Source organism: Callospermophilus lateralis, chromosome 14, assembly GCF_048772815.1.
Source record: "Callospermophilus lateralis isolate mCalLat2 chromosome 14, mCalLat2.hap1, whole genome shotgun sequence".
Lineage (NCBI taxonomy): Eukaryota > Metazoa > Chordata > Mammalia > Rodentia > Sciuridae > Callospermophilus > Callospermophilus lateralis.
The window spans coordinates 79,026,032-79,167,578 of NC_135318.1; the positions used below are offsets into that span (position 1 = coordinate 79,026,032).

At 50.2% G+C, this 141,547-nt stretch overlaps 3 protein-coding genes and 1 non-coding gene across 4 annotated transcripts; 2 read left to right on the plus strand and 2 right to left on the minus strand.

Moving 5' to 3' along the window:
* The first annotated feature begins 7,827 nt into the window (after window positions 1-7,827).
* On the plus strand, window positions 7,828-69,434 carry Eif2ak3 (eukaryotic translation initiation factor 2 alpha kinase 3). The gene is made up of 17 exons (XM_077105152.1): window positions 7,828-8,129; window positions 26,614-26,743; window positions 40,504-40,698; window positions 41,214-41,347; window positions 42,768-43,002; window positions 43,199-43,361; window positions 45,509-45,649; window positions 46,413-46,535; window positions 47,271-47,491; window positions 49,549-49,661; window positions 52,184-52,306; window positions 54,190-54,339; window positions 55,284-56,064; window positions 60,920-61,087; window positions 65,850-65,951; window positions 67,060-67,122; window positions 68,379-69,434. Exons 1-17 carry the CDS (start codon window positions 7,855-7,857, stop codon window positions 68,553-68,555), a joined length of 3,294 nt encoding a protein of 1,097 aa, XP_076961267.1. The 5' UTR covers window positions 7,828-7,854; the 3' UTR covers window positions 68,556-69,434.
* Trnas-cga (transfer RNA serine (anticodon CGA)) lies at window positions 49,885-49,957 on the minus strand. The gene has a single exon. It is a non-coding gene; the product is annotated as a tRNA-Ser (tRNA).
* A 15,628-nt stretch (window positions 69,435-85,062) lies between the features above and the next one.
* Window positions 85,063-131,854, minus strand: Spmip9 (sperm microtubule inner protein 9). The gene is made up of 6 exons (XM_077105163.1): window positions 131,705-131,854; window positions 101,987-102,111; window positions 101,506-101,607; window positions 87,783-87,819; window positions 87,049-87,141; window positions 85,063-85,497 (listed from the first exon to the last, which is right to left on the minus strand). Exons 1-6 carry the CDS (start codon window positions 131,852-131,854, stop codon window positions 85,063-85,065), a joined length of 942 nt encoding a protein of 313 aa, XP_076961278.1.
* Window positions 131,853-135,885, plus strand: Foxi3 (forkhead box I3). Its single transcript, XM_077105148.1, has 2 exons — window positions 131,853-132,483; window positions 135,269-135,885. The coding sequence occupies exons 1-2, from the start codon at window positions 131,853-131,855 to the stop codon at window positions 135,883-135,885; spliced, it is 1,248 nt and encodes a 415-aa protein (XP_076961263.1).
* Window positions 135,886-141,547: the final 5,662 nt, after the last annotated feature.

Here is a 141,547-nt window from a genome sequence, read left to right on the forward strand (position 1 = left end):
CCGGAGGAGGCACCGCTGGGCTGCGCTTTGTCTTTAACTTAGATACACAGGCCAGGTAAACTGTCAATAGGTTCATCGCCAAACACTAGTGTGAGTGAGGAAGAGACACCGGACACAAACCAGTTGCCTATAAAAATGTCCTCACACGTGCCAGGCGCGGAATTGAGAGACCAAAGTGCAACTGTCCCTCTATGCGGTCCTACCCTGGAAAGCGGTGCTCGGTGAACAAGCACCCGAAAGAACCGACAGAGCATTAGGCTGAAATCCGGGCCCTGTAAAGAGCTTGGGCAGGCAAGTGGGGACCCCTGGACCTCAGACCCTGGGGCACCCCTCTACCCCTGACTGCCCACCCCTGCAGGGGTGTGCCGAGGCATATTTTATTTTCAGCAAACTTCCTCCTAAGCACCAAGTGTGTGTCCCCATGACTAGAGGGACGCAGAGTGGGACAGAAAACACAGAGACCCTCCTCCAAGGAGCCACCGAGTTGGCAGGAAGAAGAACATGGGGTATCCCGGGGGGAGACCGAGGCTGGACCCAGTTCCTAGCAGGCCAGCCTCAGGGTGGCATTTAACCCATCAGTGGAAGTGAAGCGATGGGATCAACAGAAAACTGTGGGGTTCCCAGGACTGCCCACCCACGACAGGCCAAGGGCAGGGGAAAACGGACTGTTGGTCTTGTTCACTTATCTATTTAAATGGCAGCAGTTGATGGGGACCTTGGTTATTAAATCAAAGGAGATCCATGCTTAAAAATCTCCCTCCTGGTGAGGAGGAGAGGGAAAGGGGAAATTGCCAAATTATATTGTTACATCATTTGCATGTACAAATGTAACAACAAATTCCATCTTTACGTACAACTGCAAAGCACCAGTAAAAATATGGAAAAAAAATCTCTGTCCTTACTGCACAATTTGTCAACATATTAAAAACTATTGAACTCTACACCTTACATAGGAGAATCATATGGTATGTGAATTATATCCTAATAAACCTGCTAAGGAAGGAAAATGCCTCCCTTCTGCCCTCCACAACCTGTTCCTTAGCAGCCCTTGTTTTCCCAAAGGTAACTCTTATCTTTCTTCTTGAGATTTAGATGAATGGATGAATAGATAAGGTAGATAGATAGGTAGGTAAGGTAGATAAGATGAAGAATTAAGGAGGATGCATGAATAGGTGGAGCACAGATGATTTTTAGGACAGTGAAATTATTCTGTGATGATACTATGTGGAGACATGGCATTACACATTTGTCCAAACCCACCAGAAGGTACACCACCAGCGGGGACACTATTGTGAACTGCAGACTGTGTGATAATCATGTGTCAGTTTGGATTCCTTGTACCATAGTGGGGAATCTTTGTATTGGGAAGCATAAGTTTGCTGTAAGCTTAAACTTGCTCTAAAAATAGAGCAATTAGCATATGTGAATCCCTGAGTACTGGGGGGGGGGGGCAGGAAAAAGGGGAAAAAAAGGAAAAAGACAAATATCTATTGAAAAATAGTTATTAGCTGGGCACGGCAGCACATGTCTATAATCCCAGTGATCCGGGAGGCTGACGCAGGAGGATCACAAGTTCAAGACCAACCTCAGTAATTTAGTGAGGCCCCAAGCAACTTAGCAAGACCCTGTCTCAAGATAAAAAAATTAAAAACTAAAAAGAGCTTGGGATGTGGCTCAGTGGTTAAGCACCACTGGATTTAATCCTGCTGCCAAAAAGTAAAAATAAAAAAGTTTCTCCATTACAGCAGCTCTCATTTCACGGTGGTTTGCAGGACCATCCTTTGGCAGCAGGTCTTCCCTTGAAGGTTTGTCTTTGATCTTCTACTCAGCCTGATAAACTGGCTCTTGAGAGAGGCTCTGATCCTGTGCATGTTTCATGGGATCACGGATATTTCGTGGTTTGAATCTACAGTTCCGTCTTCCTTGTCTACTTGTTCCGCCTGTTCTTTGTTTCTCTCCTTTTTTGCTGACTTTGGATAAATCCCAGTGTAGTGTGGACCAAGTTTTGTTATTCAATATCCTTCATCAGCTTGATAGCTGTACATACGACTTCTATTATTCCCTCAGATCTCAACCTAGGATCACAGCATGTATCCTTGACCCAGTGCAGTATGACAAAAATCACACCTTTAGTTTTCTAAACAATGTAAAGATCTTTGACCACTTTAATTGCATCTGGCTATTCCCACCTGTGTGGTCTCATGTATGTTAACATTACATGCCTTCAACAGTACATGTATTCAGAACCCCAGAGACATCAGTGTTGGTCTAGACAACAATACATTCTCATTGATATTCATCCTCAAATTTACTTTTTTCCAATAATTATCTTCAGTTCTCCTGCCCTTCATTCTTTTTTTTTTTTTTTTTTTTGTGGGGAGGGCATAGCAGAGAGAGTGCCAGGGGCACTCCACCACTGAGCCACATCCCCAGCCCTATTTTGTATTTTACTTAGAGACAGGGACTCACTGAATTGCTTAAGGCCTCACTTTTGCTGAGGCTGGCTTTGAACTCATGATCCTCCTGCCTCAGCCTCCTGAGCCACTTGGATTAAAGGTGTGGGGCACTGCACACCACATCCAGCTTTTCATTTTCATTTTTAAAAGATATTTTCCATGAGTATAGTATTGTAAAGTTCTCTGGGCTTTGTTGGTGGTGGCAGGTTTTTTTTGTTTTTTTTTTTGTTTTGTTTTTGTTTTAACATACGGGGGATTGAACCCATTGTACCACTGAGCTGCATCCCAGTTCTTTTATTTTTTATTTATTTCTATTTGTTTTGGACTGGGGACTGAACGCAGCATGCTGTGCCACTGAGCTGCATCCCCAGGGCTTGTTTTTCATTTTGAGACAGGGTCTTGCTAAGTGGCCCAGGCTGGCCTCAGACTTGCCATCCTGCTGCCTTCACCTTCTTGGTGGCTGAGTTGACAGGGTGACTGCTTCACCCAGAACTCTGGTGATTGGGGTCCTGCCACGTCAGCTCCTGATTGGCCATTTCAGGTCTCCTCAGTCAATGGAAAGTCCCTTCCCACAGCCACCATGGAAGGGGAGGGGGAGGTCGACCCAACACCTAGGAACTTCAGCCACCAGCAGAGGCGAGGTTTGACACCCACGTGTGTGGTGGGCTGGCCTTTTGCGTTTCTTGACTGCCATGAGAACTCGCTCAGTCATGGTCTTCATTCCATGGTCACCCAGGTGTGACGGCACAGTAAACCCTCCCTTTTCAGGTATATACTTCTGAGTTTTTACACACTTATATACTTGCACACACACCACCACAACCAAGATTGGGACTATTTCAGCCACCCTAAAGAGGTCTTGTGTCCCTCTGTGGCCCTTCCTTTGGTCACTCCAGTTTTTGCCTTTTCCGGGATGTAGGAAGCCTCCGACAGTTCAGCCTTGGGATCTGCCTTCTCTCTCCTGGCGCAGGGCTTTGAATGCACCCAGGTTGTAGGGGATCAACACAGTTCCTCCTCATTGCTGGGGAACACAACATCGTGTGGATGTAACACAATATGTTTATTGTGGCTCTTAATTTTAGTCATCTGGTGTGTAGGCAATGGCCCCCCACGTGGTTTGGGCTTGCAGTTCTCTGAAGAACACTGATTCTGAGTATCCTTTAATGCACTTATTTGGCAGGTTTCTCTCCTCTGCTGACACATTATTCGAAGTATTCATAAGGGGAAGAATTTTTATTGGTAGGCTTCCAGCAGAATTTGCCACACTAATCTGCTGTGCTGTATTAGTTATCTATTGGCAAAATTCAGTGACTTAAAACAACAAAAATTTATAGTCTCACATTCTTCACCCAGAGCTTACTGATCTAGCCAGAGCAAGGTTTTCTTATGGAAATGGCAGAAACATCGGAAGCCAGACAAAGTCTATACTATATGATTGCATTAAAGATTACAGAAAAGGCAGACTAACTTATTGTGACAGAAAACAGATCAGTGATTATCTGGGGCCAAGATGGGAGGAGGGATTGACTGCTTAAAAAGGGCCCAAGGACAGAAATGGGGACTTTCTGTATCTCGACTGCCGTGTATGTATTTATTGAAACTCGTCCCATGGGTAGCCTCCTAGAAGGTGCAGCATGGGGGACATGGGTCAGATTTCAGTAAGGCTGGTTGCAAGTACCCCTTCCTCCCGCATTGGCATTAGCTTCCCTTGTACTTCGGTGGCTGTTTGAAACAGGCTGATCTGTGAGATGCAAACAGAAGCTTGGAAAGCCCTTTGATAGGACAGATCCAGGGTTACACGCTCTTGTGCTTCCCTTTCTCTTCCTGTAGAGAGTGATGCTGGAGTTGAGATGACCACCAGGAGGAACGAGGGACATACTTGAAGTATAGAAGAATAGAGCATAAGTCTAAATCACTGTGGGGCTGCTGGAGAAAAATAAACCCTGCATGCATCTCTGCCACTGGTGAATGCTTCTGATATTTACAAACAAACCCATCCTCAACTGTTAATGGATTGCACTTTCAATTCCTAAATCTCAGCCCTGTTTTGCTGTCCTCCTGGTCCAAGCTCACTGTTCTGGCAGCCCTGGTTCAGGGTGGCTAAGTGCCAGCTTCTCCTGGTTCAGACACATTGACCAGCTGCCACTCTGGGCCCCACTTTCTTACTGTTCCTTAAGGCTCAGCTCCCAGAGCTCCCGCCTAGTCACCAGGACTCCATCCCACCTAAACCTGGCAGGCACTTTTCAAGAGAGACCCTCCTTCAAGTTATTGTCCCAGTCAACTGACCTAGACTAAGGACTTAAAAAATTTTTTTGTTTTTTTCAAAATGGAAACATTTGCTTGTTTCTTCCTGAGTGAAAGAAAGGCTCCTTATGGCCCTTCCATTACCATGGCTTTCTGCCTGCACCTTGTCCATCTCAGCATGTATCTCTATTTTTGTATCTCTGGTTGTTGAAGTGATGTCTGCTTCCTGGACAGCTGGGTGTCAAGGACCAGAGGGCAGGGCCAGGGCTGTTTGGGGCACATTTTTATTCCCATTACTTGCAGGTGGCCATGTGGCATTCCCTGAATGTCTGATGAATAAATGAAAACTTTCCCAGTGTATACAGGTGGCAGCACACTCCTAACTCATTAGCTCGGATTAATAGCCTTGCTCATGCCATGTTTATTTTTTGAAAAAAAAAATTACAAAACCATGAAGACCAGGTCCTCCAAAACACATGCACAGGCCGTTATAGGCCATTAGCAATAATTTTTACCCTGTGTTAATTGTCTTAACATTTTCTTTATGTCGTCTATTATAATCCCTTGCTTAGGAGATCTTCCTGTTTTGCTGTGTAGGTAATAGTCTGCGGTCTCTTATCTATTTTCTCTTCATGTTAAAATCAGGTATTCTCTAGGGGAACCTCCTAGTCTCACTTTCAACATGAGGGCTGCTGCTGTCCTGTTTCCTCAATGTACTGTGGGATTTTGCTGGCCTATCGTCCTCTGCCTGTAGCAACTACCACACTCCCTTCCACCTGTCCTTTCCCCCATCTCCAGGCATTTATGCAAACATTCAACAAAAATCTACTCAAGCTTATTGCAACCTTGCCCTGTGTGAGGGCTCTTGGAGTGCATCAATGAGCAAATCATCACAGAACATCAGTGTGTGGAGGGAGACAGACAGTAAACAAAACAAATATGGCCATTAGTTTTTAAGGGCTAAGGAGAGAAATAAAGCAGGGAAGGCATGCAGGAAGTAAAGGTGTGCAGTTCAGTTTTAAACAAGGTGTGCAGGAGGTGCTTTGATGGTGAGGTAATAAAACCTCGACTAAGGGAACACATCTTGTGGCTATCTGGGTGTTATGGAGTTGTGTTCTATCCCCCCTAAATCTGTATTTCATATTATTGAAATCCTAACTCCCACCCTCAGAATTACCTGTAATTGGAAATAAGATCTTTAAGGCCATGACTAAGTTAAAATGAGGCCAATATGACTGATATGTCCTTATAAGAAGAGAGAGCCAGCAAGGGTGTCTGACCAAATGAAGAGGCAAGAGGGTGACCATCCACAGCCCAAGGAGGGCTCAGAAGAACCCTATCCTGTGGTACCTTGATCTTGGACTCCAGCTTCCAGAGCTGTGAAAAATTAAACTCCCATTGTTTGAGCCACTCAGTCTGTGGTGCTGGACATGGCAACCTTCGTACACTAATACACAGGGAAGTGTACTAGGCAGGCAAAGCCCACAGGAAGACTCCTAGGTGGGACCTGGCTTTATCACAGCAAGGTGGCCACAGGGTCAGGACAGAGTGTGCAGAACACATAGTAGAAAATAAGAGGCATGGGACTCAGATCCTGGGGCACCCTGTGGTCTATGTGAGGCCTGGCTCCCGTTCTGAGTGACTGGGGCACCGTCCCAGGGTGTGACTGCCTTATGGGGAAGCAGGAAAACCAGTGGGAAAGTATTTCACAAGGCAAGGACTGAGTCGCTGAGTCAAATGTGGCCCGGAAGAGCGGCCCTTTGCTAGCAACTGCCAGAAAGATTCTGGTGCAGTTGAGGTTGGAAGTCCTGACTGTAATGACCCTGAGAATGGGAGAAAGGAAATGAAGACAGGAGTCTAGAGTTTTGTTGTGCGGGAGGGCAAAGCAACGTGGTAAGAGCTGGAGGGGGAGATCAGGTTTTACTTTGTTTTGGACAGGAGTAAACAGAGATGTTTGTACGCGCATGGGGAATCACGTAAGTATATACACAAATTGCCAGCCTCCTAAGAACTCTTCTTGGTGTTTCCAAGAGGTGTCATCTTCACCTCCACTCTCCTGAACACACGGATGAAGGGTGCAACTAATCGTTCCTCTCATCTGCTCAAAAATCTCCCGGGCGTTCTTAACTGCTGCAGAAGTTCGCAAGCCTTGGTTGGCCATTCGCATCTCCACTTTGGGCTCTGCGTCTCATCTTGATGGTTACAGCCTGGCGGGAGGTACAAAGCCTGCCACACCAGAGTCAGAGAACTCTGATGTCCTATTCTGTAACTTGCTCTGTGACCTTGGACAATGACGTGAGCGCATCGGCCGGGCCCTAGCAGTCGGTAAGGAGCGGATGGGGTTATGTACAGGTCCCTGAATCCCTAACCAGCGTCCAGGCCACAGGGCTGTCCCCTGCACCGCCCCATCACCTGCAGGCACCTCCAGATCATACCGCTCTGCAGTCGCTTTATTTTTTTTTCTGACTCGCTTTTGCCTTTCCAAACAGACACGGAGGCGCCGCAGCCAAAGCCTCTTTACTCTCGGAGCCTCCGGGCCACCAGGGACTTAGCCCCGACTCCTCCTTTCCCGGGGGTCCGTCCCCTTCACAGTCAGAATCCGCCACGTAGTAAGTGCAGCTTCCAACCAATCAAGAAGCGGTTAGCTCAGCCCTTTGAAGGGCATCCACTTCCACCATCTACAGTCACGTCCTCAGCAGCCCTCCCCCTGGGAGGCGAGGCCAGACACCAGGATGGCCAATCTGCTTCAGAAAAGGTGTTCCGGGAACTGCCGAGTTCGCCAATCAAAGAGGAGCACTCGGGGATGGGCATTTCTCATTGGTAACGCCGTCCGGAAAAGAGCCAGGCTTCGAGGAATGGAAACACGATTTGATTGGTAGGTGTGATGTGGCCCATCAAGAAGAGCCCGCCCTTTGCAGAGTGGCAAGGCCCGCAGCCAATTAGAGAGCACACAGCCGACGTCGCTCCTGGGCGCTGCCAGCGGGCGGCTGTCACTCAGGAGGCGGTTCCCGCTGCGGGGCTAAGACGTGGCCGGAGCGCGGCGGGCTGCTAGGACCGTCTGGACGACTGCTGGTCTCTGGAACGTCTTGCGCTGGTTGGGGCTCGGAGCAGCGCGCGGCGGCACCTCCATGCGCGCTCGCGGGCCGGGCCGCTGATGGCACGCGCCGGCCGCCCGGGGCCGCGGGCGCTGTTGCTGCTGCTGCTGCCGCTGCTGCTGGGATTGGCGCGGCCCGGAGCGGCGGGACGCGCACGCATCCCCGCGCCGGCGCTTGGCTTGGGCGCCGCGGCCGCCCCCACCTCGACGTCTGCGGCGGGGCCCGGGGCGGCCGAGGTGACGGTGGAGGACGCCGAGGCGCTGCCCGCCGCCGCGGGGGAGCAGGATCCGCGGGCGCCGGATCCCGACGCCGCTGAGCTGCAGCCGCGCGGCAGGTGAGGGTGTTCGCCGCTGGCCGCGGGCGGGGAGGCGTCCTTGCAGCCCGGGCGGGCGCGGGCGGGCTGGAAAGAAGCCTCGCCCGCGGGTTGTCCTCGTTTCCGGGCTTTCTTCGTCCTCCAAGCCTCCTTTTCCTTCCCCTTCCTCTTTGCCTTGCGGGAATCACCCGGTGTCTGCGCTGCGGTGATAGCTGTTTTGAGAACGGGCTGCGGAAGGGAAGTCTACGTTTTCCTTCAGACACGGCTCCGCGGTGTCCCCGACGCGGGCTGCGATCAGTATTCCTCTAATTGAGGTCTGCGGAGCACCTGCATCAAAACCACCTGGGATGTGGGTTAGGTGTAGTTTTCTAGGCTCCACCCCGGGGCTGCTGAATGGGGCTTCTGCTGGGCAGGAGCTAGATCTGCTTTTTTAATGAGCGCCTCAGACAGTTCCTGAACGCTCTAAAAGTTTAGGAGCCATGCATGTTAGGTTCTTGAATACTGGTCGCTCCTTGATACCGAAGGCTTTACAGGGTTTGGAGATGTAGTTTTGTGGTTCTAGCGCTTGCCCAGCGTGAGCGAGGTCTTCAGGTCTTGGGAAGACAAGCCGCGGGTGGGGGTAAGGGGCTGCTGTATTAACAGCTGATATACGGAACTTATAGGATTTCTTAGCCGCCTTAAACATATTGCTTTGAGGTACATGTTTTAAAGCACTTTTCAAAGACTTAATGCAAACCTAAGACATGATAATGGTAAATAAAATCTTCTGCAGCCGTCCAGTCCTAGCAAACGTGGAAGAATGTGGTGTGCTCCTTAACAAATGGAGTGATGGAAGGATAAAAGGAGCATTAGGTACATTAAGCCAGGAGGGCAAGAATTAGGATCACAAAGTATCTTAAACTTACAATATAGTAATTACTAGATCATAACAAGTTAGATTTAATTTTCAGTCAAGTATCAGAACCTTGATCTGTATACCTGGAGAGTACAATAAATAGCATAAGTGGTAACTTTCTTTAGGCACCATTTGAATGTTTATATTTGAATACTTTAAGTAACATATGTCACAAAATTGTCATAGACTTGCTAATGAATCAGCTCTTCTGAAGAGCTTTTCCTAAAGAAGCTTCTGAAGCAGCTGCTCAGCAAATTATATGGAGTAGGATATTTTGTTTTTCTAGAATACAAGTACTGTCACTGACCAGAGCTGGAGATGCGGAGATGCCCTGGGGTTACAGATGCTGAGCAGGCAACCCCTGCCCTCCTAGGAGGGTGCAGTCCAGCATGAGAGTGAAATAAGGAGACCACTGTTGGCAGTACAGAGCAGAAGCAGTGCAGATTAGTGTCATAGATGTCCCAGGATTTTTGTGGTGTTCATTGGGTGAGGCATGCTGTAGCAGGATGAGTGAGTTCTTGAAAAGTGGGTAAATTTTTTTTTTTTTTTTTTTTTTTTTTTTTTTTTTTTTAGAAAAAAGGAAAAAGAAGGATTATTGCTTTCCTAGCAAAGGAGAAACACAGGGGACTCCTGTCCCAGAGGCTGTGGTTCTAAGTGGGTAGAATTCTGATAGACATTGGAGTTGAGAAATCAGCAAGAGACACAAAGGCAAGAAATTACATTTAGGAAATGTTTTGTTCAATGTACATCTGTGGTGTATGTAAGCTGTGTCACAGAGATTCAGATGTGTGCTGGGCAGGGAGGAGTAGTAGAAGATGAGGCTAGACAAGTAGAAGATGAGGCTAGGTTGGGGTTATTTGTGTGTGTGTCCCCGTCCGTCTGTCTGTCCCTGTGTCCCCTTATGCTAATAGTACCATCCCCTTGGAGTGCAACAGAACTCCATAATCAGGTACCCCCTCAGACCCACTGGACCATGTGATTCACACACATTAGTTTGAGAAATGTTATGTAGCATATGTTGACACATGTTGACATATGCTTACAGGGTGTTTCTCTAGCTATGTTGTGTGTGGAACTGGAGGTAAGGATGCCAAAAGGCACAAGCAGGACAGGCCGAGGGAGACAGGTGGAAATGAGGGCCTGGGCCTGAACAGCGGTCAGGGCAGAGAGCTGAAGTTGTGAAAAAGAGGCGGCACCCATGGATAAACCTCAGGAAATTCCCCCTCCTTGGGAAGGCAGAAGTGCGGCTGGTTAGATTGGAACAACAGGACTAGGACGTGGAGAGGAGAGGCTGGGAGTGAGCATATGGACAATGTAAAGCAGACCCAAGTGCAGATTGCAAGAGCTCTTTGATCCCTCCCTCTCTGCCCCACTGCCTCCTGGCCTCACTGATAATAGGCAACTTTTGGGACAAGGGACCTCTGATCTCATTTACCGACTGCAAGGAGGGAGCCTGTATAAACAGGTTACAAATGAAAAGAGTAGACAAAGAGGTGAAGGGAGTTGGGCAGGATCTAGTTGGCAGGTAGAAGGATCAGTTTTGCTCAAATACAAGACTAAACATAAGAGGAATTTTGCCTGGAAGAGCAAGTGATCTCTGGCACATAGAGTTGGCTGAGAGGAGATGGTCCTGGTTTAGGGGTGTCTGGTGGTGTAAAGTTAAGACAGTGTGGAACAGAATTTGATAGTCAATAGAAGATAAATATGCAAAGTTCATAGAAGTTTTTTCTAAGTGCTCTTCAACTGGAAAAGAAAAACATAGACATGCAAAATTCATAGAAGTTTTTTCTAAATGCTCTTCAACTGGAAAAGAAAAACATAGACTATCAGCTTCATAATAATAGACCAATATCCTGTTTGTTTCAGGGAGGAAGGTTAGAGGAACAGATTTGAATTAACCAACCATTTATTACAAACAGCTGTGAAGGAACCACAGTCCTTGCAAAACTCACTGACCAGAGCTGGTGTGGAGGGGGGAATCGAGATCTTTATTTTTGCATGTTGTGTTTTGATGCTCAAGAAGCAAGATGAGGCTCACCTGCTCGGTGCTTTTTTTTTTTTTTTTTTTAAATTGCAGTAATTTATACTAAGAGGAGAGAGAGAGAGAAAGAAAGAGAATTTTAATATTTAGTTTTTAGTTCTCGGCGGACACAACATCTTTGTTTTGTATGTGGTGCTGAGGATCGAACCCGGGCTGCATGCAGGCCAGGCAATCGCCCTACCGCTTGAGCCACATCCCCAGCCCATGCTCGGTGCTTTTTTTCTCTTAAAAGGATTCTTTGCTCTTCACTGGTTTCATTCAGGATGCTTACTCTGCATCTCAAGCATGTGAATGAACTGTTTTTCTTTTTTTCTTTTAAAGTAGCTAAAATGAGCTTGTTTTTGTGGTAGCAGTCTTGTGAGTGTTTCCTCTGCTAAACATTATGTTGAAATTTGAATGGTTTGGTGGCTGCAGACGTCTAGAAGAAAGCCTTAACTTTGCCTCACTCTTAAGTTTTGTGGATGTCAGTGTGACTTATGCCACGGTTTTGGACTCCACCTCTGACGTACAGATCGGAGCGTGTTCCTTGTGGTTCCTGCAGAGGGCTGGGCATCTTTACAGGAAGGCATCCTGAAGACACTGGGAAGAGCCCTTTTAGTCTGTCACACCAGCTGGGAAGTCTGTTGTCTTTCTAGTCAGCCTCTAACGGCTTGCCATCACTCCCTGGTGCTGTCTCAGTTTGCGCCTTTAAGCAGAATTTGGGGGATTAAAAGATAACATGAAAAGACTTCGCAAATGTGAGATGATTTATTTCCTTAATTTCTCTTTGTCTTTCCTCTCCATCCTTTTTCATAAGCTGACATGATGTGAAACTACAGGACAGAAATCTGGTCTTCCTCCTGATTTTTAGATTCATGATTTTTTTTTTTTTTTTTTTTGGTGTGGTACTGGGGATAGGACCCAGGGGTGCTCTACCACTGAGCTTCATCCCCAGCCTTTTTATTTATTTATTTTTTGAGGGGTCCCGGGTGTTGAACTCAAGGGCCCTTGACCACTGAGCCACATCCCCAGCTCTATTTTATATTTTATTTAGAGACAGGGTCTCACTGAGTTGCTTAGTGCCTCGCTTTTGCTGAGGTTGGCTTTGAACTCTCCAATCCTCCTGCCTCAGCCTCCCAAGCTGCTGGGATTATAAGCATGCACCACTGTGCCTGGCTTTTTTTATTTTGAGACAGGGTTATCACTGAGTTGCCCAGGCTGGCCTGGAACTCAGGATCCTCCTGCCTTGGTCTCCCAGGTTGCTGGGATGGCAAATGTGCACCACTATGCCTGGCCATAGTCATGGTTTTGTCTGTTTGTTAATTACCAGGACCATTGACTCCTTAGCATCTCAGAATTCAAGGTTGAAAGGGAGCTCAGTCATCCAGTCCCAACAATGCTCATTCTTCTGACTCAAGACTCTTCAGATTACCTAAAATCACATTTAAAGAATTTACACATAACTTTGAAAGCAGTTTATAAGTCAAAATAAACCTACTCTGGACAAATGATGGACTGTCCTTCCTGTCTGCAGTTGTCCTTAGCTGCCACTCTGGTGTCACATGACAGGAGTGGGGGCCGCTATTCATTTCAACTGGGCTCCCTGTGCTGTGAGGCATCTGCGGAGGGACCCTCTTGATCTTGCTCTGAGTGGTAGTTGCCGTGTGGCTCTTCGGTCTCTGGGAACTCCATCTGCTTCTCTCCTTTTTCTGTAAGAGAGGAGCTCGTATGTGCCTGTTACCAGCATGTTTAAAGCACGCAGAGGAAGGCTTTGGCTCAGGGGTGAGCGCCCACTTCAAGTGGGAGAATCCCTGGATCAGTCCCCAGCTCCAGTAACCACAAGCCCTGGGGAGGACATGTGAGTCACAGACCTGTGTGAGCACAGGAGGCTAAACGTGTTTTCTAACCGTCGTGAATAACCATTTTGATGAAAAATGTTCCACAGAGTAAAGCAGAAGTGCTTCCATAATGTTTTGGTCTAACAGGAAGAGACACCTGTCACTCTTACATCACCTGTAACATTAAAAATCAGGTTGTTTCTTCAGGATGTAGCTGACGTGTCGAGGCGGTGGAGAACAGTTGGTGATTTCTCATATTGTACTTGTTTTGATTTGGGGCGCAGCTCGCTTGAGGGATGTTGACATAAAGGAGTTGATCTGAAGGTTCCCTTTGTAGGCAAGGAAAGTAAAGCCCAAGCAGTCTGTTTGTTTTGGAATAAGAATGTGAGAGCTTATGGGGCAGAGGATTCAGGGGAAAAAAACAAAAACACCAGATTCAACCAGATCCCATTTTCACCTCTGTAAAGAGTTGTCCCCCAGGAAAAAAAAAGAAAGAATAGCAGTTGCCAGTGTAGAAACGGCTCAGTCCATGGGACACTGTCCTGTCACCTGCTTCTCTTCTTTCCCATGGGAAATTTCTACAGGAACCTGGCTCCTTTGAAATTGCTTTATGAAGGACTTTAGCACCTGCTTATCAGAACCCAGATTGACTGTAAGTAGGCAGATGTTCTGAGTGACTAATTCTTTAAAAAAATTTGCATATTCCTTCTGGTCTTTTCTGCTAAATTGAGTGCACACTCAGAGCAGTTATAGGAAAAATGACTTCTGGTGAGACCCCTGGCAGGAGGAGCAATGTGTCTATGGTGGGATGCAGCAGTAGCCACTTAGGCAGACTTAGGGTGGCAGGGCAGTAGGGTGAGTGTCGGGGATCCCCTCTTCTTGCAGACACTGCGCAGGACCCTACCTGGCCTCTGTCTTGTTTGATGTGCGCAACGGGTCTGCCCTCCTGGGTTGCTCAGCAGATGCTGTTGCCTCTCACCAGGACGAGGCACTGCTCGGTCCTAGAGTGCATAAACATCTCTTCCTTGACAGGGGGATGATTGTGTTCAATAGACTTATTACAATGGCAACGAGAGTCCTGCAGTAGTGGAGAGTGAAGAGGATAGAGTCCTCCAGTGACAAGGGATGGCCAAGGACAGTGTGGGCCACAGGACCCTGTGAGTAGGGGCCCAGTAGGGAGTGATATGGTGAGCCTGTGGCAATGCTCCCAGACCCCAGGGGTCTGCTTGGAGATCTGTAAGTTCCTCAGTGTTGGAAAATCACCCAATGGAAACTGGACATTTAATAAGGAGAAAGTGAATTTAAAACTCAAGTTTCTTTGCTTTGAGCTAGAATTATATCAAACCTTAGATAATAATTATGTTTATTTCTTTCCAGAAATCCTGAATAAGTAGATTGACTCTTAAGTATTTCCTTTAGAGATGGAGTAATTCATGAGAGACAGTATTCATTTGGCAAATGAAATATTTGAAGACACAGGTCAAAACGTAAATGAGCAAAGGAACTTTGTTGAAGAGGAAGAACCCCTGGGGTGCTGCAGGTGAGGAGGGGCAGGGAGAGGTAGAGCCCCTGAAGGTGCTGCTCATTTGAGAGGTGCAGGAAAGGAGGTTGCATGGGCAGAAGAAGCACAAGGGACATTAGGAAGTGCATTGGTTCCAGGCTGGGGCTCCTGGACAGGCGAGGCAGTGTGGCCTCCCTTGGGTAAGCAGCAGGTTATCATATCTCAGCTGTAGAACATAGCTGAGGGGAAGAGCCGTGGCAGGAAGGTGTCGGAGCCCCTTGGGGTGCTCTGGTCATGGAGCCCCTTTTCTAGCCCGGGGTGGTGGCCTGAGGCAGGAAGAGGTTTTAGAGCAGCTTTGGAAGTGGATCGTGAGCACAGGGCTGGTGTGTCAGTGTGGGGTGGAGGGTGCAGGCCCAGTGGACATCCTGTTCAGTGCTGGGAGACAGGTGCTCTGCTGTGTAGGAGGAGGAGGTCCTGGTGGAGAAGCAGGTGGAAGAGAAGTGCTTGGGACTCTGTGGGTTTGGAGAGGAGGCTGTGGGCATGGACCTGGAGGAAGAGGATGCAGGACAGAAGGTGTTAAAGGACAGAAGGTCAGAAGATGCAGGAAGGTGCAGATAGTCTGCTGAAGGCTGTCCATGGTGAGGCGCTGGCCTGCCACTGCTTCGTGGCTTCTGGGTGCACAGACGTGATAAGGAGGTGGGTGTGGCAGAGAGCAGCTGGCTCTCCTGTGGGGAGCTTGGAGGACCCAGAACAGTACTCACTGTGGAACCATCCAAGCAAAGCCTTTGCAAACCAAGCAAGGTGTGAGGAACGGACATTTCAAAGCAGTTACTGGCGGACGTGTTCCAGGCCATAAATGACTTCTTTCTTCTTCAAGGAAATGGCTCTCCAGGCCTGTCAGGGCCTGCACCGCTAGCCTTCTCTTTAAACCCACCTGGGGTGTTTGCTGAGATGTGTCCTCCAAGCCCCCTTGTGGGATGGGACCTGTGTCCTTAATAGTTTTGAATCAACACTGCAGATTGTTGGTAAGGTCAGGCAGGTGTGAGTTAGACCGGGACAGGGGACGTAGCCGAGTTTTGCCTGGAGAAAGTGGGCAAAGCTGTGGCCCAGGTCTGACTGCAGGCTCTGTCCTCTCCTCCAGTGGTGCCCAGCAGTCCCTTCAATTCTTGAATGAGTGAGCGCTTTCCATCTTCTTTATAAGGTGATCATGGGGAGATGAATGGCCTGTGTTCTCCCTGCTTTTCATCTCTACATTTGTTCTGATGCCATATCTTATTACTGCTCTTTCACCCCTGCATTCAACTTAAGTACTTTGTTTTTTTTTGGTACTAGGGATTGAACTCTACGACACTCAACCACTGAGCCACATCCCTAGCACTATTTTGTATTTTTTTTTTTTTATTTAGAGACAGTGTCTGCCTCAATTGCTTAATGCCTTACCATTGCTGAGGCTGGCTTTGAACTCGTGATCCTCCTGCCTCAGCTTCCCAAGCTGCAGGGATTACAGGCGTGCGCCACTGTGCCTGGCCTCTAAGTACTTTTTTTTTTTTTTTTTTTAAAGCAGTATCTATTTAATGCTTTTCTCAGTCTATGCCAGTGAGCATCCCCCTTTTGGATGGTGGTTAGGTGGTCTAAATAGTGGCCGGTCTGTACTGTCCCGTGCTGCTGCATCAGCTGCAGCTAAAGGGAATCCCCCTCAGGACACCTGCAGTACGAAGGAGCTAGCTTATAATGCACCCAGGCTCGGGCCATGAGAGAGGGTGAAGGGGGCGTGTGTGTGTGTGTGTGTGGGTGGACACCTGACAGCTAGCTAGGGGGTTGCTATTACTCACATGAAGAAGGGTTGAAATAATGAAATGTGCCCATGCAAATTCAGGAGCGAATAGCAGTTAGGTCAGTGATACACTCGGTTGTTCCTGCCTGTGTTTGTATTTTGAAATATTGCTCAAGTTTGCAATATTGTTATTCTCATATCATTTGAACATAATAGTGTATTAAAATACCTCATTTACTTTAAAAAGCAGAATGGATTGGCCAAAAAGCACAACATTTGACTCAGTTCAGTATACCCTGTGATAGTTTTTTAGTGAAAGAATAGTTAACACATTAAACCAAGTTTTTGTTAAAATGTGTTTTTATATACATATGACATGTGTCTGGGCAAATTTTATTGTTTAGTTTCTTTGTTCTGAAGGTGAAGGTAGAGTTAGCAACACTCAAAGACCAGTGCGGGCTGTGTAAGTGGAGTACCCCAGGCGGTCCGTCCACATGTGGATTCTCAATCTTAACACAGCCGCGTTCAAGTGCCGGCACTCTCTGTAGGTTTTCACGGGTTGCTGCTGCCTGCACATCAGTTCTGTTTCAGTTGACGATTTTTGTTGCTGTCATTGGGCCATTTATTGGCAGTTAGAGATCTTGAACAGAAAACTGGACGTGTCCATAGCGGGACTGGGAAAGAGCCAGCTGGGCTATCACCCTGTGGCCTATGGCTTGATCAGATTCTGTCCTCGAGCGTGGACCTTCCTGGAAGCCTCCTCCAGCTGCTGCCGGGTTGCTTTACCCAGGAGTGCATGGTGGGAGGGGAGCTGGCTGTCTCCTGCCTGTCATCTGGAAGTGTAAGATTTGTAGCTGGGCAAAGCCTTTATTTTTGCAAACTAGACCAAGAGTTACCATTAGGAAATTTCAAAATGAGAATGAGTGTATAGTTTGGAAATGAATAATTTCGTGGCTTCACTTGGTAGACTGTGCTTTGAAAGGTCTCAGGTGGGTTTACACTCCAGATTTGTCTGTCTGTGCTCCTGGTCAGTGGAAGGGAGTGGGTGGTCTCTGTGGTCCCACCAGCAGCAGGGCCATGTGCTTGGGATTTGCATGTTCTTTAGAGCAGACATGTGCCAGCAGGTCTAGAATCCCTGCAGCACTCACCTGTGACTCAACAGAGGTTGATGGAGGGCCTGCCCTGATGGGGTGTGTTCCAGGCAGAACCATAGTGATGCCAAGGCCTGAGGGAAAACTATGCCTGCTGTAGTGGAGGAACTCTGGGAGTCTCCCTGCAGAAGCTTGTCGGGCACTTGGAGGGGCAGGTGGTTAGACAGGCATGTCCAGAGCCCAGGGAGAGGCCTGGAGCCAGAGAGAGAGCCAGGTGCTGCCAGCATACAAGGTGTTTAATGCCACGGACTGGATCGGAGCACCAAAAAATATACACAAAGGTAGAGAGTGTTTTATGAGAAGAAAGATGAAAAGGAACTCAAAATGAAACCAAGAAAGAATAGCATAGAATTGGGTGTAAAAAAAAAAAAAAATTAGGAGCTGGAAGCCACCAAGGAGTGTGCTTCATGGAGGGGTGGGGAGCTGGTCCACCTTGCTGGACGGTGAGCTGAGACCTGAACCTGGCCCCAGGTGCTGTCTACAGGACTCCTGGGGACTATTCCAGGAACTGCTGGACAGGGCAGTCAGGCCGAGATCTGGTTCAAAACGGAGGGAGGATGTGGAGACAGTATGGAATGCTTTTCCAAGAGTTTTGATGCAAAGAGCAAGAAATGGGGTGGGAGCCAGAGCAGGAAAGAGTTTTGTTTGTTCTGGTTTCTTTTTTTTTGGGGGGGGGGCACGGTACCAGGGATTGAACTCAGGGGCATTCGACCACTGAGCCACATCCCCAGCCCTATTTTATATTTTATTTAGAGACAGGATCTCATTGAACTGCTAAGTAACTCCGTTGCTGAGGCTGGCTTTGAATTAGCAATCCTCCTGCCTCAGCCTCCTGAGCTGCTGGGATCACAGGTTTGGACACCTCACAGGTCTCTGGTTTCATTTTTCAGCAAGAGGAAGTATTGGCAGGTTTGATGCTGGAGGTGTCCTCGCCTTTGCAGGAGGGCCAGTGCTGTGGTGAAGTGGGGGGCTGATGGAGTGGACCCTGCAGCTCACCTGCACGCAAGAGGGAAGCTAGAGTCCGGTCAGGTGCTGGTGAACAGATCCCGTGGCGGGAGACGTGCTCTAGGCGCTGCCTTTCCTTCCTTGGGCAGACTGGCGAGTTCAGAGGAGCTGGGGGCCAAGTCCGGGGAGGGGAGGCTGCGTTAAGCTCCTTCCTGGGGTGGTGAGGGACGTGGGAACGATGTCGGGTTGTGCAGTGTCACCAGCCCTTTTCCAGAGTGGTGGTCGTGAGTGAAGGTGAGCCGTCAGCACAGCTGGCTTTTCCACCTGCCACGGGTCTGTGCGGTGCAGGGCAAGCTGAGGGAGCTGGCCGCAGCTGGGTCTGGGAGAGGCAGTAAGGGCCGTGTGCAGGGGCTGCTCCAGGGGAATGGCACTATGGGGTGAGGACCATAGACCAGGGGCAGGGAGTGAGCTGGACAGGCGTTGGTACTGGGCGAATGCTTGAGATCTCAGAGGGCAGGGAGGTTGATGCTGGTAATGCCCTGGTCCAGGTCTGACCACGGCAGTGGCTGAGAGAGGTGGGCAGAGGGGTGAGAACCCACAGAGGCAGGTGAGGCCATGACCAGAACCCGGCAGTTGACAGACACCCTGCAGGAATCGGTTGATGACCCCGGGGCCCTGCAGGAGTCGGCTGGTGACCCAGAGCCCTGCAGGAGTCATTTGGTGACCCTGGAGCCCTGCAGGAGCGGGCTGGTGACCCCTGGGGCCTGCAGGAATCGGTTGGTGACCCCGGGGCCCTGCAGGAGTTGGCTGGTGATGTTGGGTCCTTCTGTGACTCCTGGGAGAGGTGATGCTGGAACAGTCTGAGCCCAAGGGCTCCAGAGGGGAGAGGGGGATCACGACATGGAGACACAGCAGCACACATGCCGCTGTCTGGCTGGGCACAAGATCACGAGCCACTCAAACAGGAACAAACTTTATTTGAAAGAACCGCCAATAACACGTCCGCCCGGGAAGCTTCCCGATCCACCCACGCGGCGTTCTGCTGCTCCTTTCCGGACCTCCAGCGCAAGCGCCTCCCCGGAATTCCCTCCTACTGTACTTTCCCAACCAATGGGAACTCTCCAGGAGTCCCGCAGCAGGAGTCCGGTATCCATATGAATGTAATTTTTAACATAATCATATCATCTCAATGGCTAGCTGGCATCACCTTTCAATCAAAAATGCCATGCATCATATTAATTGGCTGTGGCTCCCAGCATCTCCCCCCTTCTGTTTAATTAAGAAGCAAGTAATGTGGCTAGGGACCGTGCCTGTTAGGTTTGTCCAATTCAACATATGGTTCTTACCCGTCATTGGAAAACTGACCTTTAGGCGTCAGCCTCCTGTCTTAGGTTGATACCATTGCAATTGGATCATACCCGTCACTGACTACCGGTCCAGCAAATAGCCATAATTGTGGATAGGCCTATGCACCAGTGGGGGGGTGAGGTTCTTTGCCTCACCTCTGTTGGCCCCCAGATTTGGTCTTGGTGCCAGTGGGGGGGTGAGGTTCTTTGCCTCACCTCTGTTGGCCCCCAAAATTAGACCATCACTAGTAGAAGGGAGGAGGATACAGAAATGCCACAACACCACATCAATTGACGACTCCTAGGGAAAATTGCATCACTGGTGACACATCAGCAAAGATACGCCAGCATTACCATAATTTGTTGTATCAACGGATAGATCACAGTGCATACAAGTGATACATAGTCCAGGCAAGTTTTGTAAGCAGTTCAAAGTGGAGGAATCTATCAATATGTCCATTTCCTCCCAAGATCATTGATATATCAGTTTATACAGTTTGTTGTGATAATTATCGAAGAAGTTGTAGTTTGGTTTCATCTTTGTCTTCACCGGCACTGGGATGAAAAATAAGAATTCTGACAATGATGTTAAAGAGAAAAAGAAAAAAAAATGTAACATTTTAACAGGTACTAAGAAAACATTTTTTTTTTTTTTTTTTTTTAGAACAATTTACATTATCTTGAACAGAATTATTAAATATAATGAAAAGGAAAGATGAAAATAAACAAACAGATTTGTTAACCTGCTTATTTGTACACATATTAAAATAATTTTTAACAGCTGTTTACCCAATTTAAATTAAACCATTAAAATGACGTGAATAATAAAAAGTACTTGGATCCATTTTTTTTTTTTTTTTTTTTTTTTTTTTTGAGCACTCCTCATATATGATCTATGGACATACGCACATATAGACACATAACACAAAACAGAAGTGTGCACATATAACATACAACACATAAGACAATAGTAAAGGCCTTGTAGTTTCACCTAGGTGAAATCTCCATTGCAATGTTAAAAACTCCACAGTTAAAAAATAAAACTGATCAGAAAAACATCAACCTAGGTCTGTATGAGCTCAAAAATAAAATAGAACCTATGATATGGAAAAATGCAATAATAAAATAGATATTGAAAAAAGCATCCTGGTTAATCAGTCGCAGATGTAAGAATGGCCAAGCTGGAGTTCTGGATATCAGCTGTTATGGATTTGAGTCAAATTATCTTCTTTTTGATCTGTAGAAATCGTTTTAGTTAGTCTTTCTGGAATCCAAATCGGCTGCTGTTCTCCCTGTGGAAACACGCAAACAGAGCCCCGACTCCAGACAATTACTGGGTCAGGACCTTTCCATTGTCCTGTTAGAATATCTTTCCAAAGAACTTTAGGCTTATGCACATTTTTTGGATACATATGCCTTTCCGCAGCACTAAGTCCTGATGAATCCAAATTTAAAAAGTTTAGAGTAAAGAGGGTTATTTTAAGTTTATCTTTGGGGGATATATACCCCTTTCCAATTCCCTCCTTTTGTTTTAATAAGTACATTTTAATAGTTTGATGAGCTCTTTCAACTATGCCTTGTCCCTGTGGATTGTATGGAATTCCTGTTATGTGAGTAATGCCAAATGATGAGCAGAATTGTTTAAAAGAGGTAGAAGCATAACCGGGACCGTTATCTGTTTTTAACTGTTTTGGAACGCCCACAGTGGCAAAATTTTGTAAGCAATGAGCTATAACATCTTTAGTTTTTTCTCCGGCATGAAGGGAGCCCATCAAAAATCCAGAAGAAGTATCAACTGTAACATGCAAATATTTTAATTTTCCAAATTCTGGCAAGTGTGTGACGTCCATCTGCCAAATATGGTTAGGTATCAGTCCTCTAGGATTGACTCCAAGATTAACTTGTGGTAAAAATGTCACACAATTTTGACATTGTTTTATTATATGTCTGGCTTGTTCTTTAGTTATTTTAAAACGTTTTTGTAAAGTATTAGCATTGACATGAAACCTTTTATGAAAATTTATAGCTTCTTCTATTGTGGAGAAAATATGTATGTCATGTGTAGATTTATCTGCTAATTCATTGCCTAAACTAAGGGCTCCAGGCAATCCTGTATGTGCCCTGATATGTCCTATAAAGAATGGATCTTTTCTGTCCCAGATTAGACTTTGTATAGTGGAAAACAAAGAGAAAACAGTAGAAGAAGGGGAAATCCTACCTGCATCTTCAAGGGATACTATAGCATTAACTACATATTGACTATCAGAAAATAAATTAAATACAGAATCTTTAAACATCATAAAAGCTTGTAATACTGCATTAAGCTCTATCTTTTGAGCTGATTGTTTGGGTACTAAAAATGTAAAAGTTTGATCAGGGGTAACTACTGCTGCTGTACCATTATTTGACCCATCAGTGAATATATTTGGAGCATTCATGATAGGGGTCTTTCTTGTCATTTTTGGAAAAACTACAGGATGCTTAGACCAAAAAGACAACAAAGGATTAGATGGCAAGTGATTATCAAATGAAACATTAGATTTACACATGATTATTGCCCAAGTATTTAACTCATTGGCTAACTCATCAATTTGATCCATAGTATATGGAGTAATAATTTTATTGGGAGAAATCCCAAACACTCCCTTTGCTGCTTTTATTCCTTTGAGTATTAATTGTCCTACAGCCTCAGGATATCTAGTAAGAATAGTATTAGGAGAATAAGATAAATGTATCCACAATAATGGACCTTCTTGCCAAAATACTCCTGTAGGAATATTTTTTGTTGGTAGTACAATAAATAATAAAGGCAAACTTATATCAATTCTATCCAAGTGCATATTTTCCATATATGTTTCAATGATTTTTAATGCCTTTCTTGCTTCAGGCGTTAGCATGCGGGGTGAATTTGGATCTGATGGACCTTTTAGGATATCAAATAAAGGTCCTAGCTCTCCTGTTGGTATGCCTAGATAAGGCCTTATCCAATTTATGTCTCCCAATAACTTTTGAAAGTCATTAAGTGATTTGAGTTGATCTACTCGTATTTGAATTTTTGGTGGACGGACCATGGTTGAGGATAACAGGACTCCTAGATAATTAATTGGAAGATTTAATTGTACTTTATCTATTGCTATCTCTAGATTATAATTTTTTAATAAGTTTGTAAGTGTGGCATAACATTCCAGCAATATGTTTTTATCTTTATGTGCCAATAATACATCATCCATATAGTGAAATATTTGTAGTTCAGGATTTTGATTTCTAAGTGGTTGGATTGCTTTGTTAACATAAATTTGACACATAGTTGGACTATTAGCCATCCCCTGAGGGAGTACTTTCCATTCATATCTCTGATCAGGACCTTCATGATTTAGTGCAGGGATAGTAAATGCAAAATGTGGACTATCCTCAGGATGAATAGGAATTGAAAAAAAACAATCTTTAATATCTATAGCTAAAACATACCAGGTTTTTGGTAAAGCAGACAATTGGGGAATCCCTGATTGAGCAGGTCCCATAATAACCATCTCATTATTAATGGCTCTTAAATCTTGTAATAATCTCCATTTACCAGATTTTTTTTTAATAACAAAAATGGGAGTATTATGGGGAGATATGGAAGGTTGTATATGTCCTTTCGCTAATTGTTGTTTAACCAGATCATGGGCTACTTGTATCTTTTCTTTAGTCAGGGGCCACTGAGGAACCCACACTGGTCTTTCTGATTTCCAAGTAATTTTTATTGTCTCAGTGGCCCTTTCTGAAAATCCAACCCATGTCTGTCTGTTCCTTGATCTATTTGAATTGGTGCTGCTATATTTTGTCCTTGTTTTCCTAATCTTTTTTCTTTTTTAAAACCTTGTTTAGCCCTAGTAGTGGGCGCATTAGGATTGATGTTATTTGTTAACGTTAAACCTAATTGATCTAGGACATCTCGTCCCCATAAATTTATAGGAAGATGATCCAATACATATGGCTGTATAGTTCCCTCACATCCTTCAGGATCCTTCCAATCTAATACCATTGCACTTCTATGGGGATTAGTAGCCACTCCTAGGCCTCGAAGCGTTTGAGTGGCTTGTTGTAATGGCCAATGTTTTGGCCATTCCTGACTAGATATGATGCTAAGGTCTGCACCTGTGTCCAGTAGCCCATTAAAGTCGTATCCTTGAATATTTAGTTTTAGCATGGGGCGAGAATCTAAATTTAAAGACAGCATAGCCCAATCTACACCTGTGGAGCCCAATCCCCTGGTACCTCTTTCTACAGTACGACTAGAAAATTTATCATGTAGGCTGGGTATTATTAGTAACTGTGTTATTCTATCCCCTGGTGAGATAACTGATATGCCTCTCGGAGAACTAGCTATAATTTTTATTTCACCTTCATAATCGGGATCAATTACCCCGGGACTTATCATAAGTCCTTTTAGTGTGGAAGAACTGCGTCCCAATAATAAGCCTACCGTTCCTTGGGGAAGAGGTCCTTTTACTCCTGTGGGAATAATTTGAATTCCCATCTCTGGAGTTAGTACTGCTCTTGCGGAGGCGCAGATGTCCAGCCCTGCGCTCCCTCTAGTTTGTCTGATGAGGGATTTAATGGATAATGTGTCCTGGGCACTACCTTGATGGTGCTGTTGGGTTCCTCCATTGCCCCGTATATTTGTGGTTTTGGGCCCCGGAGCATTGGGCCCTCCAGTCCGTTTTTTGGCAATGGAGCCTGATGCCTTTCTCCACGATATCGTGGGTAAACACTTGATCCTTGTCCGTTTTTTGATAACGGAGTGCCCTCTATGGTAGTTTGAGAACGGCATTCATTAGCCCAATGTCTCCCTCTACGGCATCGTGGGCAAATACCTGGTATTCTATTTCTTTGATACCTAGCTTTGTTAAACCCTCCTCCTATGGGACAATTCCTTTTAAAATGTCCTGTCTGATCACAATTGTAGCATGTTTTTGGCCTGGCATCTAAAGCCTGTTGTACTGCTGCTAAGACTTGTCCTTGTTCATTAATGTCTCTACATAATTTAATATATGTGTTTAAATCTTCATGTTTCCATGGTCTAATGACCTCTCTGTAGCAACGATTTGCTTGGTCATAAGCCAGTTGTTTTATAAATGGCATTGCTTGTTCTACATCTCCAAATATCCTAGAAGCTGTCTGAATAAGCCTATCTACAAATTCAGCGTAAGGTTCGTTAGTTCCTTGTATTACCTTAGATAACTGTCCTTGTAAATCTCCATGCCCCTGTAAAGTTTTCCATGCCCTAACTGCATCTGCAGCAATTTGTGCGTATACACCAGGATCATATTCAATTTGTTGCCGTTGACCCTCATAAGGTCCCTTTCCTAACAACATCTCCAGATTTCTTTGAGGGTAACCGGCTGCTGTATTTCGCCTAGCTGTCTCCATGCAGAATTCCTCATTGGCAACCTTCCATAACAAATATTGTCCTCCATTTAGCACAGATCGACACATGTTAGCCCAATCTGCTGGTGTCATGTCTAAGTTGGTAATAGATTCAACCATGCTTATGGTGAAGGGTGCTTGCGGGCCATAGGTTGTTACAGCCTCTTTTAATTGCTTTACTGTTTTGAAATCTAGAGCGCGATGAATTCGTTGCCCTCCTGCCTGCTCAAGTACAGGGCATGCTAGTCTTTGGGATCTTGCCTTAGGATTTTGTGCATTAACTACAGGAATTGAGGGCCGCTCAGCTCTTACGCCCTCTGGTGATAGAACGGAGTTAGTAGCAGCCTCCTGTTGTAACTCCCCAACTGATGGTCGTTTTTCCTCTAAGCTTTCTTTCTTCAAATTTTCCTCTGTCTGACTAGCTGGAGAGACCTTCTCTTTTGCTTGACCTGACATGTTTTCTACCACAGTTTGGACCTCTAACAATTTACTTAACAGTTTTTCGGTTTGTTTTTTACTAGTTTCTAATCTACTATAAAGGTAACGCAACCCAGTTAGGTAGCATAAAACAAACCCGAAACAGAATGAAACAAAAACGGAGCAAAGAATAGTTGTATCAATTTTCTCTTTCTCCGGGCCAAACAACTTTAAGCCTTGAGCCAACCATTTTTCCCAGTTTGCCTGAGAAAATTCTAGGGATAGGCAGCTTGAAACAAAAACAAAATAAATCAAAAGAAGAACACATTGTTTTTTGAAATGGTCACCCATTCTGTCGCCTTCCCTCAGGGGCGAGCAATTTTACTCACCTCCAAGCTTCAGGCGTTCCCCGTACGGGCCACCAGTTGCCGCTGTCTGGCTGGGCACAAGATCACGAGCCACTCAAACAGGAACAAACTTTATTTGAAAGAACCGCCAATAACACGTCCGCCCGGGAAGCTTCCCGATCCACCCACGCGGCGTTCTGCTGCTCCTTTCCGGACCTCCAGCGCAAGCGCCTCCCCGGAATTCCCTCCTACTGTACTTTCCCAACCAATGGGAACTCTCCAGGAGTCCCGCAGCAGGAGTCCGGTATCCATATGAATGTAATTTTTAACATAATCATATCATCTCAATGGCTAGCTGGCATCACCTTTCAATCAAAAATGCCATGCATCATATTAATTGGCTGTGGCTCCCAGCACACACACACATACCCATCGGGACCCAGGGTCAGGGGCCATGGAGAACTGCATGCTCTGCTCCTCTAGGGTAGCGGTGTCCTTAGGGAGTGCCCGGTTTCTATGTGAGCAAGATGAGCGAACATTTGGGAGGACAGTTCAGGGGAAGAGCTTTGGGGAGGTGGAGGAGGTGAGAGGAGAGGACAGCAGGAGGTAGTGAGTTCCCCATGGAACTTGGTGTAGAAGGACAGTGACCTAGGCATCTGGGCTTTTCATGCCTGATATAAACAGCTGAAGGGAGTGTAGTGTCAATGGTGGTGGCGGGATGTGGAAGCGGGAGGTGGGCCCCCCTCTTTCCTCTCCCTAGTGGGGGTCTGGGGGGGCCAGAGTTCCTTCAGGTACAGGGAGTAAGTGCACAGCCTCTTGGACAGCTTTCTGATTTTGTCCTCTTGATTTGAATCCACAGGTCATTAGTGATCATCAGTACTCTAGATGGACGGATTGCCGCTTTGGATGCCGAGAATCATGGTAAAAAGCAGTGGGATTTGGACGTGGGATCCGGCTCCCTGGTCTCATCCAGCCTGAGTAAGCCTGAGGTAGGACACTTCCTTTAAATGTCAACTAGAAACCTTGGTGGTGAGGAGAAGTTGCAGACATCTTTGCCTATAAAGCTTGGGCTCTGGGCCCAGCTGCCTGGGTCTGAGGCCAGTCTGGGACTTGCGGTACCTTGGGGGCAGTCACTTAGTTTTCCTTTCTTCAGTTCCCCTCTTGAGAGGGAGGGTGAATCATAGCACCTGGTTCTGAGGGTGATTTGGGCCTTGAGCGAGTAGGTGGTCCCAGAGTGCCTGAGGAACACTACCTGCCCATCAGCATCGCACGCCATCTGAGCGACCATGCAGCCTGACTTCTTGGCAGTAGAGCCCTAGGAATAATAAGGCAAATATAAATAAAAAGCTTGGGTTTGACAAGTTAGAAATCCATGCTGCAAAATACCATAATTACTATTCTATACATCTTCCCTTAAGCATATGTCCTAATTGTGGACATAATTCATATGGAATTTTCTTGAAATTCAGGACAAAGATGATTTCTTGCAGAAAGTTTGTACTTAATAGTTCTGAGCTCCCAGTGGTGCAGGGTGGAGCACAGATCCAAAGACACCTTGCCCCACAGCTGCTCGGGCACAAGCTCTGACACTCAGTCGAGTGGCTGAGCCCCCCAGCTTGGTGTCCTTGTCAGTGCTGGGGACACTGCCTGCCTTGATGGAGAGGCAAGGGGAGTGTTCTTTGTGGAGGGCAAACTTGTTTTTCTAGGAGCTGCGTCCCCACGGTCTAAGTCACTTAAGGTAAACCCAGCCTTTGGGTTGTGACTGCTGAATGGCGGCACTTGCCTGTTTCAGAGTGTCCTCCATCCTCAGCCACTGGAGGCTGCAGGACAGCGCCCACCAGCAGTGAGCTTGGGAGAGGCCAAGAGGAGCCTGAGCCTGACCTGAGTGGTACTTGTGGAATTTTCTGATGGAGGCTGTCACCAGTCACCCCTCTGTCACGACAGGCCACCCTCCACTCCCAGAAAACCATCCAGACTCTCCTCTGCTGCCCAGGGCGGGGCGGGAACTCAGGACAGCAGCACTGTCACATTTCCACGCTGGTCGCGTGCTGAGCCCAGGCCAGGCCTCAAAGTGCCTGCTGCTCGCCAGACAGCGCACTGAGGTGTCTTCTGAGAGCAGGGAGCTTCCGTGGTTTTGTGGATCACAGTGCACATAGGAGTGTGGTTATGAATCACTTAAACTGTTAGTTGATATTCAGACTTTTTTGAATGGTATTCAAACAAGGTGCTGCTCCAGCCGAACTTTTCTCTTCTTGCATTCTGCTGGGACTGTGCTTGAGTATGCGTGTTCTGCTTTGTTTTTAAACTAGACATAAAGGATGGTCAGCAGAACGAGAAGATTGTAAGCTGCTTACAGCTGAGGTGATGTTAGTGTGTTGCGGTGGTGCAAAGCATGTGTGCTTGCAGATTGAGAAACACGCACACAGATAAGCTGCATGGTCTGGCAAAGCAGGATGTGAGTGTTGTGATAACTCAAGTGCTGGTGAGTGTGAATCATAAGCAGCCAGTTGTGTCCAAAGGCTTTCTTACAAATGGCAAATGAGCCAGCCGTGTTTGAACCACATCCAACTCCCCAGCCGTGCCTAAAGCTTACCGTTTTCTGCGGTTTATCATGGTTCTCCTGTTGTCAGTGTCCTTGGTCCCTCCCATCCCCAGCCACCACTCCATGGGTAGAGTGCTCTGAAACGTGGACTGAGGTGTATCTTACGAGTTACCTTGACAGCGATGAGTGAAACACTCAACAGCCACTCTTCACACCAGAATGCTGAGAGCACTTTGCATTATCCAGGTTTAAATTTTCTATGTTACAGGAAAAATAAAATAGAAACCCTGGAGGCGTGGACCACCTGTGAGGGCCCAGTGGGAATGCTGGACTTTGCGTGGTCCTGGGAGTGTTTGTCCAGGGCACGTGTCCGGTTTACAGACCTGCTGGCGGCTCTGGCCTCCCGTCCTGTGTGTGGGTCCCCACACTGCAGTTCCCTCGGAGTCTTCAGGTTGGGTGTTGCTCCCATTTTGTAAAAGCAGAAAGCTGAGGCTCCAAGATTATCTGCTCGAAGCCACAGGTCTACGGTGCTGACAGGAATGGCCCTGGACTCGCCAGGCTGCATAGTGCTGGCCTGCTCTGCAGCCTGTCCCCACTCGCACCCCAGCCCCATCAGGAGCTCAGGCCGCGCAGCCCAGCGAGGCCCATGCTCTGCCTTCTGGACCCTTTTACACTCTTAAAATTTATCAAGGGCTCCCAAGAGCGTTTTTCTCCACGGATTATATCTATCTCTGTTTACAAGATTAAAAATTAAAATGAATCTCCAGAAGGCTTACTAAATTGTTAAATAAATAACAAACCTGTTGCATGATAACATAAATAACATTTTTATTAAGAATAACTATTTTCTAGTACAAAAACAATTTAATGAGAAAAGTGGGATTGTTTTAAATTTTTGTAAATCTCTTTAATTTCTGGTGTAACAGAAGCCCAAACTTTTATATCTGCCTCTGTTAGTTACATTACATTGTTGTTCTGCGAGAATTGCATGAAGGGGAAACTCAGCCCTGTGTGTGTGACGTGGCTGGAAAAGAAAGAAGCATTCCAGTAGTCTGTCAAATAGGAGTGCAGGTTTTTTTCAGACACTACCCTGCAACAAGTGGGAGCTTCTTTAACGGTTAGTTCTACTGTGAATCTGAAACCATGGCAGTGAACATTTTGTGCTCTGTTACATTAACATCCTTCATCTGTCTTGACTTTTACTCATGCATGATTTTCTAACATTTAGAAAATACATATTCACTGAGTTACATTAGATCTTACAAATGTTGACTCTGTTTCCCTACAGGACATCCAAAAAAAAAAACAAAAAAAAAAAAACTCAGTATTATTATTACTGCTGATTTCATCAGAAAAATATTTTATTATTATTATTATTATTGCTATAGTGCTGGGGATTGAGCCCAGGCCTCTTGGATGCTAAATAAGCATTTGTCGCTGTGCGCAGAGAACCCTGGAGTACTGGAAGCTCTCAGCTGGACACCGGCAGATACACACTTTCCAGTCCTCAAGTTTTCACTTAAAATCTTGAAAATTCTTTAAACTGAGAGTCTACTTAATTCATTTCTGAGAAAGTGTCTGCCATATACCCCTCGAATAACCACAGTTCCTCAGTTTCCTGTTGAGTACAAGTGGAGCTCCTGTCCAGCCCCAGCACAGTCCCTGTGAGCCCTTGCTCCAGCTCCAGCCCCAGCCCCAGCCCTGCCCAGCCCAGTCCCAGCCCTGCCCCAGCCCAGTCCCAGCCCAGTCCCAGCCCTGCCCCAGCCCAGTCCCAGCCCAGTTCCTGTAAGCACTTATCCCAGCCCAACCCCAGCCCCTGCCCTGCCCTGCCCTGCCCAGCACAGCCCCAGTATTGCCCAACACAGCCCCAATACTGACCAGCACAGCCCCAGCCTCTGTCCCAGCCCAGTCTCTGTGAGCACTTGCCCCAGCCAATCCCAGCCCTGCCCTGTTCCAGCCCCAGCCCAGCCCAGCCCTGCCCTGCCCAGCACAGCCCCAGCCCTGACCTAGCCCCAGCCCAGTCCCGTCCCAGCCCAGCCCTGCCCTGCCCAGCCCTGCCCAGCCCTGCCCAGTGCAGCCCCAGCCCTGACCCAGTCTGTGCTCAGGCGCCAGCAGGGGCAGCCAGCACTGCCTTACCGTCAGTGTAGACAGCTACAGCATAAGGAACAGGGGCATCTCATGAAGCTGTGCGCCCCTCGAGGAGGACCACACTTTGAGAATTGCTGATCCAGCATGTGATGGAAATGCCATGAAACATCTGTGGGATTGAACTTACCAGCAGGAGAGGAGAGTGTCATGAGCGTGAGCTGTCTGGTGTTCAGTGAGATGCGTTCTGCACCACAGCCACAAGCTGGGACAAGACCACAAAGCAGGATCAAAGACTGCCACCGGAAGTGCCCTGAGCTAGGAGGGATCTGCCACCAGAAGTGCCCTGAGCTGAGAGGGATCTGCCACCTGAAGTGCCCTGAGCTGGGAGCATGGAGAAAGATTACATCTCTAAACACTTCGGGAGCCGTAGTTTACGAAGGGTGCTGACCTCCCTGAGGGTGGGTTCTCCTGACTGCACCCTGTGGTTTGGAGGGAAAGGATCATGCAGGGAGGAGGCTCGTTGCAGCTATGGGAAGAAGGACCTGCATGTGTGGGAGACGCAGCAGGTGCCTCCCAGGTGACCACAGAGACCTCAGACGCCTGTATTCACAGGTCAGCTTCTTGTTGCTTTCAGCAGGAGAGGTGTGAAGACGAGCAGGAGCTCCTTATCAGTCTAGAGAGAAGCTGAACGGTGAGGAGTCTGGTCTGGAGTCTGGTCTGCTGGGTAATGCTTACGTGGTTATTGATTGAGGACTTGATTATGGATCACTTGTACATCTGCTGGAAAAGTTAAAGGCAGCACGGGAGCTCTCTAGGCTGTGTGCCTTCTCAGATTTGGGAGCTTCTGTCCTAGTCTGGATTCTTCCACCGAAGGCTCTGTGAGTTGCGGGACAGCTTCAGTTTCCTCCTTGCTAAAGCAATGGGTTGGACTAACTCTCCAGAGGCTGCTCTGACTTCAGGACTCAGTAGAGCCAAGAATAGGAAACACCCAGGGGAATTGTGCACTTAGTCTTTTCATGCATTTCAGGAATTTTAAAATAAATGAATGAAGCATGACCTTAGGGTGTGTGTCCTTGGCCCTGGCTTGCTGACTCCATTCTTCACTTTGTCTGACCCAGAAGGTGTATGAAAGTTGCATTCTGCTGCTTTAGTGGTGTTTTAGTCATGTCTGTGAAAGTCCCTGGGGAGGGGAGTGACAGTTCTGTTAAGAGCAGGTGTTTTACCTTGTGTTAAGAAGGGGGTTGCCTGGGGGCACAGCTCTGGATGGCCGCTCTCTGCTGTTGACTGGGTGTCTACAGACTTCCTCAGGGGATTATCAGTACAGGAGGAGCTCTCACAGGCACATGTGTCAGGGTGGATGATGGGCTGGTTCATCCTTGCAGGCTGACAGATGTGCCCTGGCTACTAAGCCTGGTCTCTTCTGACGTTAATAGCAGCTCAGCATTTTGTGTTTAGTTTTCAGAAGACCTGCTGAGGTGAAATGCTTTATGTTGCACATGCACATGTGCAAAACCACAGTTTTGGGGCATCCTTTCTCAGATTGTCTTAGCATAACAGTCTTCCTTTGGGAGGTCTCTGGGTGTCCTTTGGATCACACTTTAAATCTGTGTAGATAAGATCCTTGAACTGTCTACTTCCTTATGTCTTGCAACATGCATATAAATACAAAGACCTTCTTTCCTCTGTTTAGAATGCTTTGTAAAGAATATTGTAATTACATCTGGGTATATAACTCATACTAAACAAACACCTTTATCATCTCATCATTTAGAGACACCACCTTTGTTCCTGTTTTTTATGCCCCTCTTTCCTCCCTAAAAGAACAAACAGCTCTACTGTGAGCCTATACTTAGTTTGGGGCTTTGTTTTATTTTGGGCATGCTTCTCCCTGGGGCCTTGCTTTTCTGTTTCAGGCAGGTGCAGAGAAAGGCAGGCGAGCTTGAGGGTGGTGCCATTCTCTCTCCCACCCCGCTGTACCTCCCAGGCCTTAGAGCAGGGTGGCTCTGAAGGGAGCACCTTTGTGGTTGCTGACTCCCACTAGGGGTCCGTTTGCAGACCCTTGGGCTGCTTTACTGAAAGGCCCTGCAGTAAACTTTTAAAGTTTCTGTAGCTCCTGCTGAAGTCGTCCAAGTCATTCTGTGTTTCTCCATTTGTGCATTAACAGTGCATTTTGAGTCTGGTTGTGTTTTCTGAGATGGTGGTTTATTTGAAGAATGTCAATTATGTAGCAAGCCGATATTTAAATAATTGCTTGGGTTAATTGCTTTTCTTTTAATTTTAGACATGAAACAGTGCTTTGATTTAATTTTGTTTTATGAATCCCTTAGCAGGGCTGAGAGCAGTGCTGAGACCTAAACCAACTTATTCCAGCACGCATGTTACTAGGTGAGAAATTGATTTGACCCCCTGTTTTGGATGCAGAATCTTGGTGCTTGTCCTTTATCTGACTTCATAAATGCGTGTTCATCCAGGCGAAGGCAGAGACCACTGTTAAAATCCGTGTACTCTCGCTGTAGGTGTGCGAGGTTTGCTTGAAAAGCCAGCTTGGGAGTCTCCCTTGAGATCTTCTGTGGGTTGACTAAGGCAAGGAAAGAGAATTTAACCCTTCTCACCTCCTTGCTTGCTGATTGTTCTCGATTATTGATTCACAGCCTTTGAAGATAACAAGGGCTACATCATTCTGGGCTTTTCCTTCTGTGGTTGCAGTTAGCTGTCTCTTGAGGTGTGTTCTGGGGACCACTGTGCAATCTCTGGGCCCCTGCTCTCAGGCACTCCCCCTAGTGGTCAGCCTTGATGCTCCTTCCCTGGGCCTGGGGTATGGCTCCCAGGGACCCTGACTTTCAGCAGTCTTCCTGGTATTTTCCCTGTCAGAGAAATTCTCCTGTTTCCAGGGAAACAGAAACAGTGTCTCCACAGTGCAACAGTTTTGGGGCATCAGCCGTCTTGCTGTCTGTGTGTGTAGCTGGCTCATTGAGTTTTAAGAGTTACTGAGTTAAGTCCGATACAGTGGATCGTTTTGAAGAACTGAAATATGCAGAAATGCACCTGTACCTTCTCTTTGGTGTTCGTTTTCTGTAGTGATTGATGAAGTTCTTCACCGTCCATCAGAGCTTCTGTGTTAATATCGAAGAGGAGTTTTAGGGCTGATAGAGATTTCTGATAAATCAGAAACTGGTATCCATTGGATTAATCTTTGTTGGTTTTTGAGGTTTTTTTTTTTTTTTTTTTTTCTGTTTTTGAGACCGGGAGGGGGGTGGGGGCTTGCTGTGTTGCCCAGGCTGTCCTCAATTTCGCCACCCACTGACTTCTGCCTCCCAAGATGGGGCTTTGTTTTTATGTTGTGAATCCACAGTTAAGAAAGGGCTGACCTGACCTGATGAAGCTTTCTGCCTCTTCTGCCTTAAATTTGCCTTTGGAGCAACTCTTTTTTTTTTTTAATCATATATTTTTTATTTAGACAAACTGCTATTCAGAATTTTTTTTAATATTTATGTTTTTTTAGTTGTACACAATACTTTTATTTTGTTTGTTTTTATGTAGTGCTGAAGATTGAATCCAGGGCCTCAACGTGCTAGGCAAGTGCTCTACCGCTGAGCCACGACCTCAGCCCTTGGAGCAGCTCTTTGAATAATAAAAAGCTTTAATTATTTTTGAGACTTTGTGTTAATGAGCCACAGCTTTTTTCTGTAGTATCCTTATAGAGAATAAAATGAAGCCCTGTGATAAATCATAGGCAGTCAGATGTTTCCAGATTAAGATTTTTCTATTAACTTTTTTATCACAGGCACAGACACATGCCTGATCTTGTGTACAGATTACCTTAGGAGTCAGAAAAGCAGCCACAGACAATTACTCTGTGAACTGTGTGGAGCATGCTGGCTTGCAAAGTGACCCCACGTCCGCTCTTGACCACTCACAGGCCTCATGAAGTCCATGGTCCTGTTAACCCCCACTTTTCAGATAAGACAGTTGGGGCTCACAGTAGCCCAGCGTGGTTTGAGATGGAAGGCCAAGACTGGCCCCGGCCTCCACCTCCCTCTGGACAGTTCACACTTTCAAACACCTGAGCTCCCAATTGGCATTTGCTGCACTAGTAGTTGTGATTCTGGGTGGGCTTTATCAGACACGTCATGTGTGTGTTTGTGTGTGTGTGTGTATGTGTGTGTGTGTGTGCGCGCGCGCACCTTGAGCTGCACCTGCATGTGGACAGCCCCAGTGGGTGGCCCCAGACCACGCTGGGCACACCCTGAACCTGTTCATCCCTCATGGGGCACCTGTGCCGCCGCTAGAGAGGAGCACCAGTGATGGTGCCCGTGACGGGCGAGAGGATGGCCAGTGCCCGTGGCAGAGCGGCTGTCCACCTGTGGGACGGCCTCTGCCTCCACCTGCTGGTGCCCGCAGCCCCTTCTCATCTGCTCTGAGAAGCTACTCTGACCAGCCCTCAGGGTGGGGACTAAAAGACAAGGAAAATCGAGTGGTGAGCTAAGAAGAGGGCTGCGGAGGAAGGACGGCTTGTTTGGAGCGCCACCGCGGGATGCGGGGGGCCCGCAGTCGTGGGGTGGGGCGAGGGACTGGGGGCTGCACACAGAAGAGCTAGTGTCGTGGGAACTGAGAACATCCTCCCCTGGAAGGAGGAGACAGGGGAACACTGAGGGCCACCCTCCAAATGCAGTATCTAGAGAGAGCGGTAATCACGGATGAGCGCTTCAGGGCTGCATGGGTTCTGGTGGGGCTGCAGGTGCCCTGGGCTGGGTGGGTTCTGGTGGGGCTGAGGGTGCCCAGGGCTGGGTGGTTCTGTGGGGCTGAGGGTGCCCTGGGCTGGGTGGGTCTGGTGGGGCTGTGGGTGCCCTGGGCTGGGTGGGTTCTGATGGGGCTGCTGATGCCCAGGGCTGGGTGGTTCTCCTGGGGCTGAGGGTCTCCAGGGCTGGGTGGGTTCTGGTGGGGCTGCAGGTGCTCAGGGCTGGGTGGGTTCTGGTGGGGCTGCGGGTGCCCAGGGCTGGGTGGGTTCTGTTGGGGTTGCAGGTGCCCAGGGCTGGGTGGTTCTGGTGGGGCTTAGGGTCTCCAGGGCTGGGTGGTTCTGGTGGGATTTTATGGACTTTCTCACCTTACTTCAGTCTTTCCTGTTACTTGGTGTGAGTACTAGAAAGGTATTTTTAACTATAAATATTTCTACGGCTAGCGATGGCTAAATGGCTTAGAACAGGCACAAGGCTCCCGGAGACAGCCCTTGATTCATCTGAGTGTCACCGAAGGTCCACAGCAGAAGAGAATGAATTCCTTTCATTTTCATTGTGGCAGAATTGGGAGCACAGGAAAAACCAGGAAGGGTCAGGAGGCCTGTGGACACCTACGCGGTGAGACCCTCAGTCAGCAATCTGGGGGTCCAGAAGGCATACCTTTGAAAATATCCGTGGAGAAGGATCGTGGGGCCAGTGAGGTAGTGTGAGCAACTGTGTTGGCCAGCAGAGCTGCCATCGGGCCAGCGAGGTGCGCTGCGCACCTGCGGTAGGTCTTGGTTTCCTGTGTGGCCAATGCCCTCGGCCTCTGTGCAGAGCATCCTGTGGCTCCAGAGGTACTGTCCTGGTAAGGGGAGTTTCCAGATGACAGGAGGCAGGGGTTGCATGTCCCTGGAGCTCAGGGACACCCCTTGCACCTCCTAGCATTGGTGAGGCCGGGTGTTCTTGGTTCCTGGGGTCATCCTGGTGGCATCCATTCCTGTGGTGGCCTGTGGAGGCTCCCTGGATTCCAAGCAGGCAGGGGAGTGTGCCCTGGAGCAGCCGTGGTGGTGTCCTCCGTCTTCTCCTGATCATCTGTTACTTCTGCCTTCACGTCAACCCCTGGTGATGCCGTGTCTTGCCACGTTTCCTCCCCATTCTTCTTTTGACTCTCGGGGCTTCTTGGCTTGTCCGTGAACTTGGCTTCTGTGGTGTTGGGACCGGCCAGCGTGTCCCTTTGCTCTTTGCTGGCCTCACCAGCGTTCCCAGGCTCGGTGCCCACGGGTTGCCCACATTGGGATTCCACAGTGGTGCAACTACTAGTTGACGATGTGCTGTGTATACACAGCTGGCTTCCAGAGCAGCAGGGGAAGTTCCTCATAGGGACATTAGAGCTAATAAATGCAGAAAGAATGACAGAGTTGGAGATAGCATTGTATCTACTCACTTGTTCATCAGTAACTATTAAGGTGGGAGACTTTTTAAAGGAAGGGATGGGGCTGACCCCCTGAGCCCATGGATTGATAGTACATCAGTGGAAGCCAGGCCACCAAATGCTGTACCTCATGGCATGAAAACAACAGGGACACCAGATGTCTCCTGTGGGGCCAGTTTGTGTGGGGCAAGGAGGTGCTGACTAGAGGCAGGGGCGTGTGGCTTCAGGGGGTGGGTCACAGGCATGCCCTGGAGGGTGCACTCTCCCTGTGGCTCCTCCCCTCTTTCTGCCTTTTGGCTGCCCTGACCTGGGCAGCCATCTTCCCCCACATCCTCTGCATGATGGTCTGCCTCAGGCCCAGAGCAAGAGTCAGCTGGTCAAGGACTGACCCCTAGAAACCTTGGGGCAGAATAAGCTCTACGCTGTTAGTTAGGTATTTTGGTCACAGCAACAGAAAGCTTACTGGTCACATGGTCTCTATTGCAATTAATGAACCTGGCCCGTGGGCTGCAGCTGCGAACTTCTAGTGTAACAGGAAGTACACAACAGCAGCTATGAAGTGTTCTCGTCCAAAACGTTGAACTTGCATTAGGCCCAAGTTCCCAGTCTCATCACACTTTTTGGGAAATTCGGGAAATAAAGGAACAAGTTAAATGACATGCAAAATCCTGACTGGGGGACATTTCTCTAGGACAGACGATCTGGCGTCTCAACATACGGATGCCTGTAGAAGTGGGGTGAAGGTGTGCCTGTGAGGGTGTGGGGAGTCGGTTGTAACAGGTGGCGGTGACGTGGTCGCAGAGCTGAGGCATGTGGGCTCTCACTGCTCCTGGTGGTTGCCTTAGCAGTCGGACCTCTTTGTTTCTTAATTGGGGTTCCTTCTTCCACTTGAAAATCCCAGCTCTGGTTCTGCGCCTGAGCTCAGTGAGCAGCAGCGAGAGCAGCAGGGCTTGCCATGGTTGCGCCTGGTGCTCCTTAGGCCACCTGCATTCCTCAGGAGCAGAATTGAATAGCCTTATTGAACTGCTCGGTGGCTGCACAGACTCCTGGTTGCTGTGCTGCAGGTGCCAGACCTTTTACTCTAAAATTATGGACAGGGAAAAACAAACGGAGAAAACAAACACAAAACAACAAGCATTTATTCTTTTCAAACAGCAAGTCCATAATGAGCTTGAGATGCAGAGCAGCGAATCAGAACCCATAGAAGCTCGCAGGGACAGGTCTGTGCAGGGGAAGGAGGGCTGGGGAGGGGGAGGAAGTGCTCCTGCAGCCTAAGAGGGTGACTCATCCCTTTGCCTGGTGGTGAGATAATGCCACTGTGAGGATGATGTCATCCCTACCTGAGCAGCATTTGGACACAAGCTCTCTCAGGCTCTCAAGGAAAAACACCATCTGCTTCCTCATGTGCAGCCCAAGGCCTGCAGAGGGCCAGGGCGAGGTCAGCAGCCCAGTGACTCATCAGCAGCCAATTGGTGCCGAGCAGCCTTCAAAATGGCCCTTGCAGTCACAGCCCAGAAATGTGACATGACGACTCAGGATTGAGTCATCCTCCTTTTCTGTGGTTGTTTTATGTTTCGCACTTAGTTAATGCTGTTGAGGATTGAACTCCTAAAATAAAGCAATTTTCTCAACATGGTCAATCATATTGAACTTCCTTGTTTGTTTAAACCACATTTGGGGGGGGGCCAGGAATTAAACCTGGGGGCACTTAACCAACCACTGAGGCCACATGCCTAGCCCTTTTCTGTTTTGAGAGAGGGCCTTGCTCAGTTGCTGAGGCTGGCTTTGAACCTGTGATCCTTTTGCCTCAGCCTCCCCAGCCACTGGGATTACAGGCGTGCATCACTGCACCCAACTTAAACCACACTCTTAAAATCAAAGCTGAGGGCTGGGGTTGTGGCTCAGCGGCAGAGCGCTCGCCTCACACATGCGAGACCCTGGGTTCGATCCTCAGCACCATATAAAAATAAATAAATAAAATAAAAATATTTAAAAATTTTTAAAAAATCAAATCTGAGTTTTATTTTCTTTTGGAGTGCACAGATCATGTTTGTGTGACTTGTGCTGTGCACCTACGAGCCCCATGTTCCCTCAGGACCAGCTGCTGCTGTGCAGAAGAGCCATCTCTCTGCTGCTGACCACTAATGCCTGGCCCCATTTGAAGAGTAATAGATGAAAAAATTAAGTTCCCAGAATTGTGGTGAACCTTCAATTTATAGTCTCTGCATTTAATTATGGAGCTCCCACAAGCCTCTTGACCATCTTTATGTGTAACCTCACATCTTGGAAATGGTTCAAACTACAGAAAGCTGCAGAAATTAAAGTGGCAGCACAGAGAACCCTAAGCACCCAGATCTATACCTACCCAACCCCGGTGGTTTGCTTTATCACTGACACAAGGGCACTGTGCTCTCACTCACTCTCTGGATCTCTCCCTTATGCACGACATTTGAGAGAAGTCAAACATACACTGTGGTGCCAGCTGCATGCCTGTGATCCCAGCTACTCCAGAGGCTGAGGCAGGAGGATCACAAGTTTGAGGCCAGGGGTGAGGGAGGGAGTGAGAATCAGGCAGCTTCTTCCAGAGTCCAGGTTGGGGACTGGGGACTAGGAGGGAGAGTGGAGCCCCTGAAGGAGGGTGGAGAGTGCCTGCTGCTCACCCACCAAGAGGGCTGGCGAGCAGAGGAGCTGTTCCAAGGGTGGTGCCGCCCAGCGTGGGTTGGTAGGGGGTGTTGGGGTCTGCATACCACCTCACATTGCCTTTTTCCAAAGCTTGGGGCCTGGATGAGAAGGAGGCAGCTGTGCTGTTGGTTGAAGGAGAGCAGACAGCTCTGCTCAGCCAGGCCGGGTGGCCCAGGCAGGTACCAGAGCTCTTGCTCAGGAGGCTCGATGCCCACGGAGCCGCCCTGGGCTCCTGGAACCCAGCAGGACACCCCCTGCTTGGCCCAGGTGCCCCCCAGCTCCCCACCTGGCCTTGGCCTGCTCTGCCTCTGTCCCACCCGGCTGTTCATGACGGGTCGGCCGCCTCAAGACCTTGGGAAGCCCTTCCAGGTCCAGCATGGTAGTCAGCCGGCGACCCTCCCGCCACTCTCTGCCAGTTGCCGCCACCTTAGCACCATGGACCCCAAGCACTCTGTGGATGGCCCCCCACGTCATCCAGGCCCCTTTTGCCCATGGCGCTGCATTCCCCCACTGCTTACCTACTGAGCAGTTGTCTCCCGATGGGAGTCCCTTTGGCTTCTCTGAAGGATGGGCTGCTGGTCTGGCCCGCTTGTCCCTTCTGACCTCCAGACTGCCCTGTGTGCGGGGCCTCCATGCACCTGTCTGAAGGGGAAGGACCCCTGAGCAAGGAGTGCTGCAGCCAGGATGCTTGGGGACCACGCCCTGGCCGGGGAGACTCAAGGAAGTCAGTAGTGTGGCCACGGGTCAGCCCTGTGTTCCCTGCACTGAGTCTGTGACAGCAGCTGGCCTGGGTAAAGCAAGCATGGAAAGTACTGCCTGTCACCCACGTAGGCAACCGCGCTGCCCTCTGCCGTGTGGCCCTGTGCCTCAGGGCTCCCCAGGCTCGCTTGGCTACTCCTCACCACAGAAGGTCTGAGAAAGGCCAGTCCTGAGAGCTGTGTGTGCGCACCCTGTGAGCACTTAGCAGGTCTTCACAGTCACCCTGAGCTGATGGGCTGGCTGTTTCCTGTGCTGCTCAGGAGCTTGGGTGCTGCTCTTCCTTCAAGTTAAAGCCTGCTGGGCAGGTGGGCACTCTGTAACCCTAGCACCTTGGTAGGCTGAGGCAGGAGGATGGCAAGTTAGAGGCCAACTCGGGCAACTTAGCAAGGCCCTGCCTCCTAGTGAAAGGGGCTGAGGGTGTGGCTCAGTGGTAGAGCACTTGCTTGATGGGCCCTGAGTTCTCCCCAGCACTGGAAAAGATAAAAAATAAAAGAAGACGACCTTTTTAAAAGCCAGCTTCTGTTTTAGGTGTTTGGGAACAAGGTGATCATCCCTTCCCTGGATGGGGACCTCTTTCAGTGGGACCGGGACCGGGAGAGCATGGAGACGGTTCCCTTCACGGTCGAGTCTCTCCTCGAAGCTTCTTATAAATTTGGAGATGATGTTGTTTTGGTTGGAGGGAAATCGCTCACGACGTATGGCCTCAGTGCCTACAGTGGGAAGGTGAGTGGCCACGTGTTCTGGGGACACTGAGGGGGGAGAAGTACTCCCAATCACAGTGTCCCTAGTGGAGGTAGGTTGAGATTTTCCCCTGAGGACAGCATTTGTTCTAAAAGGAGAACTTTGAAGTAGGAAAGGGAACCTCAACCAAGCTGAGATGGGGAGGAAAGGTCAGTAGCCACGCCTCTGTGTCCCCTGCTTTGCAGACGTTATCTTGACAGTTGGAGACCTGGGCAGCGTTCCTGGGGCCACCTGTTTCTATTCCCACCTCAGCAGCTGGGGTCCTCCCAAGGCAGTGAGGATGTGATGATGGGATCAGTGGCTGCTGTGTTTACCTAGCTTGACCCTGTGGACAGCCACCTGTTCCCTCAGTGAGGGACCAGTGATCCAACAGATGCTCTCACGTCTTGGACACCTCCTCACACGTTTCCTTGATTTCCTTTACTTTTTAAAGTTGTGGAGACTTGTCATATCTCTGCCCTCCGTGACTGTCCCCTTCGTTGGCCTTGTCTCTGTAGGTGAGGTACATCTGTTCTGCCCTGGGTTGTCGCCGGTGGGATAGCGATGAGCTGGAGGAAGAAGAGGACATCCTGCTTCTGCAGCGCACCCAGAAGACCGTGAGGGCCGTCGGACCCCGCAGTGGCAATGAGAAGTGGGTATTGGGGCTGTCGCTCGCGGGCCCTTTGGAAGCACCCAGAGCAGCACTCTCGAGTCTCCTCCGTGGGGGTCCTGGGATCTCCTATTGCCCTGGAAGCGGCTCCTCGCTTCTGAGACATGGGCCTCCTGATTATTTGCAGGGGCTGGTCTGACCTCACTGTGTGCTTCCGGACGGGGTGGCCAGGGCCCTGGGGTGGCTGCGAATGAGGGTGATCTTAGGTCCAGACGTTTTTGGCAGAGCCTCAGTGGTAGGAGTTCTGAATGAAGAAAGCTCTTAAGACAAAGTCAACATGCTTCTCTAGGCCTGGACCTCTTCACCACTGTAGTTCTGCTAGTAGGGGTTTCATAGCTGATCTCTCTTTTAGTTTTAGAGTGATCATTTTACCCAAAGTATTAAAATCGTTCACTTGATTGGATTCCTTTTGTTTTCATCTTCAAATAATGAACCCCTTATGCAATTCCTATGTTTAGATATGTGAATAAGAAATAAGAAATGCTGATCCTGTATCCCTTGCCAGGTTTCCCAACACTGATATTCAGTTCTTTAGATCCCACCTTCATCATTTGAGAGGGAACCGGTTTTGTCCAGTCTGATGCAGTGCAGTTCAGTGAAGATCCCATTCATCCTCTCTCCCTTCAGTGGGCTGTGCATCTGCCCATGGCCTGGTGTCCTGTATCCCGGTGGGATGAGCTCAGCCCCCAAAAGCAGACATCTTAGCAGAGCTCCCAGTGACCAGGAAAGGGAAGGGAGGGCCCGAGGTCCACACTCCTTAAAGGGTGGGTTTGCTACTTACTAATCACGAGGAAATGTCAATGCCCCTGTGTGGGCAGGGGCCAGGACATGCCATGGCCTGTCCATGGGGGACACTGGCGCTGAGGGACATGGCCTCGTGTCTGTCTCCTAGAAGACCCATTTGTGTGGCCTCTTGCTTGGGCTCCACTCACTGGCACACCACTGGGGTGTTGATTTCTCTGCCCATGGATGAAATGCGCCCTGAGGACTGATAAGCAGACTGCATGCCACCTCGTTTTAAGGTGGCTCATGAATGTAAAGATCTGCCCATCTTTGAGAGACTGGCACAGCCTGTCCTTGGCTCCCGAGAACCAGTCTCTGCCGTGTCAGGATGCTCTCTTGGGCCCTCTTCTGGCAGGGAGTGGCAGAGCACCCCTTTCTAGAGTCATTTCTGGTTTTTTGTTTGGGTTTTTTTAGTTAATACTAACTCTGATCATCTAATTAGGGTGGTGTTTCTCAGGCTTATTTTTGATGTATTCTTTTTAGATGTATATGATAGTCTTGACTTATTCTCCTCTTCACAAAATTGTAGCATTTGCTTCTTTGGTTTTAGGAGAGTTCTGTATTGTTTGGTCCCTGTATTTAAGTGTGAATTTCTAAAACACACCTTTGTGAATTTAAGGTGGAATTTCAGTGTTGGCCACTTTGAACTTCGGTATATTCCAGACATGGAAACTAGAGCCGGATTTATTGAAAGCAGCTTTAGACCCAGTGGGAACAAGGAAGAGTCTAAGATTATTTCAGATGTGGAAGAACAGGAAGCCGCCATGCTGGACACAGTGATAAAGGTTTCGGTAGCCGACTGGAAGGTCGTGGCGTTCAGTAAGAAGGGAGGACACCTGGAGTGGGAGTACCAGGTACCCAAAGCCCCTGAGCTTATGACTGTCTCTCCCCACTTGGGCAACCACACCAACTGGGAGGGAACAGACGCTCCACTCCAATTCTCAGCTGACACTCTGTGCGTTAAGACGCGGGGACTCTCAGTGATGTTTTCTAAGGTGAAACTTCTAGTGCTGTCTGAATCCTTGGTGTCTCTTCTCTGTTTCTGCTTAGTTTTGTACCCCGATCGCCTCTGCCTGGTTGGTCAGAGATGGCAAAGTCATTCCGATCAGTCTCTTTGATGACACAAGTTACACGTCTACAGAAGAGGTTTTAGAGGATGAGGAGGACATCGTGGAAGCTGCACGTGGAGCCACGGAGAGCAGCGTATACTTGGGTGAGTGCCGTCCCTCACCTGGCAGGGCCCTCAGGGACCACGAGAGTGTCTTCCCACATACAGTGGATGGCCTGTTATGGTCCAACCTGAGCACAATCCAGGGGCACATCACCAGTAGACGAGTACCTTGATTTCCATTCTAGCTACTCTCCATTTGTCCATTTCTGAAACCTTTAATTACCCCAATACATTCTTTTCATCCAAGACCTGTATTAGAAAGGCTTACAGATATTCTTCTTGTGTGGCATGGTGTAAAGTTCCTCATACAACCTTAGAGTTTACTCCCATTTGCCACTGCGTCTGTGTTCACCTCTGTATCAGTCTGTTCTCCCCTGAAAAATTAGGATTTTTAGCTGGGCATCATGGCACATATGTGTGATCCCAGTGAGGTGGGAGGCTGAGGCAGGAGGATTTCGAGTTCAAAGCCAGCCTCAGCATCTTAGTGAGGCCCTGTCTCTAAATAGAATATTTAAAAGGGGATGTGGCTCAGTAGTGAAGTACCCCTTGGGTTCAATCCTCTGTTACCCGCCTCCCCGCCAAAAAAAAATTAGGATTTTTTTTTCTTCAATGCATACATGTAATTAATCTGAAAAAAAAAAATCTGGGTGCCTCTCAGCAATTGAAAAAGCCTTTAAGAGTGCTGGGCACAGGGGCACACACCTCTAATCCCAGTAGCTCTGGAGACTGAGGTAGGAGGATCGGAAGTTGAAAGTCAGCTTCAGCAACTTAGTGAGGCTCTAAGCAACTCAGTGAGACCCTGACTCTAAATAAAATACAAAAAGGGCTGGGATTGTGGCTCAGTGGTAGAGTGCCCCTGGGTTCAATCCCTAATACCAAAAAAGGAAGGAAGGGAGGGAGGGAGGGAGGGAGGGAGGGAGGAAGGAAGGAAGGAAGGAAGGAAGGAAGGAAGGAAGGAAGGAAGGGTGGGTCTTTAAGGACTTAATATCAGATGAGCCTACTACAGCGACACAGCCACATCAATGTTTATAGCAACTCAGATCACAATGGCTAATCTATGGAACCAACCTGTGCCCCTTGAAAGGTGAATGCATAAGGAAAATGTGGTATGTATACACAATGGAATATTACCCAACCTTAAAGAAGAATGAAGTCAGGGCATTTCCCAGTAAATGGACGGAACTAGAGACTGACATGCTAAGTGAAATAAGCTAAACCCAAAAAACCAAAAACTGAATGTTCTCTCCGATATGTGGATGCTAACTCACAATATGGGGGTGGGGAAGAATAGATGTTCATTGGATTAGACAAAGGGAATAAAGGGGGGGATGGGGGAAGGAAAGATAATAGAATGAATCGGACATCACTTTCCTACGTCCACATACGAATACACAATCAGGTAGCTGTACATCATGGGCAAGCACAAGAGGGGACGCTGTGCTCCATGTATGTGTGGTATGTCCAACACACACTACTGGCAAGTGTGTATGTGTGGTATGTCCAACACACTCTACCGGCTCGTCACGTGGAGTCGAGGGAAGGTGGTGGGGAAGGAGAAGGGAGGGAAAGGGGAAGTACTGGGGACTGAGAGCTCCTTATGTTCCATGCATCTATAATTATGTCACATTGAATCCTGATGTTATGTACAACTAAAAAGAACCAATGATAAAAGAAGAGTTATTTGTCTGTTTTGGAAAAAAAAGAAAAAGAGGTTTTAATATAGTAATTTTTTAAAACTCTTGAATCCGATCACTTTAAGTAGTGTGGCTCATTGAACACTCGGGATCCTATGAGTGCTGCCAGTGCGCCCCACCCTCACTCAGGGTGGAAGGCAAGGATCTGGAGAGAACGTGTCATGTGTTGTGGGAGTACCTGGCTGAGTGTCCACGGGTTTCTGCTGAACTGGGGGGAGCTGTCTGGTGAGCATGCAAGGCTGTCCTGGGTCTGGACTTCCCACGGCAGCAGCTCTCCTGTGATTTCTGCGATGTGCTGAGTGGGCGAGAAGCATGGTGCGGGCCTGAGCCTGCTGCTGAGAATCACTGAGTTGAATTTGAGGCTTCAGCCATCTATCTTTCTTCTTTGAAGATTGCTGTGTAGCATGCAGATGACTAGAATTGATCTAATTTTATTAATCAAAATGAACCTTTTAAAAGCATCTTTGCCTGATTGACAGTGTTCTGTTGGTTCAGGAATGTACCGAGGCCAGCTGTACCTGCAGTCATCAGTGAGAATCTCAGAAAAGTTTCCTGCAAATCCCAAGGCCTTGGAGTCTGTCAGTAGTGGAAATGAGATTATTCCTTTGCCAACAATCAAATGGAAACCCTTAATCCGTAAGTGAATTACACACTTTATATATTGAGATCTAACCCTGTCTTTGCCCTAATTTTGAATACTGCAGAGATAAGAATTATTACATACTTTATATTTTACCAACAAATTGGGAAGGCATTTCAGATGTTTAATTATCACTTAGAGCATTTCTTCTTGGAAACAGCAGTTGTTTCTGTAGAAGTAAATATTAATAAACTATTTCTCTAAGAAAAACTCTTACTCACTGACTATGCCAAACTAATGTTTAGCTCTTAAAACACACACACACACACACACACACGTATAAAACATAATTTGGTACTAGGGACTGAATTCAGGGGCACTTGACCACTGAGCCACACCCCCAGCCCTAATTTGTATTTCATTTAGAGACAGGGTCTCACTGAGTTGCTTAAGGCCTCACTATTGCTGAGGCTGGCTTTGAACTCATAAGCCTCCTGGCCCAGCCTCCCAAGCCGCTGCGATTATAGGCATGGGCCACCAAGTGTGGCTAACATATTAAGAATATTTGCATAAAAGGTCACCAGGTGATCACACCATGAGGCCTGTAATGAGCTGGGCTCAAGTGATGAGCCACCTCTCTGTGTCTTTCCATTGCTTCTCCAGATGGCTCGTGCTGTATGTGAGACACTGCTTTGGGGGGGCAGGAACCCTGGGCCGGGTGTTTGACATGTGTCTGACCTGAACATTGGCTTACCCTATGGATGGCACATGCGTTTTCATTAGTGGCATAACGGTTAATGTCTTCTCGTTTTCTTTCAGATTCCCCTTCCAGAACCCCTGTCCTGGTGGGCTCTGATGAATTTGACAAATGCCTTAGTAATGACAAGTTTTCTCATGAAGAGTACAGCAATGGTGCCCTTTCAATCTTGCAGTATCCATATGGTAGGTATGATTACTCCTGAGTTGAAAATACTGAGTTTTATGTTTTATGACTTGAAATTAATTAATATAATTAAAAAGAAAGGAGGTTGATTGGGGCTGGGTTGAAAATACTGAGTTTTATGTTTTATGACTTGAAATTAATTAATATAATTAAAAAGAAAGGAGGTTGATTGGGGCTGGGCGTATTTTGGGCCTAGCACAATGGTATGCACCTATAATCCCAGCTACTTGGGAGGCTGAGGCAGGAGGATCATAAGTTTAAGGTCAGCCTGGGCAGCTTAGTGAGATCCTGCCTCAAAATAAAAAGGGCTGGGGATGAAGCTCAGTGGTAGAATGCTTGTATTCAATCCTAGTACCCTCACCTCCAAGAAAAAGAAATCTTGAGGGAAGATTGAGCACTAATTCTTGCATTTAAAGGATTGAATTAGTAATGAGGTCACCAATTAAATTTTTTTTCTAATGCTTTTTATTATAAAGAAAGCTTAAGATGCTTACGTTACAAAGGAAAATGCCCGTATTTAAGGAGAAAGAAGGGTAGGGTATGCACTTAGTGGTAGAGCGCTTGCCTGCCATGCATAAGGCTAGCACCACAAAGAAAGACAAAGTAAGGCAAAGGAAGATGTTTGACCAGAGGAGAGATGAAGGAACTGGTGACTTGGACAATGGATAGTCTGAAAAAGAAGGCCTGTTGGGTTCATCTTAAATTCTAAAAGCCCTTCAATGCTTGCTTTAAAGACAACGGTTATTACCTGCCCTACTACAAGAGGGAGCGGAGCAGGCGGAGCACACAGATCACCGTCAGGTTCCTGGACAGCCCCAGCTACCCCAAGAATGTCCGCAAGAAGGACCCAGTGCTCCTCCTGCATTGGTGGAAGGAAATCGTGGGGACGATCCTGTTCTGCATCGTGGCCACCACTTTCATCGTGCGCAGGCTCTTCCACCCTCAGCCACACCGGGTGAGCGGGCGGAGCTGGCTGCACTGGGGCGGGATGCGCCATCTGACCGCGAGGAGGCGCTGCGGGGCTCACTGCTTGGCCATCCATCGCTGTGGGGCCTTGCGCTCTGGCGCCTGCGTACTGGGCTCCGCGGCACCTGCAGCTCCAAGGCTGCAGCAGCCAGCGTGCTGCTGCACCCAGTTCCACATGGTGCTTGTGCACTGGAAGTGGAAGACGTGACATTAAGGACTTGGCAGTGCCATTATGACCATGGGACACTGTCCTGTGCTCCTGACGCTGGTGCCATGGTTCCAGCACCCCCTCTCCCTGCTCAGCCGGCTGCAGTCTGGCTGCTCCCATGCCTCTGTGGCTGCTCTCACCTGGGCTTTGGAAAATCTTTTTAAATGTAGTGGTTGGGCATTTCCCAAGCTTCCCTTGACACCTTGAACACCTTCCTGCCACCTCCCCTGCCTGAGTCCCTTGGCACTGCCTTCCTCTCCTTGGGCATGTGTGGGTCCTCAGGTTGTCCTCCGCCTCTTTTGGTCACCTTCCTGTACCTCCTCTCTGTATTTCACAGTCTACAGTCACAGTAGACTGTGAAATAACTTCCAAGTTACAGTCTTTTCTTTCCTGGGGCCTTGGGTTCCATCTGTAGCTTGGGAGGGGACCTCCATCCCTGAGCCCCACCCGGTGCTCCAAGCACCTTATGAACATGACCCCAGATCCCTGCTCCCTCCAGAGCAACTCCCAGTAGGAGCCATGGAACCCCCAGCACGGACCCCAGGCGATCTGCTTCACACTGCTTCCAGCACCTGATGCTGTGGGCACTCTTCCCTCACAAAATGCTCAGCCACAGTCACCAGGGCCAGAGTTGCGCTCTCATCAGTCCCCAGTCCTTTCCCAGTCTTCCTCCTAAATATCTTAAAACTTGTGGTCTTCTCCGTCTCCTAGTTTCTGATTCCCTGGAGCAGACACTCACACTGAAGTTGCTCACACTGACCTATGCAGCCCTGGTCCCTCCTGGCTGCACCTAGCTCTTGCTGCCTTGGCTGCTTCAAAACCCTGGTGCAGGGCTGGGCTGAGTGGTGAGGCTCTGGGTCTGATCCTCAGCACGACATAAACATTAATATCCGAAATAACGGTGTTATGTCCATCTACAAGTAAAACAACAACAAACCCTGATTATGGACCCCTCGTGGCTGCTGGGGAAAAGACCGACCTTCATCCATTTCACTGTGCACCACTTGTTCCCCGCTGTCTTTACCAGTACCCCTCCCTTTTACTCCCTCCCCCCTCCCCCTGCTCTGCTTCCTGCCCAGTTTCTTTCTAACCCTCCTGAGGATCTTGCCCCTGACCCCACCCGCCTCCTGTTCTCCCCTCCCGGGAGGCTAACACCTACATGTCCCTAAGCTAGAAAGGGGTTCTGGGGTCCTGTGTCAGCTCCCTGCCTCTGGGACACACACTGCCCTCCCCCAGTAGAGGGTGTTAGGTGATGCCTGACTGCCTTCTCGAGGGCTCACCCCAGCCCCATCCTCCCAGTCCTCCTGCAGTGGCCAGCGTGACAGAGCTCAGCACAGACTTGCTGGAGAACTTGGTGGCTGCGCTGACGAGCCACAGTCATCCCCTTGACCATGGGTCTTGGCAGGAGGTGGGTGAAGACAGTGCCAGACTCAATTTGCTGTTGCTGGAGGCACTTTTTAAAAAGCCTCCACAAAATTGGTCAGGGAAGAAGTGAGCCTCGCCTCCTAGAGTCCGGTCCATACCCATGTGTGCCCCTTCTCTTTACAACTGCTTGCTTGTTAAACGCACAGGTGACACGCTGACATGGTAGAAACAGACTAGGTGCGTGGCAGCTGGAAGATGAGCTTATTTTTTTTAAGCATGATAAAGAGAAATGCTGTATGTGGTGTTTTTTATATTGACTTTATTTTTCTCAGCTGCTTATTTTTCGATGCTGTTTATAATCTGAGATTGTAGCGAGTTCAGATTTGTATTGACAGTGATTTTGTTTATAATCTGAGATCATAGCCGACTGAGTTCAGGTTTTACTGATAGTGATTCTGTTTTTACCTCATCAGCAAAGGAAAGAATCTGAAACTCAGTGTCAAACTGAAAACAAATATGATTCCACAAGTGACGGGGCCAGTGCCAGTAGCCAGAGTGACACAAAGAGCTCGGGCTACATTTCACGGTAAGAGTCTGAGGGCATGGGCTGCGATGCAGCTTCTGATGGTGACCGCTTGACCCAGAAGACTGACCTCCAAGGTCGTGTGCGGCTGTGTGAGGGGTGACTGTGCAGGTGGGGAGACGCTGGAGCCCCAGGTCATCCGGCTCGCACCCCAGGGAGGAATGTGAGCATGAAGCAGTGTGGATCTCAGCCGGCACCTTATTCTCTTTTCTTTTTTTTTTTTTTTTGGTGGTACTGGGGATTGAACCCAGGGCCTTGTGCATTCGAGGCAAACACTCTACCAACTAAGCTATATCCCCAACCCCGGCACCTTATTCTCGTTTGGTCCACCGTGACCTGGGTCTGCCTGGGTGGTGCCCCATGGTGATTATCAGACGTGTTGGAACATGACGGAGTTCTCCAGATGCTCCTTGAACTCAGCCGCTTATTTCCTCTTTCACTCAGTGGTAGAAAGGGGGTGGGGGGGACACTAATGGAACAGGTGCTTGTAAAAGCAGAAGAGAGGTGGCTAGCTAAGGGGCAGGGTGAGACCACCAAATTCCATGCACACAGCTGACCCAGTGACACACAGTTGGCAAGAGCCACTCCTGTGCCCTTGCTAGTGCAGATGCCAGTGCCGGTCGGTGGCTATCAGTGCCTGCACGGTGAGAGGCAGAACGGGACCCCTCACGTTGCACACTGAAGCTGGCAGGGCTGTGTGCTGGACAGTGTGGACAGACTGGGCTGCAGAGCCCTTGCCAGGGTGACAAGCTGCTCTGGAGAAGGGCAGAGTCCATGGGGACATCTGCCGTGTCCAGAAGGGGAAGATGTGAGCTTGGGCTGGGGCTGGCTGTGGTGGGTGAGAGGGCATCACCACGGGGATCGCGTCTGGATAGACTCAGAGAGTGCAGGGCTTTAGAGCTGGGGTGGGGAAAGCTCCGCGTCAGCAGTGCACACGGAAATGGAATCTGCCTCCACCACTGTGAGGGGCACGGTGATGGCTCAATAGGGTGGCCATGAAAGTGATGAACCTGAGGTTTCCTGGTGCTGCCAGGTCCTGGGCTCTGTTGAGAGAGCAAGCTCTGGGCTCAGGCCTCAGATCCCAGCCTCTCATTCATCAGCTGGGACCTTAGGCAGGACAATGCTTCTACTTGCAAGGTCTGTGACCGTCTGAGGGGGGCAGTCTAGAAGGGTGGTTCAGTGGCCCCAGGAGCAGGACAGGAGCTCGTCGGTCTTGGCGTCCAGGGAGCGGAGTGTACCAAGTACCTCGACTGGCTATTTTTAGGAATGCAGATTATCACTCCTTGTTCTCTGGAAGGTAATTGGGCCCAGGGAGGGTTGGGATCTGCAGTGTCTCCTCCTCAACTTGCCATATCCAGCTGAGGCGGCTGCTAAATTAGCATGGAGCACAGTTGTAAAGCTGTGGAATATGACGCTCCCCAGGTGCTCGCCAGGTCAGGGACCGTGGAGCATCGGAGGCCACGCTGCCCCATGATGGTAGCACTCTCCACAGATGTGACCATTTACTGTGCACACAGCATTCACAGTTATTAGACCCTAACTTCTGGAAAGAAACAGGAGTGCTTTCCTGCACTTATGAGCCATGGCGGGAGGACAAGCATTGAGATAACTATGTGTATGGAGGTTGGGTCGGGCTAGTTCAGGGCTCCATGTTCACAGAGCCGTGGGGACACGGGCAGGTCCTGGAGAGCCATCCAGCGGAGGGAACTGAAGAGGAGAGGACAAACGGGGCTTTGCCATGTGTGGAGGCAGCCACCAGGCACTGATGGTAGGCAGTGAGTGACAGCAGGAGACCAGGCTGCAGGGAAGAGGGCTGGGGAATACCCTGGGCTGGGCACATTGCCTGCCATGGCTTTGGTTCCTGAAAAGATTTCTGGCCAAAAAAGTACTTGAAGCTGGGCATGGGGTGCAGCCTGTAATCCCAGCAGCTCAGAAAGCCAAGGCAAGAGACCGTGAGTTCCAAGCCAGCCCAGGAACTTAACAAGGCCCTAAGCAACTCAGTGAGGCCCTGAGGGCTGGGGATGTGGCTCGGTGGTGAGCACCCCTGGGTTCACTGCCCAGTACCCAAAAACAAAAACTACCGGAATTAGGATGACTGTATTTTTTTCCTTACAATTTACGTGTAATGAAACAAGATTAAAATGAATTTAAATTGAGCATAAAATGAAGGACATAGAAGGTTACAGAACTAAGAATATGATGTTTTGGTAGATGACAGAAAGTATGAGGTAGGACTCATCAGAAATGTGTTCTTCATAGGAATGAATGATTAACAATGGCTTCCCTATTAAACACAGCTTTTTTATTTTTCACTAGAACATATATAAGGTTTTGTTTGCTTCATTTACATGAAGAGAAAAGCTCAGATGCAATTAATAGAATTCCGACTGGGCTCTTTAGAACGAGTTATGCATATTGGCTGGGCTCACGCACTCTACATGTCATCAGGTTGGACTGAGGCTGACCTTACTACAGACTTCTAAGCAACTCCCGACTTCTTAAAACTCAACCTTTTGTTTCTTCAGCTATCTGACGGATTTTGAGCCGGTGCAGTGCCTGGGCCGTGGGGGCTTTGGAGTTGTCTTTGAAGCTAGGAACAAAGTGGATGACTGCGACTACGCCATCAAGAGGATCCGGCTCCCCAACAGGTAGTGGACACCCGAGTCCTGCAGAATGTCCCTCCTGTGCTCCAGGCCTCTGGAGAGAACAGTCGTCCTGGCTGCCCACATCTCGGCCAGTGCTGCCGGGCAGCCAGCTGCAGGCCATACCTGTGCCGCGAGCTTTGCATCTGCTTGGGAAGCACGCTCCCGGACTTCCCCACGAGGATAGGTGGTGACCATAGACTTGGATACCTGCTCGGAAAGTGTGCTCCCGGACTTCCCCACGAGGACAGGTGGTGGCAGTAGACTTGAACAGACTGTAGCATGTGTTTTCTATTTTTTAAAAATATTTTTAGTTGTCAATGAACCTTTATTTATTTTTATGTGGTGCTGAGGATTGAACCCAGTGCCTTACACATGGTAGGCGAGCGCTGCCACTGAGCCCCAGCCCCAGCCCCAGACTGCAGCATTTAAAACACCTCTGACTATTATAGTAAATAAGGGGCGGGGGTGTAGCTCAGTGGTAGAACACTCACCTAGCATGTGCAGGACCCTGGGGTCGATCCCCAGCGCCACCAAAAAACAGAACAATACTAATCAGGGAAATAATTAAAAACTATTGGTATTATATTCTCTCCCCCATAATGGCCACCACTAGCGTTCAGTCTTGCCTTTGGCTTCTCCCAGTCTCTGTTTAGTACCAACACACAGTTTTCTGTTTCTTCCTCCGTCAAATCTTCAGCACTCCCAGGTTATTAAGAGCATTGTATTTAAATGCTAAAATATGTTTAAGGTATGGCTTGGTCATAGTACAGTGTTTTAGTACATAGTGCCATGTTTTGTTTAAACACTTCTTATTGTTAAAGAATTTATAATTTCAAAAAATGCTTTGCAATATTTGTCTTATGTCTAAATTTGGCCACATCTTTTTTATTTTTAACTTTTTTCCCTAGAAAATATATAAGGTTTTGTTTGCTTCATTTACACAAACAGAAGAACTAAGAATGCAATGAGTAGAATTCAAACTGTGCTCTTTATTAGAACAAGTGCTGTGAGTTTGCTGAGTCTGTAAATTTTTACGTCTCCTAAGGCTCTAGTGCTTCCTGGCTCTGAATGTGTGTGCTTCAGACTTCCCGTGACACCTCCCTGTCCACCTCTGTGGCAGCTCTTGTTGGTTCTGGATTGCTGTGCAACACTCTGCTGGTAGTGACAGGTGTACACCTGCCAGTGACATAGGAATTTGATGGCTTGGGTACTGTGGGACTGGTTCTCTTCTTTTGCTAAATAACTTCTGAGTAGTTTAAATGTACGTGTGTGCCAGGCACCATGTAGGAGCTTCACAAAAGCCTGTGACTTTGGGTGCATGCGTGTGTGTGTGTGTGTGTGTGTGTGTGTGTACACTCTCAGTTACGCTGTAAACAAGATTATCTTCCTAAACAGCCTCTCATGAAGGACAGGCAGGCAAGCCTGGGGAAGTGGTCCATTTCTGATTCCTTTGTTTGACACACCAGCATATTTCCGTGGGTATCTGCATTCTTCGAGGTGTGGCATCTATTTACATTTCCATATCTTTCTGTATAAACATTCACTGAACTAGGCAAGTTCTCACCCATCCCCACTCCTCCCTCCTGGGAGCAAACATTTAAGCGTCTGCAGTGACACATTTTCAGCCAGTCAGAAGGGCTTGACTGGAGTGAGGTGGCAGTTGTGTTGGTGGTGCCGATTCCCAGGAGGGAGAGAAATGCTAAACAGAGGTGAGTGGTTTTTAATGCAGGATTTACTACACAGCTTTAAACGCACCCTGGGCTGACCCTGTCTGTCCCTCATGTTGGACTCCAGGAGGCTTCTGCTTTATTGTTTTGTTTCCATATTGGAATTGAATATTTCAGCAGATGCGGATGACGCTCAGTGCTGTCTTCTCTCTGTTTTAGGGAACTGGCTAGAGAGAAGGTGATGCGAGAAGTGAAGGCCTTGGCCAAGCTGGAGCACCCTGGCATCGTCAGGTACTTCAACGCCTGGCTGGAGGCCCCCCCGGAGGAGTGGCAGGAGAAGATGGACGCCATCTGGCTCAAAGACGAGAGGTACGGCAGCCCCGAACTGAGGACTTGGGTTGTCCTATAGGCCAGGTTTTGCTTATTTATTTAAGTTCAGGGGTTGGTTTGTCTGTTTTTTAAGAGAAAAGCAGTAGTTCTGTGCTGTGTCTGGAAAGTTCTCTGGCCCCTGTTGAATGAGATCTCTCTTGTTAGCTTTTGGGTTTGTACTTCCCTTTGCATTGTGATCAGGGATTCATGGCGCTCTTCTCTGAGGCACTAGCTGCTTCTGTTTCTCTCCATTCTTTTATTGAAAGCTTTTAAAATTAGTTTTTCTCTGAGCACTTAACGATTTACAACTCCCTTTTAAATAGTTTAAAACTATTTGTAGGGGGGAAAAAAAAAGCCCACATAAACACAGTGGCCTGAAGACACTTCCCATGGCAGCTATGGTGTGCAAGGAGGAGGGCCCTCAACAACTGCACAGAGATGCCGGGCGAGGTAGCTCACACCTGCAATCCCAGCAACTAGGGAGGCAGAGACAGGAGGATCGAAAGTTTGAGGCCAACCTGGGAACCTAGTAAGACCTTTTCTCAAAAAATAAAAAGGCCTGGGGATACAGCTAAGTGGTTAAGTACCACTGGTTCCATCTTCAAACCCTGGTACCAAAAAAAAAAAAAAAAAAAAAAAAAACACATGTAGGTGGCCTCCACACACCTGGTGACACTCCTGCACTCCTACCAGGCCCCTGTTACAGTGACAGAGATTCGGAGTAGCCAGCCCAGTGAAGGGCCCGGTGCTGAGAGTGGTGGGGGGCTTGGGCAGGGGCCTCAGACGCTCCAGAGTCCTGTCCTTGGATTCCTTCCAGTCTCACAGAAGGCCAGGGCTGCTCTGCTTCCGTGCTGTGGCTGTGGCTTTCCTCTGGGCCAAGCCCTCTGCATAGGGCAGCCCAGTATCTTTGCCGTGTGCCCACCTCCGCCTTTCTACCCCTGCAGCACGGACTGGCCACTCAGCTCGCCTAGCCTGCTGGACGCACCCTCCGTGAAGATCCGCAGAATGGACCCTTTTTCCTCCAAAGAGCACATCGAGATCATCGCCCCTGCGCCCCGGAGAAGCGCATCTTTCTCGGTGGGGATTTCCTGGGGCCAGACAAGCTCCTCTGGGAGCCAGTTTTCCCCACTAGAGTTCTCGGACATGGACCACGGCAACGCCAGTGGATCGGGAGCCGCGGCCTGCAGCCTCCGGGACTGCTGCTCTGCAGACCGTGGGGTGGAGGGTGGCACCGGAGGGGGCAGTGGCAGCAGGCACTCCTTCGAGCTGTGTCCTTCTGCGGTGCCCACCCACACGAGGTCCAGGGAGAGGACCTCCTCCTCCATCGTGTTCGAGGACTCTGGCTGTGACAACGCATCCAGTAGGGAGGAGCCCAGGGCCGAGCGCCTGCATGTCAGCAGCCTCTGTGCGCACCGAGTGGCCGCCTTCAGGTACTCCGGCAGCAGGTCGTCTTCCGAAGCCACGCTGTCCATCTCTCCTCCCAGACCAACCTCACTCAGCTTAGATCTCACCAAGAACACAGCGGAGAAACTGCAGCCCAGCTCCCCGAAGGTGTATCTGTACATTCAGATGCAGCTGTGCCGGAAGGAGACGCTCAAGGATTGGCTGAGCCGCCGCTGCAGCTTGGAGCAGAGAGAGCGGAGCGCATGCCTGCACATCTTCCTGCAGATCGCCGAGGCCGTGGAGTTCCTGCACAGCAAGGGGCTCATGCACAGGGACCTCAAGGTGGGTGTCTGCAGCACAGCACAGCGGCTTCGCTCCGATGCTGGGGTCCTGGGCAGGCCCCGCGGACGTGCCTGTGCTTGGCACGGAGGAGCGGAGGGGTGCTAGGGCAGTGAGCGCGTGGTGGGCAGAGCGCCTCAGGCGCCACCCTGCGCCCTGGACTGCGAAGTGTGGCTGGCTGTAGCGTTTGTCCCCGCAGTTGTGATGGGGAAGAGAGGTCGTGGGCAGCCTCTCCTACACACAGTTGTGTCTACCCCGCATGTGGCTTTGGGCAACTGCCCTGAACATGCCCCTGTAGTCATGGAGCAACCCGTGGAAGGGGGAGGAGTCTGTTCACCAGCGGACTCTGAGGGAGGCGGCAGGGGTCTGCACTTGTGCACCTGTTCCTGGACGTCGGGATGCGGGGGCAGCTGGGTACAGAAGGGCAGGATGCCAGTGGCCAGGCCGAGTGGTAGCGCAGGGCAGCCTGCACACTTGCAGAGTCCTTCCTGAAGCACAGCACTTCCCTGGCGTTTCTAGAAGGATCCAGAAGCTTCACTTAATTTCTGCCACATTCCACGTGCTCGTGGCAGTCAATAATAGAGAGTAGATGTCTGGAATGTGAATGTTTTTCTGATAAGATAGTGTAAATTCTTGATTGATTCAATTTTTAAGTAACAGACTTTAGCTTTAAGCACCAAAGTTGCTGTTCAGACAAGTTATTTCCTTCTGAATGATTTCTCAGACTTTGGGAATAATAGGAATAAGAATTAGAAAGAATCCTCACTTGCAGTACTGTGGAGGGTTGGTGGTGATCTAACTTGCTGCCCCAGATGGTGGCCAGGAATGGCTCTGCCCCAGTCAGGTGTCCAGAGCAGTGCCATGCTGGAGGGAGGGGCAGCATGGGAAGGGAGGCAGCTCACAGAGCATCAGAGCAGGCTAGTGGCCAGCTGGCTCACAGACACACGTGGGGTTGTTTTTTTTTGTTTGTTTGTTTTTTTGGTACTGGGGATTGAACCACCCAGGGCTTTTTTTTTTTTTTTTTTTTTTTTTTTTTTTTTTTTTAGTATTTATTTTTTAGGTGTAGATGGACACAACACAATGTCTTTATTTTTATGTGGTGCTGAGGATTGAACCCGGGTCCTGCCCACGCTAGGCAAGCGCTCTACCACTGAGCCACAATCCCAGCCCCATCCCAGCCCTTTTTAGTATTTTATGTAGAGACAGGGTCTCCCTAAATGTCTGAGGCTGCCCTTGAACTTTCTATCCTCCTGCCTCAGCCTCCCCAGCTGCTAGGATCACAGGTGTGGGCCACCAAGCCCAGCCCACATGCTCCTGAATGCTGCCACACATGCACTGCAAATTGAAAGTCACGTTTTCACTAATCGTGAACATTCTTCTGATTTTATACTGTCAACAAGATGCTGGGGAATAATTGTTTAACGCTACAATGTTGTTTAAAGATTTTTTTTCTGTATGTGTACTAGAAAAAGACACAGGAAGTTAATATCCCCTGCCTCTCCAGCCCTGATCTAGTCTCTCTGTCCCTGGCCTCGCAGCTCCTCAGAGGCGGTGTCCCTGTGCATCCTGTATCTGTGTGCACTGTCACCACACCCACATCGTGTCTGGTTCCACGGTGGCACCAGTGTGTCTGCTTGCAGCCTGCACACAGTGCCTTAGATGTCCTAGAGGCACACGTTTTAGTTTGGATTTTCTATTTTTGCAACAAAAAGCATTTATACTGATCGAACCAGGAGCAGGATTCAGGGAGGGCTTGCAAGATCAGGTGGTGCTGCTGGAACCTGCCTCTCTCCTCCCACTCCTGCCTCTCCCTGCATGCAAGCCCTGGAGAGCTGGTACACCCAGGGCATAGACTCATCCCTGAACCATCTCCTGGCAGGGAGTGGGATTCCAAAGACTGGTTAGGTTCCCTGGGAAACAGAATGCTGTCTTCCCGCTGTCTTTGAAGCATGGTGAGCCTCCACTTCAGGAACTCAGTGACTCCCTTTTTCCTTATTTGAAAGGCTGTGTTAGTTCCCTGCAAGGGAGGAAACAGTAGATTTGGTGCAAGACACCTTGAGTTGGAGGAGCCCCAGGACACTGGCTAGTTTCATGTGAGTTTAGAACTCAGGACAGGCGTCGTGCGGAAGTTTTGGGCACGGCAGCCTGGCTCTGCTTCCCTCCGTGAGGGGGTTGCCTGTTTCCTGCTCTCTGGCACCAACCAAAGGATTCATCAGAGTTGTTAACTGCCACTGAGCCAGGGTGGCCCTAAATGCTGTGATTGCAGGGCATCACGGCCCTGGGGACTGCTACCGCTAGCCAGGTGGCCTGGGGCTGCGTTAACTTCCGGGCCTCCATAGTGGGATGGACCCTCAACTGCGGGGCTCTGTAACAGGGGCTGCGACACTGTACATGGCGCCTGCTGCTTGCTGTTGGTATCCTCATGCCCTGTGGCCAGAGTGAGTGTGGAGTGCAGAGGTTGAGGACTGAGCCTACGGAGCCCTTGGAGTGGCTCCCTCAGGGTTTGAATTGATTTTCTTTAAGTCCAGCTCCCCGTACCCCAGGGCTGTCTGCCACTGAAGCCAGAGAACCTTCTATATTCATAGCAGCCAGTTTTAAAGGGACATATCCTGTGGTGGCACATGCCTATAATCCCAGCGCTCAGGAGGCTGAGGCAGGAGGATCACGTGTTCAAAGTCAGCCTCATCAAAGGCGAGGTGCCAAGCAACTCAGACCCTGTCTCTGAATAAAATACAAAATAGAGCTGGGGGTGTGACTCAGTGGTCCAGTGCCCCTGAGTTCAATCCCCTGCTGCAGTCCGGCTGCAGCAAAATAACCGGGGGTTGATGAACAACTTGTGTAGATTGATACAGCAGGAGTGGGAGCCGTTTATTGTAGGACCGGAACGATATTTATACATTCCACACAGCTTATCTTAATTAGCATAAACTAGATACAGTAGTCAACCAATAAGGAATCTCCACACTTAATGGCTCGCTGGAGTTACTTCACAAACTACTCCCTCTGGCGTTTTGCCAGGCGCCATCCAGACTTGTTTACAGACTTTAACATTTCTCTGGCAAAATGCCAGGCACCATCCTGACTTGTTTACAGACTCTAATATTTCCCCCTTTTGTTTAATTTAAATAACGACCATAGTGGTTTTTACACAAACACCATAAATAACCTGCTACAAACACAAAGGGAGAATACAAAATGCCACAATACCAAGCCAATTGATGGCTACATGCAAGAAGCCCTTGGAAAAATTATACCAGCAATGACACCATTTGTAAAGATACTGAGTTACAATTTGTTGTAAATTATAGTTTGTTGTCTCAGTCTAGATAAAGCAGTGTCTCAATAGATTAACTCACAGTCCAGGTAAATCATAGTCCAGGTAAGTTCTGCAGGCAGCTAGCTTAAATCACAGTCCAGGTAAGTTTTGCAGGCAGCTAGCTTGATCGGAAGTTTCGTCAGGTTCTCAGCCAAAGTCTCGTCCAGTTTTCAGCAACACTGGAAATTCTTCCACCTTTGTCTTCACCGGCATTGGGATGAAGGCAGGAAGCATTGGGATGAAGGCAGGAACTCTGGATGGCTAAAGAAAATCCTGTAGTATTCCAGCAGGCGCTAAGAAAACAACCTTCTGAACAATTTAGTACATTATCTCAAGGTTTTTTACATTTGAAATAAGCCTTAATGGTGTTTATTATTCATTAGCTTTTAGGTGTGGGAGAACCATTGTAGTCACTGGCCTTGGAAATGATCAAACTTTAGGGACACCATGTGCGTCCTCCGCCCAGTTGTAGGGTCCTTGGGCAGCCCCAGATGGAGAACGTCTGGGACTCAAACTGCCACTGGGCATAGGGAGCAAGAGCCTGTGAGACTATGCCTGGATTTGGGCTCTTGCAGTGGTGTCCTGCTCCCGGGCGGGGGGCGGGGAAGAGCCGGTTGTCACTGCTTGGAAAGTCCTTGCTGCACTATGACCAGCTCGCGCATGTGGCAGCCGCCTTGTCGATTCATGCACCCTCCGGTAACAAAAAATATTTAGTAATAGCCTTTTGCTGCAACTTTTTTCTTGGTAATCCTTCTTCTTCTGAATTTTCTTCTTTCTGACTAGAGTTTCCAGGCTTCCATTAACATATGCCCTAACTGCTCTTGGTTCCACTGGGGTGCCTCTTTCCTTTATCAATTTACTTAATACCCCTTCCATATTTTCATCACAAAGACAATACAATACACTGAGACAAAACAAGACACAAACATACTGTATCAGTCTTCTTCATTTTCTCAAAATGGCCATTTTTCTTTTCGCTATCTGCCTAGGGACGAGCAGATTGCTCCTGTCCTATCTATGGATGGGCAGCTTTTTTTTGTCACTTACCTCTGAGCATCCAGGGGCTCCCCGTACAGGCCACCATCTGCTGCAGTCCGGCTGCAGCAAAATAACCTGGGGTGGGGGGCGCGTGATGAACAACTTGTGTAGATTGATAACAGCAGGAGTGGAAGCCGTTTATTGTAGGACCGGAGCGATATTTATACATTCTACACAGCTTATCTTAATTAGCATAAACTAGATACAGTAGTCAACCAATAAGGAATCTCCACACTTAATGGCTCGCTGGAGTTACTTCACAAATTACTCCCTTTGGCATTTTGCTAGGCGCCATCCAGACTTGTTTACAGACTTTAACATTTCTCTGGCAAAATGCCAGGCGCCATCCTGACTTGTTTACAGACTCTAACAATCCCTGATACTCCCCCCAACAAAAAAAGGGGGTGTGTGCTGGAGCCCGCCCAGGTTCTTACACAACTTCTCTGTGCTCCTTCAGCCCCTCCCCGCACTCACTCACGGACTGTGCTCCACTGTGTTTTCCAGCCCTCCAACATATTCTTCACCATGGACGACGTGGTCAAGGTGGGAGACTTTGGGCTAGTGACTGCAATGGATCAGGACGAGGAGGAGCCGGCAGTTCTGACCCCGATGCCATCCTACGCCACACACACAGGACAAGTGGGGACCAAGCTCTACATGAGTCCGGAGCAGGTGAGCCCCGCAGCTCATAGCCTGGCTGCGAGCCCTGTGCCCTCGGACCTCCTCCCCTGCCCTTGCAGTGTGCACCGCTGAAGTCTGACACCCAGGGGGATAGCCGGTGGGTGCTCTGGCAGCCCAGCTCCCCGGGAACTGGGGTGGATCATGATAAGCACCCCAGAAATAGGTGCTCACCCTCTGAACAAGAGCCTGAGAGCAGCAAGACCCCAAAGAGACTGTGACCACCACCCTGCCCACCCTGGTCCCTCTGCGCTCTGTGGAGACGGGGTACTGTGTGAGCTGCCCTCTGGGGATTCATAGTAGCTTCCAGAATTCACCAGGGCAGGTGACAGGCAATGCAGCCCAGGGGGCTGAGTGGTGGTAGCAGGGCCCCGGGAGCTTTGGAGCCACAGAGGGAGCCACAACCAGGCTTCTGTGGGACGGCCACACGGTGTCACCCCTCTGGTCTCAGTGACGGTTCACACAGCAGAGTGATTGATTAAGAGCGGTGCCTCTTTCTCACAAAATTTAGTCTATCAGTGTTTGCCACAGTAGAAATTAAAACTGAGAAATTCATAAACTTTATTCATTCCATCAAAATATTAAGCCCTCACATCCTTTCTTTCCTTTGTTTGTGTTTTTATTTAATTTTTCTAATTAGTTATACAAAGCCCATCACATCTTAAGATACTCTTATGAAAAAAGTATTTTCCAGAACAAAAATCAGAAGTGTGGGATTTGTTTGAATTTTTGTAAATCTCTTTAAAACCTGACTTACAAACCCTGGATTCTATAACTGTGATGCACAATAACCCATGGAGGAAAGGCCGGATTGTCCTGTCTGCTTTCATTCAGCCACTGCCATGTAGCTTTTGGTTCCTTCTTTGTCTGAAGAAAACCTGGCCTCACACAGATGAGCAGTTGGAAGGGAAACAATATTTCATGTCTGGCAATTATGCAAAAGCAACAGGTGGTAGTTTTGGGGGTTTTTGTTTTTGTTTTGTTTGGCACTGGGGATTGAACTCAGGGGCACTCAACCACTGAGCCACATCCCAGCCCTATCTTGTATTTAGAGACAGGGTCTCACTGAGTTGCTTAGCGCCTTGCTGTTGCCGAGGCTGGCTTTGAACTCGTGATTCTCCCATCTCAGCCTCTCAACCCATGGGATTACAGGTGTGCACCACTATGCGTGCAAGTGATAGTTTCTTAAGAGTCATATGAGCCAGGCATGGTAGGTGGTACACACATGTGATCCCAGCAACTCGGGAGACTGAGGCAGGAGGATCACAAGTTCAAGGAAGCCTGGGCAACTTGGTGAGACCCTGTCTCAAAAAATAAAAAGGGCTAGGGATGAGGCTCAGTGGTAAATGCCTGGGTTCAATCCCAAGTTCCAAAAAGAAAAAGTCATTTACACCGTGGAATCCAAAGCTGGGTTTTCACAATTACTTTACCGCCCCTTGGTCCATCGTGTGCCTTGAGCAGAGTTTCTGCCCATACATAATTTTGCATGTGCTCTTTTGTCATTTGAAGATGATTGGAAAGCAGCAGCACTTTCTCAGTAGTGTCCAGATGGCCACAGGGTCAGGATGTAGTGCACGTAGTCATTCTTACCGCTCAGCGAGGACTTTCTGAATGCCACCTGTTTTCCCAGGGTCCATTCCCACCCGTCGGTGGGGGTCCACATAGTAAAAGGCAGAGGTGTGGGTGTTACTGTGCACACGGTCTTGCCCTGCAGACCTCCACAGTGGGTGCTGGGCTCCCAGGACCCGTGGCCCGAACTTTGAGAACCAGTGGATTAGCTTATATCAGAGGCCCAGGATAGGAACTGCCTTGGAGGAGCAGGACTCTGTCTCACTCTCATGCTATTCGACTCATTCCCATTATTCAAGTATTAATTTTTCGTGTTTTAAATATTTTGAGTGAAAAAGTGTTTTAAAGAACCAGAAGTATAGATGGATTTGAAAGATAGGAAGAGTGGAGTAAGCATTTAGGTCAGAAAAACAGGCTGAGGCTGGGAGCTGGTTTTCTGCAGCGCTCAGCCCAAGAAGACGCGGAGCAGCACGCAGCCCGAAGGGTCTGAGCTCGCTCACGTGCAGGGAGTCAGGCATTTCTAGCTGGGTAGGAGGTGAAAGGCCAGGTGGGCAGTGTAGTGGGCAGTGCAGCAGGCAGGGCTGCCTGGGCTTGTGGTGGTGTAAGGAGGCGCAGGTAACAGGGACCGTCCCTGCGATGAGTGAACCGGGCACTTTCATGCTTCAGGGAACGTCTGTGCTGGAAGACAGAAACCTGCTTTCTCTGATCACCGTGCAGTGAGAAGAGGTGATGGCGGTTTGTTTTGATTTTTAATTTATCTTATTTATTTTTGCTTCTGTTTTTTGCTAGTTGGCAAACCACCCTACATAAGTGCCAGGCCAACGATGAAGGAAAAACCGTCAAAATATTAAGAAACTAATGAAAGAAGTGAGAAATGTTGAAATCCATCAGGTTCCCCAGTTTCTTTTGGAGTGTGTTGAGAGGCTTTGGCAAACATGCTGTGGCTGGCAGGAGGCTGGGAGGAGGCAGGGAGGAGCCACGGGAAACCTAGAACAGCATCCCGGGCCGAGTGTGTAGATGTGAGAAGGAATCCCCTCAGCAAATCTAAGCAAGGGGAAGAAAAACGAATAAATCAGAAAGGGTACAGCAAGATTTTAATTTATAAGAGCCTGTTATACATATTTTGGTTGTTTGCAAAGTATCCAACTTAATAGAAAAAGAAGTCTGTTGGCCCAAGTTAATGACCTGTCCTGGTGGAAAGAACTGTAAGATCTCAGAGTGCTGTGGACGCACGTTGCAGCCCAAGGAAAGAGTGGACGAAACGTATGCTACCTACAGTCACTGGGAACCTTGAATGAACTTTCACCTATTCTGGGCTCTTCTGCATTTGGAGTTCATCAGCCCACATCACAACTAACACTACAGAGATTTTAATAGCATTTCTAAAAAGTGATTATTATTTAGGAGGTTGGAAATGATACCATTTTTGGTTTTTTGTACTGGGAATTGAACCCAGGATTGCTTACCTCTGAGCTACATCTCAGCCCTTTTAATTTTTTTTATTTGAAATAGGATCTCAGTAAATTCCCCAGCTGGCCTTAAGCTTTCAATTCTCCTGCCTCAACCTCCAGAATTGCTGAGATTACAGGCATGTACCACTGCACCGTGTTAATTTCTAATTTTTTAGGTGTTTTTTAAATTATTCATTAGGTTTCTTTAAAAGTGTATTTCATAGCATTTAAAATTAATAATGCTTTCCTTCATGTTATATATTAATCTGTCCTTTATGTAGGACTGTGGAAACAGGAACGTATAAAGAAACATTAAGTCACTAAGGGCTGGGGATGTAACTCAGTGCAGAGGCTGGCCTAGCGTGCCACACTGAAAGTCCCAGTCCACAGGGTTAGTTCCTCCGTGTGTGTGTGTGTGTGTGTGTGTGTGTGTGTGTGTGCGCGCGCGCGCGCGCGTGCGTCTTATAGATTCATACCTTATTTTGGAAGACAAAATTGGGATTCTATTCCATAAAATTATGGATACATTTAGAATGTGAGCACTCCTATATCAAGAAACGTACTTAAGAAGTACTGTGGTGAATGTGCTGAACGCGTGTTGGACATTCTGTGGTTGGTACTGTCACCTGGGTAACTGTTGCACCCAGACCCAGCTCAGTTCCATCTGCCCAGGTGGACAGTTAGTTGGGGACCTGACATGGCCAGGAGCTTTCATTGCCCAGTTGCTTCCCAGAATTTGGGAATTCTGTTCCCATTTATCCAGATTCTGTGTGTGGGGCCCCCCGTGTCCCCTGCAGACCTGTTTCCCACACATTCTCTGTGAGGCTCCCAAGCCCAGGGAGGGTTCCCATCACTACAGTCACTGGGAAGGGGGAAGGGAGGTGTGGCTGGTGGTGTCCTGGGGACTATCCACTGCTCTTCTGGAGCGCAGGCAGGTGGGCTGCTCAGGAGGTCAGCCCCACACCAACTGTGGTGTGGAGGGGAAGCTGCGAAGCCCTCTCCAGCTTAACCCTCCTCTGCCCCCAGGAGCAAGGCCAGGAGCATTTCCTGCCCTTCTCGGGGTCCTTTCCAAACACTAAGCCTTAGGCCCAAAGAAATGTCCACAAGTCCGAGGGCTCTGGAGTCAAGGAGGTCACTTTCCATTTGAATGAGGCCTCTTTCAGGGGAGCAGCCGGTGGATTGATGGGTCCTCTGAGCTGCTTATGCAGGGCCCCTTATACTCAGCCTGCTGAATTCGGGGAATGCAGAAGCAGCTGTCCCCTGGGTCTTCACAACCTAGCAGTGAAGAGTAAGGAATATGCACATGAAAAAATGCAGCCAAGAATGTGGCTCTGGGTAATTAAGCTCCTAATGAGGGCTGACCACAGTCGATGAATGGTTTGGAGTAATGGAGATTTTTCATAAAAATGGGTGAGGACAGAGATGATTGCAAATGGGAGATGGGCTTGAGATAGCACTTGCTTTGAAAATCTTCACCTGGGGCAGTGGGACGGCTCCTGGGGCTGCTGTCCAGCAGCCGGCTCCAGGGTTCTGCTGGCCTTGCTGATGCATATCTCCCGGGCCAGGGCTTCCCTCTGTAGTGCAGAGTGTTGTGAGTGCCCCTGGCGAGCTGCGGGGAGGGGATTAGCCCTCCTCCCATTCCTACCCTGCACTGCTGAGTAAACACTAGGAATCTGCAATCAAACCATGACAGTCCTGTCCTCTGCTAATTAGAGACTTCTTTTGTGGGATTTCAGATTCATGGGAACAACTACTCCCATAAGGTGGACATCTTCTCTCTGGGCCTGATTCTGTTTGAACTGCTGTACCCATTCAGCACTCAGATGGAGAGAGTCCAGGTGAGTGTCCCCCTCCCCAAAAAAAGGTTGAAAAAGAAAAAGAGGAGTTTTACAGGAAGTTACAGAAGAAGTTAGTCTTCCTGCCAGGAGAGGTCAAGCAGGCGACCCAGGAAGCACTTTCCACTGTCTGCTCCCTGTACAGCTCGGCCTTTAACGGCCCCTGGATGGCTTGTTCACGCTGGGGCCTCAGTGCTTCACAGCCCATCAGAACCTTGCACTGGGTCCATCTGTGGGAAGTGCCATGGCAGAGGACAGGAAACTGCACACTGTACTTACAGGAACCAGCAAACGACACGGGTGTTTAGTTTTCTATTTTTTCTCCTTGTTAGACTAAACCACGAGCACAGCTTTCCAGAGTGGTGAAGGTCCAGAACAGCCTGTCCCACCACCCTTCCTCCCTGCCCATTAGCCATGGTCCCTATTTCCCACGCAGGCTCTGGTCACCATTTTCTCATGGTCAGTTTTGCACCTGTTGGCTTCTGGCCTCGGTGGAAGAGATGTGCTTCTCACTTAGAACTGAAGGACTCCCGCCGCTCCCCAAAAGGACTGTCCAAGCATCCATGGAGGGAGAGGAAATAAAAATAACGACATTGCCCAGCTCCATAAACGAAGGCCCTGTAGGTGCCAGAGAGGAATTGAAACAGGTGTGGCGCGTCAGGACATCAGAGATGAACGCTGTGCGCCTACCCAGAACTGGGCTGGTGGCCGAAATAGATCCATGTGACCCCAGACAGCAGCCTCCACTGGCACCCCTCAGGGCCTGCCCAACAGTGGGAGCTTCGCTTCAATTAGCTTTCATACTTAGCTTTCAAAACCTAATAACTAAGTAATCAGCACTGTCAGGGTGGAAGCGCCTCCCAGCATGCGCCAGGCCCAGGGCTGGCCCAGTGCCACACGGAAACCCTGTCCAAACGGTTGCACGCTCCAGGCTTTTTTTTTTTTTTAATATTTTTTTAGTTTTCAATGGGCCTTTATTTAATCATGTAGTGCTGCGAATTGAACCCAGTGCCTCACACGTGCTAGGCAAGCGCCCCACCACTGAGACACTACCCCAGCACCCACATCAGAAGGTTTTTTAAGATAAATTAATACTTCTCTTTCTTTCTAGACCTTAACTGAAGTAAGAAATCTCAAGTTTCCACCACTGTTCACTCAGAAATATCCTCGGGAGGTATGTGTGATTCTCATCCCTTATTTTCTTAATCACATTTAGAACCTTAGCAGGGTCCTCGGTAGCAGTCCCTGGCAGTTTCCTCGCCTCACAGAGGAGGAAGGCAGATCCCTGGAGAAGAGTGGGGCCCAGCCTCCTCCACTGGCCTCCCTAGAGGCCTTCCCACTGGCTGCTGGTTCTGCTTTAGTGGATCTGTGAGAGAGCTCATAACTAGCTTTAAGAGAGAGACTGCTGGGCAGTGCTAGGGGCCTGGGTACAGCCACAGCCCCAGGGCAGACCTGTTGGGCAGGTTCTGCAGAATGGCCTTCAGAAGTGTCCTTCCTTTCCTAATGTCTGGCCCGCTGGCCTATCATTTTTAAAATTTGTACACTGGTAAATCTTGAATTTTCTTAAATAATAAGTTGAAGTAAATTGAACAGTGTATGTTATCGAATAGGAAAAAATCAAACTTTATCTCTGAACATTTTCATAAGTCCAATGGCAAAGTACTGCATAAAAGTGAACCTTATAATTTACTTAGGTACGCTGACGTAAAATTCAATGTTTGATAGAAATTGTTATTTTACATTTTGCAAAGTTGATGAATCTATTCTCAGGATGTTCCTAAGAGCCTATGGTACATTTTAAAGGATTTAAGCCAGGTGGGATGGCACACACCTGGAATCCCAGCTACCTGGGAAACTGAGGCTGGAGAATTGCAAGTTTGAGGCTGTCTCAAAACAGGGTAGGGTGGGGTGTGGCTCAGGACAGAGCTCTTGTCTAGCATGCACAGGGTTCAGGGCTTAGTCCCCAGTACAACAACAAAGACAGCAATTTTAAAAAACTCGAGAGACAGTGACGTGTCCTGACTCTTGGCATTTTAATTGAAATTTTTATTGAGGCATCACAGATTCTCATGCATTTGGAAGATGAATTAATTTTAGAAATTCGATGATGTCAGTCTTGAAGAATGATTTAAAATGCATTTATTTCATGTTAGAAAACTCAAAATTACCCTGAAAAGTTCACTTGCTGTCTAGGTTGCTTCTGGGTTCCTGGGGCAGGGCTGAGTGGTTGTGTCAGGAGCCGCGTATCTCGCACATGGACAGCATCACAGGAGGAGTGTGCGCCTGGCCAAGCACTGTCTGTGGGCTGGGTGCAGCTGGGCACAGCACCTTCCTGAGTGCAGGCTCTGGGTCCAGTTCCCCCCATGACTGTCCATTGGGGCTGTCCAGCTTCCATGCCTGGCCTTGTATCACAGCAGTTTTGTATTTCAGTACGCGATGGTTGGGGACATGCTTTCTCCGACCCCCGTGGAACGGCCCGAGGCCACGGACATCATTGAAGACCCGGTGTTTGAGGACTTGGAGTTTCCAGGGAAGACTGTGCTCAGACAGCGGTCGCGCTCCCTGAGCTCCTCGGGACCCAAGTCCCCGCGGCAGCCCAGCAGTTAGCCACGGCCACCCCTTCCACCATGGCGATGGCGGACTCAACTTGTGCTTCACTCCATTTTATTCTGGACTGCTCTTTCCAAGTCAGACTGGACTTACGCCGAGCCCACCCCCTGTTGGCGGTACCTGAGGAGGGGCTGTCTGCAGGCGCTGCTCCCTGTTCCCCACTGGCCTCCTGAAACTGGCCAGCGGAGCCTCCCAGGCCCGGCCTCCATCCCAGGAGGAAGTAGTCCCTCAGAGACAGAGAGCTTTGAGATGGGAATATTTTTATAATACAGAAGAAGAAAGCCTCCCTGCTTTGTGGTAACTATATTGCTCTAGAAATATGCTTTCTAGGGATAGGTTGATTTTGAGACTGATTTCTAAAAAGCTGACCCCACTGCTGTCCCTGTGGATAAATGCAGGTTCCACACTTTTGGAGTGGAGTAGCACAAACTGCATAGCAGTGTATGTCTGTGACTTTGTGGTCCTGTTTGTAGCTGTGTCCTTAAATGACTCTAGAGAAGGTCTAAGAGGTCTTTGTATTTTTACCTCCAAGAAAGGGAAAATGAAGCTTTTTATGTAAGCTGGTCAATTGGCTCGCGGAGGAGAAAAGCTCTAGTAAGAAACGAATCATATTTTCCAGGTCCTTCTTCCACTACGCACTAAGCCTGATCATGTCGCATATGTAATCTTTAGGTTCATTTCCCCGGACTGATTTTAGATAAGTTTAATCATCTTGCTGTTAACATGTTTTTATTTTCCCTGTAAATGTCTATTTTTTATTTATAAAAATTCTGAAATCAATCCATTTGGGTTGGTGGTGTACAGAGCGCACGTACGTGTGTTAACTATTGTGACTTCTTTCAAGTCTAAATGATTTAATAAAAAATTTTTAAATTACTTACAGTTGGCTCTTATTTGGGGAGTCAGGCCACAGGGACGGATCTCCTAATGTGCAGGTTGGGGCCGTAGGTGTACACAGCCCTGCCATCAAGGAAGGTATCTTTCCCCCGATGTTCCAAAGACGTGGCAGGTCCTCACCCAGTTCACAGGGTTCATGACCAAGCAGCATCTGCAGTGCCCACCTGTGTCTGGACGTGTGGAGAGGACTCTGCTCTGGAGGGAGCCTCAGAGAAGGGCCGTGGTGACCCTTCTGTACCTAACTTGCTCATGGGTGCTTTTGGTACTAGTGAACCCACGAATGCTGCTCTACTGAGCCATGTCCCCAGCCCTTCAGTTTCTTGAGACAGGGCTTCGCTCAGTTGCCCAGGCTGGCTGTGAACTCCCTCCCCAGCCTCCTGAGCTGCTGGGATCTGCAGGTTGTGCAGGGCTTTTTATCCTGAAGGGATATTGCGTTTTATCCAATGCCTTTATCCTTCAACCTGTTGAAGTGATGTAGTACGGTTATTGATTTGCGTCTGTGGAATCGTCACTGTATCTCGGGGATGTGACTAACGTGACCGTGGTGTCTGATCTTTTTTGAGGTTCTATTGAGTTCAGCTGCTGGTGTTTTGCTGCGTTCTGCTTCTGTTCACCGGGGATCTCGGTCTGGAGTCTCTGTTTTGCTGTGTCCCTATCCGGTGTTGGCAATGGGGCAGTGAGGCCCTAGGGATTTGGAGGTGTCTGCCCTTCGGCTCTGGGAGCAGCGAGGAGTGTGGTATTCTTCCAGGGTCTGGTGGTCAGCAGCGGCAGCCCAGGGTCCTGGACTCATCTCTGGTGGACTTCACTGCTGGTCCAACCACCTGCTTGTTATTGGGCTCTTCGGGATTTTTTTTAATATGCTTTTAGTTCAGTTTGGGCATGTCATGTGTCCAAAATTTGCCCAGTTCTTCTAGATTGTCCAATTTGTTAGCATAAAGGTTTTCAAAATAACCCTTAATGGTGCTCTTTGAATTTCTGTGGTATCAGTGGGGATGTTCCCTGGTTCATCTCCAATTCGATTTACGATGTTCTTCTGTCTCTCTTTTCCGTTAGTCTAGCTAAAGGTTTCTCAGTTCTCAGCACCTTTTCACAGAAGCAATTCTCTGATTTATGGACTCTTCACATTGTTCTTTTAGCCTCTCTTTCATTGGCTTTTGCTCTGATCTTTATTATTCTTTCCTCCTACTAGTTCTGGGTTTGGTTTGCTTTTTGCTTTTCTGAGACCTTGAAAGTCACCCTCAGCTTGTGTATTTGGAACTTACTGTTTTGATATGGGCACACTTTGCTGTGCGTGGGGATCCAGAGGCTAGGGCTGTAGCTGGGCCGCCATCTCCACAGGTGCTCACGGGAGGGGATGTGGAGCACGGTGGGCTGTGACTCCTGGGCTCAGGCATGTCCTGTTTCCATTTTCATTTGTTTCAAGGAGTTTTTAAATTTCCCTTCTGGATTGCTCAGTGACTTGCTGTTGTGTGCTGTTCACTTCCCCTATGTTTGCGTAAATTCTAAAGTTGCTGCTTTTAGTTTCATTCTTCAACATAGTAAGGGTGACCCGTAGCCAACATCACAGGGTTGGGAAAACTGAATTCATTGCCTCCAGGATCAAGAACAAGGCAAGTGGTCCCCTCTTGTTGCTCTTAGTATAGTACTGGAAATCCTAGGCAGATCAGTTAGGCAAAGAAAGAGATGAAGACAGACACACAGGAAAGGAGGGAGTCAAACTATCCCTGTTTGCAGATGATTCGACCTGATACCTGGAAAACCCTAAAGATTCCACCAAAAGACTCTTGGAACTGATAAACAAATTCAATAAAGCAGCATGATCCAAAATCAACATGCAGAACCCAGTAGCTCTTCCATATACCAACAATGAACTTGCTGAGAAGGAAGCAAGAAAGCAATCCCACTTACAATAGCCACAGATAAAACAAAATACCTGGGAATAAACTGAGGAAGTGAAAGCTCTCTACAGTGAAAACTACAAAACTGGAGAGAAATCGAAGCCCTCCATGTTCACGGACTGGAAGAATTCAGAGTTAAAAGGTCCACTGTCTAAAGCAATTTGCAGATTCAACACAATCCCCATCAAAATACTAAAGACATTCTCCAAAGAACTGGAGAAAGCAACCCTGAAGTTCATATGGAAGAATAAAAGACGCAGAATGGCCACAGTGAGCGGAGAGAACAAAGCTGGAGATATTTCGGTACCCCATGTCCTGACAGTGAAGCCACATGACAGAGTCTGCATGGCATGGACATATGCAGACACAGCCAGGCGTGGTGTCGCACACGTACACACAATCCCAGCAACTGTGGAGGCTAAGGTAGGACAATTGCAAGTCGGAGCCCAACCTGATCATATCTCAAAAAGAAAAAAAGCCAGGCACAGGGGTGCACACACCTGCCTTAGGAGGCTGAGGCAGGAGGATTGAGTTCAAGGCCAGCCTTAGCAACTTAGTGAGGCTCTAAGCAATTCAGCGAGATCCTGTCTCTAAATAAAATACAAAAAAGGGATGGGGATGTGGCTCAGTGGTAGAGTGCCTCTGGGCTCAATGCTGGTACCGAAAAGAAAAAGAAACGGCCCCCCACAAAATAAAAACCCCAAACACATAATTGATGGAACAGAATAGAGAAGACAGCAATAAACCCACAAAGCTTTACCAATGAAGTCTCAACAAGTGTGCCAAAAACCTACACGTGACCTTTTAAAGATGGTGTGGGGAACACTAGGTGTCCACCTGCAAAACAAACCCAACCATTGTCTCTCGCCCTGTCCAAGAGTCAGCCAAAACAGAACAGAGACCATAGTGCAAGACCTGGAACTCTGAAAACTACTAGGGGAACACGGGGACACTCCAAGACAGCGGCCCAGGCCACGGCTGCCTGAGTAGGGCTCCAACAGCACAGGAAATAAAGCAAGAATTGACAAATGAACGGGACCACAGCAAACCGTAAAGCTTCTGCACACAAAAGAAACGATGGACACAGTGAAGAGAGAGCCTGCAGCACGGAAGGTGGCTACCAATCACCTGATGAGGGTTCCCATCCAGAATATGTAAAGAACTTCGAAAATTTAAGAAAGTCCAGTTTTTAAAATGGGCAAATAAGCAGCTGGGTCTGGGGCTCTGTGGTAGAGCGCTTGCCTGGCATGTGTGAGGTCCTCGGTTCAATTCTCAGCACCATATATAAATTTTAAAAAACCAAAGGTCTATTGACAACTAAAACAAATTTTTAAAAAAGGAAAATGGGCAAATAATCTAAATAGACATTTCTTAAAAGAAGAAAATACAAATGTCCAATAAATATATGGAAAAATGCACAATATCATTAGCCATCAGAGAAAAGCAAATCAAAACAATGATTGCCTAGTATTCTAGAGGCCCTGGGTTCCACCTCTAGTAATGAGAAGAAAATTATATATCTATTTACAAATATGTATTTATAAATAATACATAAACTACAAGGTGATACCACCTCACCTCAGAGTGGCCATTACATTACAAAAACAAGCCAGTGCTGCCCAGGATGCAGAGAGAGACACTCACATTCACTGGTGGGAATATCAGGGCAGCCTCTGTGGAAGGTAATATGGAGGTTTCTCATAAAACAAAGATAGAACTAACATATGATCCAACTGTACCACTCCCAGGTATTTATCTGAAGGAAATACAAGAGATACCTGCGTGGCTATGGTTGTCACACGATTCGCAATAACTAAGATATGAAATCAGCCCAGGTACCTGACAATAGATGATGGATATAGCAAATATGGTATACACAATGGAATATTATGCAGCCTTAAAGAAGAATGAAATCCTGTTAGCTGTAGGAAAAAGGATGGATCTGGAGGTCATTATGTATAATAAGCCAGACACAGAAAAACAAGTATTGTACATTCAGTTTCATACGTGAAAACATGAAAGGAAGAAAGGAAAGGAAAGGAGAGGGGAAAGGAGAAAGGCCAACCTGAAAATTGAACAGTGTGATTATGAGGGACTGGGAAGGGGAGAGGGCAAGATAGAAAGGTGGATGGACGTGATCTACACAGAAACTGCTTGTGTATGCAAATATCACAGTGACTCCACTAATTTCATTAATCAGAAAATGAAAAAATAAAGAGCTAAACAAAAAAAAAATCTAGAAAACATTGTGTAATTAAGTTTTTTTAAAAGAATGTCGTGCTGGATGCAGTGGTGCAGTTTGTAATCCCAGCTACTTGGGAGGCTGAGGCAGGAGGATCACTAGGTAAAGGCCAGCCTGGGCTACTAGTGAGACCCCGTCTCAAAAAATAAAGCAGTCTGGGGCGCAGCGCAGTAGTAGCGCAGCCTGGGATCAATCCTCTGCGGAAGGAAGAAGAATCCCAATGCCAGACGCACATAAAAGCCTCAGATCCCAGACACCTTCTCCAGGAAGGAGACCTGGCCCAGACCCAGTGGGCACCGCCTGGCTCAGTGCGCGGTGGCACCCTGGCGGGGGCACTCGCCTACCCCAAGGACCGGATCCTGCACTGCCTGGCCAGGCCCTCGAGACCCTGGTGAGCTGCCCTTGGCTCCGTGGCCTCCCGGCCACCCCTTTCTGGGAAGGCATCCAACAAGCACAGTTTGGGGCCATTTTCCCTGAGGGAGTGGACAGAACCACTGGCCCCAGCACTTCTCCGGGGAGGGGGCTCCAAGCTGTGACTCTAGGCCACCTGGGAGCATCTGCGATCCCTTAAGGAGGACTCCCCTGCGAGTCTACCCCTGCAACTGCTGTGCCTGCCACCAGGTGGCTCACGCTCACCTTTCCTCCACACCCAAAGGCAGACAGTGGGCTCGCTGCCCTGGCCCCTGCGTCCAGCACGCCTACAGCGACTGACCTGAACTAGCCGCATGCCAGCTATGTATGCAAGACTCAACCATACAAAGTTTCCTGGCACTTTTGCCATAAACTGCTTTTAAATTCCTCACAGGGACGATGACTTAAAACAGAAGACAGGAAGTTAACCTAGCGACTACTTCCAACGACCTCAACATCCAGTCTCTTACTCGGCACCTCCTCTTTGGAGCGTGGGAGTAGCCAGCCCCCTGCTGGTGCCTCCTCCCTCTCTGGGAGACTCAGAAACGTTGGGGGAAGGAGAGAAGTGCCCGGGCAGTGGCTCGGGGGAGTAGGAGAGCTCTGGACTGTGGGGTGGGCAGTAGATCAATGCAAGCAGGAAGACCAGGACACCTCAACTGGCCCAATGTAGGTGGGCAAGATGGCTCCTGAGCTTCCCTTGGGGAACTTCTGTGGAACCCAGGAGGGGGTGGCTAAGGGCAGAAGGCTGGCTAGTGCCCCTTTTGAGGATGGTGGGTTTCATGGGATTCGGTGGTAAAAGTTGGGGTCTTAATGGAAAGCCAAAGAGAGCTCCTGAGCTGAGGAAGGACACGGTGGCATATTTTAAAGTCACTGTGGCAAGTGAGCAGGAGGGCTGCCCAGAGGGAGGAGCTGAGCCAGGGGCCAGGTGGAAGGCCAGGCCTTCACACAGCATGAGCTCAGAGGCCTGGCCAGGCCAGAGGCAGCTCAGTGTACACCCACCACCACCCAGAGTGGTGGTCTGTGGTGGCTTTTGGTGTGGAGTTTGGAGGGACTTAATGGGGGTGCTGTGGTGGTGGCTTCCTGTCGGGAAGAACCCACCAACTTCCTGAATGGTGATAGCCCAGAGAACATCCTCATGACAGGTGACAGCCGCCCGGGCCCAGTGCCTCTCTTGTGCTCCTCGGGGAATGTGGTAGAACTTACCAGGGGATGTGTAGAGCTTCTCAGCCCAGAATTTGGGTGCCACCCAGGAGGAGCTGGGGAGTACGTTCACTGCCCAGCAAGGTCACAGCCCCACCTGGGGGCAGGGGGAGAGCTTGACATCAGAAGTAATGAAGGAGAAGGTGTCCCCTCTGCAGAAGGGTCTTCTGAGGGCTGGGCGCGCTGCATGGTGGAGGGCTTGCAATCCCAGCACCACCCGCATCCACACCCAAGGGCTTTTCTGACGACCTCAGAACAGCTCAATAAACTAAGTGTTCCAGTGGAGAGGCCTCCCGGCCATTCTCTGGATGTGAAGCACCTGCGCGAAAGCAAAGGCGTGAGCAGCAGAAGTGGAGCCACTAAACGGCTTAGTAACACCAAGTTTGATAAGTGGCAAATTCGAATTTAGAGATGTGAATAGTCAGACTGTGGCCAAGCCAGATAGCCCAGCTGCCTGTGTCAATGGGCATGAAGTTTTTAAAGGACCCACACCCAAAGGCTACACTGGTCACCTCAGGGAAGCTGCGAGGAGATGTTAACTTTAATGTGCACCTCAGTGCGGTTTGACTTCTTTCCAAGGGTGTAATTAATAATTTTTGGAGGTTGCTGGGGACTAAATAGTGTTGGGAGCTGCCACATAGGAACCAAGTGTCCCTTAGCTTTGAGCAATGAGAGTGTGGAGATATGGCCAGCCAGTCATGGGCTGTGTGTGAACTATGAGCACTGAGCGCACAGGGTGGACTGAACTCACATTGCCTCTCTGTTTGGGCCAGGGACAGAAGGGTCTTTTCCCTCTTCTGCCATGATCCCCACACTGCACATGAGGTGGGCGTGGCCTTCCTAGCTGTCAGTCAATCTACTGATAGCAGACATCAGGAAGCCAGGCTCAACCCCCTGAAACCTGACCCCTTGCCTCAATTGAATGGCTTCTCCCCAGTAAAAGGGTTCAGCAGGTGCTCCTCAAGTGTTCTTGCCTGCCTTGCCCCCCTTGTGGGAGCTGCAGCTGAGGAGCAGTCACTGAATCCAAAGAAAAGATACTTCTTGTGTCTGTGTCCTCATTTATTCCCCAACTCACTTAGGGTGACCCTGATGGGTTTAGTCATGTGATGTGACAAAATAATGTTGCAGTTTTGCTGGTGGTGCTGCTGGGGATTGAGTGCAGGGCCTGTAGCGTGTGAGCACGCTGAGCTCCACTCTGAGCCACATCCCAGGCCATATTGTTTTCAAACATTAGGAAAAGAGGTGCCAGTAAGCAGCATGTGCAGTATCCCAGTGGCTCTCATATTCTCGGGTTTGTCCTCTGCCAACAAAAGAACTTGACATGGTCTCCTTTCTTCTACCACAACCTGGCGAAGCAGGTCCTTCTCACTGTTTTACCCGTGAGGGAGCAGCTTGCACTGATTAAAGTAACTACAGTAAGCCAACAGGAAGTTCAACTACCCACTCAGCCTTCCACCCCCTTCTTGCAGACAGTGCCATTTCTCTGCCTTCCGCAGTCTGGAGGGTGTTTCCAACGAGTGGCAGGTGACAAGGTAACTTCCAGCTTTGGACTGCAGCTTGAGGGTACCTTGATTTTCCTTTGGCTCTGGTCTGCTTCCTCCACTCGCCTCGTATGGCGCATGGTGTGGAGATTAAACAATGAAACGTTTCACCCTGAGCACAGAATATGGGGAATCGCTGGAATTCAATAAGGAGAGGTTCCCTGCACTCTGACCTGGGTGCATTCCGTGGAAGGTCATGCCGAGGACTTGGTGACATGACTACGGGTTAGGAGACAGGCTAACGTGTGCTATGTGGTCACAAAGCTGAGAACCCGGGGCAGCTCCGTTGGCCCCTTGGGGAGTGAAGGGAGGAAACCCCCGAGCCAACTGCGAGGTCCGTGGGGACTGGAGAGAGAAAACTCCATGTCCCCCATCCTCCGCGCTGGGGCGGGGGCAAAGCCGTGCAGGGACGACAGGTACCCTCAGTCCCCCGCAGGGCCTTGGACCAGGACCGCTGCAGGCGACAGCTTCCCTTAGGCTCTACCGCAGGGTGTGGGCGGGAGCCGCGGGCGGTCAGTGCGCATGCGGAGGTGGGCGGCTCGGGACCTGGCGCACCCCTGACCCAGGAGTGTGTCCACTGGGGCTCGTGGGATCCCTCGGCATCGCAGGACAAGGACGCGTGCCTAGCCTGAGGAATGAACCACGTGGGTATAATCAGGCACATCTCCGTTGAATTGTTAATAGTTTTTAAATTTTTTAAGAATAAAATGAACTCAGCCCGGGCTACTCTTCAGGAAGTACAAGGAAGGCACAAGTAGGGTCCCATTTTTTCCACCTTTAAAGCGGCAAAAAATTTAAAAGATTTGCCTGTGCAAGTGGAGGTATGAGGAGGAATTCCCTCCTCCGTTCCTTGGAACCGCAAACTGAAATGCATTTTTATGAGGTTTTCTCAACAGTGTCTGTCAAAATTGGAAAAATTCCCTCGACACAGCAATTCTGCATTTGAGATCCACTGTTTAACCTGCAGGTGCGGCCAGTGTTGTCCATAGTGGAAAGGGCCCGTCCAAGTGCTGGGAAACAGGAACCTGGAAGTGAAGGGGCTGCCCAGCCACATGCTCACCCTGGCGCTCCAGGGACCACACTGCATCTTCAGGACCCGTCCCCTCTTCCAAGTGTGTGTCCCTTCGCCTGAGATGGCACCTCCAGGCATGCACATGCCTTCCAGGGCCTCTTCTAAGATGTCGCAACCAAAAGCTCTAAGGGGGATGGTCCTAGAACCAATATACTTTTTGGTGGTGGAGGAGGAGCTGGGCAGTGAACCAGGGCCCTCTGCCACTGAGCTACATCCCAGATCCCCGCCCCCCCCCCCATTTTTTTTTCTTTTTATTTTGAGACAAGGTCTGACTGAATGTTGCCCAGGCTGGTCTTGGACTTGCCATCCTGCTGCATTGCTGGGATGACAGGCCTGTGCCATTGCACCCAGTTTAGAACTGACATTTTAAAGAAGTTTTCTAGGTGACTCTAACGTACCACTTCTCAGTCCTGATGGTGCATTAGAATACTTAGATCTTTTTTTTTTTTTTTGGTACTGGGGATTGAACTCAGGGGCCCTCAACCACTGAGCCACATCCCCAGCCCTATTTTGTATTTTATTTGGAGACAGGGTCTCACTGATTTGCTTAGCGCCTCACCATTATGAGGCTGGCTTTGAACTTGTGATCCTCCTGCTCAGCCTCCCCAGCCGCTGGGATTGCAGGCATGTACCACTGTGCCTGACCAGGATACTGAGACCTTTAAGGCATCAGACTCAGAGGCTCAGTGGCAGGGTGCTTGCCTAGCGCATGTGAGGCCCTGTGGTCAGTCCCCAGCACCACACACAGTGCTGTGCCCATCTCCAGGCCTCACTTCAGCCTACACATCTCAGCCTGTGGCCGCATAGCCCAGGTATCAGTTTCTTCATTACTTATTATTTTGTGTTGGACATCAAACCCACAGCCTTAGCTGGGCACAGTGGCACACACCTGTAATTCCAGTGGCTCGGGAAGCTAAGATAGGAGGATCACAAATTCAAAGCCAGCCTCAGCAACTTAGCAAGGCCCTCAGAAATTTAGCCAGATCCCGTCTTTAAGTAAAATACAAAAAATGGCTGGGGATGTGGCTCAGTGGTTCAGTGCCCCTGGGTTCGTTCAATACCTGGTACAAAACAAAAGAGCCACGGCCTTGTGCATGTGAAGCACATTCTGCGGCTCAGCTGCACCCCCGGCCCATGGGTTTGTTAAGGCTCCCAGATGACTCCAGTGCCACAGGCCGTGCCACCCACACAGGGGTTCTATTAATGCACAAGAAAAATTGCATAAAAACCTTTTACCCCACACCTGTATCACAGCTCCCACCCCTTGCTGGCTTTAGTGGGGAGAATCCAATGGGGCCTGGTCCAAGAAAGAATTTCCTCAAAGACAGAACTGTCATGGAACGGAAGCTGTGATGTGCTCCACACCTGGAAGTCATGCTCCTGGATGACTGGCCACTCTACCATGGTCAGGTGCTCCCTGCCTCCACAAGTCAGTGCCCTGTCTCAGCTCCCACAGCCAACCACAGGGGACCTTGGTCCAAGTCTGCATTGGATGGCCTTGTGCTGGGGAGCACCTGCCCAGATTAACTGCCTCTCAGAAAGGTCTGCCCTGAGCACCATCCCCAGAGGGGACAACAGACCTCTCCCATCCTGTGTGTCTGCATCTCCCCCCACCCCCTGGTAGGGTTTCTCTGTGGCGCTGGGGATTCAGCCCAAGGAAGTGTGCATGCTTGACTGCATGCTGTCACCGGGTGCCTCCCCGGCCAGTTGCTTGTGATCCTCAGAGACACGAACCTGGGGTTCCCATCCTGCTCTTCCTTCACTAGCTGTGGGAGGGTGATTCTGTGCCTCAGTCTTCTCATCTTAAAAAGGGAAGAACAATAGTACCTGCCTTCTCAGGGTTGTTGAGAGCATAGTTACCTCTAACAAGGCCACCTTGGTGGCTCTGCTCTCACAGAGGAGGGCCCCCTTTCTCCAGAGCGCATTATGTCATGGGGAGCGCTGCCTTCTCCTGACTGTGCAGGGGGTGGCCTAAGGAATCCAGGTCCTCCAGGGGACCACCAGATGCTGGCTCTGCACAATTCTGGGACCAGGAATCTGTGTCTTCACATGCCACCAAGTGATGGGGTGAGGGGAGTGGATGCCACTGGGTTAGAGAACCCCAAAGTCCCCTCTGGCCCTGCCAGATATGACCCCCGTGTGAACTGGTGTTTTAGACTTAATTCTTAGGGCAGTCCATGAACACCGTTAAAATGTCAATCAGTGTGAAAGGAGCCTCTCCCACCTCAACCCACCCTCCTTCCCAGCCAGTCCTATATGGGCTTTCAGACGGGGAGTGGGGGGTAGGTGTCCCCGTTACTAACAATACAGGCAGCTCTGTGCTATGCATCCTTGCTTCTAGTTCATGCATTAAGTCCACATCTGCACACATGGCTGCCTGTGTTCTGCTCACGGCTGCACCCTGAGGCCAGCACAGGGATATCTGGACTGCAGCCAACCCTTGGCTAATTCAAATAACAACACTGAACATGTGCATTCAGGGTCAAGTGTGTCTTCTCCCAAGCAGATTTGGAGGAGAACACGTGGCTGAGAGTAAGTGCATTCACCATCCAGAAAGGCAGTATGAATTTAAAGTCCTGGCCATGGTGGGTGGGAACTGGCTCCTCTGCCTTTCCCAGCACTGTTGTGCTGACTTTTAAATCTCTTCTAATCTGACAGTGTAAAATGACTTCTCTTCATTCTCTTCACTTACTGGATTTTGAAGTTGTCTTTTCTATATATCTGAAAGCCACGTGTTTCCATTTATGTTCCCACTTCTTTGCCCAGTCTGACTCCATCGCACCTGTGTCAGTGTATCCATGCTGTATATGCTGCCTCCCTGACAGTCACCTAAGTGGCTGTGTAGTTATCAGATAGAAGGTCAGGTGTCCTGGTGCTTGTGTTCAGGTAACTCCTACATTATTTAATGTGGACTCTAAAGAGCAAAGACAGCGGTGCTGGCAATTCAGAGGTGATGAAAGACGACTCACATTCCTCCCAGGACAGAGATTTCCTGACTCTACTCAGAAAGCACGAGATCTAAAGTCTATGATGTGCTCATGTCTGGAATTTCCCACGACCACAGCTGCATGTAACTGAAACCAAAGGAAGCAGAAGTTCAGATGCGGGGGATGACTCCAGGCCCCAGGTCTGTTTTCTCCCCACTCTGGCCACGCCATGGCCACCTGAGCCTAGACTGGCTGGTCCCCTGCCCTGCTGCTGCCTTTTGCCCTGGTCTTTTCTCCACCCAGTGGACAATGGATCCTTCTAAACCAGAAGCTAGTCGTGCCTCTCCTCTGCTCACTGCCTTCCACCGGCTTCATCTACCCAGAGTCCAAGGCTTTGCTGTGGCTCACCTGTTTCTGGAAAGCCCTAAGGGGCCTGGGCCCTCTGCTCCTGTGCCCACTCAGGCTCTCTGGGGTTTTGCTCTCCTGGCCATTGGTCCCTGGAGAAGGTCCCTCCCCTTCCTCAGCTCCGCTCAGAGGCCCCTGCTCATCGACACCTGCCTGGTGGGTCCCGGCCTCTACCACAGCTCCTGCCCTTGCTGGCTTTAGGCTCACTGTGACCTTCCAACATGCCATGCTTTCCTGCCATTTATGGCCATTGTCCCCAAATGGAATGGAATCTCCTTGTTTTCCCATTTTTAAAGTTGCCATGGTGGCTGCACTTAGAATTTGCTGTCAAATAAACATGAGATAAATATTTGCCAAATGAGCAGATGGTTGAGTTAAATAGTCACGCTCCTGCATGGTGGCCTTTGTTTCTCTTTGTGGTACTGGAGATGGAAGCCAGGCCTTGTGTGCTAGGCCAGTGCCCCACCACTGAGCAGCCCCCAGCTCCTTGCCAGAACCAGGCTCAGGGGTGTGAGGAATGCCAACAGCCCTTCAAAGTGTATATATTTATTTATTTTGAGACAGGGTCTCGCTAGGTGGCTGAGGCTGGTCTTGAACTTGCAATCTCCTGCCTCAGCCTCCCAGGTAGCTGATCACAGGTGTGCACCATCATGACCAACAGTCTTTCTCTTGGTGTGAAGGGAATCAGATGTTTCTGGCATTAATGTAGCAAATATCTTCCTAGTTTTTGCTTTATGATTTTATTTAGGTATTTTTTTCTATGCAGAAGTTTTGATAACTACGTAGGCAAAATATTTAATTTTTAATTTGTGGTTTCTGGATTTTATGCAGATTAAAAAACTTTTATTTGTGTGTGTGTGTGTGTGTATCTGTGCTAAAATATACATAGAACATAAAATTTGCCATTTTACATGTGCCCTTCAGTGACATTAAGCACATTTACACTTTATACAACCACCCATCTCTCCACGTCCCCTCTCTCCCTCCCTCTCTCCCTCCCTGTCTCCCCTCCCTGTCTCTCCCTCTCCCTGTCTCCCTTTCCCTGTCTCTCCCTCTCCCTATCTCTCCCTCTCCCTGTCTCTCCCTCTCCCTGTCTCTTCCTCTTCCTGTCTCCACCACATCTCCCTCTCCCTGTCTCTCCCTCTCTGTCTCTCCTGCTTCCACCTCCCTCTCTCTCCCTCCCTGTCTCCCTCTCCCTCCCTGTCTCTCCCTCTCTGTCTCTCACCCCCTGACTCTCTGTCTCCCTGTCTCTCTCCTTCTCTTCCTCCCTGTCTGTCTCTGTCTCTCCACCCCCTTGTCTCTCCCTCCCTGTCTCCACCCCCATCTCTCTGTCTCCACCTCCCTCTCCCAATCTCTCTGTCTCTGTCTCTCCACCCCCACCCACTCTACCTCCCTGCCTCCCTGCTTATACACCTGTTCCCTCTGAACACTAAGTCTCCTTCCGGCATCACCCCGTTTCTACTTGTCTCTAGGGGTTGGACTATTGTCCAGACACCTTGAATTTAAGGTACGTATCTCTGTTTTGATGTTCGGGGATAGGGGACACATTCTGGCCACTGTTTATTAAGACTGGCATTGAGATGTTTTCTTCCTTCGGGCTCGAACCCAGTCGGCCCCTGCACCCAGCCCGCCTGGTAGGAAGCTCATCTCCAGTGGGACTGACCACTGCCTCCCAGGAGCTCCACCTCCACTGACCTGGATAACTGTGGGTTCCCAGGGTGGCCCCCTCTCCCTGTTTCCACCTGCAGTGGCCAGTGGAGCTGAGGGGTCAGCCTTTTACCAGGACACCCTGAGACCCACCGGCTACAGGGGCCACTGGACCTACCAGAGGGTGCCCTGCAAGAGAAACCTAGAGTGTGAATCCCACCCAACCCCATGGTGAGTGTCCCCTCCAAAGTGGGTATGAGAATTCCCAGGTCCCAGAGACAAAGGAGGTGCCGATGCCCTCCGGGGCTGGTCTGTCAACTCAGCACATGGACTAGCAGGAGGGGTCAGCCCACCTTCCAGCCCCAGCCCCTCCTGCGGCTGCCACAGTGGGCGTAAGCTGGGCAGGAGGGTCTGCCATCAAGTGCAGGAAGCGGGAGCCAGTGGGGGAGAGGGAGGCCTCACTAACCATGGCCGCTCCCGAGTGTGTTCCTGCCCATTCCTATTGGTACCTGGGGGTGGGTGGAACTGTCTTCACTCCCGTGTTTTGTGTTCGGTTTTGGTTTCGGTGCTGGGGTGCATCCCCCACCCAGTGCATGCCTGGCGAGCCCTGTGTCCATGAGCAGCATCCCCAGTCCTAGTTACCCTCGCTTCACACACGAGAAGACAGAGGGTCACAGGGAGATTTCATGGGAGAAAGAAGCCTGGCTGAGATGGCAGCAAGGGGACCTTGGGTCTGAGGCTCAAGCTCGCCTGAGGAATCAAGCAGTGCCAGGATGGCTCTGGGTGTCCTAGAAGAATTCCTGGCCCTTCTCTGCCTCAGCAGCGACCCAGGCAAGGAGTGAGGAGAGCAGTGTGGTTCTGGGAACTCAGAGGGTGTATAGCCCACAGCAGGCTCCTCCCACATCTATTCACGAGATAGTTACTGGACCAGGCCAGAGCTGGAACGAGGCAGGCACAGGGCAAACAGACACCACTCAAACCCAGTGTGGAGTCCCCAATCCTGCTTTCTCCCCAAAGACTGCGTCAGTCGGTAGAAAATAGAAGTCAGTGGACAGGGCTGGGGATGTGGCTCAATCGGTAGCGCACTCGCCTGGCATGCGTGCGGCCCGGGTTCGATCCTCAGCACCACATACAAACAAAGATGTTGTGTCTGCCAAAAACTGAAAAATAAATATTAAAAAAAAGAAGTCAGTGGACAAAGTTGCAGGCCATCCTTAGGAACATGCAGCCCTGGAGGCCAGAGCCCAGCGCTCAGAAGAGAATCGAGCATGTGGGTCAAGCCAGTGTACTTGGGCTCTGTGTTACAGCGACTTGGCTGTTCCCAAGCTGACTCATGCATGTGTGGTGTGCTGCGTGGTGAGGTTTCCATCAACAATGGCCTCCCACATGGTGCTCCCAGAAGATCATATTGCCGAGTGATGTCACAGCTTCAGCACAACACACCTCCAGTTTGCACACGTACACTCCATGATGTTTGCAGTGATATACTTGCCTAACAAGTTATTTCCCAGAACATATGTTTTTACATACAGTCCACCGAGCAAGAAGAACAGTATGAACAGTGTCCTCTCAACTGTTTCCATGGATTACTACATGGGTGGGCAGGGTGGGAAAACAACACAGGAGTGTTGAGGGGAAAGTTCTCCAACAGTGTCTCAGTTTCACAATCACACCCAATATCTGGGTGACCATGGGAAACACACCTTCTCCCACTTCATGTCGTAGTCTATTCTCTATTGCCACAAGAAAATACCAGAGGCCTGATAACTTATAAAGAAGAGAAGTTCTGGAGGTGGGGAAGTCCATGAATATGGTGCCTGGCTTCTGGCCAGGTGGTGAGACAGCAAGTGTGCAAGCTCAGGTCTCGTTCTCTTGTAAGGCCACGGATGCCATAATAGCCCCATGACCTCATCAGATCCTGTGACTCCCCAAAGGCCCTACCACCACATGCCAGTAACACAAGCCTGGGGACCAAGTCCCCATCTGGTGGGAGGAGGCACCTACAGCAGGAGGGAGCTGTGGACTAGTAACCACAACAAAACGTGGCCAATATCAGTTCTCCACGCACCCTGGCCCTCCTCCCTCTGCAGGGAGGAGGCTGTGCCCTGGGGCAGGGGCAGCAGGTGGAATGCATGGACGGTCAGTCTCGTTGGAATCTGTCCCTTTAATTTTCAATATCCCTCTGGGTACCCGAAGGCAAAGCAGGTGGGCACAGGGTTCCCACGTGCCCTGGGAACAGCCCTTGGCAGGTGTCCTTGCCACTCCTACTGGTAAAATGGCAGGAGAGGCCCCCACCGATACAAGATGGGGACCTTGAGCGTTTGGTGATGAGGACAGGGACAGCTGGGCAGCAGAAGATAGCCTTTGCCCTCCGCTGCAGCAGGTTGGTGCCAAGGTTCCAGGAGGCACGGGAAGTGGGTGATCTGGGGAAGCTTATTGGGGTCTCCCTGGGCCAGGCACAGGTTGGGGGAAGCCGGGTACGCCCAGGGGCAGATGCTGGACAGCACGCACCTCGACCCCATCTCCGACTCCGCACTGGCCCCAGAGTCCTGTGGAGGGAAGAAGCCGGGCAGTCCCAGGTCTCTGGCAGTCATGAGGGGTCTTTCGAAGGCGGGGAACCCGTCCTCCAGCTTGGGGTTGGGGCTGGCCACAGGCCTATAGAACTCTTTGTAGCGGAGCTGGGCATCGAGCTTGGCCTGCTGTGGAGACAGATCACAGGCCAGGGCTGAGGAGGACACCCGGCCTCCCCAGGCGCCCCAGACAAAGCACTTTTCTTTATTTTTAAAAGTTCTAAACTCTGTTTGCGTGGTGGTGTGAGTGGCAGAGGGACTGCTGGGGGACAGAGGGCTTAGTTGGGACTCAAGCTTGCTCCCCCAGGGAAGCCCCCGGTGTCTGTGCCTTTCTTGAATGTTTCATGGACGTGGGAACATCGGCCCCAGCTGCTGGGCTCTGCGTGGCCCGCCATTCTGCTCCCCCTGGGTTCCCGTCGGTGGATCGACACCTCCCTCCGTCTGGGTCTTGTTTTGGGTGGGGAAAGAGGCCCCCAGAGAGGAATGATAGTGACTCTGACCACACTGCACATGACAGTTATGTCCAGTACAAACCAGCGACAGAGACCACTCCTGCCGTGCGGCCCACGGAGGCTGCCAGCCCAGAGCATCTGAGCGCCCTGCAGGTTCACTGGCCCACCTGGCGCCCACCAGGCAGCAACAAGGGATAGCCCCTGCGACAGGGGACAGCCTGCGACAGGGCACGACCTCTCACCAGGGAAGAGACAGCCCATCTGCAGTCGGTGACCAGAACCATGACCACACGCACTGAGCAGCACTCAAAGGCCTGGCGATGCCCACGACAGCCAGAGGGCAGGGGGCAGGAGTGACCGTCCACTACCAGGGGGACACACGTGGGTGCCTCTGCTGGGGAGAGGAAGGGGCTCGGCCTCCCCCAGACCCCCATCCCACCTCTGGGTGGGTGAACACCACGGGCCAGGTGGCCAGGTGTGGCTGAGTGGAACAAGTGCCCAGAGGAAAGGGGAAGTCCCCTGCTGGGTCACCCAGGGCGCTCGGTCATAAAGGCCAGGGGAGGGTGTAAGTGGCCCAGGCCAACACGTGAAAACATTCAAAGGCCATTTGTTCAAAGAGACACACACAGGGAGAAGCCACTGCACAGGAGGCCCACAGGAAGGAGGGCTTGGGGCTACACAGGAGGTGCGGGCATGGGGGGCCCTGGGTGACGATGTGGGTACTTGGTGCTCCCTCTTTCAGTGTCATGTATAATTTACAGTCTTTCCTACGTAGTGCTTTTTTGTTTGTGTTTTGCAGTAGGAGGGATTGAACCCGGGGGGCCTGACCACTGAGCCACGTCCCCAGCATTTTTGACTTTTTATTTTGAGACAGGGTCTCGTTGTGTTGCCGAGGCTGGCTTTGAACTTGCAGTCCTCCTGCCTCAGCCTCCTGAGATGCTGGAATTATAGGTGTGCGCCACCGCGCCTGGCTGTGTGCATAATTTCTATATGATGTGCATTTTAACCAGTGCACACACACATGCAGCCACACACATGCAGACACACATGCAGGCACACATGTGCGCACACATGTAGACACACATGCACACACACAGGGCCTCTGAGCCAGGCCTCCTGGCACTGGGTGTTGTTTTTGGTAAGTGTGTAAGGTCTGCACTTGTGGGGGGCGAGCAGGGTGGCTTGGGTGGAGAGCTGAGTGGGTGTCAAGGCGGTGACACTGTCCTACCTCTCCCGGCATGGCCCTGGAGTATCTGTGCTTCCCGTAGGGCTGGAAGTGCACCATGTAGGAGCTCTGGTACATGTCTAAATCCACAGGGGCCTAAGCACAGGGAGAGTGGGAAAGAAGACCCCGGTCTCGTCACCCTTCCTCTAAGCCATCCAAGGGCTTCTTGCTGCAGGATGAGGGCCAGCTGTGGGGCCTGGCGTCCACCTGCCTTCACCACCTCCCCACCATGGCGTGTCCAGCCGCTCCTCTTCCCACTTGTCCCCGTACTGTACCCTGCTGTCTTCTGATGGAAACAGGGTTCCCTCTTCTCCCGCCAGCAAACTCCTAGGTATCCTTCAAGACCCAGATCAAATGCCACTTCCCCCAAAGTCTCTCTCCCAACCTTCCATTCTCCACCTCACCGGAATCAAACCCTTTCCCTTCTGCTCGGAGAGCAGTTTCACCCCGCTACAGGGCGGTCCTGTGGTGTGTCGTGAGGATTTAAAGAACCTTGTCTTAGGCATCTCTGTAGTCCAAGCCCAGCACAGGTACCTGGCACACTGTGGGTGCCTAATAAATGCATGCTGGATAAATAAATAGGCCCCAGAATGCTGTAACACTTAGTTGCTCTATGCCTGTTGCAAAAACATAAAAACAAAGGCCTTTGCTCCAGATGAGCAGAGGGAGCCTCCAAAGAGCCCCATCCTCTCCTGGGGCTCCTTGCTGAGATGGTCACAAGGGACCACACCACTCACCTGTCCTGGGTACACCGTACGTTCCATGTCCAAGGCTCTAGAGGGACAAATTGGTTAGCCAGCAGCTACCATCCACAGTCGTGCCAACCGAGGCCTGCTCCTGCTCCTCCTGTCTGTACCTCCCACCTCCCGGCCACCTCCCTGCACAGAGCCCCCACCCAGGGTTGCTGGAGGAACCAGAGACCCATGGAGAGTGGACAGGGGCCCTGGGTCAGGGAACCTAAGGGCCACAGGAGAGGCAGACAGAGGGCAGGTGGTTTGTGGGAAATATCAAACCACCACCTGTGTAGGGAATGTAAGCCCTGAGCCCATATTTCCAGCCAATTCCATGGTGTAAACACTCCACCTAGGAAGTCACTGAGGCTGGACTGCAGGACGTACACACTCAGGTCCTGGGGAGCCAGCTCCCTGCACCCGGTTCCCATGGGCCCGGGGCTCAGCCTGCCTGGGGAAGGATGGCCCAGGCCCAACCCCGGGCACCCCACTCAGGACAGGCGTATTCTGGGCCAAGAGTCAGCAGCTCTGCATTCAGGTTTCAGGATGGCAGCTCGAAGTCCAGACTGCCACTCAGCTGCAGCACCCGTGAGCTCAGAGAGCTTACTCCACTGCATGTGTGTGGATCCTTGGGGGTCTTGGGGGTCACAAGCTCTGGGGCTTGAACCCAGGGATGCTCTCCTACCAAGCTAGATCCCCAGCCCTTTTTATTTTATTTTGAGACAGGGTCTTGCCAAGCTGCCCAGGCTGGCCTTGAACTTGCCATCCCCCCGCTCAGCCTCTCAAGTAGCAGGCATCACAGGTGTGGGCCTCTGTGCCCAATGACCTGACACTCTTGATGAGGGCTCCATTCACTCTGCTGAGCAAGCTGTGGCCAGCAGGAGGGGCGCAGGCACAGCTCAGCTGGCCCCATGTCCCTCCTGTGCAGACAACTACTCTCCTAGGGCTGTGGACCCTCTTCCATGCTCGGAGCCTACCTCTCCTTCTGCCAGTGTGCACGGTGTTCCTGCCCTTGTAGCCCAAGTGCCCCTGCTGCGGGGAGAGCTGCCGTGGTGTACCATGCCACACCTGTGCCTGAGACAGCCTGACCCATGCTGTGGGGCTGTTGTGGTCACAGGTCTGGCCATTGTGATGTGGTGGTGAGTCAGCTGTCCTGCATGGCAGTGCCCCGTGCCTGGCTCACATCTTCAGAGAGAGCCTTAGCAGTCTGCATCCCGGGGCCAACATGAACCCTGGTGACACTGAGTGGCACCAGGGTCAGGCACTGCCGACATTGCACAGCAAGCGGAGAAGCAGGTGAACAGAAGAACCCCAGGTGGTTTGTGACATCAGACTGTCCAGCTGAATTACCTTATGCCACAGTCCCCAGGCCTCTGCTGCTTGGGGGGCCGCTCACTCTGCGTCCAAATTCCACCCTCTTTTGCATGCGTTAGGATGAATAAAATCAGAAAAACAACACAACACAGAAAATAAGAGCAGTAGTGGAGGACGCTGAGAAATCCCAGCCTTTGTTCATTTCTGGTGACCATGCACAGGGGCAGCAGCTGCTATGGAAAAATAGTTCGGTGCTTTCTCCAGAGGTTAATCCCAGACTCACCACACAATCCAGCAATTTCAGTTGTTATAAATCAAACAGTTGCAAGCAGGAACTCAAACACATCATGCGTATGCCCGTGTTTAAGGCAGCCTGACTCATTATGCCCAACACCCACCAGAAGATGAATGGATCATCCGAATGTGGTACATACACATAGTGGAATATTATTACGCAGCCTTGATGCTAAACATGCATAAACTTGAAGATACTGTACTTAGTGGAAAAAAGAGCATCACGAAAAAATAAATGAGGTATGATTCCACTTAATTAAGATGCCTAGTCCAACCAGATTCACAGAAAAAGAGAAGCGCTTCCAGGGACTGGGGGAAGAGAAAATGAAGAGTGATGTTTAAATGGTCACGGAGGTGGGAAGAGGGTGAGGTGCCGGGGATAGGCAGTGGTGATGGCTGCTCACCTCTGTGACTGTGCTTAGTGCTTGTGAACTGTCACTGAAAATGGCTAAGATAGCTGGGCACGGTGGTCTCCAGTGTACACAGTGGTGCATGGTGTACACAGTGGTGCACAGCACTGCACACCTGCATTCCCACCTACTCAGGAGGCTGAGCTGGAGGATCACAAGTTCAAGGTCAATTTGGGCAAATTAACCAGATGTTGTCTAAAAATATAAACAGCTAGGGCCTCGTGCAGTGGCAGAGTGCTTGCCTCGAACACACAGGCCCCGATTCAGCCCCTGGTGCCACAAAAGGGAAAAACAAAGCAAACAAAGAGCAGCGGTTAAGGGGTATGTATATACACAGCCAGGCCCAGGGTGCACGCCTGTCATCCCAGCAGCCCAGGAGGCTGAGGCAGGAGGACCGTAAGTTCAAATCCAGCCTCTGCAACTTAGTGAGACCCTGTCCCTAAATAAAAATAAAAAAGGCTGGGGATATGGCTCAGTAGTTAAGTGCCCTAAATAAAAATAAAAAAGGCTGGGGATATGGCTCAGTAGTTAAGTGTCCCAGGGTTCTCTTTCAGCTTTATCGGATTCCTGTGAATCCGATAAAGCTGAAAGAGACAGCAGGGAGTGGGCACAGCAGGAATGTCCACAGGGGATGCCGGGTGAGGCCAGTGGTTCTGTGGCCCAAGCATAATCTTTTTCAGGGAAATATGGGCCACTAGCCTTTGCAACCTGGCCTCATCCTGACACTGTGGGTGCCCCTTCATGGCAGTGTGGTCAGCAGGCACTCTGGAACGCGGTCCCAGTAGACCCTAGGGGGCTGAGACTCCTATTGCCTGGGACAGCAAGGTGGCAGTGCATGCATCCCCGCATGCCCGGGAGAGGCCACCCTCAGTCCAGGACAGCAGGGCAGTGTGCACAGTACGTGGGCTCCACACCTGCTGTGCCGCGGGGCCACTGTGTGCTCCTGCTTAGAACCAAGGCCCCTGAGGGGCAGCAGCCCAGGCCCCCTCACTCAGTCCCTGCCTGAGTGAATCTCGTGTCAGTTTGCTCCTCAGCCTCCCAAGCTGCTGGAATCACAGGCATGGCCACCACACCCCACACCCAGTGAACTACTAAGAAAAGGTCCTTTTTGCTAAACAATGTGAGTCTATACTTACTGTCCTGCTGCCCTGATCAATGGTGTAAGTTCAGAAGAAGGCAGCTGGACCATCTGAGGGACAGACGCTATAGCTACCTGGAGACGGTGCGGGAGTCAAGTACATGTGTCTGGTGTCTGTGAGGGAACCCGGACTTGTCCTGCCAACATGGCCCAGGTTCCTGAAGGGCTCTATGCCAGGCACCCGTAAGGGCCCAGACAGTGGTAAACAAACAGGGATGACCTCTGCCCTCCGGCACTTACAGCTTGATAGTAGGCAAATTCCTAAAGAATCACACAGGCGAGTCTTTAATGGCAGTTATGATAGCGTACAGAGGGAGCTGGGTGGGGAGCCCATCCAGGCCCGGGCAGCCAGAGAAGACCTGCTTGGTCCTGGGTCCTCCATGCCGGAGGGCTGGAGAGGCAGCTCTGTCAGTGCAGAGAGGAGGGTCACTTTGGCAAGGCTGAAGGGGAGGGGCCTCCTGGGTGGCGTCCTGAGTGCTGTGCCTTCAACGCAGGCCAACACACCATGATTGTCTGCAATGTCACAATGTCGTGTTCACTGCCAGCAACACATTCTCAGGCTGAGCCTCTTTCCTCACTGGTAGGTCACTGAACACTGGCAGGTCACCTGGCAGGCCTGAGCTGGGCCATCACAGGTCCTTTCATGCCAGTCTTGCTTCCTAATATCTGTGACACTCCAGCCACAGTCAGACTTGACACAAGTACATATGTGGTCACAGCAAGGCTGGGAAAGGGCCAGGCAGCCCCAAGGCGCGGCAGGCTGGACTGACAGCAGAGCAGAGAGCAGATATGAAGGCACGGGGTCACTACAGGTGGTCAGACAGGGTCAGGACCGGCCAAGGAACTTGTGCAGGATACAGAGCCACCAAAGCACAGGACTTCTTCCAGGCCAAGGTCCAGACAGGGCAGTTTCACAGTGTCAGCCTGAGGAGTGGGACTTCTGTGATTGTCACAGGCAGGAGAAACCACGTTTAGCTAAAGCGGAGGTCCTGAAGTTCCTGGCTGTGGTTCACTCACTCAGGACGAATGACCAAGTGACAGGGTCCAGGCAGCTGGACCATCTGAAGGACAGACGCCATAGCTACCTGGAGAGGGTGCAGGAGTCAAGCGCATGTGTTGCGTGACTGTGAGGGAACCCCGGCTGGTCCTGCCAAGATGGCTCAGGTTCCTGAAGGTCTCTATGCCAGGTGCCCCTCCTCTTGGGGGTCTGGGGGTGCATCCTTGGTGGTCTGGTGTGCTCCATAACTCACAGGCCTGGTTTGCCAACATGGATTTGGTGTGTCTGCGATTCCGCCTGCTTCTGACTGATTTGATGGATTCACAGATGGCCATTCTCATTAGCGTGGCTAATTTACTTTTTAGCTGTGCCTGGGGGCTGTGCCAGCCAGGTGGTGGCTGTCCACTGGGACAGACAAAGCATGCAGTCATTTCTTCCAGCACTGGGACCCGACGTGGAGGAGCCCGCGGCTACTAGCCTTGCAGAACTGGCAAAGTCCTGGGCAGGCCGAGCCCTGCTGCTCCACAGACCGTGGAGGAACTCAGGGAGCTGCCCTCCCTGGGCACAGGGGGGTCCGTGACTTTATCCTCTGCCCCTGCATGATGAAGGTGGCCGGGGGGTGAGACGAGGTGCCGGCAGACCTGGAGAGATGTGGGTTGGTTGAGGGGCATTTTGGAAGGAGAGAGTCCAGGGTTCAGTCATGATTATAATGGAAGCAGCAGGGATGAGGCCCAGAGAGGTGCCTTCTGGAAAGAGCCCCTGGAGCCTGTGGGTCCTTTGATGAGGAAGGAAACACTGGAGGCGCAGGTTGGGGAGCAAGGCCAGGATTGCAGTAGGGCTCAGGCCGGAGCTGGGTGGCCTCCGGAGAGGGACTGCGTGGGCAAAGAGCAGGCTCTGAGCGCTGGTGACACGGTGGTACCTGGAGTTGTTAGGGCTCTAAGTCCCTAAGTCTGCCTCCCAGGCAGCCCTGCGGGGGCGGGGAGGCGGGGTGGGGTGGGGAAAGACACCGGCAGCAGCAGGGGGTCCTGCGGCCTCCCAGGAGTGTTTCAGGGCTGCAGGCCGTCCAGAGGGCCCTAGGCCCCTGGCCCAGCATGCGAGCCTCTCTCGGGCTCCTTTGGTTGCCACCTTAGCTGCACCTGGGTTCCTGCAGAACCTCTGGGCTCCAGCAAGGCCATGTTAGATGCAACAGACTGCTCTGCGAGAGGCTGGTGCTGTGACCGGCCAGGCGCCTGGCCCCAGGAGCCTCAGTGTCCCCTTCAGGGTAGCTGACACCCTATGTGACAGGACCTCCTCTGCCGCAGACCATCGCAGCCTCTGGAGCGCCTGGGCCTGCCCTGAGCAGCATCATATGTTACCGTTTAAGTGTTTCCATGGCGAGTCCATCTTGTGTTTCCAGAGTATGAAACAGTTGTATTTCTCCTGGTTCCCGTCCACTTTGGCAGACGGCAAAGAGGTCACCTGTGCTTTTTTTTTTTTTTTTTTTTTTTTTGATACCAGGTATTGAACCCAGGGGCATTTAACCACTGAGTCACATCCTTGGACCTTTCGGTATTTTATATAGAGACAGGGTCTCACTGAGTTGCTTAGGGCTTCACTTTTGTTGAGACTGGCATTGAACTCTGGGTCTTCTTGCCTCAGCCTCCCGAGCTGCTGGGATTACAACTGTGCACCACCGCACCGTTTCAATCACATATAAATTTTTACTTCAAACTGTGCAGGAAAAAATGAATTAATTGCATTATAGGAATGTGAATGTAGAAGTCCTGGGACGTTAAAATGAACATTAGTTAGCCCGGTGCCTGGCGCATGCCTGTAACCCTTGCAACTGGGGAGGCTGAGACAGGTCGGTAGCAAGTTAGAGGCCAGCCTCAGCAACTCAGTGAGACCCTCTCACAAAACAGAACACACAGAGCTGGGGATATAGCTCAGTGATAAGGCACCCTTGGGTTCAATTCCTAGTACAAAAAAAAAAAAACAATAAAATAAAATAAATATTATTTGAAAGGACACAAAAAAGATGTGTGGACGGGATCAATGCCCAGTGTACACCACGCTCCCCGGGTTCTCAACAAGCCTCCTTCAATCCACACCTCCCTCCTTGGCGATATTCACCTTTAAATTTACTTTTTTTTTTTTAGTGATAAAATAACTTATATGGGTTCACGACCTTGGATGTGAAAATGGAAGGAGAAAAACATGTAACTTGATTACCTGGCTCCTGGCCTGGTATGCCGTAGGAACTTAATGATTGTTAGGAAATGCCCCCAGAGTGACTTCCATGTCACCCTGCAGCCTGGAAGGAGTGCCTGCCCCAGCTCCTGTCTGTGTAAACCCAATAGGTTCACGTTGGACTCAACTCGCAGGAGGAAAGCCTCCTGAGCGGAGCCTCCAGCCTCCTAATAAGGGGATTACAATCCATTTCCTTCCTGACCTGATAATGTCCATGGAAGGCCCCAGGCCGGGATTAGGGCCTTTGATTACAGCCACCGCTTCTGGCTACTCACAGCTGGACACTGAGGGCGGTGAGCCCCTCGCCCTCCCCTGCAGGCCTCAGGCCCAGGCCCCAGAAGGCCCAAGCAACACCCCCTCCTGAAGGGCCACCTCCTGCAGGGACCGGCCTCCAGGGGAGCCCAGGGCAGGCGAACCAAGGGCAGCCCCCGGCGCACAGCAGGCAGGACAGGAGGCCAACTGGGCATGCTTAGCTTTCGGGTGGACACACCTGAAGACTCGTTTGGGCTCCCCTGGGCCACTCGATGGCCTCCACTCCGCAGCCTGGGGGACCTTCCCATCCTGGGACCCACCCTGTAACACAGAGCCTTCCAGGGCTGGGACAGAGGCGGACAGCCCATCAGCGCCAGCCTGTGCTGCCCGCAGGTGGTGGGTGTGCAGGGTGGGCACCCTGCGAGGTGATTAGGCAGAGACAGGACCTTGGGATGTTAGCGTCCTCGGTCAACACACGTACGGGGGGGCCCCCCATCCACCAGGACATGGCCCAAGACCCCCAGATTGCCAGGGTGGTACCTGACCCTATATGTCCAACTCTGTTTCCCCTGACATACATTATCTATGATCAAATGTGACTTACAGTTAGGCATGGGAAGAGATTGAAGGCAATAACTAGCAATAAAATACAAGAACATACTGTGTACTGTTGAATAGTAACACCATGGACTGTAGTAAAAGTTCCTCAAGACCTACGGATTGCATAACCACAGAGAAAGTAACTGCCCATAAGGAGGGGCAGTGCACTGACTTCAGTGGCCCTAGGAGAGCACGGTGGTGCTAGTTGCTAGGGAGTGGTGTCCGGGATGATTAAAGAGCCCACCACAAGATCTTGCCTCTAGCTCTTTGCAGGCTGGGAGAGGCTGGGGAGAGACATGAGCAACACAGGTGGGCAGGGGAGAGGCAGGTGCTAGAGCAGGGACAGCGAGGACCCGAGGACCCCTGGGCTGCAGTCCTCTTGTTCAAACCTGGCCCACCCCTGCAGGCTGCGCACTCTTGACAGTGGAGAGAACCACTCTGGCTGCCCACCCCCCAGGGAAGGTCCCTCCTGGCTCCTGCCCAGCCTGCCAGACTAGACCTGTCCATGAGAATTGTAACTGTGTCTTTGGTGGCTGGGGATTTTTAAAGGTCAGGCGGTGGCTGGTCACCAAGGACATTCAGTGCAGGCCCAGGGGATGTGGACGATCACAGCGGAGGCTTTAGGGCAAGCTGGTTTTGCAGTAGAACTCAGCGCTGCTGCTTACACACAGTGTGTCAGTGGGTAAGTGACTTATGCTGTCCTCTCCATTTCCACCGGAAGTGATAAAATGGAGATAAAAGTGTCAGCCTTGCAGGAGAATGGGGCAAGGTCCTGGGAATGTCCTCCTGAACTCAACTCCCACCAGTAGTGCATGCTTGATAGACTAGAGGGTGCTAGTTCATTCACCTAGCGTGAAGGGAGCCTTAAACAAGTGCTCTACCATTGAGGTACTCCCCAGTCCCCTTTTATTATTATTTTCAGACACCATCTCACTAAATTGCCCAGGCTGCCTCCTGCCTCAGCCTCCTGGGTTGCTCCTTACAGATGAGTGCCACCATGCCCGGCACAAATAGGGACTTCTAAGAGATCAGTGTGGGGCCAGACACAGTGGCACACACCTGTAGTCCCAGTGACCAGGAGGCTGAGGCAGGAGGCTCGCAAGTTCCAGGCCAGCCTGGGCAACTCAGGGAGACCCTGTCCCAAAACACAGAATAAATGGGCTGGGGCTGGGGCTCAGTGGTAAAGCACTTGCCTGGCATGAGCTCGATCCTTAGCACCACATAAAGATAAATAAATAAAATAAAGATATTGTGTCCATCTACAACTAAAATTTAAAAAAAAATAGAGAATAGGGTTGGGGGTGTAGCTCAGTTGGTAGAGTGCTTGCCTGGCATGCACAAGGCCCTGGGTTCAATCCCGGCACCGCACAAAAAAAAAAAAAAAAAAGAATAAAGAGGGCTGGGGATGGAGCCAGGGTAGAGCACCCTTGGGTTTAATCCCAGCACAAAAATAAATAAGTGAATAATTTCAGTATGGGAAAGATAGCAGCAAAGCCAGGAAAGAAAAGAGTGGAGGAGAAAGGACAGCAACCAGAGGCCAGGTGCCTGCAAACACTGTACATTGAGGACTGGCCAGAGACTCAGTGTGATGGTGACTTGATGCTGGGCAGGGTTCTGACAGCTGGATGTGGACAGACTTCATTTAATTCTCCTCCTAACCACATGCAGAGGTCCTTTTTATTCTGCCTACTATGTAAGCAGGAAAACGAGGCACAGAGAGTATGAGTATACTAAAGTTCCCCAGAGAAACAGAACCAGTAGTGTGTGGAGACAGAGATGTAGAGGACAGGAAGAGGAGTGGAGAGAAGGGAGACGGGGAGAGATTTACTCTCCATACGCCAGGTGCAGTGGGGCAACTTGTCATCCCAGCAGCTCAGGAGACTGAGGCAGGAGGATCACGAGTTCAGAGCCAGCCTCAGAAACTTAGTGAGGCCCTAACCAACTGACTGAGACCCTGTCACTAAATAAAACATCAAAAGGGCTGGGGATGTGGCTCAGGGTGAAGCGTCCGGTTCAATCCTCAGTACCAAAAAGAAAGAGAAAGAAAAAAAGAAAGGAACAAAGGGAGGAGGGAGGAAAGAAAAAGAAAGAAAGAAAGCAAAAGAGAAATTGGCTCACATGATCATAGAGGCTGAGCAGCCCACGAGTTGTGTCTGTGAGCTGGAGAAGCAGAAAGGCCAGGCGTCCTCCAGCCTGACCCAGAGACCTGAGGACCAGGAGCTCAGTGTCCAAGGGCAGGAGAAGATGATGCCCAGCTCAAGCAGCCTTTTCAGGGCAGCTGGAGGTTTCCCCAGGCGGTACGTGCTGTCCCTTTGACCTTGTGGTTGCCTTTCTAGATCACACAGCCGTGTTCGCTCCCTGTGCCAAGGACAGACGCGGCTTGAGATTGGAAAAACTTGTCATAACTTACGTCTACACTGGCAAAAACGGTGCAAGCACACTGTGAAACAGCAGAATCTTTCTAGAGAAAATAAGCTCTTCAGGCCAACTGAACTGAAAGGTGCTCTTGTGCGGGAGAAGCACGTACATATGTAAGACATCGAAACAACTCGTTACAGTCCTGTGCGGAAAGGCCCCAGAAGAGGAGTGGAGACTCACAGCCCAGGGGCTCTTTCCCATGCATATCTAGGTGCCCCCACCCCGGCCCCGCCGCCCCCGGGAGTGTTCACTAACTACTGATCACTGCTGTGGCCGCAGCTGCTGATAGTGAAGATGGACAGCTGCCGAGTCTGGGCCCCAGAGACCTGGATCCCAGCCGTTGCCCCTTAGAGACCGTCTTTGCCTAACAATTACAGAAACGTCAGCCAAGCATATTCTGTCTGGATGCCCCTCCGTCAACTCTCCTAAATTCTTTCAAATGCTTTTTGGGACCTGTGTCCAGGGTCAGTGCTGGGTCGGCCACGGGATGTTGAAAGCACCTGGCCATCAGTAAGTCCTGCCGGTCCTCACCCCGCCTGACTGATGCGGCAGGTGTAATCTGTGAGCACATCTGCCCCCCTAGGGAGCACGCTGCCACCAGGTCGAGCTGGCAGGCTGCCAGTCAACGCGGGTCAGCTCCGTGATGCGCAGGCACAAGCTGGCAGGGTGAGGTTGAGGGACCCACTCTTCTGGTTTCAGCACTTTCAAGATGAGTAGGTGGGTCCTAAGTGTTGTCCTTGTCCCTCTGGGTGTGACAGCTAAGAGAATCCAAGGTCCCCTCCTGATCTCCCAGCTCAGAATTTCACTGGGAGGCAGCAATTGGGACAGAAATCAGCATTTTAAACAGGAGCTGACGAGGTCTTCTGTGTCCTGAAGTTTGGGCCTGACTGAGGGAGGGTTGGGGATAGCCTGCCCCCAATCATCTTTCGGGGTCCCATCCTGTCTGATTCTGAGTGGAGCATTGTCACAAGCTGTCAAGAGGCCCTCTATTCTGTTACACTGGCATAGAAAACAACTGGAAATCGTAAAGGCTGATTTTAAAAGGGTCCCTCTGTGTGTACTCCAGCAACCGCAACACAACTCCAAAAGCAGTAGCAATAATGTTTGAAAAAAAAAGAAAAAGAAAAGAAAACCTCAAGACAAGTTGTGTGAATATATGCCCTTACTGATCCCTGTGTTTGACAGCATTTATCAAATAGCTCTACATAAACACCTGTCTTCAGGGGCTGGGGTTGTGGCTTGCCTCACACATGTGAAGCACTGGGTTCGATCCTCAGCACCACATAAAAATAAAATAAAATGAAAGTATCATGTCCATCTACAACTAGAACAAAACAAAACTGTCTTCAGTCCCTGAAGATGTCCTCTCTATCTGAATTCATTTGTGACATGTCATATACACAGGTTAAAAAAAAAAATTCTCCATTCTTCTTCCCAGAACTTTGAGTGTAGCTTTATCATTAATCAGAACCGATTAACTACTCATATATGACAGCATCTGGGAGCTGTCGCCACCCTTTCCTTCCTATAAATTTTTATTGAGCAGCTGCTACATGCCATGCACCCATAAGTGAACAAAAAACATGTACCTACTCCTTGTACCTCCACGATGTTTAATGGGCTTCGTGTGAGTGTGTGTGTGTGTGTGTGTGTGTGTGTGAGAGAGTGTGTACGCACGTGTGTGTGCATCTGGGTAATCAATCACATAAGTGCAGCTGTATCAAGGTCTATGGATAATGCATGAAGACAGTGACCCATAGCTGTTCCTAATGGTGGCTGGACTGGAGCTTGGGGACAGACTTAAGGTTGTTTTTCCTTCTGTGTTCTGCCGTGCTGAGGATTGAACCCAGGGCCTTACGCATGCTAGGCAAGTGCTCAACCCTTGGCCACGTCACAGGTCTAAAGGCAGGGCTCTGCCATTCACCAGTGTGATTCCTGCGCAGGTCATTTAGCTCTGCATGGCCGTGTGGAAAAGACAGGGAAAACCAGTGGTGTAAACATAACGCGCGTGCTGAGGAGGCCGAGGCAGGAGGGTCACAGGTTCAAAGTCAGCCCCAGCAACTTAGAGGGCACCAAAGTGCACAGTCTGTCATGATAGTCATCTAAGTACTGAGGGCAATGTCCATCAGGGTGGCCCTCCAGTATCCAGTCCATCCTGCTGCCGTGGCGTGGCCATTAGGCCTCTGGGCAGCAGAAACACCACACCAGCTCCACAGACAGCTCTGATCAGCCCTTGAGTAAACTGAACGGTGTCAACCTCGCCTGGATGCCTAGTGCTCAGCCCACCGTCAGGGTGAAAACTCCCTTTTCTAGAAAGTTCCCAGAGGTGCTGCATTGGAGCTGGTACTTTGACAAAACAGGGCTTCTCGTTCCTTTCCTTTATGCGTAGTCAGGGGTGAGCTCCCAGATCCTGGTTGCTGGATGCCCCCTCCCCAGCGTGAAGCAGGCCGCTGTGGCCACTGTGGGAACAAAGGAGAGGCCAGGGTCAGTGGAGCCCACACTCAGAAGAGAAGGTCACAGAGAATGAAGTCCAATCTTAGCTCACAGGGGGAGCCCAGATCCATGGTGGTTACTGAGGTTAGAGCTTCTTTTATTGTTTAGATCAGCTGACGTTGAATTTTCTGTTACTTGCAACCAAAATATTCCAATATGCAGTCATTCCTGTGAGCGTAAGACCCACATTTACCCCCTCAAATAGTCCATGCCGGGTCTGAGCTAGCTCAGAGTAGATCCTCAATAGCTCTATGTCAAGGACATCCAGTCTCCCCTCACAAGACCCAGGGGTGGCCTTAACAGGGGGCTAAGAGCAGTCAGAACTGGCCTGCCTCTGCCGCTTGCCTGGCTTCTGTCCTGCTCCCCCCCCCCGCCCATCTCCCCTGTGCTGAAATGGCCAGCTTGTTTCAGGCCCCAGGCACCACAGGAGCCTTATGGGTCCAGCTGCCACCTTTCAGGTTACCTGCTTGCAAATGCTCTACGTTCCCTTCCAGTTGTAGCTGGACGCAGTGGTGGACACCTGTAATCCCAGCAGCTCGGGAGGCTGGGGCAGGAGGATCACGAGTTCAAAGCCAGCCTCAGCAACTTAGTGAGGCCCTAAGCAACTTACTGAGGCCCTGTCTCTAAATAAAACATAAAAAGGGCTCAGTGGTCAAGCACCCTGGATTCAATCCCCTGTAACAAAACAAAAACAAACAAACAAACAAAAAATAGACTCCAGCACCTGATTTCCACTGAGGGTTTTCTTGCAAGATGGGCTGCCTGATCTCCTCCCTGTGGCTGGGCATGTGCTGCGGCCCTGCACCCTGGCCACTGTCCGCATGCTGGGAGGGCCAGAGCGGCAAGGAGGCCCTGGAGCAGGAGGGCTCCATTGTAGTTTCCTCTGGCTGCCAGGGCAGACCCCTGCAGGCCCGTGGCCTAGAGCAACAGGACACATGTCCACTGGCAGTTCTGGAAGCGGACACCCAGGTGGCAACCGGCCTCACCCCCGAGGTGAGGGGACGCTCCCTGCCTCCTCAGCACCTGGTGTGGGCAGAGGCTCCCTGGCCCCTGCAGCCCAATTCCAGCAGAGCCCGGAGGAGGTGAGCAGCAGGAGCAGAGCCGGTGGGCCTTCCTTTGAGCCCCAGGGTGGTCCTGCTCTTCCCGGGGGACCCAGCACTCCTCCAAGAACTCTCGTGCAGCAGGTTCTTCCTCTAGGAGGCCGTCCCTGACACTCGCCTTTTGTCATCTCGCCAAGCACCGTCCCCATCTCGCAGCCCCAGTTGGACCGCACCATGGGTCGGCTGTATCCAGAACTTTGCTGTTTGCCACCAAAGACATGGTCCTGGTCCACTGTGGCCATTGATGGAAGGTGCTAGACTCGCCCTTCCTTATCACGGGCAAGGAGTGGACGAAAGGCCACAGATAATGTTAAATTGATTATACTGAGCATATTTTTAAAGTTCACAGATATCTTTATAGGTAGTTCCAGGGAAGTCCTCTTTGGGGGGCCAAAGTTTCCACACTAAAGAAGCCCTTCTCTCAAGAATCCGTGTTCCCCTGGCCACAAGTCTGGCTGAGAGCAAGGGGTGTCTCTGGCTGTACCTGGACGGTGGCTGATGCAGAGTCAGCACAGCCACTTCCCGGAGTCCGAAAGTGTCTTCTACAGTCACATCACAGAGCTCGCCCAGCAGGGAGAAGGGGCCACTGCTGGGACAGCAATGTGGCAGTAAGCCAGGAGGGAAAGGCCACCCAGAGGCCACAGGCTGCAGACTCCTGCTGATACCTTGCTCTGTAACTGGCAAATCTTAGAGACAGGGTGTCTGGGTTGGTGCAGGCCGGGGGGAGGGTGGGGTGCAGTACTGGAGATGGACCTCACGGCCTTGCGTCGGTGGGCAGTGGATCTACCCCTGAGCCCCATGCCTGGCTCGCTGTCACCTTGAGTCAGGGTCTTGCTAATTGCTGAGGCTGGCCTCAAACTTATGATCCTCCTCCCCAGCCTCCCACCCCTGGGATCACAGGTGTATGCCACCAAGCCTGGGGCCAGCTCTGTCTCTCCACTGCACTGGAGGTCGTGTGAGCTCACACTTGTGGCAAAATTGCAGTCACACGCACCCCCACGTGTGAACGAGAGCAGTAGGCTGAGCTCTCGATGGGCCCGAGGATGTGCCGCGCCCACTTTCCCACTGACGGTGGGGGTCCCTGGACACCCTGTGGGGAGCCAGTAGACAGGAGGGGAGACCTCTGCATTATTCCTGCTGCTTCCTGTGAATCTAACTCTCTAAGAAGTTCACTCTGTGGGTGAAAGAGTGGCTGTGGGAGCTAAGGACAGGGAATCCCAGAGGAGCCGGGAGGCCAGGAGGGAGGCCAGGAGGGACGGAGGCTTCAGGGCACTGATGGACTGGTGGGAGGGATGGGCAGGAGCCCCAGGCCTAGACCTCAGTGACTGATGGGGCTGGGGCGGGGCTCCGGGTGGAGGGTGCCAACACTGAAGAACAGATCATCAATAGTGCTGTGGGTTATAGAGGAGGAGGGGAAGGGGAGGCCAGGGCAAGGCTGGTGAGGCTCACAGACACAATTGTTGTCCATTATGAAAAGCTCCATCTAAAAAAAAGAGAAAATATACAATTTTGGGGGGGGGGGCACCAGAGATGAACCCAGGAAGGGCTTGACCACTGAGCCACATCCCCAACCCTTTTTAAATATTTTATTTACAGACAGGGTTTCACTAAGTTGCCTAGGGCCTTGCTAAATTGCTGAGGCTGAATTCAGCAATTCGCGATCCTCCTGCCCCAGCCTCCCCAACTGGGATCATAAGCAGGTGCCACTGTGCCCGGCTACACATAATCTTAATAAATTGGGACTTCTTGCCAGGCACAGTGTTGCACACCTGTTATCCCAGTGACTCTAGAGCCCGAGGCAGGAGGATCACAGGTTCTAAGTCAGCTTGGGCAACTAGTGAGGCCCTAAGCAACTTAACAAGACCTCGTCACAAAATAAAATAGGCTTGGGATGTGGCTGAGGGGTAAAGCGCCCCTGCATTCAATCCCCAGAAGAAGGAAGGAAGGAAGGAAGGAAGGAAGGAAGGGAGGGAGGGAGGGAGGGAGGGAGGGTTGGTTTTGTATGTGTGTAACTTCTACCCAGGTTCAGAAAAAAACCTGGGATTCCTCACCCCAAGTTTCCTTATATCACGAACCTCCCACCTGCAGAGCTCCCCCAACCCTGCCCTGACTTTTCGTGATTGCATCCTTGATTTTCTTTCTAGTTCCACCACTGAGGTATGTGGGAGCCACATTCAGTAGGAGACACCAGGAGGTGTCCAGGCGGGTGTTGGCTCCACAGAGCTGCAGGCCTCCCTCGTTCAGATGCCATGGCGTCTGGGGTCCTGCAGGCCCTGCCTCCTCCGGGCTGGAGGAAGACAGGAGGCAGCCTCGCCTGCACCTCACCATTGCGGGCCCTGGTCAGGCAGGCCTGTGGCTTGCTGGAAGCTGCCCGGCTGCCTTGCTATTCCCGTGTCCCTGCATCCTGTGCCTGAAGTCTGACTCTGATCACAGTCAGGTAGATTGGTGGTCCCCTGGGCACCCTGACTACAGCAGTGTGCACAGCTGGCCCAGCATAGCTCCTGCCCCCGCTGCCCAAGCAGGAGCAGTCTCCAACTCTGACAGCTCTGGTCTCCCTAGAGGGACAAGGCCTGTCCATGCTGCCAACAAAGGCCTCCATCTCCAAGGAGTACTGTCCTAGAGAAGGCACCATACTGCCACCAACATCTACAGACGTGGGGCGTTGGGCTCGAGGTGTCACAAAAGTGAGGTCCCCTACCTACTGTTAACTTAGACGGCACTGACTGGGCCGGAGAGGAAAAGCAGAGCTGGTCTGGCTGCAGGGAGATGCAGGACATCCAGCAGATCTGAGTCTCCTCCTGCGAAACCTCTCAAACAGCCCCTCCAGCAATCCTCAGCCCCTGGGAGGAGCAGATCAGGGGGCTGCAGAGCACGTGTCTGGCCCCGTGGACACCTTTCTGGGGAACATGTCCTTCCTCTCCAGCTGCCTCTCCACGCGCCCCATGTGTGCTCCCGGGGCTCTGTGACCTGGACTCTTTCCTTAGGACTACACGGTGGCCTCCAGCCTCCCGGACACTCTGTCCGCAGGCAGGAGCCCGAGGCCAGAGGCCCCTCCAGAGCCAAATGCCCAAACTGAAGAACCTCCTCTCCTGCCTGTTGACCACGACATGTGCAGGACACTGTATGCAGGTAGTGCTGTGTGTCCTGTCACCGAGAGGCCAGACGGACCTGAGACTGCTCTGGGTCCATTTTGCACACGCGGTGATGTGAGTGCAATCTGTAGCAGCTGGTGGATGGAAACGCGACCTGAAGGCACAACTCTCAATCCCCAAACACCGGATTCGCAGTCCAGATCAGGGTGCTACCGGGGAACTGTAATGAAGACTGTGACTTTAGCATTTCCCACAGAAGCCCATTTAAATAGTCTTTTAAAAATTTGCACTCGACAGTAGAAGGCACTCTGACACATCATACGTGGATGAGCATGACTTCCCAGGCTTCTGGTTGCATGTGATGTAGAGCCACACTGGTCGTGTAGTCATATATGCACACAGGGTGATAATGTCAACCCACTACTGTCCTTCGTACCCCAGGCTCCTCCCCTCCCTCCACTCCCCTCTTTCTAATCCAAAGAATCTCTGTTTTTCCCTAGCCCCCTCTTATTATGAATCAGCATCTGCATATCAGAGAGAACATTCAGCCTTTGGTTTTCTGAGACTGGCTTATTTCACTTAGCATGATCCCTTTTTATTTTTTACTTTGAGACAAGATCTCCCTAAGTTGCTAAGGGTCTTGCTAAGTGGCTCAGGCTGGCTTTCAACTTGTGATCCTCCTGCCTCAACTCCTTGAGGTTCTGGGATAACGGGTACATGCCCGTGGTAGAGCTCTTGCCTAGCGTTGGCACGACCTTAGGCTCAATCTCCAGGACCACACAAAAAATGCCAGTATTTCAAGAAAAATTTACTGCCCACTCCCACACTAAAGAAATATAATCAGATAAAACCACGAATATTTATGCGTATGCACAGACTCACAAAAGTGATCAAGCCTGCATCTTGAAGGAATTCCCACAGCCCCTGTGGCCCATCCATCCACCCCAAAGGTAAGAAATTCTAGGGATTTACAATTGGTGAGATCCTTTGTGAAGGAGATAGTCTTCCTCTGATTTGCATTTTATAACTCTCTCTGCCCTTCTCACTCTTCCTCTGCACTTCAAGGTGAGTCCTCCCCTGAACTGCCCTCACTGGCACATTTGCCTTACATCCCATGTTTCAAATAAACCTCACCAACAGACCCTGCAGTTTTGCAGAACATAAGCCACATTCCAGCTCTGTCCTCTGGCGGCATGGCCAGGGCAGCAAGCGTGTAGACCTCTCATCTTCAAGCCTGAACTTGGCTTTGAGCCGAGGGGTGGCTTTCCCACAGCATGTTCTCAGCATTGCTGTGGCCCCAGAGCCACGCCAGGCCCACACACGGGTGCAGTGGGACAGGCTGCACCTGGCTATAGAAGCCACTTCTTCATCTAGGACAATGGCAGGGGACTTGGATTTAAAAGGCTGGATATGCCCTTCAGGTACAGTGTTAGGACTGGGCTATGGTCAGTTGATGGGCAGGCACACTTCTCCTGATCCCTAAGTTCACTGGACTTGCAGGCACGACTAGGGTGCTCAAGGGTGAGTGGTAGCAGGGTACAGAATCAATCTGCTTCACCCAAGTCACCTCATGAGAATCGTGTGCTGCTTACTCCACAAACATTATCAATAATCCTCAGTCCGCTGTCAAATGGCAGAACACCAGTCTTACAGACAGGAAACTAAGGACCAGAGACTCGCATTATCTTGCCCAAGGTCACACAGCCAGGAAGAGGCTCCTGATTTGTTTGGCTACGAAGTCCCCACTTTTTCAGCTATCTTGTTGCTTTCCTGGCCTTGGGCTCAATTTGGGTTCAGGCCAGCATTTATAGTGTCCTCCCTGCCTGTGGAGCGGTTCACTTCACCCTTGAGCAGGGCCACATTTGCCCACTCACTGTGACCTTTAAACTCAAAGCTGACAAAGAGGACGCTCACACTAAACCAGTGGAGGGTGTTTCATTCTAATGTTTCTAACATGGCCATGTGATCTGTTTTAGAGTACGGAAGGAAGGCATTTGGCTATTCAAAGATGCAAAAGAAAAAAATAATGTAAGACCTGAGCATGCAGTTAGCATCTGGTTCTGAGTCAAGACTGGCTGGCCTACAATCTATAGGGCTGGGACGTTTCTGTCCCCTAAGCGTCACCACAACCTGAACGATTAGATGCGCATGTGTCTGAGTTGCCCATTTGGCTCTGGTAGGTAACAGAGACCTGTGCGGACAATCAAAGGCTTGCTGGGGACGCAAGACAGGCAGAGAGGGAGGCCATCGCACAGACCGTCAAACACCAGGACTGTCAGAAGTCCCCTCTCCCTTTGATCTGCACTCAGCTGAGGTGCGGCGGGGACCTTGGGGTCATGGGAGAAGAGGGGCAGCGCGGGAGGAATTTCAGGGCACCCAGGAGTGAGAAGTGTTTGTTTCCGTCTTCTCGTCTCGCTTCCTCTCTGGTGAAAATCTACCCTCTGTTTCCTAATGAGGGTCCCCAGCATTCCTTAACCTGCTTCCCTGACTTGAGGAATCTCAGCTCGAGTCCTGGCTTCTGAGAGGCTTCCGGCGCTGAGTACCATGCAGGCTGTGGGTTCTGGGGCGCGTCCTGGGTTTCTTGGGCTCCTGTGACTTTTTTTTTTTTTTTTTTCTTTAATGTAGTAGTTTTGTCTCATTTTGCTTTTGCGGTGCTGGAGATGGAACCCAGGGCCTGGCGCAGTGAGGCCGGTGCTGACCACTGAACCACACCCAGCAGGGGTATCGAAGTTGTCTTTGGTGCAGAATACAAGCAGCTCTGTCTACCCTCTGAACACCAGAATCATGGTTGTGTTAATTAAGAGTCCGGGAAGTCTGTCATTCTAGAATGGGGAAAAGGTCCTGTGGATCACATGCTTGCAGAAAGAGGGCTTTTCTCTGCTGCCGGGAGCCCACTTCCAGGAGGCAGTCCTTTCCTTTGTGTCCCTCCCAGGACTCCGTACCTGAGCAGGGCAGTCAAGCTGGGTATTCTTTGTGCTTCCCCAACTGCAAGGCCCCAGGCCCATCAGGTGGAAGAAAGATGAGCCCGGCAGACCCACTCTGGCTCACTCCGCTTTTACCCGAGTGAATCAGAAATCCTGGAACCTAGCGAGCCCGTCACTAGGGTCTTTCCAGATGCAGAAGCCTCAGTTCTCTGGACACAGGACTTCAGTTTCTCGGCTGCACAACCATGAAATACGCCATCTGCCATTTCAGTTTGAAGGTGATGCTGATCCACACAGTCAGTGTTCCTTTCAGATCTAACCGACTAAAGCAAGGAGGGCTGAGGGCCGTGGCACAGGGCTGTAATCCCAGCCGCTCAGGAGACTGAGGAAGAAGGCTTCCAAGTTCAAGGCCAGCCTCCGCAACTTAGTGAGGCCCTGAGCAACTTAGTGAGACCCTGACTCTAAATAAAATGCAAAATAGGCCTGGGGCACTGGGGTTGTGGCTCAGCAGTAGAGCGCTCACCTAGCATGTGTGAGGCGCTGGGTTCAATCCTCAGCACGAAAATAAATAAAGTAAAGGTATGTGTCCACCTACAACTAAAAAAATATTTTTAAAAAGGGGGGAAGGAGCTGGGGATGTAGCTCAGTGACTGAAAGCACCTGAGTTCAATTTCTGGTACAAAAAAAAAGAGGAAGACGGGCGGTTCCAATCAGGAGATGTGGAATCAGGAAGGTGGCAACATTCCTCAGGAGGAAATCGGGGTCCCCCTGGGCCTCCATGGCCACCACCCCTGCTCACTGTCACAGGAAGCTGGAGGGAGCTGACCCCAGGGGCACTTGGGACAAGCTGAAGACCCTATGACGCGTCCCCTGTTACATCTTAGAGCAGAAATCACACAATGGTTTTTTGGAAACTGAGAAAACAGCTGTTCCTCTCCACGGCTCCCGTAGGTCTTCCACGAAAGGCACAGTCCTTGTTGTCCCTCAAAGTCTCTGTCCACTGGTGGCTTTGACTGACGGACTCCTGGGATTCTAGCACTGACCATTCAGTTCAGGGAAACTTTTCACATTCAGTGACCAAGAGTGGGTGGTGACTTTTAAGTGACCGGTGCCTGCACTGTGCGGACCCCAGAGGCGGGTTTAATCAGTGCAGGCTGAGAAAGGAAGTTAGGACCCATCTCCATAATCAGGCCCCTGGGTGTCAGGTGCTCCCGTGGGAGCATCCAGAAGCTGGGTGATGCCAGGCCCATGGGTTTCTGTGCATTTGGGGAATGGGGGGCATTCCCGTCATTTTAAGAGTAATTCTCAGGCTGGGTGCATGCCTGTAATCCCAGCAACTCAGGAGGCTGAGGTGCAAGTATTAAAATTTTGAGGCCAGCCTCAGCAATTTAGCAAGGCCCTAAGCAACTTAGTGAGATTCTGTCTCAAAATAAAAAGACTAAAAGGCTGGGGATGTGACTCTGTCATAGAGCCCTCTGGGTTCAACCCCCTGCACCACACATGGAAGGAAGGATGGAAGGAAGGAAAGAAAAGTCAGTAATTCTCAGAGATTCCAGGGCTCCCCATATTTTTGACAGGATTTATTTTTTTTCTTATTTAAAAAAAGATTTCAAAACTAGTGTCGGAAAAAGAAAGTCTGAAGGGAAATCACCAAAAATGAATAAAATAGCATGATTGGTGGAACAGCACACATTCTTTCTATATGACAGAGGCACTAGTTTACAACACTTTATTTAGTTTAGTTTAGTTTTTGGTACCAGGGATTGAACTCAGGGGCACTGGGGTACTGAGTCACATTCCCAGCCCTTTTTTGTATTTTATTTACAGACAGGGTCTCACTGAGTTGCATAGGGCCTCACTAAGTTGCTGAGGCTGACTTTGAACTCACAATCCTCCTGCCTCGGCCTCCCAAGCTGCTGGGATCACAGGCATACTCAGCACAATTATTTTATAAGCATTTTTTCATGCTGGGAATTAGACTCACTAAACACACTGAGTCAGAGCCCTCAGCCCCGTAAGTCTTATTTTAAAAGAAATAATTCACCAATGACCTCAGTCAATGTTAAATATACAAAATATGAAACCTCCATTTTTCTGGAACTTTCCTCCGCACTCACGCTCCTGTGAAGAGTATGGTCACTCATCAGGTACAGATTCAAACAGCCCCCACCAAAAGCCTGTTTTCACTGAACACTCAATATCTATACCCTTTGTAAAGTTTGGAGTTTATGAGGACAAAGAAGGACTTGGGCACAGCATCGTGCGTTTTGGTTTGAGGGGACCAAATCCAAGGCCTCCCGTGTGCCAGGCTAGCATCCACCGCACCCTGGCTCCTGGGTGAGACTTCCCCTGACAGCCGGGAGACCTCCACAGAGGCCGAATCAGAAGCTCTGACACCTCTGTGTTTTTCTGTCCCTGTGTTTCTTGGATTTAAAATTGCCTGGGTTATACTTGGTAGGGTGTAAACCTCGGCCAAAACGGATGCCCCCACATGATTAGTGTCATCCCACAGAACGCGGAACAGTCACAGAACTGCAGAAACACGAGCAGAGACAGAACAATGGGGCCAGAGCCCAGGAGGCATCACCAGTGACTGTCCCCTCCCTGTATTTCACCTGGTCTCCTCCATTGCTGCCAGCCGTCCAATGCTAGGGGTGAGTAACCCCTCTGGGGCGATCATTGTCCTTATGTTGCTTGATTTGTCCCTGGATCACCACCCGCCCTTGGGGAAAGGCTGAGAAGCCTCCACAGGCTTCAGAAAGATCAACCAAATCCTGGTCTGAGCTGTCCGGCAAAGCAAGCCTCATCCCTGCTCGGCTCTGGTCAGACCTCCATGAGTCAATGTCCTCCCAGTGTTGGACAGAAAGACCTGGCTTCTCCCAGCCTCCCACCTTTCAGCCTCAGCGGCCATTTCTTTCTCTCTCTCTGCAAAAGGTCTTTCCCTGTCCCAACTGTCATCTCTTTGGACCTCCATACTGCTCTTTTCATCTGAGCGAATCTTTGATTCTGTGGCCATACCACCCTCAACGCACCTGATATCATCTGAATAAATCATGTTATGGTGGCCACCAGTTCCAATGCCACCTCCTCCAGATGCCTCCCCTGGTTGCCCCAGATTCTCACTGCCAGTCTGTGCGGTGCCTGCTCCTCCTCAAACAGGCTGAGACGATTCAGAGACCACCTGGCATGAGAGGTGCCAGCGGTTCCTTGCTGCCAGAAGGTGGATGAGATTTGTTGGAATTATTTACATACATACGTAATAACACAGGGGATTTTCTCTTGCCGTTTTCAGTCCTGCAGTGCTGCGATGGAACCCAGGGGCTTGCGCTAGGCAAGTGCTGAAACGGAGCCTTGCCAAACCCCAGCATTTTCTTTTCTAATCTTCATTGTCTCTGCAAGAGCAGAACCCTTTCCTCAATCCTGCATCCCCCACGCCTACTTTGGAAGGTTTGGTTTCCCATCCGTCCTAGGAGTCAGGGAACCAAGACTTGAGAATTGCTTTTCCTTGGTGGGCTCAGGATATAACTTCTGCTCCTCATTGAACTTCCAGCTTCCAAGGGATCGGTGGGAAGGTCCCACATCCCACAAGTCAACAGATGGCCATCTGCACATTGCCTCCAGCTCCTGAAGTAAGTGTGGAGCGGCAGGCTCCGGGCAGGGGGCATTTAGGCTGGTCCCAAAGAACGGCTGGAACTGGGAAGCACTAGAGGGAGGAAGCAGGGACATTCCGGGGAGGTAACCAGTGTGAGCAAAAAGGAAGAAAGAAAAAGAACTTTGTTCTGCTTGAATTTCCACCACCCCAGTTCCTCCACCATAAAAAGAAGGAAAAAAAAATCAAGATGAGTGGCAAATACAGAGCATTTCCACGGTTACTTTGCTCTTATTGTTGCAGGTGCATGAATCTCCTCCTCCTCCTCCTCCTCCTCCTCCTCCTCCTCCTCCTCCTCCTCCTCCTCCTTTTTTCCTGGTACTAGGGGAACCCAGGGGTGCTTGACCACTGAGCCACATCCCAGCCCTTTTTATTTTTTATTTTTAGACAGAGTCTCACTGAGTTGCTTAGGGCCGCACTAAGTTTCTGAAAGATAATTTTGCCTCCTCAAAGGGCTCACTTCTGCCAATGCATCTTGGCTTGGGCTTAATGGAATTGCCTCACATTCACACGGCTGAGAGTAGAAAGGCAGACCCCCGCATACTTGTTCTGTAGGGTTGGTAACCTAAAAAATTTTTTTTTAAGGTGGTGGGAAATATCTAGTGGTCCTCCAGCTGTGAACTGAGGTCCTTGTATCAGCAGAAGCTCCCAGTGAAGGTGGAGGGACAGAGAGGTGCCATAAGACAGGTCCCCGGGCAGACCCAGGAAGCCAGACTCTCTGACGCTGGGACCAGGACCTTAAATGTTTGAAACCTATACTCATTCAAGTTTGGAAACAAGTGCAGACAAATAACAAACCAGGAAGGACATGCAGCTTTTGAAAATATCGAATTTGCTGTGGTCTCGGACCCTCTACTTTATATACCTTGGTATTCTTTCTTTCAGGGAAAAGAAAGAAAGCTACTTCAATGTCTGATGTGTAAGTACATGGAAAACATCTCAGAGATGAACAGACTCAGTAAGAAGTAACTCTACAGATCTACCAGGATCCAGGTTAGCTGCAAAGATACGAAAAATTTAGGGCAAGCGTATGGAGAAATAAATAGACCATGATAACTTCAAAAAAAAAAAAAAAGCTGGAATGGCTATATTAATATCAAAGCAGGTTTTAGAGGAAAGACCATCACTGGGATGAAGAGGGTCACTTCATAACCACAAAAGCAGGGAGAACTAACAACACTAAATATTTATGCACCAAATACTGAAACTTCAAAATACATGGAGCAAAACCTGAGAGAACTGCAGGAAGAAACGAACGAACCTACAGTCAGGACTGGAGACTCCGGTCAGGAGAGAAGCTTGGGTGGAGGGTTCATCCTCACACCGGAGGCCCGGGGTTCAGTCAGCAGAGAGAGGGAGAGAGAGAGAGGTATCTCAGCATTCCTCTGTCTCCACTCAATAAAACAAGTGAAACCAGCAAGGATGGGGAAGACTTGGCAACAGGATTGACACCTGACCAAGCAGACATCTGTAGACCACTCTATTCAACAAATGCAGGGTATACATTCTTTTCAATTCTCATAGACCACATTCTGGACCATAAAAGAAATCTCAGTAAATTTTAAAAGTCTCAAATCATACGAAGCACATTCTCTGATCTCCATGGAATTAAATTAGAAATAAAGCAAATATCTCTAGAAAATTCCTAAATATTTGAAAACTAAATAATGTATGTCTAAAGAAATCAAAAGGGAAATTGGGAAGTGTTTTGAACTAAATGAAAATTAAAATATAACATCAAAATTTGTGTGATGCAGCTGGGCACAATGGCACACGCCTGTAATCCCAGTGGTTCAGGAGGCTGAGGCAGGAGGATGGCAAGTTCAAAGACAGCTTCAGCAAAAGTGAGGCACTGAACAACTCATTGAGACCCTGACTCTAAATAAAATAGCAAAAAGGGCTGAGGACATGGCTCTAAACTGATTTTAGCTTTATTACAATTTCAAACAAAATTCCAGCAGAGTTTTTTTAAAACTCGATAAGCTTATTTGAAAATTTACATGGAAAGGCAAAGAAAAATAACCAGAGCAATTTTAAAAATAACAAAGGTGGCTGGATGTGGGGGTGCACACCTGTAATCACAGTGGCTCAGGAGGCTGAGGCAGGAGTATCACAAGTTCAAGGCCAGTCTGAGCAATTTAGTGAGGCCCTAAGCAAATTAGTGAGACCCTGTCTCTAAATATCTGTATATAAGGGCATGGTGGCTCACACCTGTAATCCCAGCAGCTCGGGAGGCTGAGACAGGAGAATCACAAGTTCAAAGCCAGCCTGAGTAATGGTGACGTGCTAAGCAACTCAATGAGACCCTGTCTAATAAAATACAAAATAGGGCTGGGGATGTGGCTCAGGGGTCAAGTGCCCTTGAGTTCAGTTCCCGGTATCTTGCATACAATGGATTTGAATGGAGAAAGGGGGGGGGGGGAGAAAGAAAGGGGGAGGGGGAGGAGGAGGGAAGGCAGGAATGAAAGGGGAAGTAGTGTGCTCTGTAAGCCCGAGCTGTGCACACGCAGAGCTTCCCAGGAGCCCATTATCCTGGGGGACCCATGGAGTAGCTGGCCGGTTGGGGGCAGAGACAAGCAGCTGATGAGGTGCTAACAGGAAGTCACTTAAGGCTTTAATCTAGACCACGAGGGGCTGGGGAAAAGCACCTGGCTGTGGAAACGGGGAGAGAGGCTCAGATTCCTGGGGCCCTGGCTCCTCGCTGGGCAGCTGCGCGCTAAGAAGCTGCCGTCAGCCCAGCTGGTAGAAGTGGAGGAGGACCAGGGCAGCCCTGGGGACAGGCCCAGGCCTGGAGACCCATGCTGAGCTCAAGCTACTGACCCTGTGGTGGCAGGCAATGGGAGGGAGGAGGCTCCAGGAACCAGGACACCCGGGTTCCAGTACTGCCTGCCTGGGGAGCGGAGCAGTCAGGGCAGCCACACCGGCCTCCCAGCCACGTCCACATGACGAGCTCCCCGCAACCATGCGCCCTAAAGGGCCTGGCCTGTGGGAACATGTACCTACCCGGTCCCCGTGTCCACCTCACGGCCCAGGGGGTGTGGCCTGCCGGCTGCTCCTTTTAGACCCAGGCAACTGCGCCTTAGAGGAGACCATAGCTCCATCATCAAGTCAGCCCAATACAGTGCCCATCTTCCAACCCTCACAAGGGACAGGGCAGCCAGGGGCCAGCTCAGCAGGGAGGACCCCCAGGAGCAGTCTTTGGGCCAGAGATTAGACGGACAGGTGCATTCCTGGACACTCAGTGACAGCGTGCCAGGAGCACTGACCCCCTCCCGGCCAGTCCATGGGCTTACAGGTGCTCAGTGAAGGTGTGCTGGACTGAATCCTGACCCCTGCCTAATGCCTTCACCCAAATCCTGGAGACTGTCTACGGCACCTCACCCAGGAGAAGGGCTTCTGCAGATGATTCAGTTCAGGATCTTGCAGTGGGAGGTGACCCTGGTCTCGCCCTCCAGGTTTAGTCTTTTTTGGTGCTGAGGAGTGACCCCAGGGTTGCTTAACCACTGAGCTACATCCCAGCCCTTTTTATTTCTTATTTTGAAACAGTCTCACTAAATTGCTTAGGGCCTCACTAAGTTGCTGAGGCTGGCCTTGAACTTGAGATCCTCCTGCCTTAGCCTCCCAACCACTGGGATTGCAAGCAGTCACCACTGCTCCTGGTGCACCAGGGTCATTCTAAGCAGGAAGCAGAAGGGTGAGAGTGAAGAAGAACTAAGAGGACAGAGCAGGGGATGGAATCATGTGCTTTGATGAGGAAGAAAGGGACCACTAGCCTAGAGATGCAGGCAGCCTCGAGAGGCTGAGGAAGGCAGGGGGTGGTGGAGGCTCAGTGAGCAGTGCGGCTCCCGGACACCTCGACTCCAAGCTCTTGGCCTGAAGCACTGATGGAGGATAAATGTGTGTTGTTGGGCCTCCAAGCTTGTGGTCACTTATAGTCATCTTTTGGAGGGTGCTGGGAACAGAACCCAGGGCCTCACACATGGTAGGCAAGCACCTTACCACCAGGCCACACCCCCGGCCCTATGGGCATTTGTTACAGCAGCAATCGGAAACTAATACAGTGGGGAAGGGCAACCTTGGCATTTTGGAATTAGATATATTCAGAAAAGTTAAAGCCAAGTATTTTTAAAATCATTTCCTCACATTTGTGCACACACACACACACACACACAAACACATCTCTGTCCATAGTAAAATCAATGTAGTCCATCTGTCTTATAATGATAGGATTGTGATTTTGCTGTGTTTAAGATATACTATTTAACAGAAAGAAATTACTATGCAATTCACTCTAGAGCTCCAAACAACTGAGAAAAAAGATCCTGAGAACACTCTTTTACCCAAATAGCCGGGGATAATTTTTACCAATGCCAACCCATTCCAGGGAGAAGACCCTGAATTGAGAAAAACCCGTGATCTAAAATTTGGCTGGAGGTTTGGATAGTTCTATCGTTTCCCACCCCAATTCTAAAGTTGTTACCCATGTCTCCAAAAATATACGTAGACTTCTGAGGTGCAGATTTTTGACTTAGAAAATCTGTTCCTGATTCTCAGAAAACAAGTGCTGAGGTGTCTGGACAAAGGTCCGTGGGCCCAGCTTTCTTCTGATTGTGAGCCTTCTCCTGTGAGTGTGCTCTAGGGCACTGTCACCACTGAAGCCTGCCATTCCAGGACGTGTTAACAGACATGACATCACCCCAAGCAGGAAATGGCTCTCGGGTTACCCTATAAATTGACTTAAGCTTCGGGGAAGGATTACAGGGCCGACCTCTGCTAGGTGTGGAGATGCCATTTCACCTAAATCAAAGGTAACTGTGGGGTCTGGCAGGCACCTGTCAACAGGTAAGGGAAGGGGGAGCCCAGGAGGGAGTCCGAGTCGGGGTTACATTCTCCACCTTTATTTTTATTTCAGGTTAAAGGGTCAGATGAAGAGGCCATTCGCAGAGGCCTTTATTTACAGTTCTCGGCAGCCAGGCAGGCAAAGCGTCATGAGGAAGAGGGATGGTGTGGGCGGACCCCCCTCCTGGCCAAGCGATGAGAGACTGGAGCCTCCAGCTTTGTGAAAGCCCAGGTTTTTAACGAATATGCATCAATGTCCCCTCTGTCACCCCTGCAGGGACAGTGTGTATTTCCATCCCCCTCTTTCCTGCCCCCTCTGTCACCCCTGCAGGGGGAGCATATGTTTGCACCCCACCCCTTGCTCTCCCCGCACCTGAAAGGACCTGTCGGCACTACCATCCTCACCTCTGAAGGTGAGTGCCAAGCTGGGCCCAGGAGAGTCGCACATGGTCAGCCAGCTTGTTCCTGGCAGGGACTGCCTCATAACTGAAGTGGTAGTGACCATCGCCCATCCCCAAAGTCATGGCATTTCAGCGTCCCAAACAAGAACTTCACAGTTGGCCAAACAAAAGGGTAGTGAGTGGATCCTAGAACCCAGCTGAGAATACTTCTGTCACCCCCTAAGAACACCTCTGCGCCCATCAGCAGTGATCCCCTTCAACCCTAACGATCACTGACCTCTCTCTCGCCCTGCACCCGTAGGGCCTGGGTGGCACACGTAGGCAAACTCCTGTGACTGGTTCCATAACCTCGGGTTGGCAAGGCCCATCCATGCCAGAGCAAGATCAGCGCTTTGTTCCTTTATTTATGTTTGCGAAGCTGGGCTTGAACCCAGGGCCTCGTGCAAACCAGGCACGGTCTGCCCTGCTGGGTACAGCCCCGGCTCCCTTCATTCCTTGTTACTTTATGGATATCCTTGTATTTACCCATTGGTCAGTCTATGGGTACATGGTTGTTTCCTCAATTGGGGAAATTCCTCTGGATTTTAAAGACATTTCTGTTTCCCTCCTACCCAGAATTATTATGTTAATATAGTCTGATATAGTCCTCAGTGTGGGGGTGCTTTTGTTGTTGTTGTACTGGAGATTGAATCCAGGGGCCCTTTACTCTGAGTTACATCCCCAGTGCTAGCTAGTTATTTATTTATTTATTTATTTATTTATTTATTTATTTTATAATGTTTTAAATTTTAAGACTTGGTCTTGCTAAGTTGATGAGGCTGGCCTTGAATTTGGGATTCTCCTGCCCCAGCCTCGAGACTCTGCGATTCCACGTGTGGACCACTGTGCTCAGCTATTCAATAGATCCTTTAACTTAGATGCCAGAGGCTCCAAAACTGCACGGTTTTCTTTGATTTCTTTCTATTTCTATGATTTCTTTCTATTCCACCTCCCATTTTCTTGGCTCTTCTTGGAATTCCTGTTATTAGATATTGGATCCTCTGGCTTGATGCTCTGATTTTCTTATCTATCTTGTCCTATGTCACTTCTTTGTATTTTTGTTCTACTTTCTAAGAATGCCTTCAACTTTATTTTCTAACTTTCCTGTTAAACAGTGGCATGTATGTGTATGTGTTTTGGTATTAAAATGAATGATCTAAGAGGAATATCTGAAAATGTATTTCCAACAGTAAAACATGAATAGCACTCACTAAACATGTGTGCAATAAAAATTTAAAGATCAGTTGAAGGTTAACCTTTTGTTACCAGGAATTGAACCCAGGGACAGCCAACCACTGAGCCACATCCCCAGCCCTTTTATATTTTATTTAGCCTTTTATATTTAAAATATATTTTATATTTTATTTAGTGAGTTAGGGTCTCACTAACTTGCTGAGGCTGGCTTTGGACTCATGATCCTCCTGCCTCAGCCTCCAGAGCCACTAGGACTACAGGTTGAACCACCGTGCCCAGCTAACTGTCCCCTCTCCAGGATCTCCTACTGCAGATCAAGTTGTAGGCCCCTTTTGCTGGCAACAGCTCCTGCCTATTGTGAGTGGAGCCTTTTTGCTCTGTTGCATGAGGCTGCCCTGGTCCCCGGGTACATGGGTTCCCTTGGCAGGGGCAGAAAGACACCATTGGAAGGCTGCCTTCATTTTGGCCTTGTCTTGGCCAATAAAATGCCCTCCAGGAGTGATGTGGCTTATAACTCACCTCTTGCTGACCCTCCCCAAGGGCCTCACTGACCCTGCACCTTCAGGGCACAGAGGCCAGAGCCAGAGAGGCTCACAGCTGAGGACCCTCAGGCTTGACTCCTTCTGCCTCAGCGTCCTCAGTCACAGACGCCACTAGTGGTGGGCTTCAGTGACTCGTGGCTGCGGTCCCCGTCACCGGGGAGGCTGAGGCAGCAGCATCACTGAGGCTCAGGAGTTCACAGCCAGCCTGGGCCACATAGCGAGACCCTGTCACTAAAGGAAAAGAAAGAAAAAAAAATATATATATATATATAATATGATAAGAATGAGTAGTGAGTGGCCCATAACGGAAGCCGCCCTTCCATGCAGCGAGTAGGGTATGCTGGTGGCCAGAGGCAGCACTGAGCCAGCAGTGAACAACTAATTCCTCTCCTCCTGGGTCCGTTTCCTGTGGCAGCTAAGACAAATTCCCCGAAACAGAGGGGTTTAAAACAACACAGATTGACAATCTCACAGTCTGGGACCAGAGGTCCTAGAATCAAGGTGCCAAGACCCTTCCGGAGGCTCCAGGAAGATCTGAGCAGGGTCTTTCCCAGCCTCTAGCTCCTGCCTCCTCCCTCCTCAAGAGTATCTCTGCAACCGCTGCCTCTGTGGCCGGTTGGCTCTTCCTGACCCTGACCTCTGGCTCCCTCTCCCAGGGACTCTTGGATTACACTGGACCCATCATAATCTTCCATCTCAAGACCCTTCACTCAATCACATTAAAAAAGACTTTTTCCAATGTATTCTCAGGGTCCAGAGGAGAATGTAGGTCTTTGGAGTCGGGGGCGGTTTGCATGGCTTTATCTATCTCGTCTTTCTGCCAGGCTGGTGAAAACATTGTCTCTGCGTCACATGGCGGGCAGGTGACACTCTGTGCCTGGTAAATGCAGGATCACCATGTTGATGAGATGTTTAATTGACATAAATGTCTAATGGATATAAGTCATGCTGGTTAGAATTGCATTTAGTCCTCAACTCATAGGTAAAATACTCTTAACTATTATATACCAGTTTATCAAAGAATTCTTGATTGTATAGAACATGCAGTGCAGAGTTAATTTTAATAAGTTATTTTAATTTTAAAATGAATGTGTAATTTTAGTGCTCTGATCTTTGCGATTTCCAGGAATACACTGGCTTATCTGGAGGCTGAATTGGAACAAATGTCAGAGATGCTGGACGGTGAGCACACACTTCAGAGTGAACCCGCCTCCCACCCTCTCGCAGGTCTGCAGCCGGTTCCTCCGCGGTCTGCCAAGAGCGAGCTGAGACCTGAGACCCAAGTGCCCATCTACCAGGCCGTCAGGCTCTCCCTTCGGAGAAAGTCAGACGTGGAAAATAATTCAGAGCAAGACCCTCTCAGAGACATCTCAATTCAAAATAAGACCTTCTCAATCAAAGATCGACATTCCAGCACCAGCTTCTTATTTTATTGCACAGAATAAAAAAATAAATAAGTAAATAAAGAAGAAGAAGAAGAGCTTATGGATGAGTTACTGATTAGCACGGCTCCAGGGTCTTATTGGAATTCTTCTTTCTATTGGGAATATATATATATATATATATATATATATATATATATATATATATGTCATATGCAGCACCCCTGCACCCCCCCATCCAAGGTGGATGTGTTTGTTCCAAGACCCAAGGGGTTGCCTGAAGTTCTGGGTGGTATTGGACCCTGCATCTACTGATACACACACACACACACACACACACACACACACACACACACATCTCCCTGTGATAAAGTTAAATTTACAAAGCAGATACAATAAGAAGTCGAACAAGTGAAAGTAAGATAGTAAGACAATTATAACAAGACACCACAGTTCTGTTTCCAGTTCTACGGACTGAGCCTGGGTGCGCTGATCCCATGTTGGTCGCTGGGCAGGTGAGACAGTAAGCTTTTCCTCTTCTGTGAAAACACTGTCAGTGTTTGCAGCCGGGTTAAGGAAGCAGCAGACCCGGGGACATCTTCCTGAGTCTAACCCGGTTTTGCCAATCAGAGGACTCGTGCTGAGGAACAGCTCTCTGATGACTGAGGATGGTCCCTGCTGGGGTCCCCTTGGAGCTTCTGCAGTGACACTGTGCAGAGACAGTGTCCTCCCTCGGTGTCTCCTGTATGCAACTTTCAATGCCAAGCAGCTGCCATTTCTCAATGTTGACTGAGATGCCAGTGGCATGCAGGAGAACTGAGTGCCAGGCAGACTAATCCCAAGTTAATGGGGTACATTTCCTACATGTTAATTTTTTAGATTTAAAAGTTTATTTTGTATAATGATCACCTCTCTCTGGTCTGCAGGACCTGAGGGAGTAAAGTGGCTAGGTACTATAAGAAGAGCAAGCTTCCACTCTCTGCTAACCCCGGCCAGTCTTGAGCTCCTGGGTTAGGCAATCCTCTGTCTCGGCCTTTGGAGTAGCAGGGTCCACAGGTGCCACTGCGGTGGCCAGCAAATCCCTGTATTTCTTTTCTTTTCTTTTTTTTTTTTAAAGAATGATTTTTTTTAAAGTTGTTGATGAACCTTTATTTTATTTATTTATATGTGGTGCTGAGATTAGAACTCAGGGTCTCACACATGCCAAGCAAGCGCTCTACCACTGAACCCCAGCCCTAGCCCCAGCCTCATATTCCCTGTATTTCTAAAGGATCGTTTTTAAAGATGCTGAAAAACTACTCTCAGCTCCAACCCTGAGGCTCCTGTTTGCATAAACAGCTCCAGTTACTGCCCGCAACCCTAGTGGGGGACCAGAACCTCCGTGGTAGGGGGAGGGTACCAGAGCTTTCCCCTGGTGTGTGACTAAAGGTGACAGACAGCCTTGCCACCCCAAAAGTCTGGGGTGGGACCTTTATTCCCAATATTGGAAAACACAGCTTTGGGAGCCTGAGGAACAGTAGAGGGAGAGGGGAGTCCTGGGGCAGGTGGGGAGGTCACGGAGCCAGGTCAGTGAGAACCGGGGCTTCTCAGGTGATCCAAAGCCAGCTCCTGGAGCACAGCCTCCACACTCCCTCCAGAGGAGTATCTCTCCTGGAGGAGTGTCTCTCCTGGCTCAGGAAGAAAATGCACCTAACAAAGGTGCTGAGCAGACGTCCAGGCTGCTCTCAGTGGAGAGCCAGTCAGAAGTGTCCACTCCAAGCCTCCTCACGGCCAAGCCCAGCCCTACTGCAGTTTCCTCTGCAGATGTGCAAAGCTGCCAGGGACAGATGGCTCCAATGCAACCTCAGAGACATGAGGCCTCACACTGTTGGCCTTACGTCCACCCCTGAACTGGCCCCAGCGGCCGGCATGCACTCCTGCAGGGTCAGCAGGGCAACTCTGCCTGCTTGAAATTGGCCGCACTTAGTACTCTTCTAAAGACTTGCCTCTCTGCAAACAGAACTGAGGCAGCCCCGACATGATGAACAGACAAGTCAGGTTTAAGATGTCTTCCCTCCAAGTTCTCTGTCGAGGACGTGACAGTAGAAATGGATGCTGGCCGGCAGTACAAGCCACAAGCACAGCTTGCTCTCGGCTTCTGCAGCGCCCACAGGGCCTGACAACGCAGGGGAGCAGGCTGAGGACCGCCAGCTGGCCACCCACTCTGGTTTCCTTCCTCCTTCCTTTCACCTTCCTGAAGCTGAGGTCACTTGAGAGCTGCACAAGGGGCAGGGAGATGCTCTACTGTAAAGTGCTTTGATGTTCCAAAGTGAACACAGGCAAAGCTCTGGTCAGCAAGAGATAAGCAGATGTATTCTATATAACGCAGCTCGCAGCCCTCCAAAATGAAAGGGTGCTTCAGCAGTTTAATTTTGTTATTCAAAATGCTGCATACCCCATTGACCAGGACACCTGTCAAATGCCAACAGTAACATCAGAAAGTATGCTGTGGGGATGGGTATGTGCCTGTCATGCGCAAGGCCCTGGGTGGACCGTCCCCAGCCATACACACACACACACTGACAAGAAGGAGCCATGGCATCCTGATCACCTTTATTGTCCCACCACTCTTAATATAAATCTCCCCTTTTAGATGAGTAGCAAATACTCTGCAAAGGTCTCTGACGAGGACTTCACTTCAGAAAATGAACGAAGTCATGGAACCAATAATGTTATCTCACAGAGGAGGCCAGGAGCCAACGTGTGACGTTTTGTGAATTCAGCAATCATCCTCGGGCCACCTCAAAAGGGACAGGGGCCTGAGCCCCGGCACCAGAGTGAGGCAGGCATGTCCCTAGCACCCCTCTGCCCCTGGAGGCATTCCTTTCTCATTCCCAGCCATGTGTGGAGCTTCTGGGCTTCCCACTGGCCTGGCCAGTTCTGGCCCACCTTCCCCAAGTGGCAGCCTATCCCCCAGGTTATGTAAGAGGGCTTCTGCCTCTGCCTGCCCGTTCTCTCCTCCACCTTCCTCACTCCTGTGCATTTGCTCCTGGGAAGAAAGATCACCGAGGACCTACTCTGTGCTGTGCCCATCTGGAAGTGAGCGAATGGGCACAGCCCTGCCCTCTAAAGGTCACTAAGGATCTACTCTCCCCTATGCCCAGCTGGAGGTGAGCGAATAGGCACAGCCCCTGCCTTCCAAAGTCCGCACCCGGTGCTGCCCAGCAGGTGTGGCTAGCTACCCACTGAGCCCTGCAGTGAACACAGACTCAGGAGCCCTCAGCCATGCAGGAGGGCAAGAGCAGGGAGGGAGCACGACTGCCCTTCTGAGGACTCAGGTGCCAGGCTGGGGAGGCTGTCAAGGTCCCGGCCAGCCAAGCAGAACTCTCAAGACCCCCGGGGGCGAGCAGTGTCACCTGTCTTGTCTTTTCCTAGTCCTGAGTCACCTCATGTCACTGACCAACAAGAGACCTGGAGGAAACCCTGTGTACGCAGAGCTGCCACTGTGGAGCCGAGGACAGGCCGTCCAGCAGGGCGCTCAGAGGAGGGAAGGCACACACACTGCCAGGAGCACCAGTGTCCTCTGATTGTCTTGTGACAGCCAGCCTCTGCCCACCACAGTGTCTCCCCAGGGCACAGCCCAGCCAGCTGAAGACCACTCCGCCCAGCTGCCCTCCCAACCGGGAGGGGTCACGAGACCAGGGTCCAGTGGAATTCAGGGCAGTTTACGGCACCACCTGTCAGAGGAATGACTTGTTCTCTCCTTGCCCCACCCACCTCCCTTTCCCATGGGTAGGACAGAGGAGATGGGGTACTAGCCTCTGGGGTGGGCCCAGGACAGGTGAGAGACAGCAACAGAGAACTGGTGGGTTCCTGGGAGGCTGCCTCACGAGAGAACTCAGCGTGATCTTGTCTTCCGGGGTCTCTCCAATCCAAATCAGCCTGTTCCCATTAACACAGGAATGGTTTACTTGCTCAATTATTTTGTCTTTTAACCTGGACTCTGGCTCTTCCTGACTCCAGGGCCACTTGGTTGGCCCCGCCCAGCCAGGCGGGGCCTGCAGGAGCTGCCTAAGGCATTTCCCAGCCTGCCCCTCCCATTCCTACTGAGGAGCTGTCTCCACCCAGGGTCAGAGAGCCTGAACCCCCCAAGTGGATGCCTCAGGCTACATTTCTTTTGGTGTTGAAATTAAACCCTTGCATAGGCTAAGTGCAAGTTTTAGCCTAAGCTCGGCCCCCAGCCAGTGCACTTTGTGACCTCCAACTCCCCCAGTCAGCAGTTCTGACGCTGTTGAGTTTGGGGCCTCATCCCCAAGCATTATTTAGAGCTTCTGAAAGCCAGATGTGGTGGCACATTATCGCCACTGTCATCACCAATTTCATCATTATCATAGTCATCATCATAGAAAAACATCTGTGGGGGGTGGTGGCACACACCTGTAATCCCAGCTGCTCGGGAGGCTGAGGCTGGAAGATCCTGAGTTCAAAGCCAGCCTGGGCGATTTAGTGAGGCCCTAAGTCTGTGAGAGCAGACGGGAAGAGTGGATCAGGCGGCTTCGGGGAGCCTCCTGCAGAAGGACAGGCCACGGGCCACCCAGGGCCACCCCAGGTAAGAGGGGGTGGTGGTGGCCATTCTTCTGCCCCTGCTAGCACCTGGCACCTGGGAACCCCGAGTAGCCTGGCAGAGGGGCTGGCTCAAGGCCACCTGTGCTATGGGGACTCATCCGCAGTGTCTGTCCCGTGACCAGGAGTGCGGGCTCTGCACCCTGCTGTGTGGAGCTCCTTCACTCCCCTAAGCAAAGAGCAAGGCTTGGCAGGTTCCGCAGGTTTACATTTGGGAAGCCTGCAGTAAATTCTTAGTGCTTCATGCTGTCTCTGTCTTGAAAACCTGCTCATTGTTGCTGAAAGCCTTATTACTACATGTCCAGAAGAAGAAAGAGGAGGAGGTGGTGGTGGAGGAGGGGGAGGAAGAAAGAAGGAGGAGGACAAAGAAGGGAGGAGGAGGAGAAGAGGAAGAGAAGGAGGAGAAAGCGATGAGGAAAAGTAATAGTAGGAGTAGTCAGGCACATGCCTATAATCCCAGTGACTCTGGAGGCTGAGGCAAGAGGATTGCAAATTTGAGGCCAGCCTCAGAAGCTTAGCAAGACCCTCAGCAAATGTGCAGGACCCAGTCTTAAAACAAAAAATAGAAAGGACTGGGGATGTAGCTCAGTGGTGTAGTGCCCCGGGTTCAATCCCAGTACTGGAAGGAAAGAAAGAAAGGGATATTCTTGGAGAAAGTACTGCCCATGTGTAGGGTTCTTTCAGTGAACCTTCACTTGAAGGGAACCAAAGTGGAAAGTGGTTAAGAAATTAAACACTGAACAGTAGAAGGGAAAAAAGAGGCTGGGGCTAGTAGTGGAGCACTTGCCTGGCACTATGAGGCCTCGGGTCCATCCTCAGCACCACACAAAAAAAATAAATAAATAAAACAAAAGTATTGTATCCATCTGCAACTAAAAAATATTATAGAAAAAAAGAAGGAGGGAAGAAAAAAAGAATGAATTGGGTTCAGCTGGAAGGTTCTTAAGAAGGGGTGCAGGAAGCCAGTCAGACACTCTGATGCTCACACAGAGACTTGATGGATCTTGGGGGTCAGGAGCAGACGAAGCCGCACTGTGCAGTTGGCTCATCCCAGGACAGGCTGATGAAGCCTGTGGTCACAGGTGACCCACAGCTGATACAAGAAAGGAAAGTGGCTTCTGAATACATTTACTCACAGGGCTTGGGAGGGGGCCTAGGGAGAGCATGCAGGGTGCCAGGGCCCCAGTGGCTCAGGGGAGGACAAGTCCCCCTGCAGGCTCTTGAAGCAAAGATGGATTGGACAAAAGCCAAACCATCAAAGGGGACAACTGAACTTTTTTCCATTCCCATGTAGACACTTAGGAGCTACAAATCTTCATGCTGGTTAAAAAAGCACCCAAAAAACTGAATTTATTTTACTAATGTGGAATTTAATCTTTATTTGAAAATAAGCATCATAGAACTGAACATCACTAGGGAAAAGCTATTTTCCGGTTTGGTTCTTTGTTAACTGAGTCTGCTATTACCTGCAATATGCTACTCATCCTTTAAAAACCAGCTGAGCTACTTGGGAGACTGAGGCAGGAGGATCATAAGTTCCAGCACCCCCAGGGCAATGTAATTAGACTCTGTCTCAAAATAAAATAAGGTCTGGGGACAGGGAAGTAGCCCCATGCAACAGCATCTGCTAGTTCAGGAGAGCCCTTGGGTTCCATCCCCAGGACCCAGAACCACATGCAGGGTTGGGAGGTGGGATTAATATTCACCATCATTACATAAAGAAACAATTTTATCAGTAATAAATGATGATCCATGTTATCATCCATTTAAGTTGCTTTGCTTTCTATTTATGGCAAGTAATCTTTATTGTGTTCATTTAAAGATTTTTTTTGTTATTGGGAATTGAACGCAGGGGTGCTTAACCACTGATCTACATTCCAATTCCCCCCCCCTTTTTGGAGGGTACCAGAGCTTGAACTCAGGAGCACTCCACCACTGGCTACAAACCACCCGCAAGTGACCACACGAGCAGGTTCCCAAGGTAGTCTATGAGAAGGAACACGGGGGGTTGGGGGGGGCAGACTTCAAGCTGTTCTGAAAACCCTCCAGAATACATCCAAGAAAGTGAGAAGTATGGAGCCAGGTGAGCAGTTTGTAACTCTTCCTGTATGTTTTTAAATTTTGTTTGCAGGACTGGAGATTGAACCCAGGACCTGAGCATTACAGACAAGGGGCTCAACCACTGAGCCACCTCCCAGGCCTTTTTATTTTAGTTTGAGGCAGGTTGGCCTTAAACTTGCCTCAGCCTCCTGAATAGCTAGGATTACAGGCGTGCATCACAGCACCTGGCTCATCTTGTACATTTTTGACACTTGTAACTGTGCAGATATGTACCTGTAAAACACTGTCTGCAAGAAAGCACCAGAAATGGGTGACAAGTGGCCGCTACTGAGAGGGACTGGGGTACAGAAGGGATAGGAGACAACTTGTTTCGTTTCATACCATTTAATGCTTTTTAATTTATTCTGGAAATAACCAAGAGTTGCGTACTCACTAGGGTCCAGCATCGGCCAGGTCCTGGGAATAACAGTAGAGGCGTGGACAGCTGGGCCCCAGCCTGGGTTCGCCAGCCAGACACCTGCGCTGGAACCCAGTGCACCCTCACGGATTAGGGAGAGTTAAGTGACTTGGCCTCTCCAGGCCTGCTGCTTTGTTTGTGGAACGTGGAATCTCACTTCCTCTGCTGTAGACTGCTGAAGAGGTGGTAGGAGGATGCATGTGGGGTGCTGTGCTCAGGGCCAGGGGTTCGCACGCCTCATAAACTGCCAGCTTTCAAAGTGACACCGCCCTTTCCTGGAGAGAGCGGTGCAGTGGGTGGCTGGACCCAAGAGGAGTTGCTGAACCACGGGGCCAGGGTCTGCATCAGGTAGATGGTGGCCATTCAGCAAGATGGCAGGCTTGAGGGACAGAAAGACCATGGACAGAGGACGAAGGCTGAGGAAGAGGAAGCAGGAAGGGAGGCCAACTGCAGAGGACCTGAGGAGCTCTCCTTAGAGAGGGAGGAGGGCTGGGCAGGGCTCCTGGTGGAATGGGTGCTTAGCAGCACAAGGCTCTGGGCTGCCCCAGCACCACACACAACAATAACAAATAAAGTAAGAGGGAAGAGGAAGATGCCCAGGCAGGGGATGGATGGTGAGCCAGGAGGACAGCAGCCCCCCAGCCTGAGCTGGGAGGAGTCAAGGGATGCCCCAGCCTTTGGTGAGACCCCTCAGGAAGGCACAGGGGAGACTCCTGGGCCAAAACCTACCTTGGACAGGGAGTCCCTGCAGGTGAATCTTCCCAGGTGAGCTATGGACACACAGGGAGGCTGGGAGGCTCAACTGCAGCAACAACAACAACAACAAAAAAAAGTGTGAGAAATTAGCTGAGAAAGCGCCAGAATGGGGCTAATCAGCCATGCCTGGTAGCCATGCCTGCAATACCAGCAACTCTGGAGGCGGAGGCAGGAGGATCAAAAATTCAAGGCCAGCCCCAGCAATATAGTGAGGCCCTAAGTGACTTAGCAAGACCCTCTCTCTGAATAAAAAATAAAAAGGGCTGGGGATGGGGCTCAGTGGTAGAGCCCCCTGGGTTCCTTCCCAGGACGGAGAGAAAGGGGCTCTTGGGCTAGGGCCTGGTCAGGGAGCGTTCCACAAGCTGGGAGGGGTACACCACGGGCAAGAAGGGGCTGGGAGTTCAGGCGGGGCTCAGTTGAGGAGGTGCTGGAGCACGGATCACTTCTTATTTTTCTGGGTTAAGTACCTGAAACTTCCGGGGGGTCCTCAGATACTTTAGACTTCTAATGTCCTTTAGATACGCCCTTTTGCTAGACTTTCTGGCCTGACTGAAGGGGAAGAAGGGGACTGGTCTTGGGTCTACTGGTGCACGGTGGCCACACAGGTCTCTGACCCTCCCGGGTTTGGTTTGCCCCACTCTGTGGTCACAGCCCCTCTTCCTCCCTGGCTTCCTGGTGGCTGCCAGGCTGGCTGACTGGGCACCCAGCTGCAGTCAGCATGAGGCCCAGAAGCGAAAGGGATTCCTGGAGCAGAGGACGAATCCCACACTGGTGGGGAGCTAGCTGTCCCCAGGAGAGGGGCTGCCTCCACTTCCCTCAGTGCTGAGTGAAGCCATCAGTGTTTGTTAAGGAGCAAAGGAAAGGTCCTCTGAGTTCTGTCTGTGAGTCACAGCGGGTGAGGTGCCACTGGAGGGGAGGGCAGAGGCACAGCGGGTGAGGTGCCTGAAGTGAGAACCAGCCACGTGGGCAGAGCTGGAAGAACATGGAGCAGGTCAGGATGTGTCCATCCCTGCCTCAGCCCCCTCTGTCCTCGGGTGCCACTTACACAAAGCCGAGTGTGTCAGGGCCACTTGATCTTGACGCTGGATTCTAAGATGACAGTGACCTGAGGTTCTCTGCTCGCCTCCTTCCCATCCCCACTTGGGACAGAGTTCGCCTGATTCTCTTCCTCTTCTGGCTTCTTATTTCATAAATGCCACACTCCCTTACCTCTTACGAAACACTTAGGAATTGTCCAAAGCCTCTCTTCCATGATGCGTCTGTAATGTATTGTCAGGGTCGGGCTCCCTCCACCCCAATCTGGGGAATGCTTCAACCCTTCTTTGCTTTAGAAATTTTCCCCAAGTCCCATCTGGGTTTTTGCTTATTTTGTGTGTACATGTATTTACACACCCTTGAGTGGGTTTGTTCTTGTCCCAATGTAGCATTGGTAAGTAGTCGTTCACTGATGCCATAGACGAGGATGTTTTTAAAAAGGGGTGTTTGGACTGGGTGTGGTGGAAGCCTACAATCCCAGCAACTCGGGAGGCTAGGTAGGATCACAAATTCAAGGCTAGTCTCAGCAACTTGGTGAGACCCTATCTCTAAATGAGAATAAAAAGGGCTGGGATGTGGCTCAGTGACTAAGGTCCCCTGGTTCAAGGAAGCGGGGGAGGGGGAGAGGGAGGGAGAGAAAACAAAAGACATAATTAATTCTGCACAGACTCTTCAGTGAGTCTGAAGAGGTAGGATCAGCACACTAACTGTAGTGCCAAGAAGACCAGGGAGGAAACATGGGTGGGTGGGTTTCCTCTTGCTCCTGGGTTTTCCTAGGTGCTGTGAGGTAAACCACTATGCTGAGCTGGGAAGGATCTGGCTGTGCAAATACAGGGAAATGCTAGCAAACCCTAACATGCTGACTTTTCTGTGATACTGCAGATTAACAAGTGTGATCAATTTTACATTCCATTACAGTGTCTGTTCAAAATTACCACATTCCTTTTAATTTACTGTTGTTCAGCAATTTCAAAGATGCAGCTAGAATGTGACCCAATGGCAGCAGAAAATCAGTGAGATGTTTTCTGTGGGTTAAATAATTATTTTCCAGTGATGCAAACATGTAATAGCCTGTCCATATTTTTCACTGATATAAATGCATCAATTTTCTTGATTATATATCTTGTGAAAAGCAATGGAACAAAACTGAACAAAAGATTCTTTCAGGGAACTTGCATTTGAAGCACTTTTTAATCTTTTTTTTTTTTTTTTAAGTATCTCAAATGTTTTTTAAGTTTGTTTATTGGGGGCCTGAGAGCGCTTGCCTGGCATGTGTGAGGCACTGGGTTCAATTCTCAACACCACATATGAATAAACAACATAAATAAAAAGGTCCATCAACAACTAAAAAACATTTTTTAAAAAGTTTGTTCATTTTTTTTTAAATGGGGATTTATTTATCTATTTATTAAGGTGGTGCTAAGGGTTGAGACCAGGGATTCACTTTGCACAGGCTAGGCAAGCACTCTACCTTGGAGCTACATCCCTAGCCTTTTTTATTTTGAGATAGGTTCTTGCTGAATTGCCTTGCCTACTCTCAAATTTACCACCCTCCTTCCTCAGTCTCTTGAGTAGCTAGGATTACAGGCACCTGGCACGCCTGGCCCAAAGCATTATTTTAATGTTGACATTAAATACCTCAGGCCATGACCCAAACTAGTTTTATGTTTATATAATTAAAATGTAATTGAAAATATTGAAATGTAACTTCCAATTCCCTAGAGGTGGTGCCCCCCACCCATCTCTTACAGGTGTGTGCTGTAATAGAAGCAAAGGGTCGCTAGGTGGCTCTGTCCTTTTTAAATAAAACTAAAGTCCGCAAAGGATACAGTTAGGAAACAAAGTATCCTACTCAGTAGAACCTTTAATCAAAACAATAAACTATAATCTCCAAGTATGGTCCCTCATTCAGAATAATTTGGAGCTACTGGGTGAAGAATTAGACCCTAAAGGAAACCTTCAAAACTGCAGTCTGTATGGGTGATGAATTTGTTGAAAAGAAAGATATTATATTCTTAAAGGCACCAATTACTAAAGGGGAGATGGCTTCAAACTTTAGTAATGTTCTGCCATCCAGCCAACTTTTCTTTTGGACCTCCTCTTTTTAGCTTTGAACTTTACAATTTAAGAACAGATATTAAATTGGGGCACTATAACATCAAGGATTTCTTTCCAATTTCTTGGAAATAGTTTTACTCCTTATTAACATCCCAGAAGAAATCTCAAAATCCAACAAATTTGTTTATCTACATTAAGAAAACATTTAGGGGCTGAAATTGTGACTCAGTGGTACAGTGTGTGCCTTCCATGTGTGAGTCACTGGGTTCCATCCTCAGCACTATATAAAAATAAAGTTATTGTGTCCATCTACAACTAAAAAATATATTTTTTAAAAAAGAAAGAAAACATTTAGATCCTTAAATCTAAATCAAAATATGATGTAGACAAACACTATTCCTTTCCACAGTATTTGGTAGAAGATTTAAAGAAATTGTTTCTGGCTCCAAAAAAGATGACTAGTTACATTTGAAGTGAGATTTACATACTCAGCACCAAAATTTGCTAAGTAAATATCTCTCAATTTCTTTGTTTAAGTACCAAAGTACATAAATAAACTTATCATGAAAATAAATGCCCTGCTATATGGGTGGGTGGGTGGGGGTGTCAAACGATTAAATATTCCCAACTGTTAGCCTGTAATTGGCATATGCAGAATAAAACGTTTTCCTTTCTCTCCTCCAGCATTTTTTTTTTTTTTTTTTTTTTTTGGCGGAGGGATGAGTACAGGAGATTGAACTCAGGATTTTACTTAGAGACAGGGTGTCCTTCAGACGTAAGAGCACATTTAGGAATACTTTGTATTGGAAGAGACCATTTTCTTATTGTTGTTTTGAACCAATAAATAATAATTGCGCGGTACTTGGGATCGCCACAGTATTTTACTGCATTTGTTTTTTTCTAGGCAGGGAGCCACAGATTAGAATAAGTGGAATGCAAGTCATATAATCCGATTAGACTTTTTAAAAAATGAACATTTTTCACAACTTAAATGACTTTAAACTAGCTTTAAAAGGCTAATTCCGAAGCCACTTAATTGAAGGTCTTTGAAAACGTTCACCATTTTAAAGGTAACGAAATTACAGCAGAAGTCTGAACAAACCGGACCTAAGATGAGCAAGTGCTTCCCGGAGTGATGGAACGCAGGGTTTGGCTAGAAGAACTGAACCCCGACTTCAGTGGCTCTGATCACAGAATCCCCAGGGAGAGCAGACACGCCTAGGTGCCGGGGAACACCTCCCGCCGCACCCCCAAAAGGGCTGAAATTTTCCTCTACGGCTTGCGCTTGGGAGACGACCTGCATTGCCGAACGTGCATCGCCCTGGATCACAAAAGGTTTGGGGCTTGAGGTAGAAGAAGCGAAGAGGTCTGGGCAGGTGGCCGGAGCGGCCCCCGAATTAACGTGCAGACTTTCCCGAAGAGGTTTATAAGTTTGCGTTACCTCCTCTTTTTAACATTTGTGCTCTTATCTCGTCGCCGGGTTGAGAGAACGCGAAGCATTGCTCACCTTAAACCCGGTGGCTCGGCCAGCGCACGCGGGGAGGGGCGGGGCGGGGCGCGGCAGGTGGGGCGGGCCGGGGGCGTGGAGAGCGGGCCGCGGCCCGGGGGTGGCGCGCGGATATAAGCGGCTGCTCTCTGGGCTCCGCCCGCACCTGCCGGACCCCGGCCCGGGAGCCGGCGCCGAGCGCAGGCGAGGCGGGCCGCAGGGTGGCCCACAGAGGGATGCTCTCGACCGAGCGGCGGGACCAGCCGCGCTCCCCGCTCGCCGCGGCCGCGCCGCACCCGCCCTCGGCCGCCGACATGGCCCTCTACTGCGGCGACAACTTCGGCGTGTACTCGCAGTCCAGCCTGTCCCCCGCCGCCGCCGCCGCCCCGGGCGCGCCCCCGGCCTCCAGGGCGCCCTACACGCTGGCCGACTACGCCGCGCCGCCGGCCGCTGCCGCCAACCCTTACCTGTGGCTCAATGGGCCCGGGGTGGGCGGCCCGTCCTCCGCCGCTGCCGCCGCGGCCGCCGCCTACCTGGGCGCACCGCCGCCGCCGCCTCCCGGGGCCGCAGCCGGGCCCTTCCTGCAGCCGCCACCCGCAGCCGGCTCCTTCACGTGCGCCCAGCGGCCGTTCGCGCAGCCCGCGCCCGCCGCGCCCGCCTCGCCCGCGGGGTCCGCGGCGCCCGGAGAGCTGGGCTGGCTGTCCATGGCCAGCCGCGAGGACTTGATGAAGATGGTGCGGCCGCCCTACTCGTACTCAGCGCTCATCGCCATGGCCATCCAGAGCGCGCCCGAGCGCAAGCTCACGCTCAGCCACATCTACCAGTTCGTGGCCGACAGCTTCCCCTTCTACCAGCGCAGCAAGGCCGGCTGGCAGAACTCTATTCGCCACAACCTGTCGCTCAACGATTGCTTCAAGAAGGTGCCCCGCGACGAGGATGACCCAGGTGAGGGCGGCGAGGCAGGTGCTTCGCGGCTCAGTCGGCAGGCGCGGGCAGGAGCCGGGCAGGGTCTGGGGCTGCCTGGTCTCCTCCGAGCCAGGGCGGGCGCAGGTGGAGGGGCAGCCACCTTGACTGACCAGGGTGAGGGGAACCGGAGGAGAAAGAAACGTCAGAGAGGTCTGGAGGGAGCACCCGGTGAGCGGGGAGCTCGTCCCTTACCTCCGTACGTCCAGTTAGATAGAGGAGAGGGGGAAAGTTCGTGTCAAACGAGAGGCCACCCCTGGGCAGTGTTAATCGGCCCTTTTGAAGGGTAGCCTAGTTACAAGGAAGGCCGATGGGGAGTAGGAATGCCGGGAAACTCACCCGAAAGGGGAGGTGGTTGAGAAAGCTGGAATCCCCATCGGCTTTCACAAAGGAGGCGGACTCTGGCGCATTTCCTCCTCTATCCGATTCCTACGAATCTCACTGTGGCCACCTGAGAGAGAAGACCTGACCACCGTGGCTCCGGCACCATTAGATAGAGCTGGGACAGCTTTCATGACCCTACAAATTGTGATTTTGATGCCTTAACTAGTTAGAAATTTAAAAAGAATGTCCCCAACTTTCTTCTGCTCTGAGCTCCAAAACCCCTGGAGCAGGGAGGGCCACCTTACAGCGCTGAGTGCCCTTTTCTTACCTAGCCTAGGAGCGGGAGGTGGAGAGAAGTAGCTTAAAAACAAGAGAGAAACTTGAGGTTTTTCCCAAGGAGCCCAGGACAAGGGAAGAGGATGGAGCTGCCATGGGAAACAATATTAGTCAAACAGAAGTGTTCTCAGGCATGGCGCTCAGGCTCGGATTTTCCCTAGCCTCCTGAAGCCATGCTGCAGCAGCACTTTCCAACAGGAATACTGTACAAAGTCACATTCAAAAAGTCCAGAGTCTGGTGACATTTTTAATATTATTTAAGTATCCAAAATGTTTCAATTATAAAAATTACTAGTGCATTCTTTATATTATTTCCTTGGTTCTAAATGTTCAGATTCCTGTGAGCATTTTATTCCACATCTCAATTCCAAGTGCCCATAGCCAACTGTGGCTGGTGGGTACTGAATTGAACAGAGTAGACAGTTCTAAAAGATGCATCTTCCTGATTTGGCCTCTGAATTACCCAAGATTATCTTGTTAGTTATATGAACTCTTGAACTTTCGTAAACATTTAAAGTTATTGGTAGTGTCATCAAAGCTCTTGGAACTTGCAAAACAAAACATTTTGGGCTGAAGGTGTGGTTCAGTAGTAAAGCACTTGCCTGCATGCATGAGGCCCTGGGTTCCATTCCCAGCAACCACCTCCCCCCCACACACATAATAATAATAATCTGTTGGTACCTAATTGGTCCAATATATACACCTGATAGATGCAGGTATTGTTACCTAAACTGTAGTCATATAAAACTTTCTTTTTCCTACAATTATCTGCAGAAAATGCTTCACCAAAGATCATGGGCTTGGAAGAGTGAGTGCCTGCTAGTTTGTGGAGGCAGCTTAACACAGTGGTTAACAAAGAATTCTGGGTCTGGAGTCAGCCTGCCTAGATGCTGGCTCTATCATGGCAGTGATTGTGTAGCTCTTGAATACAGCAAGCTGCTGACCAGTCTACACCTCATTTTCCCCATCTGAAGAGTGGGGACAATTGTATTAGGAGTCTCCATAGAATTATGAGGAGGTACTAAGGTTTTCCATGTAAAACTCTCACTAAAGGTAAATGTTTGGTAGTACTTTGAAACATCAAAGGTTCTTTTTTCTAGAAGTGAAAAGGGCTATTGGATGAGATATCCCTCTTTCCCACCTTGGTTGTAGAACATAAGGGACATTTTCTAAGCAGACAAGCTTTGTCCATGTTTGCCATGTGGACAGAAGGCTTAGAAGATTTTCAGGGGTGTGTGCTGCCCCACAGGAATGGAGGTCAATGGCCAGCATTTCCTCAGACTCCAAAGGAGTGCCATCCCATGAGCTGCTAATACCGAGGAGATTGCACAGTAATTATCTTCATTTGCAGGCTGCTTTTTTCCAGTAGGATAGTTTTTTCAATGGTGGGAGTTTTATACTTTTAGGGAATAACAGTTTTACAATAAATACTGTATTTTCGCTGCTTGCCATGTGCCAGCTACCATGCTTGAGATGTCATTTAAACCTCAATCTGGTAGATGGGTGCTGTTCTCATCCCTATCATTGTAAAAAATAGAAGCCCAAGTTTTAAGTAGCAACAGAGTTCCATGATTTTGCAAGGTCACACTTTTTTGGATCTAGAATAAGGGAAGGTGTTGGGCAATTTAATTATAAGTACTTTGGGAATCTAAGTCTGGGGGAGGCATGGAACCCAGGGTCTCACACCTGCTAGGCAAGCACTCTACTGCTGAGCTAATTCAGTCCTGCAATCTCCAACTTTGACATCTATATGAGGTCTTGCCAAGTTGCCAGGCTGGTCTGGAATTTGCCATGCCCCTGCCTCAGTTTCCCCAGTCTCTGGGGAGACAGGGGCATGTCCAGATCACATGATTTCTATCACAGTTACATTTTCCTTAATTGTGCTACTTTATTATTAGTTATTAGTAGTAACTTTTACCTTGTCTCATTTTTAGAAATTAAACTGTATCGTTGGTAAATATGTATAGGAAAAAAAAAAAAACAGAATAAAGAGGTTTGGCGCTTCCAGGGTTGTAGGCAGCCCTGGGGGTCTTGGGACCTGAGGGGACCGTGGATGACTATGCACAGGCATAAACAGGTTCTTCTCTAACATGTCCTTCTTTCCCAGGGAAAGGTAATTACTGGACTCTGGATCCAAACTGCGAGAAGATGTTTGATAATGGAAACTTCCGTCGGAAGCGCAAGCGGCGCTCGGAGGCCAGCGGCAGCTCTGCGGTGGCCCCACCGGGGACTTCCAAGTCAGAAGAAGGGCTGTCCTCGGGATTGGGGGCCCGAGTGGGCGGCGCCCCGGAGGGAGAGGGCCCCTCCTCGGTGCTAAGGCCAGCGCAGTCTCCGGAGCCTGAGGGGGCCAAGAGCCCGGCATCCCCGCCAGGTGGCCCGGTGCTGGCCTCTGCCCCCTGCCTGGGTGCCTTCTTCAGCAGCCTCAGCGGTCTCAGCGTCGGCAGCGGTGGGAGTGCCCAGCGCGCCGGCCCTGGCAGCCGCCACCTGGGGGCCCAGGGCCCTCAGCTGCCCTCCAGCAGCGCCTTCCCGGCCACCTCCCTCTCCGAGGCCTCTGCAGACACCTTAGCGCTGGGCACCAGCAGTGGCAGCAGCCAGCGATCTTCTTACTACAGCCCATTCCCGGCCAGCGCTGGTGGGGGCCAGAGCAGCCCCTTCAGCAGCCCCTTCTACAACCTGGGCATGGTCAACAGCCTCATCTACCCGCGGGAGGGCTCCGAGGTGTAGGGTGCTTCTCAGACTTGGAGGCACTGCTGAGCAGATCGAGGTCTGGGGTGGGGCTGAGCTTCTGCATTTGTTCGAACTCCCGGGTGATCCCCGTGGTGTAACTGCGAGGGAGCAGGGAACCCCCAGACCCCAGCAAACTTTTACAGGTCTCCTGGAGATGGGCCTCTGGGCAGAAGTCTGCCTGCATTCCGAGGCAGGTAGCCTGCAGCCCTGTGAGGCAGAGACTGGGTCTGGGGGCTTGTTGGTCTGTGCCGGGTTGTGGGCTCAGGGTTGCTCAGTTGGAGCCCGCCCTGAAGTCCTAGGTGGTAAACAGCAGCTGGCACTTGGAGCCAGTGGTTGGACCCACCAGCCAAAAGCTCTGGAGCAGCTGGCTATCCCCTGTCCTACAGCTTTCTGATCTTTTCTAGAAAAGCCAGGTAATTTGGCCTTTTAAAGGAAACTTCCAACTTTGTGTCCTTGGCCTCCAGTTAAAGTTTGTATCAGTGTGCCAGGAAGCACTACAAGTGTGCAGCGGGTCACCTCTGCACAGGTGATCAGCGGGTCACTGGTACCCGTGACGTACTTATTGCCTTAAGGCTGCCCTAGGTACCAAACATTGCCCTAGTCTCAAAGGGTTTAGCCCACCGAGTCTTTGCCTCACAGGGGTGGCCACAGAGCCCTGTCCCACACTTGCTGTCTATGCAAGTGACATGGATTTCTGAGATGAGATGTGACTTGCCTGAGGTCCCAGGGAGAAAATGGTGGAACTGGGCCTGGCTGCAGAGCTGGAGCTGGTAACCTGTATCCCAGCTGCCGAGACCAACTGCACCGTGTCAGGCTAAGGAGGCAGGCGTGGCAGGAGCTGGGTCTCGCCCCACCAGAGACTCTGGTGGAAATGGCAGTCCTTGGCGATGCTCCCCTGGGCAAGAAGGGAGTCGCTCACTGGCTCTGCCTCACCTCCTGCCCAAGTCAAGGCTGAGGTGACCGCTGAGCCAGCTGACCATGGCAGCCTGTCCCTCTTAGCTCCTGTCCTGGGCATTTCGTTTTGTAGTCAAGTATTGTTAGAATATTATTAAAAATAGTTTTTAAATGGAATTTCATAGCTTTTAATATGATAAACCATTTGTGGTCAAATTTTAAAAAATAGATGATTTTATTTATCTTAGCACCCTTTCCTTCAGAGGTATGGTCCCTTGAGTAACTCTTGCCTTCCCAGGGCCCAGCAGAGACCTGGCACCTTACATGGCAAACACTTGGCCATTATTGGTGGACTAGTGAGTTAGTAAGAAAATGTTAATTAAAAATGAATGGTGGCTGGACGCCCTGGGAACAGCATTCTATTCAGATGAAGATAGCCTGAGTCCCCTTTGTCATGGTTTTGAGCCTTTGATGTGAACATTTTTTGTCTGGGGTTTAGAATTTTCTAGAAACAGGATCACATACACATTGTAATTTTAAAAAAAAAAACTGTTTCCTGTATACTCCTGAAGATACAATATTTTTCAAAAAAATCTTTATTTTGAAATAGAGCATGTGGAAAAAATCATGAACTTATTGAGCTCAAGATCGTCATCACTACCTTTTATACAAAGACAACCAAAGAGACTCCCTACCCTCTACTGTGTGTACAGAAAACCATTTCTATGGATATTTTTGTATGTGAGCAAGCATATGAACTTTTATAAATATTGTTTCTTGCACAACTCTATATTTGTGAGTTAATTTATAAAGTGAACCAGGGCAGCAAAGAAAAAAATTTTTAGAAAAGTAAACTGCCTGCTGAGAAAGACCACAGGAAATAAACTCAAGTGGGGTGACTTCTGGCCTCTTTGGGGCATTCCTGCTTTGTCCTAAAGGAATAGAGGGGTAAGGGGCATGGCATCAGCCACTGGGGGGCCCAGCTGTCACTGTCCCTCAGGTTCGCACCCCCACACACACACAACATGACTGTTGGCTTCTGATGGGCTCACTATCTGGATCAACCAGATTTTAGTGCATCAGACAAACCGTGCTTTGGGGGGGAGGGACTTGGCACCCCATCAATGCTAAGGAAAGAGCTGGTCTTGCAAACTTGCCCCATCTGAAAAGAAGCCAAAGGACCAGGGCTTCAAAAGCTGCCCAAAGGCCCCTGAGGAGGTGAGGGACAGGTGATCTAGCCTAACACCTATAATTTGCCAACAAGCCGCTTCCAAAACCCTAGGTCCTGGGGCCAGAGAGTGAGCCCGGTCTGTCTGCATAGGCCTCTGGCTTTGGTCGGGGCAGCTTCTGACCTATACAGTGCCTTTTCTCCCTAAAGACCATTGGAGCAGGGCAACCCAAATGACTGGGGCATTTCTTGGAGCTGAGGTTATAGCTGGCCACATTGTCACGTGGAGGTAGAATCTGTCAGTGTTTCAGCTCCTGATTATAGATTCTCAAGGAAGCTTCCTTTTTTTTTTTTTTTTTTTTTTTAAAGAGAGAGAGAGAGAGAGAGAGAGAGAGAATGAATTTTAATATTTATTTTTTAGTTTTCGGTGGACACAACATCTTTTGTTTGTATGTGGTGCTGAGGATCGAACCCCGGGCCACACGCATGCCAGGCGAGCGTGCTACCGCTTGAGCCACATCCCCAGCCCGGTAGCTTCCTTCTTGACATCAAGTTATTAGAGACCGAAGGCTGGGAATATTTTGACTAAGCCTCTTTAGAGGCGGGAAGTGTGGGGCTCAGGCATCCAGGTTTCTTGGGAAGAAACAGAAAACCATACAATGTATCTGAAAGTCCTGGGTCTGGGTAGTTGATGGATATTAAATGTCTGAATGATGCCCTTTATGAGGACAAAGGTGAAGAGAACCAGTTTCCCTCTTTGTGGGAGGCTGGGTCCCTGCTGCCCGCACTGCGAGAGCTGTGCTCTTGTGTGTCCACCAGCCTGGCCCCTGCTGGGCACCAGCAGGAAGAGCAGGGAAGCAGCTGCCTAGACCTGGGCTGCTTCCAGGTCCCATGGGCCAGCGCCCAGTTCACACTGATTTCCTGCAGCAGTGACACTGCCTGGGAACCATGTCTGACACTGGATCTGGGTCACACCCTGTGGCTCCCATCGAGTCAGTGCAGAGGATGAGATGTGGCCCATAGCACTCAGTTAAGGTGCATCTCCGGGGAGCTGGAGGCCCGGCAGTGGCCTCCCTGCGTCCCAGGACTGGGGCATCCGGGATGCCGATAGGACCCAGGGAGAATTTGAGGAGCTAAAGAGCAGGTTTCAAGTTTCCTTCTTGACACTCTTTTAGATCCTCCTTCCCATTCTTGAACTTACTGGAAAACACAGCCAGGAGCCTAGAGGCTTTGAAAGCCCTGTGCCTCTCCGCCCTCCCCCTGCCTGGCCCGAGGGCGCTCCCTGGGCAAAGGGCCAAGCGCAGGCCACTGCCCTTCAGAGCAGACTCCAAACTGCCTCTCTTCCTTCCTGAGGCTTCCCAGACCTTCCACAGGTCCTGTCTTGGGGTCCAGCTGGGCTTTTGTTTCCTGTAGCTAAAACCTGGAGGTGGCTAATGAAACAGAAGCCCCAGTCTGTCCTGAGGCGAGATCTGCAGGCCAGCTAGAGACCTGGCCCGCCCTGCCTTTGTCATGGAAAGCCATTGAGGGGCTGTGACTGGGTGGCTGGCACCACTGAGAAAAGAAGGAATTTCCCCGTCAGATTCCAAACAAAAAAAGATCAGAAAGGAACAGCTACCCACGAGGTCCTCCAGTTTACCATTCCCGATGTTGAAGAGTCCTTGAAAACAGGCAGGGAACAGTCCTTTATCGTTTTAAAAAGAGACAAGCGTTGCAATAATAAAAACCCACTTACCAGGTGCCAGCACCTTCCCAAGCCCACAGGTGAAGTATAAAGTAGCCCTCTCCCTCTGCCCACGGCCCCACCTGGCGGACACCCAGGCCTGGAGCCTGGGTCCCTGCTCTTTCTCACCCACCTAAGTGGTGCTGTAGGTAAGGGCTTGAACTGGGATTCAAACTAGACCATCTGATGTCAGAGCCCACCTGCCCTCCACCTACCTCACCACCTCTGCATTTCAAAAGGTAGAAAGGGGAGGGACAGAGGGGCCAGAGGACTTCCCAAGGTGGCTACTAGGTTGCCAACTTGGGCCTAGAACCCCGGCTCCTGCCCCCAGCCGAGTGGTGTTCCTGACGAGGCACTTCCTTTGCGTGTCCCCGAGGCTGGATTGGGGTCTGGGCTCCTGCTCTGAACACAGGAAGATGAGCCGTGGGAAGGGAAGTCACTTTTCCTTGGCATATCCTCCTCTGCATCAGCCGGCAGCCAGATCAAGGCCCAGGTCTTGGGCTCTAAAGCTGCCCAGGGAAGCCGGACATTGGGAACCATGGTTGGGAACTCATGAGGAATGTATCCACTGACTCAGCAACCCCCAGTGGCCACCAAGATGACCTAGCCCCAGGCCCTGGTTTGAGTTGCTCACCATTCAGAAGAGAGGAGATCAGTCCTTAAAAAATATGGGGGAGGCCAAGAAGAGAGGTACACAGAGCAGGGGCCACAAGCCCCCCTGAGCCTCTTCATCAGCCTCCAAATGGAAGCCAGCGACGGGTAGGCTGGTTCAAGCTCCCCAGGCCTGGGCCAAGAGACTGCAGCCCCAGTCTCTTCCCTTTTTGACAGCTCCTACTAGATCTTTGTGCCAAGAGGGTCCCAGGCACACAGATCCATGGTGGGCCACAGAGCTGGTCAGAATAAAGCAGTCTCAGGCTTTGTGACGGCCTAGAGCGGGTTCCCTGGCCCCCTTCCAGGCCTGGAGTGCACTGCCCCCGACGGCATTGCACCCCCGGCTCCCTGCTCTCACCCCCGTGCCAGCCTTGGGGGCCGGGGACTGACTTCTTTGGACTGCACTTGAGCGGAGGTTCACTGGTTTTCTCCTCTCCATCATCCTCGTGAGTGGCCTGTGTCACCACATGGAGACACCTCCATTCCACCTGGATGGGAAACCAGGCACCAGGCAGCAGGAGGACTCTTTTGTCCAAGGATGAGGCCCACTGACCCTGTCCCCCATCGCTGTCGACTCCACACTTGGGCCTGGCCCAGTTCCACAAACTCCCTGGGCCTGCTTCCCCTCCAAGGTGAAGTGGGTGAAGGCCTCTCTCGGGCCAGGGTGGCTGGGAGGGGCAATGTGTGGATATTAACTTAATCTGTGTGTGCCAACTCTGTCCACCACAGAGCCCCACGGGTCTCTTTTCAGAAAGTCGCTGTCAAGATGCCCGTGTTCTGGTTCAACAGCTGGAAGGTGAGGCTAGTTAGCCTCCTATTACAGAAGGGTGAAAGCAGGCAGGGGTCTCAGCAGAAAGGGACGTTCCTTCACCAACCCCACAGTCCCAGATGGCCCCCCACCTTGCTGCCTGTTTTCCTCAGCTACTTGTTGTCTGTGGGTCCTGGGGCTGGGAGGGAGCCCAGGCCCTGAGCAGGCTAAGCCCGTGCTGGGCTAAACTGCCAGTGCACAAAATAAGAGCTGTTGGCTCTGGATCCTGAGTTGGTCTCGGCTCCTGACAGCTCACCTGTTCACCTGGGGGGCACCTCACCTCTTTTTTGCGGGGTGGGGGGGGTGGGGACACTGGGGACTAAAGCTGGGAATGCTTTACCACTGAGCTATGTCCCCAGTCCTCTTGTTATTTTAAGACAGATTCTCACTAACTTGTGTGGCTGACCTTGAACTTTCC

Coding starts and splice junctions, on each gene's coding strand:
- Foxi3 (XM_077105148.1), top strand. CDS start 131,853: ATGGCCCTCTACTGCGGCGACAACTTCGGCGTGTACTCGCAGTCCAGC. Junction 132,484..135,268: donor CCGCGACGAGGATGACCCAG/GTGAGGGCGGCG, acceptor CTTCTTTCCCAG/GGAAAGGTAATTACTGGACT.
- Spmip9 (XM_077105163.1), bottom strand. CDS start 131,854: ATGTCGGCGGCCGAGGGCGGGTGCGGCGCGGCCGCGGCGAGCGGGGAG. Junction 87,820..101,505: donor CTGCATCAGCCACCGTCCAG/GTACAGCCAGAG, acceptor TTGTCCCTCTAG/AGCCTTGGACATGGAACGTA. Junction 87,142..87,782: donor GTACGGTGTACCCAGGACAG/GTGAGTGGTGTG, acceptor CCCTGTGCTTAG/GCCCCTGTGGATTTAGACAT.
- Eif2ak3 (XM_077105152.1), top strand. CDS start 7,855: ATGGCACGCGCCGGCCGCCCGGGGCCGCGGGCGCTGTTGCTGCTGCTG. Junction 49,662..52,183: donor AGCTCGGGCTACATTTCACG/GTAAGAGTCTGA, acceptor TTGTTTCTTCAG/CTATCTGACGGATTTTGAGC. Junction 65,952..67,059: donor CTCAGATGGAGAGAGTCCAG/GTGAGTGTCCCC, acceptor CTTTCTTTCTAG/ACCTTAACTGAAGTAAGAAA.